The sequence below is a fragment of the Pezoporus wallicus genome, unplaced genomic scaffold (assembly GCF_028554395.1).
Source record: "Pezoporus wallicus isolate ANWC-B61680 ecotype Strahan unplaced genomic scaffold, APGP_CSIRO_Pwel_v1 contig_5441, whole genome shotgun sequence".
Taxonomy (NCBI): Eukaryota; Metazoa; Chordata; class Aves; order Psittaciformes; family Psittacidae; genus Pezoporus; species Pezoporus wallicus.
In genome coordinates, this window is record NW_026640767.1 from 330,484 (window position 1) to 474,662 (window position 144,179).

The 144,179-nt window shown below is 40.7% G+C and overlaps 4 protein-coding genes across 8 annotated transcripts; 1 reads left to right on the forward strand and 3 right to left on the reverse strand.

Annotated features, from left to right (window-relative positions):
* Window positions 1-34,347: 34,347 nt before the first annotated feature.
* STK31 (serine/threonine kinase 31) lies at window positions 34,348-69,271 on the reverse strand. The gene is given in 25 exon segments (XM_057420444.1): window positions 34,348-35,801; window positions 35,803-35,993; window positions 40,540-40,608; window positions 42,539-42,664; window positions 44,344-44,493; window positions 45,388-45,474; window positions 45,713-45,838; window positions 46,675-46,800; window positions 47,130-47,210; window positions 48,031-48,132; window positions 49,134-49,265; window positions 49,725-49,844; window positions 50,874-50,990; window positions 53,647-53,823; window positions 57,727-57,849; window positions 59,104-59,263; window positions 59,999-60,114; window positions 61,769-61,919; window positions 63,798-64,153; window positions 65,041-65,199; window positions 65,836-65,910; window positions 67,221-67,319; window positions 68,742-68,797; window positions 68,891-68,929; window positions 69,175-69,271. Coding segments are annotated over 25 exon segments (3,054 nt in total). The 5' UTR covers window positions 69,260-69,271; the 3' UTR covers window positions 34,348-35,770.
* Window positions 69,272-72,273: 3,002 nt separating this feature from the next.
* FAM221A (family with sequence similarity 221 member A) lies at window positions 72,274-82,823 on the reverse strand. 2 transcript variants are annotated; one of them, XM_057420445.1, is made up of 7 exons: window positions 82,736-82,823; window positions 79,758-79,931; window positions 79,081-79,271; window positions 76,423-76,629; window positions 75,473-75,583; window positions 74,715-74,803; window positions 72,274-73,028 (listed from the first exon to the last, which is right to left on the reverse strand). In XM_057420445.1, exons 1-7 carry the CDS (start codon window positions 82,789-82,791, stop codon window positions 72,966-72,968), a joined length of 891 nt encoding a protein of 296 aa, XP_057276428.1. In that variant the 5' UTR covers window positions 82,792-82,823; the 3' UTR covers window positions 72,274-72,965. The 2 variants fall into 2 exon arrangements, with proteins under 2 accessions (XP_057276428.1, XP_057276429.1); XM_057420446.1 differs by lacking the exon at window positions 75,473-75,583.
* A 6,509-nt stretch (window positions 82,824-89,332) lies between these two features.
* Window positions 89,333-104,060, reverse strand: CCDC126 (coiled-coil domain containing 126). Of its 3 annotated transcripts, none has more exons than XM_057420437.1 (4): window positions 104,045-104,060; window positions 94,339-94,476; window positions 93,317-93,720; window positions 89,333-90,931 (listed from the first exon to the last, which is right to left on the reverse strand). In XM_057420437.1, the coding sequence occupies exons 3-4, from the start codon at window positions 93,552-93,554 to the stop codon at window positions 90,750-90,752; spliced, it is 420 nt and encodes a 139-aa protein (XP_057276420.1). In that variant the 5' UTR covers window positions 93,555-93,720; window positions 94,339-94,476; window positions 104,045-104,060; the 3' UTR covers window positions 89,333-90,749. The 3 variants fall into 3 exon arrangements, with proteins under 3 accessions (XP_057276420.1, XP_057276419.1, XP_057276418.1); XM_057420436.1 differs by lacking the exon at window positions 104,045-104,060 and adding an exon at window positions 103,739-103,840; XM_057420435.1 differs by lacking the exon at window positions 104,045-104,060 and adding an exon at window positions 103,558-103,701.
* A 3,090-nt stretch (window positions 104,061-107,150) lies between these two features.
* Window positions 107,151-134,090, forward strand: TRA2A (transformer 2 alpha homolog). 2 transcript variants are annotated; one of them, XM_057420447.1, is made up of 8 exons: window positions 107,151-107,357; window positions 116,790-116,923; window positions 119,219-119,390; window positions 122,995-123,183; window positions 131,428-131,543; window positions 132,133-132,255; window positions 132,974-133,041; window positions 133,207-134,090. In XM_057420447.1, exons 1-8 carry the CDS (start codon window positions 107,322-107,324, stop codon window positions 133,215-133,217), a joined length of 849 nt encoding a protein of 282 aa, XP_057276430.1. In that variant the 5' UTR covers window positions 107,151-107,321; the 3' UTR covers window positions 133,218-134,090. The 2 variants fall into 2 exon arrangements, with proteins under 2 accessions (XP_057276430.1, XP_057276431.1); XM_057420448.1 differs by having other exon boundaries at window positions 132,148-132,255.
* Window positions 134,091-144,179: the final 10,089 nt, after the last annotated feature.

The window sequence follows — 144,179 nt, forward strand, 5'->3', positions numbered from 1 at the left end:
TCATAAGGTTGGCACCAGCTCACCTCACAAGCGTGTCAAGGTCCCTCTGGATGGCATTCCTTCCCTCCAGCATATCAACTGAACCACACAGCTTGGAGTCATCGGCAAACTTGCTGAGGGTGCACTCAATCCCACTGTCCATGTCACCAACAAAGATGTTGAATAGGATATGTCCCAACACTGACCCCTGAAGGACACCACCCATTACCTGTCTCCACGACTGAGGCAAAGAAGTCATTGAGAATTTCTCAGACTTTTGTAAATCAAGAATAGCCAATTCTGCTTCCTTCCAGAAAGGGCCCATGTTATCCCTAGTCTGTCTTTTATCTGCGACATACCTAGAGAAGCCCTTCCTGTTAGCCCTTATCACAGCTTTCAGCCAATGCTGGTTTTGACAGAGCATTTTTAACCCATCCTATGGGGAGCTCTGAGACCTGCTGCCTCACTGAGGCTAGCAACTTTGTTGACTCACTCTAAGCAGGAAATGCACAAGAAAAAACTTCTTGAGTGATTAATTTAGGGCCTGAGCTGGGCAGTATCCAGTGTGGAACATCTTGAAGAGCTGTGCTACAGCAAGTGCTGGGGACAGAAACCATCCAGGCCAGCTTACGACACAAGAGCATCACAGCGCCAGCCCTCCAACAGTAGAGTTAGTAGAAAGCTGTTGTATGCTACTTCTGTCTCTTTTTTCGCAGTCCCTCAAATTCATAATAAAGAACGATGCAAGATATATTAAATATTCAGCAAAATCTGAATACTTTATGTTTTCTACTAAGTTATTTCCCATGAAACCAATGAGCTCATAAGATCATTCTGAATAATAAGTTATTCTTATAGGGACAAGGTATCATTATCTAATATTCATCATGACAGAATATAGTCATCTTACAATTTATGCTGCAGTATCCAAGATATTATCTAACATCCATTATCAGCTATGTCTTGAACTGCCTATATTACATTTAAAGAAAATCAGACAGGTGAGATGTCCTAAAAAGATGCCGTTTTCAAACAAGCAAATGGGAAAAAAAGGCATTGACGGCTATAAATGTAATAAACTCCTACTGATGTCTCAAACTCATTACAGTTCACTAACAAGTATAACGGCTGATTACTATGATAAAAGAAATTGAGAGAAATAGCTTCCTTTCCTTCGTAGGAAAGGAAGTACGATATCTACTCGTCATTGTGCAGATCCACCTGACTGCTACTCGTGGCATCTGCCCAACATGCTTCCCATCCTTTTTGTTAATGTTATATTCATGAAATACCCCTTTCCCCCGCCCATTTTGCAATACCAGGTTTTGAACAAAATTTCAGATGTAAGGGATGCGATCTTCAGAGCTATATTTATTATTTCTAAGGAAGTAATTTAACTAATTATTTCTTTTTCAAGTCCAAAAAGTTAAAGAAATGGTACAGCACAGCTGATATGCCAAGTTCCTTCCTCTGGCTTGCTGATAATAAGATGCCAACAAGATGAAATTTAGCATCATGCAACTAGGAAACTGGGTACTAAACAGGTTTTAAGAGATTTAATCCTGATGAAAATTGTGCATAGAAATATAAAATCCACCCAGTCTGTAATTAGTGATAGAACAGCCAGCTTCTTCTATTGAATCATCCTCCCAACACAAACTAACACTAGCTAAAAACACATGGCTTGTTTCCCCTGTGGAAAAAAAAAGCTATTTTGGAATAATAATGGTTAATATCTTTCAGATAAACAGACAGGATCCTGATGTCAGAACATGTATCTGGAAGAGATTCTCTCTCTGTGTGGTGACATTTTCTATGTTTTGCCCCTTGCACATCATCAGGATTTAAATCTTGCCTGAAATTTTCATAGCCGCGTTCTTACCCATTATGTTAAAAAGGGAAGTCCCATTTGGCAGCACACAAGAGAGGGTGATGTTTCCCTGGAGTCAGGGCAACTCCTCTCTGCCCATGAGCTTCAGCATCTGTTCTGGGGTGGGCGAAGCAGGCAGCAAGGCTGACCCCTTCTTCCCTTCTCTCCGGTCTACAAAATCCCTCAATTGCCACTATAAGGCTCAATTTGTCAGTGATGCCAAGATGCCTGAGGAGTAAACAGGGCAGATGCCCAACACTGAATGGTTTTATTCAGATGAAGCCCTTCTGGTTTTGTTTTTTTAATTATTGAACAGCAGCGTGAAGTAAGTGAAAAAGGGACCTCAAAACACTGTCAGCCATCCTTTAGTGCTTGTTTTCCTCAAGGCCAAATATATAGCTTGATATTACATAATGCTGCTATATATCAATCCATAATTGGATACATAAATGACTATTTTCTCATTTAAAGATTAGTGTTTCTTACTTTGATCCCAATTTGATGGCGAGACATGCAACAAGTCCTTCTTGATCTCTAGCCACAGCCATATTAGAAAAAGATTTGCTAGCAAAAGACTTCTTCGTGGATTTTTCTAAGGCAGAGCATATGGAGTCAAGGACCCAATACATGGGTGACAGTGCATCTCAGGGTAACTTCATCTAAACTGTTAGGCTTCTAGCTTTCTCCACTGAGTCTAAAGAAGGAAAAGAATCAGAACTAATAAAACATAAAAATAAAATATCACAAAAGCAAGAGCCCTGGGATCCTTTGAAGCACCTCCTCCCCTTAAATTTATCATAATGAAATATGTCAACATGGTTTTACTAATGCATTCCAAATCTGGCAATAAATAATCCAGAGGAAACATGGGACTGAAATCTTAAAGTAGGTGAGAAAATCTTCACTTGACTGATTTTCCCCTATGGAAAAACTGGCATAGTAAAGAAAAAAAGGGTCTTGTGCAACTGCCTTTTTCTATTTTCAAATACAGCATCCATGGCACACACAACCAGTTTACCCACAGTAAACTGGTCAGCACCCGGTCAGTGGCATCCCAGTGGTCCTACTGGTAGCCTGCACCAGCCCACAGGAGGTCTCCACCAGCTCCAGCCCTATCTGCAGCAGTTGCTTTAAGAGGAGACCCAGATGCTGTGAGCTCAGGGCTGCTGAAGGACTGGGAGGTCAAAGGCAAGACCTCCATGGCACCCATCCTGCCTACAGCCTTTGTGTATGGCTTCCCAGAGAGCCCCATTAACTTCTGCCAGTCCCATGCATAAAGAGGCAATTGCTTCAAAAGCGCTTACTCCAAAAGGCTCTTGGCAGTGCCTCAAATCTGGAACCTGGCCCAACACCCTGGAAAGAACACAGTGCTGCTGGGCTGCCAGCACCACCAGTGCCCCAAGTACTCTGAAGCGGGGGTGGTCTGTCATTGCCTTAAAGAGCTTTCACCAGGGGTTGAGAGCAACAAAAATGCTTGTTCTGCTTAGCCATAGGGTGAGGCTTCACGTATCAAACTGAGGAGAAAAAACGCTACAGGGGGGTGGCAAAGGAAAGCCCCAGCACCACAGAGCTTTGCACACTGGAGGTCCTCTGTGCCTACAGCGCCCACGACTGAGGTCAAAAACATTTCAAGAATCCTTTTCCAATTAATTCAAGCCTTTTCAGTGCTGTTTGCAATTAAAGGATAATGCGCTTAATTGCTAATTGCACCGATCACTCTCCAAAAAGCCAAAGGAAAAAGTTACTTTCCCTGAATTTCACTCAAGTAATTGGCAAGCACAAGCCAGTGTGCAGACTGAAACAGTAGAAGCAGTGGGTTTATCTGTTGGAGTCTACATCCTTCCTCAGTCGCAGACCGCTTTGATGACAGTGATTCTGGCTGGCTTTCTGGTCTCTTGCTGCACAGTAGTTCTATATTGTGAAAAACAGAAAGAGAAAACTTTGCAGAGCAAGCTTTTTTTTGTGAAGATACCATCAAAGCAAACATGCCAAAGAAAAGGAAAAGATGTTCAGTCTTTTAAATACAAGAACAAATATACGGATCCTAGGTTTGTAAATTGTTTTGGAAATATGTGATGTTCAAGTTCAACACAGGAAGCTAGTCACTCTTGAGGAGATATGCCAACAATTTTGCAGTGAGCAATGTCATTCAAGTCTTGTGTGTGAGCTGCAAGCCTGACAAGAAAGCCTCACGGTGGTTCTGAGCTGTTATTATTAGGCAATAGCATATGTTAGCATCCTTGACACATTCAGCTTGTCAACACATTTCAGTCTCAGGAGGAGTCTAAATAAAGTCTTTGCCTAGCATGTTCAGTAATGGTCTCAAGAGGCAAAAGGGAAAGGGGAGGGAGAGATTACGGCACACGAACTGCAGAGATCTTGGATTTTAAGTCACCCAAAGCAACGAGAATCAGCAGTGGCTTGCTTAATCTTTTATTTCCTTTCCACAATGAGCCTGCCTCTATGAATACAGTTCTCTTGCCTCTCAGCTGTTATCTGTCACTTCATACAACAAACGCAGCTTCAAATTTGACACTTTTCTTATTGATAGTCTTTGTTCTGAAAACAACTCTCCTGTTGATCTAAAGAGCCAGAGGCTCTCAGCCCCATCCTGTAGTCATTATGGTCTTGCGTCTCCAGTGCAAAGACTTTCTTCAACTTGTTTATTCAATACTTTATCTCTCACCCCACAAACCAGAGCATCTCGACTAAACCCTACCACATTTGTGTTTCTCCCTTAACCTTAATAAGGGAAACCAAAGGTAGAAATACTGCAGGACAGTAACACTGCATCCTATGAACTGTTTGGTCTACAGCTGACCAGAAACTTTCCTGACTAAATTTCAAAAGGACAAGAACAGCCAGTAACGAGTTCTACCAGTCACAGCAGCATTACAAACACCCACAGGAAAACTGCTTGCTGCCTGCCTCTATAAAACACCTTCTGAGGGAGGACCCATTTTGGGAGTTGCCACTTCTTCAAGTCTGCAGCACATAAGCAACTTTAGCTGGGTTTATAACACCCTGTTGGAACAGCTACATTTAATAAGAACAGCCGCTCTGGACCTGAACTGCCTACCCCACATCCAGGATTCCACAGCAACAAGCAGCAGATGCCTACAATACAGAACAAGAACTGGGCAAGCATGCCATGATACCTCCCATGCTTCAACCAGCCTGAAGTTTGGACACATCCTTAAACAAAAATATGATCTACTGTTTAGCAGGCAAAAGATTTTTCTTCTCCTTTTTCTGTGCTTCTTGGCACAGACAAACCTTTGGGAATAAAGCCTTCTGTAACAGTGATTTTCACTGTCGGCCAAATGCTGTGGAAGGAAAGACCTCTTTTGGTTCATTTGCAGCCTTCACAGACCAGTTCAAGACTGCTCATTCTTGTAGTATAAAAAGTTGTAGTGACACACACCCCCTTTTCACTGTACCACTGAGCTGTTTGAATCATGGGGTACAATTAATGCTCATTTCAGAACCTGAGCACTTTCTTCTTTTACTCTTCAATCTCAGTTAATTTTTAAAGTCATACAACTAAGCTCAGCTGAATGAGTCCCTAAATTTTCACCAAAATGGCAAATGAAAACTTTATCAAATTCGTGAATAGCTCCATTTTAATAAAAATCTTCCCTTTTTTTTTTGGAATAGATGTGAGGAAGGAGATGAAGGTATTTATAACACCTACTGGAAAAAAAAAGTCTTCTCTTTAAAAATCTTTTTCCTCAAAGAAATATCTGGACTCGTGTCCAGAAGTTAGGCATTCAAAAAGGATCTAAATAAAAGGATTTTAAGCAGTGGTGACTGCCCACCTAGTTTCATGCAGATCTGCTCGGGTGCAGAGCACACCATGAGAAAGGTTTCTGGCCATTACCCATTAAACAAGGCAGATGTTGATGTGACCCATCAGTTCTTTCACACATCATCTCCTCTGCAGAGCATCAAACTGCACTACTGGGCCTGCTTCACACATAGTCACATCTGTTGAAGCAAAGTGAACATAAAAACACATAAAAATTCCATTTAAATATGTATTTTAGACACTTAAAACCCCAGTACGTTTGCTTCGGGCACTAGCATGTTATGTAAATCCAGAAAACATCACTTACATACACTCGGAAAGCTCCAGACTGTTCAGGGATGTAGACTGAAGTAAGGAGCTGCAAACAGATCAAGCCATCAGCCTTAAATGCCTGAAAGGCTACAGTCTAAGGATTTTCCTTTATCATGTCATTCTTTGCCTGAAGCAAAACCAGGAAGGTGATTTAATTAACTGAAAAACACCTGAATGTTCATTCAACGCATAGCCCCTCAGCCTTCTTCACTCAAGACTAAATATTTCAGCAGACCAGCTTTGCTATCTCTGTCCTGTTCAAAACCTAGAGATTCCAGTTAAGTATGCAAAAATATCTGTCAAAGAACAGTTACACTTCCTTGTCGATTCCAGCAGTTACAGTGAGAAACCTTAGGTGAACCCAGCACTACAGCAAATCCCCAGTGCGGATGAAATAATCCGCAATTACACAAACACAAGACACAGAGCAAGACTTCCATGCAGATTTCCTCATCTGCACTTGGGGTTTGCTTTTTAACTTAGGGTAAAGCCCCAGCAAATGCAGAGCCAGTGTCATTCTTCCCTTACTCCACTCCCCATGTTACTCAGAATACACATCTCAGTACACCAGAATCAAATTTCTTTACTCCCTAGCACGTTTGTCTAAATGGCTGCTTCTAGCTCCAAGCAGCTGTCACTAAAGCAGGGTTAATGATGCATGTAGCCCATTTGTGAATACACAATTTGTGAAATGCTTCAAAGACATCATTGCTTGTTCACTTCTTAGTGAAGTAAGCAGAGCCATGCAAGATGCTCCATTTGATCATGCAAGGACACATGGAGAGACAGGAAAAAGACATTAAGAAAATGCTCCTAATTCAAGGGTCCGATGATGAGGCATTTTCCAGCAAATAGCATTTGGACTTCAAGCAGAGAAGCAAAAAAACCCCAAAGTAACAGCTCCAACTTCAGTAAGATTTGGTAGAGAAGCATGGCAAAAAACACTGGTGACATTCCAACATTTACAGATGTAACTTTCTCCCTTTGAACTGGCAAGTTAAGAAGAAAGCTAAAACACAATATACAAAACTTTATTAAAAAGAATATCATGTATTAAGACTAATCAAAGCTTAACAGTGACTTGGTTAAATTCCCTCGTAATTATCAAAACCATGAAACCTGTTACTAGAGTGGCCCAGGTCTGGGATTTCCCCCCTGATGACAATACCAGCAGAAACAGTTTAAAAGCACTCGATAGCAAAGCTAATTAAAAGGAAAAAAAAGCTTTCCAGTGGCATAGGAGGGGTGTTCAGAGAGGGGAAATTACTGCTTATAGTCTTAATACGTAAAGGCTATTTTGAGTGGCACTAACTGTTCCCTCTCTCCCACAGAAAGCAATTTTCTAATGATGAGCAGTTAACAAGGCAGATCCAAACAAACTTGTTGCTCATTACCTGACAAGCCCTTCAGTCCAGTGGATTGGTCTATCCCCTGGAATCCTGATGGAATCACTGTTCCTGGAAGTGTTAAAAAACCATGCAGATGAAGCCCTCAGTGACGTGGCTTAGTGGTGGACTTGGCAGTACTTGGGAATGATTGGACTTCATGATCTCAAATGCCTTTTCCAATGCAGGTGATTCTATGATTCTGTCTTTCGCATCAAAACAAGTGGTTTTTGAACAACCAGGGGCACCTACCCAAGGAAGCAGGGAACAGAGATACATCTTTTGACCTGATTATCCCTCAAGGAGTCCCGTTTAATCACCTCTGCTCTATGTTCTATCAAAACATTGTGATGATAACTTAAAATTACTTTGATCCCTATAGGTTAGCACTTGAAATAAATCACTGTTATGAAACCTTTCTGTCTACACAAAAGCACAAATCCTCCTTTTTTTACTGGTGCAGCTTCTCTTGAGGACTCTCTTAGGAGCACATTCGGTAGAATGAATCAATGTTTTTCCTTGCTCTTTCACAGTCTACCTTCTCTGGTTTACCTAATTTGCTGTAACTGGGACATTAAGCACAAGATACAAAATACAAGTATGTCAGATTAATATCAGGAGATGATAAATGCAATGTAAATAATTATCATCTGAGTTGTGGTTATTATCAAAAGACTATCAGTTGGTCATCAGCTCATTAACCAATGATTCCTATCTTGCACCCCAATATGTGTTAAGGTTACACCTGAAGATCAGGGCCCCTTCTGACTAGCAGACAACATTTCTGAAAGTTGTACAGACAGAAGACAAACAGCAAAAGCTGAGAGAAAACGTATTTGTACCACAGACACTTCAACCACTTGGCTTCATCACAGGCTGATCACAGCGAACTCCCACAGAGTCTCACACCTGAGATGCAACTGCAAATGCATCTGCAAATGCAGAATGAGGGACAATCACTGTGGGACACCCAAACCACAGATTATCTACAAAACTGCTTCCTTCAAAGGTCTTTCTCAGTGCTGAGCGAACAGCCCTGGAAGTAGCAGACATGGGATGACATTCACTCCAAAGAAGGGAAGATCCAAGAACTAGACACTATACGAGTACAGGCATTTTATAAGCCATTTAAGTCCCACAAAAGCATCATTTTGCAGCCCTGATGAGAATATGCATTGTGTTGGTTCTTATGTGAATGCAATGCATAGGTAAGATGCAAATTAAGTTTAAGATTAGATTTTTATCACACTTTAAGGCTGTAAGAGGTCCACATAATGAGGTCCATAGGACATGCATAGCACACAACTCAAAACCCAGAAATATTATACTCCCCAATTTCTCAAAATAATCAAAGAGCAGTTACTAAAGATATTTTTTTCTCTTTGAAAATAGAACAAAACAAGAGTTGATGACTGAGTAGTAAAAATGAATGATTCAGGCTGTACCATGCCTCAGAGGAGGTGAACCTGCATTTAGAACAGTTTCCCAAAAAAAGCAGTATGAAGTTGCCAGCCAACCAGTCAGGGAGGGTTTGCCTCTTATTTGATTACCGGCATGAAAGTCATTAAACCCCAACTCTCCCGATGAATCACTGAGAGTGGGTTAACATAAGCCACCACTCCACATTTTTTGTTTCCTCAAAGTTACGTATTATGGTTCAATAAGCAAAATTTTTCTTGAGTCATCAGCATAAGACTAATTCTCATTCTCTGAAAAGCGTTAAGCAAGAGCCACTGTCACTGGAGCCAAAAAACTTAGCTCATGTTTGCTAAAGCAGCCAAAAACTCTAACCTGTTCTAACAAGGGAAAAGGGCAGGTTTTTAAGATATCGCACAACATGGCTGCTTGTGGTAAAAATCAGCAAGTCTAAATCCTTTTTTAGTACCTCATTCTCACAGCTTCCAGGAAAGCAGTAAGTCATCAACACATCTGAATATCAGAGTATGAACCTAAAGGGATCCATTTCCTTGATGTTATGATTTATAGCCATTTCTTACCACAGCTTGCACTCTATACCCTACACTCTATGCATCCACAGCAGTACATTGTGGACCGATAACATCTATACAGATTTAGCTCTACAGGGCATTTTTGATAGCTGTCAATATCCTATATGGTAATAGCATTTCCAAAGAGCTAAATCCTAGGCAGAAGCCATCACTAGGCCCTTGCTGGGAGGGAGAGAAGCCATTAAACATACATCAGACCAGCTGCCATGCAAACCTAAAATACAAGAAAAAAAAATGTATAAATAGATTTATAGGAAATGTCAGTGGGAGGGAAAACAAACAAACAAACAAAGCCCAAACCCACACAACCAAAACACAACAGCTCAAGGCCAACAGCAGCCACAGTTTTTTAAAGTACAGTCATATGCAATAAACAACAGCCTTCACAGCTGACAGCATCTGCTCTCTGGCCTTTCACAGTTTAAAATGAAAGTAGGTCTTTCAGAGTAAGTCAAGCAAAAGAGAGAAGAGATGTCTCATAAAAGGAATAAACCAATCTGTAGCTAACACCCTGTTAGTCACTGCTACACTTAAGCGAGAAAAGTCAGGAACTAGCCCTTTTGATGCTGATACACTGGCTACACCGGGGACGTTTTTAGAAGGATTTTCCATAACATATGATTTGATATGAGAAGCATGCAACTGATCTGGGACCTAGTTCTCAAAAGGTAAGATGCAGCTTCATCTTCATGCAAAATGCATGTTGGTGGAATGAGGTGTGTTCAGCACCTTTCAGGACTGAAGCCTGACTCGCAGGATTCCCTCTCCCATTTCTCCTTTTATCCAATTCACTTTGTGGGTGCTTTGTCAGAACTCACCCTTGGCAGGAAAAACATTCTTTCTCACAGATGATCAGCTCTTTGTGTATAATAGGATCTCTGCATCAGTCTATCCTAGAGGATGGAAAGAGGGAGCTTTTTTTAATAAGAGCTACATGTGAGGGCAGTTGTGGGAGCTTTCCTCCTTGGAGATACTCAAAAGCCACCTGGTCATGGTCCTGGGCAACTGGTTGCAGGTGCCTGAGCAGGACCAGAAGACCTCCAGAGGTCCCTCCCAACCTCAACCACTCAGTGATTCCACGATGTGCAACCTCCTCTCAGGCACCTGGAGAGGGATATGAATTATAGAAAGGCTCCCAGTATAGAATTAACTTCAGAACAACAGTCAGAACAGTTGAGGGACTCATCTAAGGTGAAAAGCAAGGAAATTCTGTCTTCAGCCCCAGTCTTTCCCAGGTCTTAAATACCTGCATCGATTTGGGATTCACAGGTTTTCTAGATCACACCAGATTATTTCCAAAGCAGAGCAGAAGCCGTTTCAGACCTTGACTGTGAGCAGCAATAGACCCCAATCTTTGTACAGTAACATTAGTGTCTGAGCACCCCAGCTGTGCTGCAGACAAGACTTCTGCACACCCAGCTGTCAGAGAAGATTCATATCCACATACCTGTGTTCCTAAAGCTACTGGAGTTTGTAGATGTTCAGGGGGAGGAAGATATTTAGCCTGCCAGAAGCCACTCTATTGGGTCAGAGCTGTGTTTTTTCTCCTGGATGAAAGAAAACAGCAATGTTTTTGCATAGATGTGAAGAGCCATTCCCACTTCAGCATCATTACAGCAAGGTAAATCGATGGATGGTTCATGCAAGGTCTCTCATTTCCCATAGACTGATGTCATAACCACCAACCAGCTCCACACACCTGGGGACAGGATAGCACTAGCCCTCTTTTACACACCTTTTGGGGCAAGACTGTCTCTGACCACCATTTCCAGCAGACCTTTCATGTACCAGCTGCTTTCAGCAGACACAGGGACTGGCAGGTGTGATGAAAATGCTACAACCCACAAGCACACTCATCATTTACATCCCAGCAGAGGTTTCAAAGCATCTGAAAATTACCTTTTAGGACTTAGGCACCTAATTTTGCTATATTTTAAATGACTAAACCTCTTTGTAGTTCTCTGGGATATGACTGCAGGTAGGGACACACAAATAGGAAAAGACAAGAAAGAGGACAGAATATTATTAAACAAGCAATAGCAATACAGAAGAGTATGAATTATGTAATACCTGATAGTTTATTACCTCACTTTCTTTGGCATTCTGTAGCAATAAATCATGAGGAAAGATGCAACAGGCAAGACTGTTAGTGCCATTTGTCGGCCAAAAGTTTTAATAACTGAATGAGATTCATCATGCCTTTAGAGAAACAAGTATTTCTGCATGTCACTCTCTAAATCTGCCAAAAAAAAAGGTATCTAGAGTATTGGATGTTAAATAACGGCATATTTTCACGATTTATAAACTCTGGATTTAAATTTCCCCTAATTGCAAGCAGAATACGATCTCCCCAATGTATGAGATCCTAAGTTTGTCACTAATAGTGAAAAGCATAAATTTAATCTTGACTTCATAGAATAATTTTTCTTAGCAATGGCCATTAAAAAAACCTCATTGTTCTAATAAAGGTCGTAAGGTTTATTTTTCGGCATGGCAATACATGGCAATACAAAGATGCTGCTTTAGATGCTATTGTAACATTCACCAGAAGTGCTCATAGATTTTTATTTCCAGACAGGAAGATTATGACCATATAGTCTGAGCTGCTACGAAGCACCAATGACAGACAAAACAACTTCTGCATCAAGCCCATAAATTCTTGTTCAGACAATTCTTCACTTTCAGAAGGCTGTCTTGATTAATGGTTTTTACATCATATTGCTATGCTCATGTGTGACACAATGTCTGTGAGCCCTTTCTGTTAAATATGTTCCCCATGTGCATAAACAATGTGTCTGCACAGACACGGATTGCAAAAATAGCCATAAATCAGGAAATCTTACATCTTTGAGAAGAATAAATTAGGCTTACCCCAAATGTCTATTTGAAGACTCCTCTTCTTCTCCCCCCCACCAAATTGAACCAAACAACCCAACCTTTCTGTTACGGCATTGCAAGCACCTCATTGCAAGCCAGGACAACACTCTGACTTCATCTTCTCTGTAAAAGAGAGTTCTGTCTTCATGAACAGTGCTGTGGGGTAGCCTTGACTTGCAGCCGAACACCCACCCAGCTGCCCATTCAGTCTCTGCCCGCGTAACAGGACCAATGTACAGGGGTACAGTGAAGTACTACTGCACCAGTTGCCCAAAGGTGTTATTCTTTGCTCTGTCCTATGTTTTATTTTTCCTCTCAAGTCATGCCCCTGGGTTTTTGTTCTTTATTCTCATCATAGTTTTATTTAGCAGTGGCCTTGCTACAGCAAATTCCAACAGCTCTCCTGTTTCTTGGTCAAAACTGAGAAGGTATCTATCCACTTTAAGCTCAAGGAAAACTGTGAATAATCAGTGTCGGTGATGCCCTAGAGAGCAATCGAGTGGCAGGTTATCTAAATAGGATCATAGAGAATAAAACCTTTCCAGTCCACCTCAGTGCAACTCCATACTCATCAGCATTGACAGAAATACACGTGTCTCCTTCCAGTGCCGTACAGCCTGATGGGAACCAAAGATACCCAGCTCTTGAATCGCTGACCTGTATCAGCACTGAAGCCCAAAATATAATTGCAGAAATAAAGACACAACTGTAACATTTGCTTCTATCTGGCTGGAAGTTACAGAGTTTGTACCTTCTGCTTCCATTTTAAATCATCAGTTATATATGCAAGTAGCTTTACAGCTTTGGGCTATGCAAGAAAAGGTGAGCATTGGATACAATTTCAGGATCTCTGCAGCATTCATTTAATCCTCACTATGCAGGTTTGGCATCTGAATTCAAACATTTCTGAGACTAAGCCCTGGAGAGAAGAAGCTGAAGAGCAAGATAAAACAAGTGAAGACTTCATCAGCACAAAGCCAGCGGTGGGTGAAAGTAGGGTTTTGAGCAGTGTGTGGTTTTCTTTTAAACATGTGCTAAGATTGAGGGCACTGATTGAATACAGCTCTGGTAGAACAGCTGCCCTGGCTACAGTAATTAGTCCTACAGTTGCTGCGTGCAGGTGTTCAATTACTGAGGTCCTCTTAGCTGCGTGTTTGTATTAGATTGGCTTTTTCCTTTTGTGGCCTTTCACTGATGTGTTCAGATTTGATGGGGATGGTACCCTTGAGAGATGAGATCTTTGCTCTTCAGGGTTTATTTCAGCCATCCAGGACAAGTGGAGGGAAGCACAAGCAGTCACAGGCATGCAAGTGCCCCAGGCTGAGCATCCTGATGAGAGCAAGCAGACTGTGCAAGCCAAGGTTATTCACCAAGGCACATCCTGGGGGAGGCAGGGGTCCCCGTTAGCTCCTGTCTCCTGGGACACACATCACCTCTAACCAGGCACGCCAACATCAGGAGTGCAATTTTCCCTCATTCAGGAAAGCACCTGAACTATGTGCACTCTGCCAAAGCAGTTTTAAAATTGTGGTTGTTATTTCATACTAGATTGAAAACTCCAGGAGGACAAACTACACCAAAAAGATCTTTGCTAGTTCCCATAAAACTGCATGAACTCCCATCACTATAGGGACACCTTTATCAAAGGACAGCCATCAATCAAGACCAGCTCTTTAGATAAAGGACAGGACTTAATCAAATGGGAATTAATCCAAAGAAGCCTTATGAACTGAACTATGAAGAAGGCCAGACCTGAAAACTTGGCACCCCAGTCACTGTTGTGAAGTTGGACACAGAGCTCTGAGTTCCTGAAGCCTATGACTGATGGACACCTAAACTACACCCTCACCACACTGGCAGCTCCAGGGTGCCATGGGATACCAGGGACTGAAGGCTCTTCTTCTGGCTGACAAGGTTTGTCACTCAGAGACCTCAGGAAGGTGGTTAACAAAAGCTGGGGTGTAGGTCTCCTTCTCAACAGCCAGGACATTGTTGTCCAAAAGCTGTTCACTGAAAACTTACTGCCACAAACACCCTACATAAAATAAACAAAACCCACAACTGTGTAGATGATGTTGCCTTCACAATCTGCAGCAGAGGCACTGGTGGCTGCAGCTCTCATTTTAGTCCTAGGAAAACAGAAACACCACCTGGTGCTAGAAAGGGCAGAGTACACAGGCGTGACTACACCCGTGAGACTGAAGTTTATTCTGCCACAGGAATGCTCCATCCTCATCACGCAAATTGGTGGATGTACACAGGATACACATGAAATACGTAGAAATGTCAGGATTAATTCTGCAGAACACACAAGAGTAATGTTGGGTTTACACCTCAGACAAGCCCAGAAGAATCTTTGTGTCTCCTCTTGCTTCAGTGTCAGCCTTCACTCACAGAAGGATATGCAGGCACAATCCATGGCCAGAGGAACCATGCTTGCAGAGGCCCCAAACAAGCACCCCTTACACCACCATTGTACCCACAGAGCACATACTGCCCGTGGACAGGAATAAGAGCGGTGTTGGACATAATTTGCTTGAACATTGCTTCCTGTGCAACAAGCTGCACAACAGGAAGAGGTGTTAATGAAGTGCAGTGGGAAATCTGAGCTGTCAAAGGGCTAAGCCAGGCTCACTTGGGCAACCTCTCATCTGTGTACATCGTCACTTCCTTAATGTAAGGATTTTACATGACCTCTGTCTCTCCTGATGGAAGCAACATCTCCATCCACAAAGCAGGACCCTTGTTTTTATTCATCAAGATTTCAGAAACAAAAATACAGGTCTGAGCAATTATCCCCAGAGAAAAAGCAACAGCAAAACTGGAATGCATTAGCCATAAATGAGGCAATTAAGTCTAACCTTTGCTAACCTGGCAGGTCAACGGTACAAACAGTATGAGAGGAGTTGTTTGGGTCCTATAGATGCCCTTTAAAAAAACAATTATCTGGAAATGTGTGACTCTGTGAAATGACAATACAGCAGTCCTTCAGAAAGAGCTGGGGGGTGAAGGGGGGTCTCTCCACCTGGCCCACACACAGCTTTCCAGTCTAATTGAACCTTTCTCACTGCTCAGAGGAAGGCAAAGGTTTCTTTCAGCAGAAAGTCTTTGGAATTAATTACACTGCTTCTTAGTGGGGAAGGGTCGGGCACATTTGCCTGGATGAGGTATCAACATACAAGTAGGTTTTTAAGAGGTATGAAAAAAAGGACAAAAGCAAAACCAAACCAAAGAGAAGGGATGCAGCAAGGTATATGACTGCCAAGGCTTTCAGAAATTTCTAGGATGACGTGAAACACAACTAACAAAGCACTAAAATGGCTGTCAGGGCACGTATGCAACTCATGGTTATGAGGCAGGTAGGACAGGCATACCCATTCTAGGACAGGCATGGAGCAGGAAAGGAGGGTCTTGGTTTCAGTTTGGCTTTCAATCCTCAAATACTGATCTACACACTGTTCCAGAACGTACAGCACAGCAATCCCACTGAAGGAACGTCTTCAGGTGATACAACTGGCCTCATGCCTGGCATCTTAACCAAGGGATGGGTTTCCCGGTCTCAATATTGATTTGGGATCAGGGTTTTTTTGCCTTAGCCATGACTATATTTTTTTAAGTCTATATAACAAACTAAGCGCAGGGAAGCATTACGTATGATGGTTCACCAACAGCCCTGACCCGAAACTGAACCACTCTTCACAGATTCAGCAAGAGGGAGCCAGAAAAACCTGAAAGGAAGACAGTGAATAACATTTACCTGCCATCTTGTATCCAATCTACTGCTCCCTCCTCTCTCTGCTGTCCCACTTACTCCATTCTTGCCATATTGCCTTGGGCATCCATTCCATTTGTCCTTCACTTTCACTTTTCAGCATCCTTAAGCAGCAGAGGCTATAAAAGGTTACCAGAGAACACACTCATGAAATGCATCCCCCAGCAAAGGACAAAAATCGCTACCTGCAGACCCTGCCAGCAGGAAGCAAGACCCTATATATGAGCCAAAGTCATTTAGAGAGAGCCTTTTAAAGCTCAGCCTTCAGGGTGTACTGGCCAGATGCTCTAGAAGGCAGATCTCTGAATATTATATCTGTGAATCAAGATAAGCCCTAGGGTCCACCCAGGCAAGCACTATTTCCACTGAACAGATGAGGCTGCTCACAGCCACAAGCACTACAGTTACTCACACCGTGGCTGGCCACCTTCCTATCTCCAAAGGATGAACAGTCTATAGCCTACAGTGTCCCCCAGGTACTCATCCCTCCTGCTCCCATTACATCACTGTAACACATACAAATCAGCTCTGGCTTTAACCATTGCAATACAAAAGGGATCTGCAAATTAGCAGCACAGATACCACTGGCAGGACACAGGCTGTTCTAATACAATATGCAAACACTGCAGCAACAGCAGCATGCCTTCTGCTTGCATGTGCTATCAGGGACTATGCTGCTGCCTCTCTCCGCACTAGCGGTGGGATGGGAGCCAGCCAGACAGAGGACACATCCTCCATAGTCTACTGCTGCTACTTTTTATGAGACATGCCCTATTTGCATTATGCACTGCTCTTCAGGACTCATCTTCTCCAGACCACCTCTGTTTGTACAAGATGACAGGCTGGTTCACACTGGCTTCAGTGACACACAAGACCTATTGCACATGAAAAGCCTCCAAAGCTTGAAGAGCATGACACTGTCTGGGGTTAGGAAATGATGTATAGATGCAGTATTGCTAGTCTAGGCTCCTGCCCTTGTGCATGCTTGTCTTCACAGACAAACAAGAGAGAATATGAAAATCCATAAAACATAAGCAGAGAGAAGGGAGAAATTGGAAAACATGAGACCGTAAAACAGTGAAGTACTGCAAAATCATTATATGCTCAACTTTGACACGCAAACTGACTACAGCTTTGGAAAACAAAACATGACTATCACAGTACCCAGATGAAGTAAAACAAGCAGCAAAACCAACCGCATCTATCCCATATAGCTCCACCCCCCAAAACCTTTCAATAAACATTTATTAGTTTCTCACCCCAAATTCAGATTTACAACAGCAGACCCAGGAGTCCTTTCCACCACACTTCATTTACCCCACAAGAGCTCCTGGTCTGTAGCAGCAGCTGCTCTCTATGCCAGCCTGTTACACAGGTGAGCTGAACAAAAAGCATCTCCACATCTCCTCGGGTGCTGCAGATTTAATGAGCTGGGATCTCTTAAAAGAAGCAAATTTACAAACGTTATCTTTATTAGAACTCTCAATATACGTAACTGAAATGCACGGACCATTAGTTAAGCCAGTGTTTTGGCTAATTACGTTATCAGAACTCCCTTGGTGATGTGACTACACATTACCCTATGTTTAATGGCAGTCACTGTTTGGTGTACCTGATCTGACAATCACAGAGCTTTACAGTTTCTTTTCTAAGAAAAAATATCTCCTGAAAAGGTGACCATGTGGTCCTTTCAATGAGTCATAAAACAAAGAGCCCACTGAGCTCTCCTCAGCAACACCAGTCTCCTCTGTTATTAACTTCCCACTCAGTCCATGTAATGCATGCCCCACTGACACTGGACTTAGCAGTTTGTTTCTTACAAGCACTTAAAGTGCTACCAATTCATCTCTCTTCCCATTGCTCCTTTTTTTTTTCCATTTAGTTATCTGCTTAGGTCTTTTTTCTCCCCTCATTTATGTTAGCGCAGCAGTAGTTTTCATACACCTTAAGCCACCTCCTGCTAAACAACCACCAAGGTCTCAATGGTGCTGCAGGCTTCATGTTGACTCAGTCCTGCTGAGACTGCCCAGAATTGGGTCTGCTCACACTATGGCCTGGACATGTGCTGCCATTGACTTATAATGGGAAAAGCATTAGTACAGAGGGTAAAAAAACCTGCGATCTCCACTTAGCACTTCTGAAATCAATAAGAGCTCTTGCTCAGATCTGACCTTTAATGACGCAACACAGGACAACAACAACAACAAAAAAAACCCAAACCCAAAGATCACTAACAGGCAGTGCTAGTATATCTCAGAAGCCTAAGGGACATTCTCTGGAAAACAACAGAAAACATGCAAGGTAGACCTAACCTAAGCATTTGGCATGACATTTGCAGATGACATGTAGCAAGTCAGCTCCTTCTGCCATTTAAGCTTTACCCACCCCAAGAACTGGCAAAGAGATGAAAGGAAGAACAATCATGGTTTCTCCTTGGGAAATTAAAATTGTGTTTGTCTCTACTTCAAATTAGTCACTTCTTCAGCACCTTGAAACAAATCCTGTTCCCCTGAAGCCATGGCAAGGCTTTTACTGAGAAGCACCATAAAGATGGTGCTCACAAGCCTGTCTTCACACACGCCTTCTAGACTGAGATGCCTCCTCTTCCCTCTATTCTGCAGCTTCACTTCACATTGCAAAAGTGACCACAACAGTTTAGACACACCAGCAGTCTTGTGTGCACATGTCAAGTTTCCAGCCACAGTTGTCACTAGATACCAAAAGACAAGCTTGATATCTGCCTCTTCTGCAGACTAACTTTCTAGCTTTCATACCACTGCTTCCCAAAATAAATCTTTGCCCACAGTGCATGCCTACACTCCTATTTGTGTGTGCTTCACATGATGTTCAGGACCTTTCAAGACCTTTGGCATCCTGTCTCTCTGCTGAGTATACCAATGCACAACCAACATCTGCTGCCCCTCTTTCCGAGCCCGGAGAAGTCATCAGAGACATTTCTTTAGCATCACTGTCCATCCAAACTTAACATCTCACATTTAACCATCAGAATGCCCTCAAAACATTCTCTATGCTGTTTTTTCTTACAGTCTATTAGAAATGTTTTTCTCCCACTGCATCCAGTTCCTTAGGTATTGCCTGAATGGGAACCTGACCAGATCTATGCTGACCATACAGTCTTTCTCACTAATTTAACCTGTTCTCATTGTTCTGTGCATATTGTTCTTTCAACAGCTCATTTAGCCCATTTCTATGTTTTTAACCTCTGGTTCTAGCCATTATCAATCCAAATTTTTTTCCTTCCTCCTTTTAAAGGATTAAAACATTTTTGTTAATTAATTACATGTTGTTCTCAGTTACTGTTGGCCAAAGGCTCAAACAACAGATCAGAACTGGTACATTGTAATACCATAGCCTAGGTATGGTATTACCTTCTCACCAATGACCTGTCAGCGTACCAACCCCACAGTCATGGTGATCAAGGCCATTTGTGAAGTGCTTCTACTGCTTAAACTCCAGAAGGATTGTGTGGTCAGCGCAAATGACTCTCTCAATCCAACTGCACATAACACCAGAAGGTGCATGGCCACTGGTGTTAAACACTCTAATGAGTTTGGACCTCTCCGTAGAAATCTCACAGCTTCAGGAGAACAAGTACAAAGCAATCCTATCACTTGGAAGTGTTAAACACATCACAGCAATGGATAGCTGGAAGTACCTCAAGGACAAGGAGGGAAATAACTGTGGCAAAGACGAACAGCACCAAAATAGAAAACGTTTTATTTGAAAGACTCTTAATAGCAATTCCCAGAAATCACAATGCTGCTTCAATATAATGGCCATGGTAACAATTAGACTGAAGGGAAATTCTCAATACAACATTTGACGTTGGAATTGTAACAAACCTTTATTTAGGTCTATGCTAAACCCAATTTGCCTGAGCTCATCCAGTAAAAGTAATGAAGGAATTACTTCTGTTCATCTGTTTGGCTTATTCTTGCCTCACAATGCTGGAACAGACACTGTACTCCTTGTTCTTTTTTTTCCCCAGCAAAACCAAATGATTGCCAGTTTGTTTCCACACTCAAACCTGAAATAAAAACAAGAATCCCACACACTCCTTGCGCAGCCTCTACAAAGTGACTCTTTTTTCTCAGAACAAACTACGGTAACATGGACCTGTTTAGGTGGAGACTCAGCAAACAAAAAAAGCAAGGGTTATTATTTCCTTTGCTATTTTATGTCCTAGAAATGCAGCCCAAAGACTTAGTTTTGTTCATCGTGAGACTTCCTTTTGCTTAGCACTTTTCTCAACAAAATTTAGGGATGTTGGATATGTTCTGTCTTTTCTCTGAAACAACCCAGAAATACAGAGCAAGAAAGAGGGTTCTGAATATTCAGCACCAACAGCTTTCCTTCCATTTGCCAGGATGTTAAGACGAATCTGCTTTATACACAACCTACAAAAGAGAACTGTAAATGCTCTTACAAAAAGGAATCATGCTGCCTCAGTTAACCAGATTCATTTGCTTATAATGAATGACCCTGTATGACAAGCCTGTGAACACTAGCACTCTAGTCTTCCATAAAAATGTGAGGTAAACAAGATAATTTTGTAATATGAAAGCAAACATAAGCAAAAATTCTAGTGGTTGTTCTAATACTTCTGAGAAGAGCAACAAAAAGTCCAATTCTTTTACCCTTTTGTAAGTTATTACATAAGTCACTTAGGAGCTGCGCCATCATTTCCAAATGCCTTTTCTATCACAGGAAGTTTCAATTAAATTGGTTATTAAACCAAATTAATTAAAGTTGCAAGATTTCTACACAGATGCTTGTTTTTGTTCAAGGGAGGCTTACCTGCTCCTCTTTCTAATCAACCTAAGCAAAATCAATACATGAAATCTGATGCGGCCTGTTGGTAGTTGAAGGAGGAATTCCAGCTCATTTAGTTACAGTTAATTTGGAAAAACTTTCTCTACTACACAGAGCCTACCCAAATTGCTACTCAGATTTTCTCTTATCTGAGAATCGATCCTTTTACTTGATGAAGGGAGGCTAAAGGGTGTTAAACAACTAATTACTATTTTCCAGGTAACATTTTAAGTGAGGAAGAGAAGAACTTAGATGAGAACAGCTTGTCAGAGCAGGAAACCTCCTGCAACACAAAACAGCCACAGCTGTGTAGCCACCACTCTGAGATCCCACAAGCTGCTCCACACAAGGCCTAACATGGAAAGGTTTGCCATAGTTTTGACTCATCTTCCCTCTCTTCCCACTCGCGTTCCGCTAGCTTTTCTAAGTGCTTTTCATTTGGTTCCTTCCACTCAACAGTTCCTTCATCCCTTCTCCCCTTCAAATCCTCTCTTGACCTTCACTCCCTTTGCCTCCCGCCTTCTCCCAGTTCACTCCTCCCATGCTTTTTCCTCTCCAAGTCCATTCCCAGGCACTTTTAAATGTGGCCACTCAGCAGTGAGGCAGAAAGGGAAAACCCAGGCATCAGGGGAACCTTACTGTATAAGTCTAACCTGAAATAGACTGACATGGGAGCAATTAGAATGCAATTTTATGTAATAAGATGATTTATTCATTAGCACAAGGCAGGGATGAAAGCTTACCACTGATGAGAGAAGCAGGTTTGTTACAGCTGTCAGTTCCACCAGTAAAACGTATTAGTCATTTAACTTCTTTATTTTTTTTTAAACACCAAAAGCATCCTATAATTACACCTGTGTGCCCTTCCTTATAGAAGAAGGCTTTGCACAGGATTCTTTAATTTCATAATGAAGCAGCAGCAATTAAAGTGTCATGAGATGATTGGTCTGTCAGTGAGTTTGATTGACCTATGTATTACCAAAAAACATGTTAAAGAAAAAGTAATAGTAAGATATTGGACTCAAAATACCCTCCTACTTCTCCATAGTAGGAAGCTTAATTAGCACCAGGTACTTCAAGCATACTCTTAACCAAGAGACCTATACAAAAATCACATGGTTTCTTTTCAAGGACAGCTGCATTAACAGGAGACAGCTCTCATTTCTTTCAAAGCAATTTCAACATAGGAATCTGAGTACCAACATATAAAGCACTTCTAAGGTTGGCCTTCCAACCAATACTTATAAGTCCCAGCAAAAGGTCACCATGACCAACATCTGCACTGTTGATGGGCTGAGGAAGGGAATGAGAACCTCAAGACTTTGGCTCGTTGTCTCACATGCTAGCCACAAAGCCTGAGACTGTAGAGAGTAAAGAGCACTCTGCTTTATCTTAGCCATCATGACATAAGAGCACACTTTTATCTTTGCTGTAGCTCCTACGTACAATTCAAGTAGAATGGGAGCACTCAAAGCCTGCCCTATTCCTATCTGCTGGAGAGCCACGTGAAGACTTAGACCTCAGCAAACCATACCTGAACACAGACCCAACACTTAGTGGACTGAACTGGCAGGAAAAATGGTCAGGAAGGAACATTGCCCAGTACCAAGTCTCCTGGGTCATTCTACCTCCCCCTACTTCCCATCTGCCTTCCAAGGCCTTTATGTTTTTCAGAATATGAAATTATGTACTAAGCCCCAAAGAAGGGTGCTTACCACAGGAATACTGATGATGGTTCACTTTAAGCAAGATTTTCAAACCATATGGACCAGACCCTCTCTGCTATTCACCACACAGCAGTGGAGAGCATGAGCACCACTTTTGCACTATTACGGGGGATTTTGATTGGTTTTACCTATCAGACCTCAGTAACTACATTAGTATGCCTGGCCATGTAAGTGTTTCAGACAGTAAAATTAAATCCCTAGGACGCAACCTGAGATAGAAAGGAAGACAACTGGTGATTTGTGGAATCAACTAAGGCTGGTAGAAAGACATACACTCAACAGTGAGCCTTCAGCCTGAAAAACATGAAGTGTGACAACAGGAAGGTCCCCTGAGGAATGGGGGAAACCAAGGAAGACTATACTCTGCCCGTGGATTTCCCAGTGCAATAGGGACATCTTGGGGTAACCCCATCTTGGATGGGTCTTGAAATGCTTTGATGCCTGACCTAGGCAAATTGCTAAAGAAATAACCTCATCGTCAGAAGAGTGGGAGGTCTAACCTAATCTGCAAAGCAGGAACAGTGTCTGCAAGAACTGCGATAGGTGAGTTACAGCTTAAAGAAAAAAAAATCTGTAAATAGCTCCTTGACTTTGTTTAAAACAACTCAGATTATGAAGTTCTGACACTAAATGTGCGTTCTTCATGATCCTTTTGAGAAAGGTGTCAGGAAAATAAAACCTTTAAAAAAACATACTAACATCTTTCCACTGTTAAAAATACCATTCATAGCAGCCTTCAGGGACACCTCATTCCTCACAGGAAGGAAATAATCCACCACTAGAACATACTGACCTTGCAGCATTATTAAGGCAGGAGGTACACACAGCAGTGGAAGGGGTGTCTGCCTCTATTTAAACTGCAGAAGCACAACACAGAAAGAAATAATGAGGACTAGTCATACAGCACACAACACACTTTGTTCTGTACTTTATGAGAAAACATCAATTACAGAAGGGAAGGCAGCCGTATAACATGGGAATAGAGCAAAACCTTGCACATACCATAGTGAGTAATGTGACCAACAGCCCAGAATGACTACAGGGAAGAGATTTCCCAGAAGAAATCCCACTATTTCAGTTTGGAAATACCTTTCATCATGGCTGACTCTACACTCGTCACTTAGAACAGCACATCCAATGAGCTCTTACAATGCACTGTACCATTTAGAAATGGAAAAGCATCCCTTCAAGTAGCTCCCCACAGGCTTTGTCCTGGGACAAGTTACACTCCCTATAGCTGCATCCAGGCACATCCTAAAACCTCAGATGGCTGACACTTGCACTGCAGCAGCTGTGCCGGGTGTCTTCCACTCTTCTGTTCAGACTCTACACCAGCCTACCAGTTACAGTGAAAACAGTGTCTCTCTCAGGAAACAGTTGGTGAGGTTTTAACTTTAAAAAAATAGCAGGTCTGCCCAGAGTTTTAACAGTGCAACTACCTGCTTGCGCTCTCTTTCACCTCCCATTTTTCTGTCCCATTTGCTTGGATTTAGATTACAATGACATATGTTTCTAAACAATTCCCAGATACATTTTCTAGATCCTACAATCTTCTCCAAAAACCTCTATTTGACACCAAGTCTCACAGTGCACTGGCCAGGACAGAACTGTACCATCCAGAAGTGACTGCACAAGACCCATACGCAAACATGCCCACATCCCTCAGATATTAAATGACAGTTTAGCACCTCAATCTCACTTTCAGATCCTCCTTAACATTCACTCCTTGCCTGCTAAAGAGGAAGTCTTAGGGATGTGTGCAGGCTGGAAGAGTGGAAAGGCTGGGGCTCTCCACCTGAGAACACCAACTGATGGCTCTAAATAATACACTACAGAAAGTGTAACCAGGAAGGATCTGCTCCACTGTTTCACAGCACACAGCAAAGGGAATACTTGGATTCAAGGTTAGAACCTCAGAAGTTATAAAAATGTTTTTTTTTTTTCACCCAATCTCAGTTTTTAACAAAAATAACTGAAGCCAGATACAGGAGTAGACACAACTAATGAGCTACAACCCAGGAATCAAGTGCCTGCTCTTTCTCCAACTCCTGAATGAGTTTCATTAGGATGCCATAGGTTTCACATTCCATCAGCATTTATGACTTTGGGTTTTTTGCTGTTTCCTTTAGGACCAGGGATCTAGGTTAAAGATTCATCACCCAAGACTTGCATGTCTCAACTGGAACCCAGTGTTTCCATCGGTTTGGCACAGAAACAAGTTAAGCCCTCAAAGCAGTCCCTTTGGCAAAAGCCTTCAGCTTCTCAAAATGCTTCAGAAATAATCATCTGCTCTATGAGATGCAAAGCATCCGGCTTCTGAGCAGCAGGTTCTGTGGCAATAAACTGACAAAACAGATCATCTCCAGGGTCAGCAGTGCTGGTGCCTTTCTGCACAAATTAGCATGTCTGACCGTCACAACCAAGGACAATCAGTGAGTCTACAGCAGCCTTCAGCTGGATAGCTTGAAGATACAGATACATCAGCCATAAGCAGGCTCTTTCAGGAAAGTATCAATACAAACATTTCCGATCCCTTCTATAAAAAGCACCCTTGTTTAAATGCTTAAGATGCTGGCATCACCTGAAAAAGTGGTAGGACACTGCACTGAGGGTCTGCTGTAAGAAACAGAAGAGACACTCTGCAGACTTTTGTGCCAGAACTTCAAAAACACAAAGAAAAATCCAACAAACAGGACCATGTCATGCTGGTTCCATAAATAAATCAATAAGGAGAATTAAGTGATATTCTGGAGTGACCTTTGAAGAGACATGGTTTATACGAAATCTTTGTTCCACACCGGAAAAAAATTATCTCCACTTCTCTCTCAGGCAATAGGAACTGGCATAAAAGCAAACACTGTTCCTGAAGCAAGCGGGTGACATGCTGAATTACACTGAGGATAAATGGCCTCCTCCAGCCAGCAGGCAAGGACACTGCACAGTTACTGATTCAACTGCATAGAGGTTTGCAGCCCACAAGTGACTGCTGGACTGCGGCAGCATCCAGAGGCTTCTCTGGCTCTGGGCCTTGTTATGCCACAGAAGCTCACACATGAAAACCTTCTGCTCTAATTTTTCTAAACCAGGTGAAATGAATGGGTAACAAACAGTAAGTGAAGAGAGCAGAAAGACTGAAAACAGCACGTATGAGATTATAGGGTCTCACTGCATATAGGGCAAGAGCAGCTCCAAATTGGACGTAAAGTGCACACATGAAGACCATTATTTGTAGCTGCTGCTCGATCTTGCTATTAGCTTAACATCTCGCAGATATCACAGAAAAACGTTACTGTAATCCTCTGCACTCAAACCTCCTATTGAAATGTCCACATCAGTTCCCATACATCATCATAGAACGGCTTGCAATGGAAGGGACCTTAAAGCTCACTCGGTTCCAATGCCCTGGCACAGGCAGGGACACCTTCCACTAGAGCAGGTTGCTCCAAGCCCCATCCAACCTGGCCTTGAACACTGCCAGGGATGGGGCAGCCAAAGCTTCTCCGGACACCCCATGCCAGCGCCTCAGCACCCTCACAGGGAAGAACTTCTTCCTAATGTCTAACATAAACCTGCCCTCTGTCAGTTTAAAGCCATTGCGCCCCTTGTCCTATCGCTACCTGGCCTTGTAGAAGTCCCTCTCCAGATGTCCTGTAGGTTGCCTTTAGGTGCTGGAAGCTGCTATGAGGTCTTCCCTGTGCTTTCTCTTCTTCAGGCTGAAGAAGCCCAGCTCTTTCAGCCTGTCTCTGCAGAAGAGGTGCTCCAGCTCTCTGATCATCTTTGTGTCCTCCTTTGTACTTGCTCTGACAGCTCCATGTTCCAGAGCCAAACGTAGTACTATGGCGGAGGGAAGAGGAGGTATGTGTGTGTGTCTCACAAGAGCAGAGGGGCAGGATCACCTCCTTTGACGTCCTGGTCACGATCCTTTTGATGCAGCCCAGGATAGAGTTGGCTTTCTGGGCTGCAAGTGCAGACTGAAGCTGGCTCTTGCTCAGTTTCTCACCAACCAATGCCCCCAAGTCCTTCTCCTCAGGGTTGTTCTCAATCCAGTCTCTGCCCAGTCTGTGTTTGTGCTTAGGATTGCCCCTACCCAGGTGTAGAAACTTACACTTCAAAACCTTGGACATATTCAACATCCAGCTGGGTGCTGTTCTGAGCAACCTGCTGTAGCTGATCCTGCTTTCTGCAGGAGGCAGGACTAGACAATCTCCAGATGCCCCTTCCAATCTCATCCACTCTGTGATTCTGCAATATGTTGGTTCTAAGTTTCTGTTGTTAGCCTAATATTCAAACAAGCCAGCAGCACTCAAGTGAAGGAGAATAAGCACAGAGGAATATTCAAGCTAAATCCATTTATCACAAACTTTTTTTCTTCTTTTTTTTCTTTTCATAGCATGTGTACATCACAGATCTGTCTACCCACGCACTTGTGACAGTTGTGAGTTCTGCTTTGGCATGCCCCGAGTTGTTCACATCATCTTGGGGGATATTAAATTAAAATGTCAGCTTTCAGATTAGATACATTTGAGTGCCTTTCTGTATCATTGTCAGCAACAGAGTTAGGAGACAAAGATCTTTGATGCAAACAAGGCTCTGCCGTAACATTTACTAACTCCTGGAGAAGACTAAGTGAGTTGAGTCACAGAGCAAAGAACTGGATGCAAGCGCATATACACATACACACAGTTTTTAATCATCACCCCCAGGAGGCTGCACTGATTTCACACAGAAACACTTTGAGAAAGTATAGGGATGCAAAACCCTCCTCCTGCATGAAAATCAACAACTACAAATACAATTTCCAACAGGCATTTTACACTCCTGTGATACTAGAAAGGAATTTTAAAGGCTTCAGCATCTGGAGAAACTGAAGCACTAACTATGGTTTGATCTCTGTCAAATGATGCAGATAGACTGAGGTGGCAAGCTAAAGGCCCAATGCTGTAATGAGAATGTTCTACATCCTTTAGTGACTTGTTAAAGAAAGTAAAGTTCAAGTAGACACATGAACAGGGATGCCTCTCATGCCACTAGCCAGCATATAAAGTGATATAGCCCTGTAAGGTTGCACTCAAAGGAAATATACCTAAAGGCACGCAATGGAGGAAGACAAAGATGAAGATGCACAAATTGCAGACTAAAAATGAGATTGAGATAAATCATTACATTAATGGAAGTGGAACAACTCCTCTTCCACCCTAGTCCTGCACAGGGCAGAATGTCCCTCGGCACAGAAGAAACTGCATGCTGATGTGAACTGATCCATTAACTTCATCTGAAGAAGACAAAGTCATCCAAAATTTGTCCATGCCAACACCACCTCCTTTTGCACACACAGATGGTCATGGGATACACATCAAATCAAAGTAGTGTTAATGAGCTAAACTTAATCCGCAGAAAAAAAAAACTGACGCTGACCTCTAGATGATCATTTTCTATGCCATCACAGAAAGACAAACCTCAAAATTACAAAGGTGTCAGTAACAGAAAGGAAACTCAGGCCAAACGAACCAACTCCAATGTATTTGGATATTTTTTCATGGTACTAAGATACGAAACTTGACATCTTGCTCTGGAATTCGGATGAATTCTCTCCTCACTTCCACATCTAAACCAGCCCAGGAAAAGAACATGGCAAGTGTTCAAAGACCAAAACACCATCATTAACAACAAGAACATGCAAAAAAAGGAAAATGAACAAACAAACCCATGCCAAAGCCACCCCACTGTCAAAACATCAACAACTTGCAACTTTTTACATCATTTTAAGCGATTAAAAATGAGATTATTTAACTGTTTCTTTTTCTTTCCTCAGAATTATCTGGCACATGAGATGTAAACCGCAAGGTGAGATCTCACCCCAGTGCTGGAGAACACCATAAGGAATATATGGTTGATACAGAAATTATTTAACAGAAGACTGAATTTTTTACAGATCTGTAGCTGTAAGAGAGCTTTTCAAATATGTTTTTTAGTTGACAGATTTCCATCAAATCTTTTAGTAACAATTTTACAAGTCAACATTCCTATTTTCTTATCTTTCCTTAGCCACATAAAGCGATGAATATTAAACGTTTCAAAGTAGTTTCAACTGATCAGATTAATAATGAACTTCAGAAAATAAACTCCAAAACCCACAAGTATTACCTTGCTTTTTAAAGAAAGGCTGCATTTAGGTAAGTCTATCATAAAGTTTTCACAACTCTAAATTAAAATGAAAACTTAAACTGAATCTCTTCTGGAACTTCTAACACATTGCTCTCTTTGAAAAACAAGCCTGCTTGCATCACACCCCACGTTATTATTACTTATTATTAGTCCTACCAGGGATAGGTGAACAGAAGCAGAAGGTGCATTTCTCAGAAGTTCACTTCATTCTGCTGCTTATTTCTCTGCCTGAAGGCAACTGCGACTAGACCATTATAACTACCTCTGCAGCAGCCAGACAAGTGCCAAACAAGCACAGCAGATGGGGAATCAACTTCAGATGATGACCTATGTAGGAAGCAAACCTGTTTTCATCATCAGGTACCATCTGTAAAAAAAGAAGAGATAAAAACAATGGATAGGATTTTGGTAACCCCTCTCAAGGGACAAAGTCAGTCCTACTTCGAAGCAGGTATCTGGGAGGCATAGGGGTCCATGTGAATACTGATGTGCATGCAGTTTCGTAACTAGCCCAATGACAATCTACTGGGAGGCAGTGTTGTTATCCGCTAATTCTTCCTCCGTGGCACATTAGACATATATGGAGCATACTCTAAATAGAATGTTCCCCAACAGAATGAGACATCCATAGGTGTTTTCAGCCTTGTATCCAAAAAAACGCTCAGTATCTTATACCCATGACGATCTGACCACAGAAGACAATTACTGCTCACAGCAATACATTTGACAACCAGCTAAGGACAACAGGCCTTTGTATAAAATAAATCCGAATGCTTTAAAACTGAATTAGAAATGTACTGAACAATATTTTACAATTGATAAAGCATTTGCTGAAGTCATCCTTATAGGCATAGCCCCACTTTGAGTGCTGCAAATGTCAAGTTACCTTTGGTACAGAGTAAGTCGTGTGTGCAGCTTCCAATAAAGAGAAGACGCCAGCTACTTTTTGAGCTTCCTAGGGCTGGAACTGCAGACGCACCTCCATTGCATGCAGTTAACCTAGGTCTCCTTTCTCTACCACCTGCAAAAGAAAGATTCTGACCCAGGTTTCTACCTTTTAATTTACCCAATTCAAGGTACTCCAAGTTCACACATTTTTTTTCTTGATGAAACCAATCTATCTAACAGTGGTGGCTTAAGGCAAAGTAATACATTAAAAAAATAAGTAAGTTATAAAAGACAGAGACAACTAGAAGTGAAAAATAGTTATTTAGCCCAGCTTCCACTCCACAGAAGTTATACAAACCTATGTCATTCCTGCCAGACAGTTGCTTTATCTCACTACAGCACAGGAGGGTTCAAGCCTCCCTAAGCCATACATTCCAGTGCTCAACTATGCTGAATTCGGAAGTTTCTTTCCCTAACATTTACCCTCAACTTCCTGTGCTGTAAAAATCAACCCATTAATCCCCAAAGGGCAGAAGTAGTAATAACTCCATTTTGCTCATCTCTCTTCTAAGCTTTTACCTTGTTGAAAGCTTAAAATCCACCCTCTCTTTACCCAGATCCTTTTTTTTCTAGCTCACTGATCCTGGTTTCTAGACCTTTGACTTTCTCATACTCTTCCCTGATGAAGCTTTTATTCTTCCTTGATGTATGAAGTCCAAGCTGCAAAAAGTACCCTGGCCAAGAAAAAAGGGTATCTCTCTTATTTTACTGAAAAAATGGATAGTAGCATCAAGATCACTGGAGATGTTTTAAGTCTCAAAAATTCTGTCTTCTCCGATTGATTTATTCTGAAGTTGCCTGGTATTCAACTTGCTAAAACTAATTTAAACTGGTTCTAAGACTTCTAGGATAATAAGTGTATGGTCAAAAGAGGTGATTCTGCATATTCATTAGAAGTGACCCAATCTTGCTCAGCAACTTAAACAAATGAAAGTGAGTTACTGGTTCCTGAAAAGGCAATAAACATTACTTGAGCAAATTCATTCTCCCAAATAATGTAAGCTGTGATTTAGTACTGTATCTCTACCTACCCATCTATCTAAAGGCTGATCCTTTCTGCAGAGATTTTCAAATTTCAAAATGTAGTAAGTGGCAGGTACTGTTTCTGGCACACTACCTAAAAAGAGGGGACATTCCAAACCAAATCACACCACTTGAGCATCTTAAACTGAAAGTGAACCCACACGCAGTAATAAGTATATTACATCTCCCTAATTTGAGACATCAACAATTCAACGGCCTGACAATACTCCTTTAGTAGCACTGACTTAACATTAAGCAAATGCTGAATGATCCCTCCTTAAGCCAGCCCAGAATCATTCTGTAAGTGTCTGTGCACTGATCTATGCTGTAGGCCACCTTCAGCAAATGAACAAATGCACTGCAAAACAATTTTAACAAAGTACAAATTTTAGGTTGAGGTAGCAGCCATTGGATAATCTGACTTAATCAGCAAGTGCTCCACTGAAGACGGGAAGTTATTTTACAGATTAAAGAAGTCAGAGGGACAGATTTACTACATATATGTAGGAACAGTCAAAAATCATTCTCTCCTATAACTGTGCTAATACAGGACAATTCTGCCACCTTATATTGAGCTATTTATCTGGTGACACACTAAAAAGAGAAACTAATAGACTTATGAATCATAAAATGATACTAACTGCAGATGATGAAACTCATGACTCAAGCTACTAAGATTATCACGTTCCAAATTATGCTACTTGCATTTCTTTTATTTATTGCTTTGCAGCTAGTGTAATCTGTAGTTACCATCAATTAAATGACAGTCACAAGTGGAACTTCTAAAAGATAAAATATGAATCGTGATGCTGAGCCAAAAAAGCAAATAAAAATGTCAAAAGATTAACTTTATAAACGCCATTTGGCCTAGTATTAAGACTAGCACAAAATGCTGGTCTATCAGCACGCTCGGACTAGAAAATGTTTGCGTTTTCAGCAAACCAAGTTCAGCATTTTGGTCCATCTAACAGCACTAACAAGCTGTTTCCCACCACTGTGGTCTTGCAGTGGCCTAAAGTAGTAGCTTCTTGTGGAGTTAGAACCAACAGGAAATAATACTGTTACCTGTGCTTTGAAATAGTGTATGGGTGGTACATATAGACACTATCAAATACTCTTCAAATATATTGCTTAGAACAAGTTAGAGTGCACATTTCTTAAGCTTCCTATCAAAACTTGTCCTTTTTTAGAGACTTTCACTGAACCAGAGATACCCAGCAAGGAAAAAACAGTGTTCAAAAACTAAGTCACTGGTATCCAGTTAGCTCCCTGATTTCCCCACACCATTTTTGTCTCCAGCAGTGGGAGCATATTAAATAAGAGTGGGAGGTTTGATCTTATCTTTAAAGATCAACTACTTCCCTAATAAAATAGTGAGACAAGATGCAGCACACATCCAGACGTGGCTGAAAGTCTATTATTAAGTTGGAGGGAAAAAAGCTGCTCCATGACAAATCACTACAGCATACCCAAATGATCTGCCTCACAGTTCATACACATTAGCGAAAATGGGACCACAAAGTAAGTGTCATCTCCAAGAGAACATCAGCACCAAATCATTCTACAGTACCAATGTTCGTAGAGATAATGTAAGGGATTAAGTAGTGAAATACAGACTAGATATAAAGACATTTTTTTACAATGAGGATGGTGACACACTGGAACAGGTTGGCCTGTGTCTACCTGAAGACAGCTCGGCTCATTGCAGAAGAGCTGGACTAGATGACTTTTAAAGGTCCTTTCCAAACCAAATCATTATAACTTGAAGTGTATCCAGATGCTACAAAATTCAATATTTAAGAATTAATCATTTCACAAAAAAACCTGACACAAATGTGCAAAGAAAACAGGTAGCCACAGCAGCCAATCTCTGAGTCAATGGAGAAGGTAAAACCACACAAACAAAAGCTTCCAACTAGGTTAAAAAATTAAAAAAGGAAAATAAAAACTTTACAGAGGAAAGGTGACAGCGGGAAGAACAAATAACAACAGCTCCATCTCCTGTTGGCAAGGACAGAGGATAAATATTACAGGCAGATCGATGAGTACAACAATTGCACACTTGCACCACAAACACGGACACCAACCAGCCTTCAAAACAGGTTGGCACTGCTTTTGTGGAATCATCATTTTGACATATCTTAAGTTCAGACAAGGAAGAAAAGTTGCTATGGAACAGATCTGCATTCCCCAATAGGAGACTTCAACTTTAAACAAAGTCCTTGGGGGCAGGGGGGCAGGGGAAGGGGGGGGGAAATGTTTTTCAAATAAAACCGTTTCCAATTCCAGCAGCCTCCACCTGCACCCCCTGATACTGAGGTCAGCAGGCTTTACTTTGGAGTATTTACCCAGCTTTCATCACAGTAGCTGGACTATAAGGAGAAAATTCTTTACTGTCAGGGTGCTGAGGCCCTGGCACAGGGTGCCCAGAGAAGCTATGGCTGTCCCATCCCTGGCAGCGTTCAAGGCCAGGCTGGACAGGGCTTGGAGCAACCTGCTCTAGTGGAAGGTGTTCCAGCCCATGGCAGGGGATTGGAACTGGATGAGCTTTAGGGTGCCTTCCAACCTAAACATTCAATGACTCTATATGACCAAAGCATCTTCAATCTATTACCTCCAAAGGTATCTTCCTGGTTATTCTCCTGTTTTTTCTCCTGAGGCAGACAGTCAAACTTTTAAACTGAATGTGAGATATATGCAACAAAATAAATCCTCCAAGTTGTGGTGGCTGTACATATTTGCATTGTATGTGACTTACACCGCATACGGCTTCTTGCATGTTTGTTCAGTGTTTCAGCTTGTAGGACTTCCACAGCTTACAATTTATCACAGTTGATCCAAACAGCATAAACATTGAAAGTGTGCTAATTACCACTTAAAATCCTTCCACTGAATCTCAATACATTCGAAAGACCATCTACTAGGTACATAACTCTTATACTCTCTTTCAAGTCTTGCCCCTGTGTCTGCTCTACTCCTGCCTTGGCAGGGCAAGGCGAGAGAGCAGGCAGCAACTTAACCCACCACAGGATACATATGGCAACACTATAAAGAACTTGCATTTCACAGATTTTTAGATTCCAGTAATACCACCACAGACTGCCCTTGAGAGTAACAGAGAAACCTTATAACCAGTGCGGACTTGGAACAGAAGAAAAGCTCTCAAGAAGCTAGTTAGAAAGAGAAGCTGCGGCAATGCATAGAGGACGTGGAATTCAGCTTTGGCAGGACAGCTGTGCAACATGACTCTGAACCAACCTATTTTTTTAAGGCCTCTGGCAAACAGGAAACAAACAAAGCCAGAGCTACAAAACTGCCATAGAAAAGGTAGAAGTACAAACAGAACTGGTTACATTAAGACTGTAATCAACATTTAATTCAAATGAAAAGGCTGTCTTGTACCCTGACACTCATATGTACCAAAAGTTTTCAGAAGTTTCATTGCTGAGATCCACATGTAAAATTGTATTCCTTAAGGCTGAAGAGATTGCAGGTTTTTTATATCAAGCATACACAGACTTCTGGTTTCAGAAAACCAAAAATGTTACCAATTTGGGGATTTAAGAAGTACACTTTAGGTTGCAGGAAAACTGGGCGGAAATTTATTCCAATATATATGACACAGCACAACACAAACAATCAGGTTAGTCTTCTAACCACTATTCAGTGTTTAACATTCATTAAAACCAAAGCTAGCCTTTTATTAACAGTGAAAGGCTGCAATCAGTTAGCTAGAAAGCATCACAAAACTGCTAAACTATTTCTTTTCATTGACAAAATCCAAGGTATTATTCTTCTGTGATTTCTGTAATGAAAATATTTATCATGCTAACCAGAAATTCTACATAAAAAAATACTTTTAACAAAGGTTATGCTAGCATTGGTTATTACAGAAATTTAAAAAAAATATCATTATCATTTAATGAAAAAAAGATGAAGCATCTTACATGCTATCGCATGTAAAAAACCTAACTGGTTTAAGGGTAGAAAACCCAGTCTAATATCACAGGTGGACCTGCCAAGGTGGCATCTTCTATCCACAGTGGATTGTATTATCATACCTGAGGGCTCCTCAATTCCCCTGGTGCTGCTTCTTGCTCATTACATACTGCATTTTTGCAGTCTTCATCTGACAAAATGCAGCTTCAAACATTCCTCTACAAAATACTATGTCTGCAAACAGTGCTGTCCAAGAGCAACACCCAGAGGCTAAAAAGACTGCTACAGCAACTCCGCACATTTTGACCAGTTTGTTTCTGAGATGAAAACCTTCACAAAGATAAGAAACAATTTCCTGTAAAAATAAAAAGATGACAAAACTCTTCCAATGGTAATATTAACAGCAAAGTGTTGCAGGCAAACAAACCTGTTCATGAAAATCACACCTTTATAGATATTGCAAACAACATTTAAGTACAGATAATATATATACACACTTATGTAGAGCAAATAAGCAGTAGTTCTTGCAAAGGTATGCATACAGTATTTTGGTTGGCAGCATTGCAGAGGAACAACTGGAATGATGCCTGTTCTCTAGAAAGCCAACTGCATTTTTCAAATACAGAAAGATAGAAATGAGGCAGGCTGCTCACCATTTCCTCTACCAGTTGTCAGAGCAGTACTTTTTCCTTAAATATTGAAGGCAGTTGCTGTAGGAACAACTTGTCCATGCAATAATGAAACACTTCCAGAAAACAGGTAATTCCCTAGAGCACCTTTAAGAGGAACAGGTTATCTGGAATCACAGCAGGAGGAGTCACTAAAGCTTCATCTTAAATATATCTGGCATCTAACAAGACTATTCTCTGTAAACTTAAAGCCTAACCTAACAAAGAAAAAGGCTGACTACTAAAAATACTATCAGTAACACCATACTTATACCCCGAACACTTATTTAGAATAAAACAAACTTAAAAGAAAACACAGTGAAGATTGTGTAATCACAAAACATGACCGCATCCACCAAGCCTTCTGTATTTTCAGATTACAGATGAGGACAAAGATTTCAAAACCAAGCAAAACCAGAAGCCTCAATCAAACACCTGATAGAAGAGATCCTCATCTATTCAGTAGGGTTTGCTCCATTCTCCTCAGTTAATCGCTGCCTTTTTTTTTTAAGGTGTCTTCTCAGAACCATGTTCTTCATGTGGCTCGTGCTCTTCACCTGCTTGTGGTGAAACTGGAATCTCATCAACTACAAGGAAGCAGTCATCCCTCAGCACCTGCTCAGCTGTCAGTCTGTTACAGCAGAACAAATTCAGGAGCAGAGATTTAACTTTATCATCCTACAAACAACAGAGAGAAGGATGCAATCCGTAAGCAAAACAAACTTGATGACAAATAACAACCAATTATTTGATAAACACATCTTGTAAGTTCTTAGGGCCAAAAGCCCTCACAAAATGTTGTACCATAGCATTCCAAATGGTCAGCAACACTTGACAGTCATAGTGCTAATTAACAACAAAACAAAAGCAAGTGCTCAGCACCAGGTCTGTCAACCTGGTGCCAAAAGATTTCACAGAAGAGCACGAGTTACTATATTTTAAAATACCAATGCACTGAACCAATATACATTAGAAAAATACTGAAGTTTGTCTTGCAATTGAGAAGGAACAAAATAGGCACCAGTCGCCTTCTACAGCTTCATTTTTTAACTTTTGTCATGCTGCTTTCTCTTTCTATAAGAGCACGGTGGGGGGGGAAGTAAATTAAACTATGTAAACTAAAGTAATGGGTTCTAAGTCAACAGTAACTATTTTGCTATTAACCGATCACTTACATGCAGGCTGTCTGGATTTATCAGAAGGGATTATGTGCCTACATGCTTAGCACATTCACAGTGCTTGACTCCATACACAAAATACAACACAGCTGCTACACATATGCATAAACATCAGCTGTTGAGGGAAGAAGAACGCACTCTGGATTTGGACAAGGGGACTGCAAGAAAGACAATCTCCAGTGCTGCTCTAGAGATCTAGATTACCAAAACTTCTGGGTACAGAACCTTTCTATAAGAAGGCTTGCTTGCTCACAGTCTCAAGCCAGTAACACCTCTGACCCTAACCCTCTGACCAGGGTCAATAAAGCACAGATGCAAGTATACCTCTCACCTATCCAAGTTTCACCCAGATGGAAGAATCACTGTGATGCAAAGGAATGTACGCAAGTAGTCAAAAACTTGACGAAACATGCTATTTCCAATTCTTGCATTAATTATCAAAGTGACTCTGGAGAATTATCCACTTCCCAAATAATGTTAAGTCTGGGTAAAAAAAGTAAGGTTTCAAAACTGTTGATCTTACAGGCATAAGAATTGGTAAATACTTACAAAATATCTTAAATGCTTGAAGAAATATCTCCAGTTAAGAAGACCCAAACGTGTGATGAAATACAGGACAACCATGACTATACCCTTCCTCTACAAAATTTAAACTGAAGAAATGTCTGGGCATGTGGAAAGCTTGAAAATCTTTGTACTTGTGTATTTGCATTTCATGATACTATCAAATGCCTGTCAGCAACAAATATCCCCTTCACAGCATTTTCTCTCACAAAGGAAACCAAAAAAGCGATTCTACAAGGAACGCTGCTGTAGGACAACATTTCATCATGTTTATTCCATTTCATTGTGTTTGCTCTTATTTACCATTTTTTTTTCCCCCTAAATACACAAAACTGAATGCTGAACCACACTGAACACCGAAGCCTGGAACAGCTACACAAGCTGCTACAAGATCTTATCTCTAAACTCTGCTTTCTTAACAGTTACCTTACATTAATATCCCTTTTTCCAAGCTTACTGTTATTTTCCTGTGGCAATTTTACATTTGCTGGAAACAACAAAAATTTTACTAGTTGCACCTCTGGGCACGAGACTGATACGGAAGGGAAATTACCAGCCTGTCAAGAGCCTGCAGATGGGCATGGAGATTAATTCCGAATAAGCTGATTATAGGTAAAGCACTTAAAAGCAAAATAGATTTTCCCCAAGAACTGGGACAAGGATTAACAGCCAGGGGTCTAAAGCATTTCTCAAGAAACAGCTGAAAGATATTTACTAATATTACATTTCTTAGTAAGACTCTTGTGTGTTCCTGCGCACAGCAGGCAGCACAGATTGCTATCCAGCAGCCTTTGGTGGTTGGTGTACATGCAAGCACATGCACCAGGATGAATCCTTAAAAACTGCCAACAATGATATATTGATTATGATTGTATCACCCGACAAGGTCAAAATCAAATGCTGCTTCATCAGGGGAAAAAAGTCAAAGAAACTTGCTCTTATTAAAAGCTGTAAAATTAATTAATCTCTGTAAAGAACAATAATGGCTAAATTCATTAATTGTCCTTGAGATAAAGCCGCTCTTTGAACTTCAAAAGATGCCTACTAATGGAGAACACAGAAGCATAATACCCTGAAACTGGCCATTTAGGCTTTGATTTGCATACTTCAGACCTTATTTGTAGAACATTATCACAACAGAAATTTTATGGAAACGGAAGTGAACCAACTGCTAGTTTTAACATCCCAAGACATTTTTTCAACTTCCTTGAACAATTACGTTTTCCTTATGCTTGAGAGAAAGTTAGGGGTTTCAGTATCTAAGGATTACTGTATATTATCCAGATCGATGCACTGGACAGACAGTTCTGTACAAGTTTTGCAGAATACATTTAAAAGCCCCTAGGTAGCCCTAATGGTGAATGATGAAGTACTGGATCCTCTTTCCTACAGTATTGTGTGTTTCATGAGATTCATTTAATTTCTAACAAGAAACCAAGCAACTATAATGAGCAATAAGAAACACTAATTCAGAGGATCACCTCCCTGCTCAAATGATGTGTTTTATTTTCCATGGTAGTGTCACACTGAAAATAATTTTGAGGAGGGATTCGGTAGACAGTTCTGTGCTTTATCAGTAATGCTTTCATCTCCGGATACCACTGCTGAAAAGAAGTTATTACAACACATACTGTAGAGGATAAGAGTCATTTAATAAAACAATATATTTACAGTACTGTATTATGTAGTGATAAACAACCTACCCTGCCTGGACACTGGAACCCCTACAGTTGGGTTAGTCCAGCCCTGTATCATGACAGTTTCTTACCCTAAATACAGTTAGGCAGGATACATTATGCTTATAATGAACACAAATTGAGTAATTTAGCCCCATGCTTCAATAGTTCTCTGCAAAGCAGGCAAATAATTAATACAGAAGTATAAACAATAAAGAGGGATTTATTATTTGGGTTTCTTTTTCCCTTGACACAACAACCCAAACTTATCTGACCAACAGCAACTCCACTGCTTTGTTTTCTACTTTTCCATTTAAAGTATTTTTCCACTTTTCTGAAAAACATGGGATTAACCTCTAACTCTCCATGTTCCTTAGAAAACTCTAACCATAACTTAAGGCTTCACTTAAAAGCTAAACAAACAGTCACCTGCTTGCAGGTTACTTAGGAAAAGTATAAGGCTTAATTTAAGGAGTTTCATGGCCTTCTCAAATCTAGATAATGCAGCACTCATTTAAAGTAAGATCAACAGAGTAAGTGTGATACCAGAAGCAGTCCATACAGATTAAAGAAAAAAAAAACCTCAAGGGCAATCTTCTCAAGAGATGGGAGAGATAGAGAACAAAAACAAAGTGGTCAGTAACTAGCCAGCAGAAGTACAGCAAAAAGTAGGAAGTGGAAACTAGTCCAGGAAAGCTAATGATCTGAAAGAGGTCCATAAATCCCCCAGTAAATGTCTTTAAACTAGGTATGGTGGCATGTCTTTTGTTGTTCCAACTTTTCTGAGAAGGAAAAGGAATCATTTGTAGCAAAGGCAGAAGAGGTTGAAAGCGGGCAAGAAGAAAGGTTTTAACTCCTGGCCAGAAGGCTGAAAGCTTATGGGAAAGAGAGTTACACAAGAACATAAACCCAAGGAGAAATGAGTGCCCAGGTAACTAAGACACACAGAGAGAAGGCCATGAAATTATCTGCTTATGATTTAACATCCAAGAGATAGGCAAGTGAAGAATCTACTTCAAACTTGGAGACCCAAGTTGGGAAACATGAAGGCACAAAAGCTCTCTTCCTTATTCTCGAAGACTAAATGAGACAGTGGACAGGGATAACCTTCAAAAAAGGGACTGAAAATAGTGTTCTAGGTGACAACAGTAGCTGGCATACAGTAGTCAGAGAACAACAGTTGAGAGTAGAAAGAATGAATGAAGCAACACAAACTTGTTATCATGCAGAATCCACTTAGACCTGTGCATCTGTTTCAGAGGCATATGAAAGTTTGTTTCACACAAAAAAAAAAAAAACCACCACAAACACAAAAACCCCAACAACACAAAACCAAAACCAAACCGAGTAAGAACTGGCATAATACACTTTCACAACTGCATTTATGTGATCAAAGTGAAATGTGGCTGGTTTATTAATGCTCAAGCATTGTGCAACCATTATGTCGAAGACAGGTGAACAAAGACAACTTCCCTGACTTCAGAAAAGACAGGTTCCTAATTGAAATACCTCCTTTGAGGCTGAATCATAATCACTTATTCCCCAAGTCTGTAACTTGGTGTCATTCACTTAATAGTTATCTGTGAAGAAGTTGCTCCTCCTGAGGTCAGAGCTCGGTATTAAGAAAACTCTGGGGGTTTCTATCTTCCCAAACATCATTTTATTTTTGCATGCTATTTAAAATTATCCAGATAGTCCATTAAGAACATTTTCTCAACCCAGCACTTACAATGAAATCTTTGATATTTTAAAAAGTGTCGATTAACCAGAACAAGTCTAATCTTCCTTATCTGACAGTTAACATACCATGACAACCACTTCCACCTCAGGTGTTCCATCTTCTTTTATCCCAAACTCCTGGTTTTGAATGCAGAGCTGTAAATGAAAAGATACATATGGCTTAATACTGGTGGGTTTTTTCCCCCAGTTAGTTTAACAAAACCCAACATCACTCAAGGAGATTCCAGGTTTCAAGTGACAATGGATTGTTACAGGGAACTGGCAGGAAAAGGCTTTTTTCCTAATTTCACAGTAGAGTAAAACATGCAAGGATATCAAGTTTACCTTACACAGAAACAAGCAGAAAACAAATCAGTTCTAGAAGAAACTTTTAAAGCTCAAAAGAAACAGACTTTTAAAAGCATGACTCAAAGTCCATGCTCAAGCTGGATTAATTATATAATCCTCTTTAAGAAATGCTATGGGGTAAGTGCACTCCAAGAAACAAATGTGAACCCTGTACCTATCAACAAAGCAAGATTTCCCATCCTTTACTATTGCTAAGAACCATGCCAGAGTACAGCACTTTGCAAAACCCTGCCTCCAGGTTAAGCTGAAATTCCTCTATTCTGAACAATTATAAAGGCAGCAATAGGAAGCATGTATTTAGTCAGTTCTGGGCTCTTGTGACACAGATCAGCAGAGAACTCTGAAAACCACTATCTCCATTTTAGAAGCAGCAATTCTGTTTAATGAGAGAGAATACAATTTCAGACACCCAACATGACACTGGGAACTGCTGAACATAATACTAACACTTGAGCTAGAATCTTCCATCAAATAATCAATACAATGACAAGTCTGAGCTGAAGATTAGTTACACATGGATTAATTGAAGTTCAGCTGGCAAACTTGGATGAGGTTTCAAAAGAATGACAATCGTGCAGCACCCCAGATATTCTCTTCAAAAAGAACCAGCCATTTGTAAAACTTTGGATTTTTTTTTATTCACTTCTACTTGTAAAAACCTTTTTTTTGACCAGATGAAAATCGGAATAGTACTGAAATTGTCCAACTAAACCATACCACATGAATAAATTATAAATATCTATGATATTAAGCTACATTTTATCCATTTCAGTACAAAAATAATTATATGCACCTGCCTCCTAAATCGGGAATAAAACTTAATGAAGAGTGACTCTTATATGAACCAGCTTTGTCTTGTCACCTCAGGTATCTGACAGTGGCTACCTACCAACTTGCAGTTTACATCTCTGTCTGGAAGTGTTTTTAAGATGCGAGGGCACAGAAGGGATTACTGTAGCCATCACTGCGGAGCTAATGGAGCTGCCAATGTTTCCTATCTACCTGGAGCTCCAACTCACTCAGTGAACCAGTTCCAATATACCAAGTGCTCTTGCAAAAATCAGTGTCTGGGAATATCAGCACTTGCTGGGCAACTTACAGCTTTTCAAGTCCAGGAGACTGGAAGTTTTCCTATTCAGAACACATGGTACTGACACCCTGAGTTGGGGAGGTAGCAATACAGCGCCAGAAGACAAAAAGATATGGAGGAGATGCTGTGCAACATACCAGCTAACACAGGAAAGTACACTGCTTTTTCCTCCCTGGCATAACATGCACCGAGAAACAAAACAGCTATCTAAGCACTGTTGCCAGCAACAGAACAAACAGCAGCCCATCCTTACCTTCATCTTCCCTCTCTTTTGGTTTAGGTAGTTCCTCAGGGGCAAGGTCACAAAAAAAAAAAGAAGAAAAGGCTCACAAGGAATGAACAGGAAGTGCAGCAAGAACTGACAATCCACAGCATAAGGTACAAAAGTGTAAATTTTGTTCATATTTATATTGATATATAAATTATACTTGTATTTACAGAAAATGCACTGTCTTCTGCACGTAACTGTAACCCCCATTTGTTCCACACTTACTACTCAGTCGAAAACTTGAACACTTATTTCACCAAAATAGTTCAAAGCTGGAGCTGGAGACAACATTTACTGTTCTTTATAAGCCTGCTACAGTTTCGCAATATTACTAGAAACTCCCACAAGCTACCACATACCCAGAACAGAAGGCAGCCATAAGCATACATGTCAGAGGCTGGAGAAGCTGGCTGTCCCATTTTCAGTTCAGGAGAAATTAAGCTCAAGGTACTGACAACCATAGTGTTTGCAGCAGCACGCTGTTCCTATGGGGAAAAGAGCTGTAGCTGTAATTTCAAGCAAGACTGACAGCACATTGAAGCAGATGTATCACCCTCTCTTTTTTCACGTGTCAGACAACTTTACCATAGTTCTGTGCTGACCCGGACTGAACTGTAAAGTCCTTCTTTACTGATAAAAAGTGGTGCATAATGTCAATTTATAATATCTATAAATCTGTATAGAATAGGCATGGCAGATTTTACTCCATACTAGAACTATTAAAGCTCATAAGGTGGTAAGGAACACAAATTTGAAAACTTCTTAAACGAGGAAAAAACCACCTATGAGTATTAAAAAGCATTCAGTTCTGAAGTTCAGTTCTGCCAGCTTTCCTACTTTTTTCTTCTCTGCCCTTCCAGTCTTCACCTGAGAGTAGCTGCTTCCTTCCTCCTGGTTTCCAGCACATTTTAGAACTGTCTACTGCTAAAATAAAAAGAGTTTCTATCCCCTCTGCGACAGCAGCCAACACCAACTGCAACCAGACTGGGGAAGACTAGTCTCCAGATTTCCAAGAGTACTTTAACACATCAGTTACCAGCTGCACTCCTGCGTTTGTGATCATGCAGGAAGTACCAGCACTGAGCAATACTGACATCCCTATAGAGAAGGCACAGACTGGATCCAGGCTGTGAACCATGGATCCCTGCTCTACCACACTTGAACTGCTCTTTTCAGCACAGCCCATTCCTGCAGGGAAGAGTAAAGAGCTCAGCAATATTCACAGTGACACCATCTGTACCAAGTATGACCTTGCAGAAAACTCAGCTGACAATTTTTAAGCACCTCTCTTTAGCATGTTGAAAACTGAAATTTATTTCCAAGGGAAGCACACCCTCCTGTTCAAACATGTGACACTTCATGAGATTAACAAATACATCTCCAAAGCAGAGATAAGGGTTCCCAATGAAACTAATTTACAGTATGTTTATTATATGAATGACATATTATTGTATTACCATTTAAAGAATTAAATAAGCATGAAGCATACCCCAGCAGAAAAATGTTTCAGCTCAACCAACATCATCTTAGAAAGTCAAAAGGTGACTACAGAACAGATACCATTCTTGAAGACTTTGCTATGTAAACACAATGAATAGGAGGAAAACAGCTTGTGTTCTTAAAAAATATTAGATTTTCCCTAAGAACTGCTAAAGAAACTCTTTACTACAGAAACTGAGGACTAAATCACGAGTACATATAAATACAGGTATATGTAGGTAACGTGTAAAATCCTGTTAACTACCAAATACCGCAACAGATTAAAACACATACTAGAATCTCACTACCTACCAAACACAAAAGCAAACACTTCATTTGAGCTTGACTAGCCCTTCTCCAAACATGAGTACTTACTCTCACCTCTGATGATGCCGATTACGATTAAATATACAAGACAGCAACAAACAGCTACTGCAACTTCTCTTTTTTATTCCACTGTTTTATTTAACCAGAGCACACCCAGTAGTTCTTTTTTCCCCTCCAAGATTAGTCTGTGTTTACAAAAAATTTCAACAAGAGTCCAACTGCCCAACCCTATTAAGATTATGAAACAGGAGTCTCACTGCAAAGCACAAAGTTTATCAAGAAATCTTTCAAATTGCAGACACAGTTATCTGGTTTGATATATAACTCTGATTAAAAGTCACTAAGGGATTTTTTTCACCTCTGATTTTGTGAAATCAAAGTCTCCAACGATTCCTTGTTTTCGATCCACAGCAAAAACATTATTTCCATTCAGAGATCCATGTACTATATTAGCTCCATGCAATGTCTGTAGACCTTTGGCCACTCCTTTCATCACTTTTAATGACTCCTAATGATTTGAGTGTTTATTGCAAAGACAGAGAGATAGTTAGACAGATAGAAAAAAACAAAGTACAGTAATAAGTTTCTATCCAGAACTAAAACTTTTCTTTCTTTCTGTAAAAAGGTTTGTACACAGAGTTCATTCCAATTCCATTTTACGAAGTATGGATTAATTCACAGTAAAACTATTATGACTTGCAGAGCCAGGCAGGGTGCAGACATGACACCACTAAAAATAAAAACAAAAAAAAACACGCAACTTGGATCTTTGCAAGTAGGTTCAAGTCAGCAAACAGAACTAGAAAAAAGACCGTACTGGCTTCTAGCTACTGCTTCCTTGAGAAGAGATGACTATCCGAACTACCTAAAAACTGTGCAGGGAGAAGGTAAAGGAAAGGAAGGGGAGTGAAGGTGGGGGGATGATTTACACACAGAGTCGTCCTCTAGGATTTCCATATATAGATGCCTGCCACTGAACATAGTATCACAGATTATCTCAAGTTGAAAGGGACCCATAAGTATCATCAAGCCCAACTTCCTGCTCCTCACAGGACCACCTAACACTATGACTAAGATTGTCATCCAGATGCTCCTTGAACTCTGACAAGCTTGGTGCTGTACGGAGCCTGTTCAATTTTAGTACTTTTAAAATGTACTAGTAACACAGCTAAGGCAGTCAGTTAAATAAAAGAAAAAAGCAAATCCAAGCAAAATCTCTTTGAGAAAGTTATAAATTACTGCCTGATGCTAAGAATGCCAGTCAAGCTATCCTGTGCACTTTCAGCTACCAAAAAATACCCTAGTAAAACATCATCAGCACCATAAGATACAGCACAACAAGAAGAGATCAGTTCAAAAACATACAAAATAAAACACTGATAGCTTAAGTAGTTATACTTACTTCTAAAGTTAAAGGTGTATCAGCCTGTACAGCTCCCAGACTTGCTCCTGGGTAATATGGGACCATTAAATATATCAAAGGATCAGACTTTAACAACAAAAAAGGAAAAATAAGTTGCTTCAAATATCAGGTATATTGGGAAGTTTAGCACGCACTAGATGTGTAATAAATCAATTCATTATGTTTACAAAGTAAACAGTTTATCTATACTCAGAAAGGAAATACTTTTCTGATTCCATGCTCAAACTTAATACACTAAAGCTTTAAGGTCCATCTGCAAGTCTTCTAGCTTAAATCAGAAATCAAGGTTTGATTTGAATCTTGCCTTGCAGAAAAGAAGGAAGAACAGTTGTAATAATCCAGATTTTTCTTTCTGTTGATTCCAAGCTCTGTGATACTTGGCAACATTTTCTATGACTTTGGCTTCTGAGCTTACATCTACAGAGTAGCCCTTAAAAGCAAAAGAAGATACCAAACTGTTACTTTTAATGCCCAAGACATTATTGCATTCATTCACTCCTTTTTTAATTAAAAAAAAACACATATTGTTAGGTGCCCTGAAATAACTTCTGCTTGACACAAAACTCAATTCTGACTGTCACAGGCTATTCCTATATTTTCTTGTTAATGCTCAGAAATTTTATACCCACAAAAAACAGAATCATGTCTTTAAGATTTAAATAAGTCAAGTCAAAACCAAGAATATTTACAATTATGCCTCTTGTAATCCTATATCCCCTGGTTTCCCAATTGCTAGCACACTGGCAAAGAAATAGAGCATGGGAAAAGTGGCAGTTCCAGAAATTTCTCAGTGAAATCATCAGAAAGACAAACCAGCATCTGCCAAAAGGGACAGAAGTAATGAAGAGGATAAAAGGTCCACCAGATACTGGAAAGACAGACAGTATAGGGGAAGCACTGCTCACTACAGCAGTCCTGAAAAGAAGGCGAGTGGGGAAAGAATCAGTAAGCAATATGGAAGTAATCCAGAAGGAAAACCACATCATGCTCTACATGTCCCAGCATGAAAATCTGCCATTAGAAAAGGCAGAAAAGGCCACGCAGATGAGGACCTCAGTGATATGGTTTAGTCATGGTCTTGACCATCCTGGGGTAATGGTTGAACTTGATGATCTTAAAGGTCTTTTCCAACCTAATTGATTCTATGATTCTAAGGGTCATTAAATACAAAGACGTGACAGGAACAGCAGAGTTCATTCAGAATCATCATGTTAATAAGCCAAGGCCTCACCTACCGCACCAACTGAAAGCCAGTGCCAACATTACCTTTAAAAGAACCTTCTGGCCCCAAATTTCTGAACACAGTAACGGTCGCTTTTTGCTCAGTGCCTTCATGGGCTCAGCATCCAAAAGATCTCGCTCCAGGCTGCATGTCAGGAGTCCACTGGAGTTCTGAAGCACATGCACACATAGATATTCAGGGTAACAGCTGGTAAGATTCAGAGGCTTCATTTACCTCTCCTCTTCCTCACTCAAATTAACAAAACACAAAACAGCTCGGACATGTTAACAAGTTACAAGATCTATTACCAAGAGATTGGCCATGATGAGGCAGCTAATGAAATACATTCCTCAAACATCTCCCAGAAGATGGGGAGAAGGAGGAAGGCTACAACAGACAACGCTCAGGGTGTTTGTTCCACAAATGGACAGAGACTATGCAGAGCCTTGATTGTGCCCAAAACAGTCACTGACAGTGCATTCAAACAATTTCTGCTTACCATATAGTTTAGAATTCCTGCTTCTGGATAAAGAAGTGGTAACTCAGGGAACCATTTCTGTACCAACCATGTAAGCTTCTCCTAAATGAAGAAAACAAGGCCACAGCTTCAGGTTGCTAGTTTCTGACATACACACTGACATCTGCAATGTATACCCAGCACATTCAAATGTACATTGACCATGACTATACCTCCTTCAACACCATCAAGGTATCAGATTCTTTAAGTCTCTGAAGATGGGTACTGTTAAGGCCCCAAACAGCTCGTGCACTATCACAGAAAATGTGTCATCTTTTCTACAAGGTTTCAGCAGGCCTAAACAAAGTAAAACAACATCCCTACAGGTAAGCGGAAGAAGACGGAAATAAAGTAGTAACACAGACCAGGCCAGCATCTCTGGCATCTCCAGATCCCACACAGCTGTAATGCTGCAAAGTAACTATTACACAAAAACATTACATCTGCAGAGGTAAGTATACTGCGACCACACATTATGGTGCCCTTCTACTTGCTCACAAGGCAATGGTTTATGATTCTTCCCTCCATATAGTGGGCTTAGAGAAAAAGTGGCCTCCTTCACTGTTTCAACCTAGTCATAAGGAAACAGTTCCCTTCTTCAGCAAGAAAGCTTATACTTTCACCTGCTGCTCTTCTGGGTTGAGAGCTACTGCTTACACTTTTTTCTCAGCTCCCCGCCCCCCCCGAAAGGGGGGAAGACCTGAAGAATTATATTCAAATAGAGATAAATTTTATCAGCCTCCATGCTTTCTACCATAGGTTTCACCAAAAAAGCGTCATCTTAACATTCACCACCATAAAAATCACCCAGAGCACACGTTAAACCAACCAATGCAGGTGTGTCTCATATGGCTTTTAGTTGCCTCAGTAATTCAATACTTACATATTCTTCTTGTTCCTTGGCTATTTCCTGAAGAACCCTATTTTGAACTTCAGCAATTTCCTCTTTTATTCTTGTCATTTCACACTCACTGTAATCATCAGACTGTATTAGGAATAACAAAGTTAGTCTCATTTTGCTATTATACTATAGCCTACTATATCAGGATTAAAAAAACAGCTTCCATATCACATTTTTGGAGTGGAATGAATTCTCAAATGCATATTTACTCAACCTACTTCCTGGAAACAAGAGAGAATCTCTTAAAATCTAATCACTGAGAAAGGTGTTCCCCTTATTTGACAGACCAAATGTTCTACCCCTTTGCTTACTTATTTCCTAAGTCAAAGAGTTGTGATTATATGTGATCAGTTAATTAAAAAAACCCACAACATGAACACCATTCATCTACCAGCAATGTCAGGCTCCATCACTCATTCTTTTTTTTTTTCCTCCCATAAGCAGGCATTTCACTGATGTCAGCACATTATTCAAGAATACTTTTCCTATCCATTTCCTTAGTGTGCCTCATTTTAAATCCCTCTTGGAAGCTTACTGCCCTTTTACAATGCTTATAGAGAGCCACAGTAAGGTTCTTTTTCTCCTTAAGCATCACCAGAATAATTAAGGTGTGATCAAACAAACAGCACTGAAGCTCGAGTAATATTTACATTCTTTGGACTTCCCTGAGGGGTAGTGGGGAACCCTGAAAACTACAACAGACATAGACTTCTGTCACCAAAGAGGAGTTACACACATTATTAATGAAGTAAAATCTTAAAGTAATTCTCAACCAGCACAATGAGAGCTGAACAAACCTCCTCGTGCTGCAGACAGCAACTACCACCAGAGGGACTTAGTTGAAAGCACAGTGCCATGATTGGGGAATGAAAACGAAAAGTGGCCGTGTACTGAATGCATTTTATTTCTTTTTAAGCCATTTAGGCTTCATCTCAGGGGCCTGTAAAACTTCCAGTTAATAGCAAAATTAGGGTCAGAAAACAACACACAAAAAAGTGTTCCCAATAGTTACCACCAATAGACAAAATTAATGTTTCTAAACCAATCTGAAAACAACAGATAAAAACACTGTAACAGTTTCATACTTCCTCGAAGTTGTTCTTTTCAACCAGCTTCCATCTTAACTGGGCCTTTAAGGCTTTCACAGTTTTCTTAATTGACTGTAAGCTGTTGATATTGGGTCTTCTATTCATCCATTCCTCTGCCTGGTTTTTGAACTAGGAGGGGGGGGAAAAAAAAAAATAGATGAGAAAGTGTTTAAGCATTTTATTTTACTATGCTTTAGTCCAATTCATTAAGAGAAACTGCTTGAAGCCTATTTGAATGCAGCTTTTCACAGTATTTCTCCAAAGGAGAGGTTTTATTGTGTTTCATTGTAATTACATTAACAAATTTCTGAAAAAACAATATTCTATTTAAAGCTCAATTCCTTAAGTTACACATCTACCAAATCCAGAGCAAATCCAGAGATTCCAGCTTCTGCTTTTTTTTAAAAGCATCTTTGTGTTTAACTGAAATTAATCATTGGCTAAGGCAATATACAACTGCAATTATCAAGCTTTAACCCAACCAATCTCTCATTACCAATACACTCCTAGAATTTCCTTGTATCAAAAAGAAATTATATCAGAAAGGGTTACTACTATAGATCAGAAATAATGAAGGCATAAATTCACCTCAACACTGGCCAAGTATCTGTTCTCTATGACAGAGATCATACTTTGCTCCTGACGAACTTTATATATAACTTCATTGTAAGCACTCATAATTATTCTCTTCTCTGATTCATCATGCTCCTGGGATTGAATTACAGAGTGAGATTAAAGATTAAGAGTTGTTCTTCGTTTATACACACCGATGTTTGAGTTGCAAAAGCTTTACTGAGAAATTCCACTATTAATGGGAAAAAAAATATAATTTATCACATTTCTCTTCTTAAAGAGAAGTTCACAAGTGAAAGAATTCATCCAGTAGTTTCAGTGGAATACAACTGACTTACACTTCTATGTAGAAGACCGATTTCATATTCCACATGCTATGAAAGCATTTATTTTATTTTTTTGTGGTTAAATAGATATGATGCAGTAAAACATGCAACTCTTCTTCTGAACGACAGTCATTGGTTCTACTAGAGCAGTCACAAGCAGACTAAGCTACTGGTTTGTTGTTAATATGATGCTACATCAAAGGACAGGTTCAATTCTTGCTGACATGACCATTCTCTGGCACAGCATGGACTTTCAGTGCAGAAACAATGCAAGTGCCTCCAACAGTCAGCAAAAGAGAATGGAAGAAATGCTTATCAGAAAAGGTAAGTAACTGGGGGAAAGGCTAACAGAAGCATAGAAAAACATTATCAGTAAGGCAAGAACAACTGTCCTATGCAAAATGAAAGTGATGAAAAACTTAAGACTGGAAAACGTGTATGTATCCATACATATTCACACAGAGAGACAATCTCTTTAATTTTAAAGAGAAACTTACTTTCCTGTATTTTCAACAAGCACCAAAACTCAGTACAGCTCAAAGAGAGCTTCTCTGCACACAGAGGGAGGAACCAGTTTTCCCAGTATTTCTTAGTTAAACCAGTCATATATACAGCTAAGTTCCTGTAACCCAAAGATGTCCTCTGCCTGTTGATTCGAAAACACATTCTCTTCTCTCTGGAGAGCAACCTGAGTGACTTCTATCACACTTCCACAAAAAAAAGATTCTGCCTTGCAGCAAATAAACTCATTTGATATCTTAAGAAAAGCTTTAAGCTGAAATTAAAGATGTATAAAATACATAGAAGTCATCACACAGTAGACATGATCAGAACTTACATTTAAGTCAGCATCCAGTTCTTCACAAATAGCCAACTCAACCTTTTTCAGAATTTCATCTGCCTTGCCAATCACTTCATCTAGCTCTGAAGATGCTTCTGACATCAGGTCAAAACACTTCAAGGGGGGGAGGGGGGAACAATCAGCCTTGCAATTGGAAGTAAGGCATTAGCAAGCATATAGCAAAAACAAGCAAGAATTACAAAGTTAGTGCTACTGGAAATCTAATCAGGATTTGTGTCAGATCTCACCTTTAACTGCCTCACACTTGAGTGATACAACCATTTCTAGAACTAACAGAGTTAAGATTCATCAGGCAAGAAGAAAGTTGATTCTTGCCTCGACTGGGTTTCATTTTCTAATCTCATTTTGATTTTTGCCAAAATGAAACAGTAGAAGAATCCAAATCCTTCTCTTACCGAGTTTCATGTCAAAAATCAACATGTGTGCTGCTCACACAGCGATACACAAGATGTACAATATGGCAGTTTCACTATCAAGTGCAGTTTCCATTCCTATACAGTACTACCTGAGATAAAGAAACATCCTGGCATCTATTTCACAGTTTATCAAGTGCGAGATAAAGTTTAAGATTTCCCCAGGAAACCCTAACTGTTTTCACAGAAGTCAGAAATAACTTAAGCTTCAAGATACGACACAGGAGGTGCCAGAGAAAAAACAGTAAAATCAGCTTATAATTACGTTAAATGTTCTTTTCAGCAAAATTTTGTCACTCCTATCTGCACAAGGAAAGACACTTCACTGGCAAACAGAACTAAAATGAAAATATGATCCTGTAGTTACCATGCAAGATACACAGTCATGACAGAAACCTGTGAACCCCAAACCCACTTTGCTCATTTACCTAACACTAAAGACTGTAAAAATATTTTGTTGCCTTTACCTTAAAGGAACTTCAAATAAAAATGTTAACACTGCCAGTTCAAACAGAACGTTGCTCCCCAAAGCCTAGAGCTACTGGAAATGAGCCATCCAGTCTCTGAAATTCCCTTGTCTGCCACTGACCCATTTCCTATTACAGATTCCAATCAGTGCTACACAAGATTAATACAGATTCAGGAAGAGAGGAAGAGGAGTTAATCCGTTTAAAAATAAGGGGAAAGGAAACACTTCAAAGAAATGTTTCCTTACACAACTGCTCACACTTTTTATTAAAAAGGAGGTAGAAATTATATTGCAACAGCATAATTGCATGTCAAAAGCTGACATGATTAAGACAGATAAATAAAAAATTTCTTCCTTGTTCTACCTACAAGGGCTTTACTGACTCATGCCAAAAGTCTGTATGCTTCCTGTGTCTCTGAACTGTTTTCAGAGTTCAGATTTGAAATCTGAATGGGAAGTTCATCACCACACTGACAAACTTTAGTCACTTTCATACATGCAAAATAGCACTCTGAATTGCACCCAGCAATCACAGAAACCCACCTGCAGGTTTGTTTGCCCCCTCTAATAACTGACATGATTATTAACAAGTATAATTAGTTGCAGATGTTTATGTTATACCACACATGACATGCACCAACCGATGCTGCTTGCTGCTGCTGAACAGCATTTATCATCAGGTCAAGGAACAGTGTCATTTCTAACAGCATCTGACCACAGTAAATGCTCTGGGTACAATGACATGCAAGGGCAGAAGACCTGGTCAGTATGAAAGCTCATGACCCTGGTGGATTATGTACAATTCACATGGGCAGGAAGGTTATGCTGACATAAACTGACAACATTTGCACAAAAAGCACAAGGAGATGAAGGAAGCTGGGCCTGCAGGAATAGAGAGAGAAAGAGCAGCTTACAGTCTTTTCGGAGTCACAGACTTGTTAGGGTTGGACGGGACCTCTCAGATCATTTAGTCCAACCCCCCTGCCAAGCAAAGTCAAAATATCAAAGCTTAGCCCAATCCTGGCTTTTGGCTGAGGGAAGATTTCTTTTTTTTCAGTGTCACAAGTCCTAAACTGAGCAAGAACACAGATACTAAGCACAGAGACGGGAAAGCCATGAAGCTACCTCCCTGCTTTGAGTTCTCATTGTAAAGAAAGGGCAATGGATGGTAACCCACTTCCACCTTCCGTCTCCTGTTAAGACAAACAGGATGCACTCCAACTTTAATGCTCCAAATCTCCTACAACTCAGAGAGACACAGAGCATCAGAATGGTATTCCAGAAAATACTGCAGGACATGCAAATAGAAGTGAACGGTTTATGTGCATAAATTCTCCATACTCAGCATTTCAATGAGGAAAAAAAGAACTACTATATATTTTTCTGCAACCTGTACCTAGATCATGTCAAGTCAGATCGGCTTCTGCTTTGCACTGCATCACCTCTTCCAGCAGCATTTATGAGCTTACTAAACTTTTAAAACCTTAAGTTTTTCTATCCAAAGGCCACGTGAAAGGACTAATTAAACCATTTCAGTCACACAATGGCCAGACAGAGCACACCCCTACAAAAGTTATATTTGCATAGAAAACCCAATCTTGATACAAAAGATGTTCTTTCAAAGCAAGCATAAACTCTGGCTCACCAAGAAGGTACACTAAGAATAAAGGTAAATTAATACTCCATTCCTCAGCACATTCCCTTTCCCTCTGTATTAAGGCACTTCCATTGAGAGCATTCCACTATTCACGGCACAATTTCCCTGCCACAAGTAGCTGTCCCTATTAATGCCTACTGCTCAATAGCTCCACTAGCATCACACTTCGTATTTTTCCACCAACAGGAAAAAATGACTGTATATCCTTACCTTTAAGACATCACTGAACCAGTCAGCAAGACTTCGCAGAGCTGTGTCTGTATCATTTCTGACACAAATTAATTTCTCTGTTTTAATACTCTTCCACTTAAAGAACTCTTGAAATACCTCCTCAGAGTCACCTGCTTCAGAACCTTGATCATACATCTCCAAAGAAGCAGACAGTTCCTGTGCATGAAATGAATCAAAGAAAAAAAAGGTCTGCAAACAAGAAGAATTTTGTGACCACAAGCTATCTATAAAAGTCATTTTATACACACGAAGGTTAGCACTACCTGCTGGCATACCATTATTTCTACTACAAAAGCCTCTTTCTATATCCAGTGAAGTATATTTTATTTACACTTTCCTCTCAGTTCTAGTGCCAGTACGTCAACCAAAAACTTCGACGTAGAAAAGGATCCCACACAGAGATCGCAGAGTCTGATTTTTCCCTTCAACACATGGAAGGAAAAGACACCCCAAAAGGTTTAACAGCTCTTAAGAATTCATTTGCCTTCTAGTCATCTTACCCTATGGATTTAAAGTCAAAAAGAAAAATGGGGTTCACAGAACGGTTTGGGTTGGAAGGAACCTTAAAGATCACCTGGTTCCACCCCCCCTGCCATGGGGAGGAATAGCTGTCACTAGACCAGGAGGCTCAAAGTCCTCTCCAACCTGGCCTTGATTTATAATGGTCCTCATAGAACTGCTCGAATTCAGAAAAAGTGAACTTGTACTGAGAAACAAGGCAAGCAGCAAGACACTCAAGGAGTGTTTCTGGACTGATCTCTCCCTTCAAAAGTCACTAGGCAAACCTCTTCAGAAACACCTTCATCATCACACTGATTCCTAGATGGAACAGCAATTACCTAGGTGCCATGACACCTGCAGGCTGTCTGAAACTAGTTTTACAGTCTGGAAACTTCCATTTCCATATAAAAGTCAAGTATTCCACAAGTATATGAAGCACACAGTGTCCACCCTCTTCTGAATTCTATTAGAAAAGAAACTGAAGTGCTACACTATGCACAAGGGAACAGCACTGAGGCTAAAGCTCAGGGCAAACAGAAGTCACTTTTAAACAAAGGGCAGTCTGCCAAATGACCTGAAGCAACAGCAGGGTCAGGGAGGAATGTATCAGTCAATTACCAGTGGAGACAACATCCTAACAGAAAGCAGCCTTCCTGGAACCTGGGTAGAAAGTCCCATGATAAAAATTCTCAAGAGCTACATTGGTGTTTGCAGGCAATTTGCTATAATTCAAAAGAGAAAATTCTCCTAAACAGTTGGATTTGACTGGATGAACCTGTGCTTTTGTAAAGTTCTCAACATCCATCATTTTACTTATTCACATCACACCTGACAAGATGACTAAAGAAACCCTGAGAAAGGCTGCTGGCAGCTTGCTTACATGCAGTGTTTCACTTTCTCTCCTATTTCTCAGATCCTGGAACATTTGAGTTAAATGTCACAGACCTTCCCAAACAACAGTTGGGTCATACTGATGAAGAACACCAAAAGAGCTCTCCAACTTGAGAAAGGTTTCCATCTTTGCATCTCCTCATCCTCAATGGCCAATACCATGGAAAAAGCAGTAGGACAGTATTAAAGTCACTTGTCAGAAGCCTTTTAGACATTTGAAATCCAGTGGTCATATAAGCAACCAAATATAACTTAAACAGACTGACAGTATATCACCACATGCCTGAACGCAGTAGCAACAGCCTCCCCTTGCTGAGGATTACAGATACTGTGGCAGTGAGGAAGTGAGCTTGACATGATGATGCCACAACCAGGACTCATCTCTACACGCAAAAGTTTGCAGCAGAAGTTCAAATTGGATACAAAAGCCTAAGAATTTCTTCACATTATAACTAAATACATTGACACACGCATAAAAACTCCAAAACAAACAAAAGAAAATCATCACACCAGCAAACAGTATTTTGCAATAATTATAAAAGCACTTTTATTACAATAGCTGCTACAATGAACAGCATTCATTCAGTACAACAGACTGTTTAAAACAGCAGTTTCCAACTGAGCCAAGTGATATGAGCTTTGAACAAACATGCTTGCCTATAAACAAATACATGAAGGAGGTTTAGTGCTAAATTTATGGAGGCTGTTTAAGTTATTCAGGTGCACAACATTTTTCTCACATTCTTGTTTTGAACACCTGGAATTTAATATACCAGGATACACATGGTTAGAAAATGACACAGCAAAGTAGAAGCCAGGTTCAAATTGAAGAGCCCGAAGGAGGCAGAAAAAAAAATCATCCCATTTAACAGCAACCCAAAGGGGGGTAATACAACTGAGAAAAGTGCTCAGTAAGTTTCACGTCTACTATCACACCCAGTTTACAAAAATAATAGCACCAGTCACACCAGTATAGTATCTGCACACATTCCATCAGGCTGCCCTCAAAGAATCCTGTAAGTTACGTCCTATTTCTTCACCCTTATTTTTTCATATTATAACACACTTCCCTAAAACATTAGCAACTTCCCAAGATACTATACAAAGATGGCTCAGTGGCATGCACTTGTCCCAGCCTCTAAGAGTGGTAATTCAAAGGGAACAGAACAATCTACTACATGCTACCAATGGGGCAAAAAACGTGCTTACACAGAACAGCTGATAACTGCTCAGCTCCCACCCTAGCTTGCTTTAGAGTAACTTATGCGTATGCCCACGCTCTTGGCTTTCCTCTTAATCAATGCATTACCACTCAGGAAGCATGGAGCTCACCCACTGCTTATTTCCATCCTAGCCAGTTAGACGCAGCTGTGGCTGAAGCTGTTTGAATTTGTCTGCATTTTAGGCCAACAACAATTGTCATCAAAAGGCATAAAACAAGCCAGAAGAGATGTGTGATGCAGAAGAGAGGCTTGCAATATGCAGCCTCAGTGAGAGAAGCATTAGCCCCCAAGCTCCTGTTCTTCTGAAAGACACTGGAAAAACATTTATCTAGGACAGCACAGCATGACCCCTTTGGCTCTGTAAAACTGCAAACAAGGTTCTCACTGATATTTGGTAAATAATTATTTCCGTTTCCTTACTTAGGAGCTAGAAGATCAAAATAGTTTCCCCAGTAGAAGGGACAGGATCATCAACACAGTTAAGCTAAAGACTAAAATTCACTTAACACACCTGGCAGCACTTCAGTACCACTTCAAGTATTTTCAAAGGACTGTTACAATTTCACTGCAGTGCAGTTATCTAGAAGATGCTTAATGCCTACCACCTAGTGGATTAGCACAGCACAACCTTTAAACACACACCAAAAAAAAAAAAAAAAAACCAAAACCACCACAAAACAGAAAAACACAAACACCACACCACAACTTTCCATGAAATGACGTGAAATCCTTACCCTTTCAGTTTCTTTTGCAATTAAACACCAATCTGTATATCAGACTAGGACCAAAAAGTACGTATTAAAACTTTTTTTTTCAGAATGACATTGAAAAATAATTTCATTAGAAATTAAGTAATTCCATGAAAATTTGAATGCTTCCATTTATTAATGCTGCTCCAACCTTACACCAACTTATGCACAGCCTTGGTGATTTTTCAAGTTAACAAGAAAAAAAATTATTTCTAGTAGCAAAGGCCAGTAACACCAGCTTGGTAATATTTCAATTGGTGAAGTCCTCTTCAAATGTAATTACTGCCTCTACAGAGTCTATTTCCCCATCTACTTCCCCACCTTCTGTTGTTGGGTTGGCTGAGAGGGCCAGAGATTCTTGGCATAAACATGTGCTTCTGTAGAGCTTAACTTCCACATTGAAAAAAAGGCTTTAAACTTTTTATACTTTGCTACACTAGTCCAAACTACACAGCCACCTTAAGAAGAGGGCTAGGAAAGCATATAATCAAACCATAAAACCCACTGCCATAATTCACAGGATAACTGCATTGACTTTTCCATTGTAGGTGTCAGATGTCCAACTTGGCAGTGTCATCTAAAGCTTCACCTGCTGCTGTCAAGGTCTCCAGCTATAAAACATTTAACATTTAAGAAGCACCCTCTACAGGTTCTCAGCCTTTCAGAACCAGCACTGATAAGGGCAGCCTCCTTACCTGTAAGGTTCTTGAGCGCTCAGAGAGGGGCAGTTGATCCACTTCCAAAATTAATTCTTTCACTGCTGAATACAAGTTCTGCTGCACCTCATCTCTCTTGCTGATCAATTCATCTCTTTCATCCTATGCAGAAGGAAAAACACATCAGCAACTCACATCCAAACGCCACATACACAATGTGGAAAGTGATATGAAAAAACATTATTCCTTGCAAAGTCTGAATAGCACAATACACACCTGACTTGGGATGGGTAAAAAGGCAAAGTTTGGTTTTAACCTCCTGTGGAAGAAGGGCTGGAACTAGATGATTTTAAGGTCTTTTCCAACCCTAACTATTCTATGATTCTATGACATGACCACATTGCATAAACACAGCATCCTTTACAGCATAAGGATATGACATTATCAGACAACTAAAGAAACAGTTTCTGCATGACTGTTGATCACAGTAGAAGTCCTAACAGCCACTGCAAACTTGAAATGTCCTACTTGTGCTGCAGTTTTTGACTGTATCACACAAATGAGAATTTGTATTTTCCACAAAGTCAGACTGCAGAAGATTTATTGCTGGAGAAGAATGCTTTATAATAATAATAATAATAATTTAAAAAAATCCTTGTACCATTTTTTCCCTTGCCTTCCCTTTCCCCTTGCTTTCCCTTGCCTTCCAGCAGGAAGGCCAGGTGACCTGTAAAATCCCCATTCATTATCTACAGTAAGATCATTAACCTAAAGGTAATTTCCTACAAACAAAAAGGAAGTTTCTCTTGGGTGACTGGCAGGATTAGTTCTGCTCATGAGAGAGAAACCCCACATTCATATCAGCCAAGGTACCTGACTTGCCAAAACCTTTCAAAATGAATAAAGCGCAATACAGCAATACTACTTAAGCAAACATGTTTAAAATGTTTTAGGCTATACCTGAAAACAGTCACATTGCTTTAATTCTCCGAGACACACAACTACCATTCCCTTCCCTGCCTTAACACAATGCCTGCCACAGATCAGGAAAACCTTCTGTTTCTAAAGCAGCATCCCGGCACACGAGAGATGCGGGACATAACCATCCTTACCAACACAGCTACGCCGGCACACCCAGGCAGGCTTTTCAGATCTGTGCTTACAGAGAAGTTACACTAGATGGCAGTTTTCCGCTGTGTAAGACCGTCCTTCAACACAACCGTATTTGCACACCGCGCTCTCTATCCCTCCCCGTACCAGGGAAGCCTATACTAAGGAGCTGCAAGCTGCCTTAACAAAAGGTTTTGAAGACAAATACTGCAGCTGCACAGCTATCTAGCTACACTTACAAGACTAAAATACCCTGTCAGTAGCTGTTAAATTTCAGCTCTTGAGAAAAAAATAATTCTAACCTACCACATTTGTGCATAACTGAATCCTCTCTTGAGCCAAGTCATACTCTGTCCAAATCATCTTCAGTTTTTCCAAAGAACATGGAACAGTGAGACATCCTTCTGTAACCACCTTTATGGCTTCCAAGAGCTGCTTCCCAAAATGACTGCTCTTATTTGCATGCCTAAGTTTTTAAGGAGGAAACAACATTTTGCCACATTAGTAACTCAATTTCTTTCGAAAGGTAGCAGCAGCAATTTGTCTCATTTAGCTGTCGAATCTATTTTTTTCCAGGAAGAAAAGAGGACCAAGAATACATTCTTTATACTTCAAAACCGATGAGGCTTTAAATGGAAACTCCCTCCTGCTGTTAATTTCCCTTTTGTCCTATTCATCTTCCATGCACACATATACCAATATATTACATTCCTTCTTAAAGGATCTGATGGTCATTTCTATTTCAAGTCTTTGTCTCGCTGCAGTTTTGTCTCTTCTTTTAAATCTAGAAGGATAAGCTGTGCTACTCAGAGATACACCTCTCCCAGCAATACAGACACCCAAGGAACTCTGACTACTCAGTTACTTTTAACACCCAGCTGCATTTACTAATTAGCATCTTCCTTGAAGAGGGAACTGAAAGCTCTTCTTGAAATAGCTATGGTAAAGGAGCAGAAGTGAACCAAAGTCATGTGACAAACACTGAAAAGTAGGCAACACAAATTCCAATGTGAGCTTCCAAAATGCTCAGTTTTCAGCCTTGCTTCTGGGAAATACACCCCTCTGCAGAAAACACTACATTTTTCTTAGAAAATTAACAAATGAAATGCATGATTTCAAGAGATTAGCAGGGCAATGAGAAATAGTATGGGGGGCGGGGGGGGGCAGGGGGAAGGCAGAAAACAGAAACAAAACAACATACCTAACTTCTTTCAGTGCCTTCACCTTAGCAGCCAAGCTTCTCATTTTTGTTCCTATGTAAGTATGCAGGATCTTCTCAAAACTTTCAGTAGTTTTCCTAGACAGTTCCTTTTCTTTCTGTATTATTTATGATTTTGGGAGCAGTGTTTCAACAAAGAGAGGTAAAAACAGACCAACAGTCAGTTAGAGGTACTAACATGCAGACCACAATTTAGACTTTTGAAAACTAGAGATAAAACACCTAAATGCAAGCACGCACACATGAAGAACTGGCCCTCTTCAAACACTAACAAAATGCCTAGAAGGACATGAAAACCAATAAGAATAATTTTATTTTAATAGCTTCTTAAAGGTTAATGGTTCATTTCCTTTCATTTCAGTAGCGATGTGCTCAAGTAGGTTTCCTCAATTACCCCCCATTTGCTAGCAAGTCTTCAGGAAACACGGAATTTTTTTCTTTCCTTGCTGAAAAATTCCTCCCCATTAGTTGGGGAAATCAAATCCAGGACCTCAGTAATCTCCTTATTGCCATCACTACCAAGCATCAAAGTGGAGCAGCAGAACTGCTGTTCTACAATGCTGTATGTACAATCATCCTGACCTTCCTACAAGGAATAATCTTAAAACAGAACAAGGAATATTTTTGACCCAGAAAAAGCCCACACCCCATATCAGGCTATATTCCTTAAGAGGCGAAGGGTCAACTTAAACTTAAAAGCTTTTGCTCTCATACCATGAGTTTTTATAAACTCCCATTAAAGTAATGAAACAGTCTTTACATGCTGTTAGCCTTTCAGACTCACTACATATCCTTGCATTTAAGTATTTTTTCTTAGATTTTTTAAAACTCAGACATGTATTCTCTTGCTTGTTAATTTATTTTGCATAAAAGTGCACAAACATCGTATCTTCAGTGGATGGAGAATCTGTGCAATGACAGGTTAGCATATGTAGAAACAGACGTGTCCTAGGTAGAGGTAATCAAGTAGCAAAGCTGGCTGTGAAGTTTTATTCCACAAGAAAGAAAAAGGAAACAGCTGTGTGCAAGTTCAGGTTTGGGGAGGTCAAAGGGATTTACACAACAGCAGATTTTCCTTTCATCTCTGTAAGGATCAGAGTCTGCACATTTTTTCTGAATTCAGGCAAACATAACACCTTTCACACAATCTCTTCTTATTACTGCTGTTCATCACATCTAAAACCATTCACAACATTTGTAAGCCTAACAGTAACTATTACCAAGGACTGTGCTTCTCAGATAGTGCTAGGAAATTCACCTGAAAAGAAATATAAACATCTCCTCTGTCACAGAGCAATTAAGGAAATACTTCCAGGCCTAGGATTCCACAGCTGCTGTGATTCTGTGATGCTTAGGAACTTCCAGCCCAACACACAGAAAGTTGTTTTTCCCTTCTAGTGAAAAGCCAGCAAGGATTACATCCATACATACAAACATGTTTTTAATCACAAAACTCCATCTTTAAACTGAACACCTACATCCAAAGCAGCACTTGCATCAAGCACAGTAACAAACCAGTACATACACCAAGGGGAGCGAGGGTCCAGCCTGGACTGCAAAACACATGCTAACACATACTGACAGCCTCTCCTCCCTGCACCAGGGCAAGTCTTCACTCAACCGGTTTAATCCTCTTGCATTCCAAACAAGAGTGCCCAGCTGAACTGCAGTATAATGAAACCGTAGAGACAGAAGCATTGTCAAGAACACTTGCAACTAGGAGAGGAGCATCCTCTTCACACTTCCACATACCTGAAGCTCACATTTCAGCTGTTGAACCTTCAGTTCCAGCTCCTTCTGCCTCCGCAGGAGATCCAGATTCTCCTTTCTCAGAACTTCATTCTCTTCGGGCAGCTTCTGATCTGGTCTTGCTTGTGCCAAGCTGGTGTCTGGCACCTTTTCCCTTTTAAAAATGAATTAAGAGGAATTAAATGATTAAAATAAAGAAACCCATGATGTGTTCATTCATTCTTGCTGTTGTAATTTCAGTAACAACCACAGAACACCACATCAAAAAGACTACAGAAGCACCTACACAATCATGCTTCAGAATTTGTATCCCCCTCCATGCCATTATTTACAAAGACTGTTACGTAACACAGAGGAAAAACATACATCATCTGAAGACAACTCTTTACATAATCATCACAGTCACTAACTCAAGTCTTTCCCATCCACAAGAACCATCTTCTGATACCACACAGCAGACACAGAAGAGTCAAGGTCAATTGTAATTCAAGTCTTCTATCTACCAAATAAGCCAAAGCATTTTAACATTAGTGGCCTGAATCTATGCCCTAAAAGTATAACAAAGAGCAATGTGAAGCCATCTGTGCCATACCAACCCAAAAATGCCTGCATGTGCAAAACTTAAAGGACACAAGAATATACAGAAATGGAATTGAGAATCCAGCTACTTAGGCTGGCCAGGACAGCCTTGTACACAGAAGAATCTCAGCACTGTGGGGGGGCAAAGGGGGCAAAGGGGGCAAAGGGGGCAAAGGGGGCAAAGGGGGCAAAGGGGGCAAAGGGGGCAAAGGGGGCAAAGGGGGCAAAGGGGGCAAAGGGATGCTATTGCTTTTTAAAAAATAGATTCAGCGTCTACCTGTAACTCTGCAAACAGGCCAGAGCACAGCATCAAACTCGGACTGAGGCACTTTACTATAAGTTCAGACTCTTTTGAAGGGCACCTCATTTCATATAGACTTGCCTAAGTCATAGAATTAACTCAGTTCAAAAAATCCCAGGACTGCCAAGACCACCACTAAACTATATCACTGAGAATGATCTAATTGCACACCAGATTTGGATACCATGCTGGGATGTGGAAGGACATGCCCTCAGGTGGTTCATTAACATGTTCCAGAAGCTCAAATTAGGAAATGTTAGCGTATTCTAAACAAGTTTTTTTGGAGAACATTACTTCTTACACTCTCTCAACTTTCTGAATGCCAAGTACCATCTTTCCCACCCACAAACACTTCTCTCAGCAGCCTGTTGCCATGGCAATGCTAGCAACTGTAGGACAAGTCTCTTTAAAAAGATTTCTGACAACAACTAACTTCCAACTTACCACCACCTCTTGTCAATGTAATTACAAGGTGCAGAAACCGCTATCCGCTAAAGCTGACTTCAAACTGTGATAGCTGGCTTTATTTCTTGTAAGCACACACTGTTACATTCCTACACAAATCACCAAAATACATCTGTCTGCTCAGCAAGTGTACTTTTGCATTCCACATTTGTTTATACACCAATATTTTAATAGAGGAAAATAAATAGGGGGGAGCTACAAAAAGCCTCAAGGACAAGCATACGGAAATTACACAGATGCTAAACCAAACATCACTCCACTGCCTGTCACTGCAAAAACCGGCTAGAGGCCTCATGTCCTGCAACCTTCACTTTCAGCTAAGCTTTCCAGTGTCATCTCTGCTTACTCACTGACACCCCTTCCGTCTTTTTCAAAACCTTGCATTAAGATACATATGAATAGTCAGTCTCTGGAAAATAAATGAGGAAGAACAAGCTAGCCAACCAGCAACAACACTAATGAACGGTTTCCTACAGATTAATGTCCTAATTCCCACCACCACAGTGTGCACGCGCACACACACACTCGCATATTGCCTTTCATTGAGTACCACTATTACCTGATGCTGGAAAGACAGAAATTAAACTTTGTATTTTAGATAACCCCCCCCCCGATACAACCACATCCCAGCAACTAATCTGATCAGGTCACTCATACAAAGTCTTCTATGACATTTCACTGTCTTACTTTGGGGCAAACATTCGGTTTACAGGAAAATTCCAGTTCCTGGTGCCGGCAGATCCTTGCTCAACACGCCCTCTTGGGGAGCTGTGCATCGTGCGATCAGACCTGTTTAACCATAGCGGAACTGAAATCTTCATCTTCCGATTCTGCATTTGCATGACATCTGCTTTTTTCTCTTCTGCCTCTTTAGTGTACCTTGGAGATGTGCATCTTTGAGCAAACCCTGCCTTGGCCACCTCTTCTCCAATATCTATCTTTTCATGTTCTGCCTGGGCAATGATGGCACCATCTTCGAGCTTGGCTTTTTGACGTATTTTTATTTCTTTTTCAAAAACTAAGCTGCTCAAGAACTTCTTCCCCTGTAAAATAAAATACAGTGAAGGTGTGTACTGGACACTGAATATTTCCAGCTGAAACCAGCGATTCTTAGAAAAAGAATATTTAAGACCAAAACCCAAAGAGCTGCACAGGCAAAGCTTATGTTTAGCACATTTACTCTGAAACAATGCTGTACCTCATCTAGTCACTGTCAATTCCAGACAGAACTTGAACACCAATAGCTCTCCCTCAATGTTCAGCTTTGAAGAATTCAGATTCATAACTGACACAAGTCCAAAGTCCCATCAACCCTCAACAGAAGCTGGCAATCATGTTATCCAATTCTTATAGAGGATACTAGACCAACTATGGAACAGTACTATACAAAATAATATGAAAATAGTTGAATTACTACACTGTTTAACAGCCTTGTGATAAATAGTCCAGAAGCTGAAATGGAATATAGCAACAAAATAAATATTATGTTTATCTGCCTTACTGAAACTACACATTTAGAAATTGGGATACACCACAGCATTCAAGCAGCTCACAGATACAAGTGAATTTAGCACAGGTGCTGTGACCAATGGAAGTATTTCTGCCTCTGAAGGGAAAGGAGCAGAGGTACTTTGCTCCCTCAGCACCAGAAAGAACTCAGGTCAGTCAGAAATAGACATGAGGTTCTGAAAATGGCATAAGCGTACTCTAAAAAATCACCCCCCAGCACAACTTGAAACATTTTTTGATGCAACCATTTTAGTTTCTAGAGTACGTTCAGGGCAACAGGTCAAGACCGTCCTTCCCAGCATGCCCTGCCTTCACAATTAAACATCCAGCTTTTACAAGACTCCTCTGGTCACACTGTGCTGGTATTTGGCAGGATCTGTTATAGATCTATCATCTACATTCTTCAAAATCTATTACTCACCTCATCAAACATGTTTACATTCTGATCAGCCGGTATCTGCAGTCCCTGGAGTCTGTACTTCTTGGCAATGCTCGGACACTGCAAGTTCAGTGGAATTTCCACTATGTCTGATCTATTCAGAACCTCAGAATTTCCATAGTCTATGTACAATACCTGACACTGCAACAGTAACCCAAAATACAAAGCAGCAGAGGTTACACAAATGTCCTACAGAAATATGCACTAACAACTACTGGAGCATATGCATTTTAACTCATGTGAATGTTGCAGAGATCAGACTCTTCCTTGCTAAGCCTTCAGAGGAAGGAATCAAGTCAAATTACAGAAGCATTATAGAAGACTTTCTTCAATGGACAGATATCTAATCTAATGTTTCCAAGCCAACCAGCCTATCCAGATATTATAATTTTTAAATAAGAACTACTAGCCTTCTGTATCAGTCACCTAATGCTGATTAACAACTGTTTCAGGTTATCAGTGCTAATATGTAACAAGAAGACTGCCATTCTCACCACTCAGAAGTTTTGAAATTAAATTAGATTGCTTAACTACCATTCATGAACCCCCTTATCAGGAGATACAAACAGCCCTTTGCAAGTATATGATGTTTTTCCAGTCTTTTTATCAGCATTTGTCAAAACTACAGGTCACGTGAATTTGCGTCCCATGTGTATATTCACTGTTTGTATATGCATTCATGCAGCAAGTTTCAAAAAGAGAAGGTGCTGCATTTACTGCTATCATCCTGCAGGTAGAACTGATACATGATTGAAGTCTTATAAAAACAGTTCCTACTTTTTCATCGCTGATCACTTGCTGTACCATACACCTGTACCAACATCTGTCTTCAGAAAAACAGCCACCATAAATCTGGAAATTAGGGAAAAAAGATCTTAAGTAGCATTCTGAAAATATAACCATACCTCAAAATGGTATTTACAATACATTACAAATCTTATTTCCACACTCTCCAGTAATTATTCCAACAGCAGTATGGAAACAAAGTAATGCATTTGATATCCTATCTCTCATAACAATCATAGAATCACAGACTGGTTTGGGTTAAAAAGGACCTTCAAGCTCATCCAGTTCCAACCCTCCCGCCATGGGCATGGACACCTTCCACCAGGGCAGGCTGCTTCAAGCCCCATCCAACCTGCCCTTGAACACCGCCAGGTATGGGGTAGCCACAGCTTCTCTGGGCACCCTGTGCCAGTGCCTCACCACCCTCACAGGGAAGAACTTCCTCCTAATGTCTAATCTCCATCTCCCTCTGTCAGTTTAAAACCATTCCCTGTTGTTGTGTCACTACATGCCCTTGTAAAAAGTCCCTCTCCAGCTCTCTTGTAGGCCCCATTTAGGTATCAGAAGACTCCTCAAAGGTCTCCCCTGAGCCTTCTCCAAAAACAACAGCTCAAAGAAAATTCCGCAAGTAGAAAACACCAACATTTTACACAGCAGACTCCAGGGGCTTTTCTGTTAATGTGTGGCTACATTTTATGGACACCGACAGCTTAGTAAGCCCAACAAAGGAACAGGACAGTCACACCACAAACATGCTGCATTTGCTGTCGGTGTGTTTTCTTCCTTTCCAAGAGGAATGCAGGTCATTTACCTTCACACACCAGCCAAATCACTTTATTTAAACCTTACTTTGCAACCCTTACTTTAGCCATTAGTACTTCACACAGAAAATCAAAAGCTGAAATCATTCTCTGTATGCTTGTCATAGAACTGCTATTAAATGTCCTTCTCAATAGTACTTTGTCCAACACATTTAACATTACGGGTTACTGTAAGATCTTCCGCAGAGCGTGAGATGGAGTAAAGAATCACTTCTCTGCCAAAACACGACTGTCTTGTTGAAGATAACCCATACATTGGATAACAAAAGAGAATTCAGCATTCTGTATATTACCTTCTTGTATTATCCCCCCAGTGTTTAAAGAAAAAAAAAAAAACAAAACTATGGTCACATAATTTAACTGAAGTCTGAAGTGCAGAAAGATTTAAATTGCACTAATAAGCTTTTTCTTTCTTTAGGAAAGCCAGCAGTTCTTAAAAAAATCTTAAGAGAATATATCCCACACCGTAATCAAAGATCAAGAAAGTGGTGGCATAGAATTAAAGCTTTTAGATCCAGGTGAAAAACAAACTCCACATATACACAACCTACTTACCTTACCAAAATCAGGTTTGCCAAAAACTGCATTAGCCTTGGGACAAGCATCTGCCAGCTCACAACTTAATTTCAAGAGGTCATTACATCTACTGACATTCTAAGAAGTGTGAGAGAGAGTGTTATGAGTTATTAACTGTCACTTTCAATAGATGCTTGATGGGCTAGAATTAAAAACAGTTGCACTGCTGTTGAGACAAGTAATACCCCACCTTAAGCTTTCCATCTTCATGATTTAAAGTTGTGTTTGTAAGCCTGCTCTCATTTTCTTCCAAAAATTAATGGAACAGTTCAGGGCAGGTAACGTACCTCAGAGAAACAGTTTACATTGAGTGCTTTTAACAGTTTAATTACCAGGTTCTGCAAGCTGTATACAGATCTTACTTATCAATCTTTCCTCACAGATTTTAGTACCCTATTTGGTTTTCTTCTTCCTTCTCTCCTTAATACAAGGAGACAACAGCTCTGGCACACCCCTCGTACTCCTTACATGCATGATCTGGGTTGTGGTTTGCCTGCTCTTTCCTTACATGCATGACTTGGGTTTTGGTTTGCCCGAGAGCAAGCAGTCTCTTTCCACTTACAACTTAGTATCTGGAGCACCGTAAAACTGGGTCAATTCCAGTAACACAGCATTTACTAGACAACATTCCAAATGTAATTCAGAGCAGGAAAAAACCCACCAGTGCAACTGAACATTTTGTTAACACTAAAAGTACACTGCTAACTTTTGTACTTCACAAAATCAAACTAAGCCCTATGATCGAGTCTCAGAATGCCAGGGTAAGAACCTAAAGGAGAACTACCTATGGCTACAACATCTAAAAATCCCTCTATTAGAATACAGTATTCCATTAATAGAACCAGTAAGGCTTGCCCCCCCAAGTTTCTATTAGGGACATAACAAGCAACATTACTCCTCCAGCTGGCTCACAGGCACAGAGTGTTGAGTAACACACGGCCCCCAATTAGCCAGCAGCCCAAATGGGAAAGGCAAGCTTTGGTACTCACTATGGATTTCCCCCTCTCCCTTCTGCACCCCCACATTAATAAAAAACACTGGTTTGGGTTTCTTCCTTTCCCTCACTCCCCTCATCCAACACCCTCCCGCCCATCTACACCAAACTTTAAAGGACCTAGCACCTCTGAGCCACCTCCTCATCAGGCTCCACTGAAACTGTCCCGAATGCTCAGCTGGAACAGTGGGTTGTCTACCCCCAGCAGGGCTTCAGCTGCCTCCTACAGCATCCTAATGACAACAGCAGACAGTTCAACCTTACATTTGTATTTTTGTCCCTAACCAACATTCATGAAAAGTACTCAAATGGATGGGCAATTCTTTTTCACATTTCACAAAAGAAAACTTATTTCAGCTTAAAAGGGAACAGTAACACTAGAAATTCTGAAATCTAAATTTAAGTGTTTTCCAATATGAAATGGTACCACTTACTCTTACTTTCATAAAAACTTCCAGGGGGCAATTAAACACCTCAGTTAAAATCAAACAGTTCTTTGAATTCACCTGTGCCCAAAATGTTACAGCATCTTCAACGTGGGTGCCCACAGCATGTTCCACAACTGCAGGGAAGGGAAAGCAAAAAACACACGAACTCAATTATTCTCCAGTGCAAGATTATTCATGTGCTTGTTTTAAACACCACCTCGCAGTACCTTTGTCATGCTCCTTGTCTCCGTCCATAACAACGGATTCTGAAACAGGACAAGGTATTTGCAGTTAAAGAGAGAGGCAGAGGCGCTCCCCCCGAGGGCCGCGGAGGAACACGCACACACACGGTCGCACCTCAGCACACCATGGGTTAACGGCTTAGCAGGCTCCTACCACCCCACCCCACGCTGACCCTCGCCCGTCGCCGTACCGAAGCCCGTTTCTTTGGCCGAAAACGCGTTTTAACGCGCCGCCACCGCGGCTCCCTCCCCACGCGGCCCGGCGCTACCTGAGGCGGCACGGCAGGCTCCCGCCGACGGCCCCCGCCACGGCTGCACGTGCTCCCACCAGGGCCCGCCGCCGGCCCTGCGCATGCGGCCGCCGCGCGCCCCGGCCCGCGCTTGGCTGGCGTGCGGCGGGAAGTGTCGGCGCTGCCGACCGCGCATGCCTGCGGGGTGGCGGAGCCCCTGCTCCCGCCCTCCTGCCCGGCGGAGAAGCCGGCCCTCGACGGGAGCGAGCCTGCCCGCTGAGCGGCGGGTGCGCTTTGGGTCTTGTAGGCACCGGGCTTTTCCGCCATTCCGTAACCGTGGGTCCGCATGCATCCCTCACCACACGGGGTGAGCTGTTCCGAAGCCCGAAGGAAGCTCCGGTGTCCTCGACACCCTCTGCTCTCTGGCTTCCATGTACCCTTTGAACGTGCTCAGCCGGTTCCCTTTGCTTGACGTGGCTGTGCTCGGATTTTGGTGTGAATGAAAACTGCTGAAGCACCGTTGAGTTTCAGGTGCTGGTGTTACACAGGTGATGTGTTATGGTTGAGTCCCTCAGGAGGTACCTGAAGTAGTGCATGGGCTTCGTGCCCAGCTGGGGCCCACCAGCGAATGTAAAATAAGTGCTAAAACCGGTGTAAAGCAAATAATGATCAACTCCACCTGAAGACAAATGCCAAGGGCTCCAAAGCAAGAGTAGGCTTATGGACAAAATTAGTATCTTTTATTATGGAAAAAAACAAACAGGTACCTCCGTGCAAGGTCTTTCAGACTGGTAAACCCGTGGTGGTGGTTTCAATTATATTCATGCTAAGAAAAAACACTATTGCTACCTGCAAAGTCATGTATTTTCTTAGGCTGCATGGCTACAGCAAGAGACCCCAGGGTCACGCAGACACAAGACCTGCAAACCATTTAATATGTGCAGCGTGCTGTAAAAACACAACTTGACAAAGTAATTCTGCACAGATGCCACTGCTGGATGTGAATTCACACATCACATTCCCCTTCCAAACCTGAGACAGGCAGACACGTTCTGGATTGAGTATCAGAAAAGCACAGAATGGGAAGGAGCCACTTGCCCTCCACTTGGGATCACTAACCAGTCTGTGCTATCATAAATAGCCAAGGTACATCAAAGCCATTTCATAGGACAAGCAATAAAAAGATTCTGTTCCATGCTCTAGGAGTGTAATAGCAATGGCAAAACATCAATTTGTAGGCCAGCTGTTTCAAACATGAGAAGTGCTTAGCATTGCCTGAGACCTCTGCAATTAGGCTTTAACAGCTCGGAGTACTCCCGTTGTATGACAATAAACCATTTCCCCTGTGCCAGATTTCTTGGATTAGGGTCAGAAATGGTTAATGTGCCTAGCTGAATGACAGATACACACCCACCAATAAATCATACAGATAAACTGGTAACTCATCTGTCCCGTGATACCATGTTCAAAGTTCATGACTGCCTCAGGAAAACAAACCCAATGTTAATAGCAAGCATAACAGCATGTGGTCTCTGCTTTTACCTTTACAGAAATATTCATCTTTAGACATAGAGAGATTTCTGAATAGAATTGAAGGTTGCAATTTTGATCCTACAAAATTGTGATTTTTTTTTTTTTAGGCTAAAAAATAACAGTAAGTCCAGATAAGTGCAAGTTTCACTTAAGACATGACATTAGTGTCCAGTCTTCGCAGCCAGCAACACTATGAGATAAATTGTACCTGTTTTTTTGTGTACATATAAAAATTCTGGGAAAAAGTCCTACATGAATATGAAGAAGTCCTACATGAATATGAAGAAGTCAAAAGTGTGTCTTTTAGTAAGGAAAGTGAGTTTCTTTTACTTGGACATGAACATGGGTGACAAGTGGTCAGAACTCCTAAGCAATAGTTAATACAGTTGATAGTTTTATGATTCCACCTGTTTTCCAACTGAAAAGAAATATAATGAAATAAATGTAGTAACTTTCTCATATCATTTAAGTGGAAACATTAGTTAAGTTTAAGCACAGAATTCCCTAGTGGGTACAGCCACTGGTATAAATACTTAAGTGGAATAAACTTCTGCTATAAAGCTTGTACTAATCTCTTCGATGACTGAAATAGTTTTTCTATGTATTTATTTACCATTTATTTACTAATTGTTTACCAATTGTTTTTACATTTGTTGTTTCTTGTAATTCTACTGTGAAATCCCCATTTACTTACCAGATCAAGTAGAGGATCTGTAGAAATTATTGCTTATTGGGACCAGAAGAGGGAGCTCAAATTAACGTTTTTATTTATTCAGATAAAGCAGCATGGAAGAGTGTAGAATGTAAAGGTGAAGGTACTTCTAAAACATTAATTAGTCACTCTGATATATTATGCATTTAAATTGAAGTAACGGATTAACCTCTCTGATCGACATCTGGAGTAATGGCAGCATAGGTCCGAGTTACAGTAAATGGCGTTTTTTCATCTGTCATTTTGGGCAACTGAGCCTTCCATTCCCTCTTCACTCGAACTCCAGCCATCTCCATCAGTCACTGTACGACCTGCATGCACTCCTAAGAACTCTCATTCCCTGCCACAGGTGGTGTCTGAACAAAAGGCAAGCTCCCCTGCATGACATGCCTCCAATCTCACCTCTTTTCCACTGCCCATCAAGCACGTACAGGCATTAGGCACAAAGAAGGATTCTCTCTGATGGGTATTCCCACCTCTGGCTGTAATGTCTCAGTACGCACATACCACCTGTAAAGTCTTCAGTCCAACACACATCTTCAAGTATTTTTAATGACAAACTGACTTACAGCTCTCTTTTCAGAGGAGACTAGCAAAGTGATTTCGGGCTCTGCTTTTGCCTCCTAAACTGTAGCCTCTGCCAGTTATTCTGTACCAAGTTCTTGCTGTACTGCTTCAGATTTAAACCACCACACAAAGTTACCAAATACTATATTTTCCTGTGCACTACCTTTAATACAACATATGCTGCCACAGCTGAGAATATAGCCAAAAAAAAAAACAACAAACAAGCTCATCTCCCTTCTTGGTATCTTTTATCTGTTGGATAAGTGTATGTACCAAACACCATATAATTATTTGTTTACAGGCAATAAATAGTATATCCATTTCCATTTAATGTTTTCAGAAGTTTAGTGTAATAGAATCATTGTTATGGACAGCATGCTACAGAAATCTGGGATAAGGTATACAAGCAGCATCTCTTCAAGTAGCTACTAAGCACATGTGGAAATGGGTTTACAAGCATACAGAACTTCACGTGTAAAAAATATTTATACATTGGCAAGAACAGAGCCTAGAGAAGCCAGAGAAAGAAGGCTATGTTTGAATTTTATGTGAAGGCAATGAAACCAATAGGAAAAAAAGTATTTAAATAAAATTAAAATGTCAATATTAACAGAACAAATTCCACCAAATAAAAATTCACGAATGAGACGAGTTCTAAGGACTCTACAAATAAAGCGTGTCATAGAAGTTTAAGAATAAGACATATTTTCTTTGCCCTACTACAACATTATACTTAAATACACAGTTATTCTCTCAGATCTTCAGTAACAGTTCTGTAAATCTATAAATATGATCTTCCATTCTCAAAGGAGTATCTATGTAATAATTCTGGAGATTAAAAGTGTATTGATTAAAGTACCAATGTTACTTCAACAATTAAATTAAAAATTCATTTCAGCAATAGAACAAACCAGCAGAATAAAGAAATTAAGAAATACAAGGATGCAGGTAGGCACAGTAAAAAATACTCTTCAATGCAATGATTAATACTGTGGTGTATAATAAATAGTTCTTAAACTTATGGCTTCTTTGATGGCACTGCGCTTTTCTCTTTCTGTTTAGCAGCCTTCTCCTTTTTCAGCTGTAACAAAGAAACCAACATTGGTTCAAGTAAGTACTAATTTGCAAATCAGCTAGCAATGCAATATTAAATCTCTACATCCAGTCACAACTTTAGGAGTGATAATATGCAGTGGGGAGAGCTACAGATCCTTGTTAGCCCAATCTAGCATTGCTTACTTTTGTACTGTAGGACAAAGCAGCACTGCCAATAGTTATGCAGCTCCCCCACTATTCAAAACAGGACTGCCTTTATCTCTGATAATGGCAATCTAGGCGTTTATGTATCCCTCAAGGCCAATGTGCCTCACAAATGCTCACGGGTTTATCTTTATGTCAATGAAAGGTAAAGGAGCTTTAACACAGGTGTGCAACAGACATATTTAGACTAATCAGCATGTACAAAATCGCAAGGGAAGTCCTCACTGACCCACAAGGTCATGTCTTCCTCTCATAAGGTTTTCCCTATACAGTAGGCTCTTAAAACATGGTCTGATTTACATATGCATTTAAATCTGCCATTTTGTAATAAGTCTATTAATACAAAAAATTATTTCTGTTGGTTTTAGAAGCAACAGTTCCCAAGTATTGTTAAATTAGTGAATGACATTCTATTTAGAATAATTATGTAAAATGCATGCATGGACTTTTTCATCTCATGTAATTTAACATAACTTGTTACTATCAAAAATGCAAGAAAATACAAAATAGTACTTTTAAAATGCTTTTTTTTCCCCCCTCATATAATAGTGTCAAAAGGAAGAAAGCCCCAGTCCTGATTTGAATGTCTACAGATGAGCTCACTGCTAAGCAATTCTGTTGTTGGTCTACACAGGAACTTATTTTAAAACATTTTTCCGTATTTGGAGGCTTGAGCTTGTTTCTGAAATTCCTACTACCTTTTGCAAAGAAAGTAAAATCTTGGGGGTCAAAGAAACATAGCAATTTGAATTTGCTAATAACTTGTTTTCTCCTCTAAACTGATAATGCATTTTTAACATCCTACCATATTTTGTGATGATTTCCAAAATAAAGTATTTAAAATTTCACAGAGCTAGATAAGCTTTTTCATTAACAAATGCTGTGTTGCAAGCAGCAAGTTAACAGCAGTTAAGGTTTTAGAAGTTAATTATGCAATACTGCCTTACAAAAAAATTCATAAACAGTCAAGACACGCTTTCAGCTGAGATGGGGGAGCTAAGGAGACGATGCAGGGAAAGAACAGGTATTCAAGCATCTAAGTAACCTACAGAGCATTTAAAGATAGTCAGTGGGGTGGAGGAGGCACCTCTAAGGGGTGATTCTGATCATCTATGAAAGACACTCCAGATTTAGCCCAACTACACAGATATTCTTAAGGAAAAGAACATCATAAAGCTTAATAAATGAGGCAGCAAACACGCATTCCTAAATGTCATAAGGGACTTTCTGTGAGTCTGCTTTGCTGTTTCTTTTTGTCACATAGTAATGGAGAGCTACCTGAATAAACACCTGGCCAGTTAAGGTAAATGCCATCCCAGACATGACTGAAGTCTGAATTTCTGCAGTCACTCATAACTGTATTTAAAACTTTAAGTGGATAGTGTTTTCTCAGGAAGAGAACAAATGATAGAATGCATTTATATGCCACTTAAATCATGCATTGATCATTTTTAGATATCCTCTTGTGCAAACACGTTTGAATTAAGCAATAAATGTAGTAACTTGCCCGTTCTTGATAACGTTTCTCAAAGTAAGCCATGTCATCTTGTTCTGAATACTTTCCAGGAGAAACTTGCCTTATGCCACTAGAACCACCTGAAAAACAAAACCAAAACCCCACCTTTTTTTATTATACTTGCTATTCCATTAGTCATGTTTTACATTTGGCAAAACAGATTTAAGATGAGAACTCACCTCTACAGGCAAGTAAAAAACCCCTGCAACTGGGACCACAGAGTAACCTCTTTAATCTAGGCTAGCAGCCTAGATTAAATAGCCTAAATAGTCTTGGAGAAGTTCAGCAGTTTTATTGCTAAATTCTTAAACTAAATAAAGGACATAAAATAAGCATAACCAATCCATAATTCCATGCAGAAAAGACTTTCTGGCAGAAGGCAATTTCAGAGGATTGTGCTGAATATGCACGATCCATTCAGATCTGATGAACTTCCAGCAGGAATGAAAAATTTAAGAAAACTGATCCAATGAATAAATGACACCATTAACAGGGAAGATACCAAATTCCAGGAAAAAAACATCATTAAAGGTTAAAAAAGTCATCATGGGCAAAAATAACAAGCAGTAACAAAAGTTATTCTAAGCAGTTCAGCTCCATGAATGTTCTACAACTTTTCACATAACAAGGCTTCAATACTCAGTTTCAACTCGGATTTTACCCCTAAGCATCCTTCAACTCTTAAATAAAACCAATTAATTCTATATTAAATACTTTTTGTAAACAGTATTATCCTAATAATACAGCACCTGCTATCTGTGGGATTGTTTGAGCAGAACTAGAAGGTCCCTGAAATGCTTTCAGAAATGGATGATCTGAGGTGGTAACAGGGGATTCTAAAAGTTCAGCAGAAGGAGCCCCTGTTAGAAAATAAGTTGAATGAAAACAATGAAATTCACGAGAACATGACATGCCAAAACAAGGCTACAGATTCAGATCTACAACACTCAGTGCACACACCATAAACTTCAGTTATCAAAAGCATAACAGAGGATGGCTTCAAAAGAAAGGAAAACCCCTGTTTCTTTAATTATTACTGCTACACTACTTTAGTTTCTAAACTTCAGGCAAATCCAGGAAAAGACCAGAATTTAAAAAAGAACTAATCAGTACATGGCAATAATAAGTAAAACAGCACTTTAGGACAAAGTGTGAGAATTACTAAATGACACAAAATCACACAGCAGCACACATATTGAGGCCAACTAACATGCCTGTCAAAAAGTTCTACAAATGACCTTTTCTATGTGAACAGCTATTAACCTTTGAGGTTGAGGGGGTGGGGGGGAAATGCTGTAGCTGTATAACCAAGGGCATAAACTGCATAACTGTATAACCAAGGGCATAACTGTATGACTGATACCTGGGCAGTATCAGGGTAAAGGACTAATGTAAGTATAACATGGAAGTATTAACAGAAAAACAGAAGTGGCAGAGATCTTTCTAAAAGATATGTCTCATTTCAACCAGAAACTATTGGGCTGGACACCAGACTTGTTGATAAAAGATTTTTTTAATCAGTTCACTACAGAAAGTTGGACAATAAGGCCACAGTGATCTCTTCACACTTAAGGACTGTTAGGGAAGAAGAAAAATCTCTCTTAAGTCCTACTCCTATTGATGCAGTTTGCTTTTGAACTTTAAAAAACTATGTCGAATTACTGCTTTTCAAACAACTTAGTTGGTCAGTTGCACTTACCTATACCACTGTCGTCAAGTCTCATGTAGCCTTCTGCTAGTGAACTAAAACCAGTCAGTCCTCCCATGGCAGCATAAGGAACATCCTGGCCCACAGGCTTTCCCTGGGCTAAGCGTTCTTCTTTAGTTTCCACGACTGTTTCATGAGCATATGTTGGCTGACCACATGCACAGGTAAAGCAACTATGAAAGCCCGAACACTTGGAACCTGATTAACAAAAATACAACTGTAATGAGATAATAATGCAATTTATACCTCACTGCAGACAAAACGGTTTTTCCCTAAACTGATCTTGTCAAAAACAAGAGTTCTTTCACTGTAAAAGCGTCCAGCCATATGAAAATGCTGTATAAAACAGGATAAAGGATGAATATGGGGATTAGATCATAGGGGTTGTATAGTCTCAGGGTCTCGTTCAGTCAAGTTTTGAGTACCTCTGAGGATGAAGATTCCACCTCTCAGAGCAGCTTGAACGGACACTGTTTTTCCCTTGAAGCAGACATTTATTTCCTAATATCTAATTGGATTTCCCATGCTGTGACTTATGTCCATTGCCATCAGTAACACCCTTCTCTGTCCCTCCCCTGGCAAAAGATGAAAAGAACAAAATTTCTGTCCCTGGGTGAAGCAGCCAACCTGCCAGCATTCTGTCAGTGTTATTTCCAAAGGTGTACGGCGCGTGTCAATGTTGCATGGCCAGAAAACTTCAAATCACAATTTATGATACAAACCACAATTTAAATGCCGTTTGCAATTAGCAAAATCATCTTGGTAGTAAACAGAGGCTGTGGCAGTAGCAAAATGGTTTCTAAGGAAGAGTACCATTAGACTGACTTTCAGGGTTTTTTTAAGCCACAGGATGTAACTGAAATAGCTGTACAAGTCACATGCGACATTCAGAAACACAGAGTGAAGTGAGATATCTACCCTAGCTACAGCTAAGACTGTCATAAAAGCCCTGTTGAAGCAATGACGTGAACAAGAAATTGATGAACTGATTTTTGCATGTTTCATTATACAAATTACCCTGCTTCAAACTCCCAGTTACAGTTCACTTTGCAGAGCACCAACTAAGATTTTTTAAGTCTTGTGTAGTATGTTCAAGGATCACATTTTGGAATGTTGAAAAGCTTTCTCACATAATTTTGGGCACTCCTAGTAAGAGAGCTCTTACTCTATGTTTGGATACAGAATAAAATATATAAAGGGCAACAGCAGTATTTCTTTTCAATTATAATTTTCATTTCATGTTAGATTTATACAACACTGAGCTAGACTAATACCAGTATATTAAATCAACACGAGTCCAAAATGGAAGTTTTGACACTTCTCTGTTTAATCTGTGAAGCTCTCAGAAGTGCCCAGTATTTTTGAGAAACACTAGGAAAAGTGCATAATGTCAATCACAGAAATCACAGAATTATTGAGGTTGGAAGCAACAACCAAGGGTCATCTAGTCCATCCCTCCTGCTCAAGCAGGGTCACCTACAGCACGCTGCTCAGGATTGTGTCCAGATGGCTCTTGACTATCTCCAGCAAAGGAGAGTCCAGAGCTTCTCTGGGCAACCTATTCCAATGCTTAGTCACCCTCACAGGAAAGAAGTTCTTCCTCATGTAGTGATTTAATTATTATTAGAAACACTGTGTTTACGGATTCAGTCTGAATCATCCAACTGCACATTTAAGACTTTCACATTACTTAGAGCAAATTCCTGAAAGGCTGTCATATAAATATTTAATGTTTTAATTCTGTGGGATGTGATTCTCATCCAGCAGAAGCTGTTTACAATCTTTCCTGTACAAATTAGACACACTTCATGAAATAAATTTACTACTAGTAAGGAAGGCTAAGCTGGACGGGGCTTTGAGCAACCTGGTCTAGTGGAAGGTGTCCTTGACCATGGCAGGGGGTGAAAGTGGATGAGCTTTAGGGTCTCTTCCAACCCAACCCATTCTAAGATTCTATGAGATACAGAAAAAAAAAAATCCATTTACATAATTTGAGGTTTCACACTAAAACGTCTTTATGCATTATTTTCTATAGTTAATAATTACTGCTGTTTCATTATAACAGCTTGAACACCTGAAGCAAAAAGTTTCCTCTTAATGCCTTCTCAAACCTTTTTCTTGAAACTCCATTCCAATTTACATTTCTAGACCCACATTACGCTCAGAAACTGCTTTGTTAGAGTGCTAACAATAGTACTATTTGAGAACAGAGCACTGCTTCCTATTGGGTTGAGAAAAGACATAAAAATACATTAATGTTATATTCAACCAGGCAACAGAGGAATGGGGATCAACACTTCCCTCTCTCAAACTACCAAGTTCAAGTAAAAAAAACGTCATGTGTGTGCAGCAGTGGAAGTGACAAACTGCAAATGGGGTGCTTTCATACTGCCTAATTTTAGGTGGCTGTCTCCATCTGTACCTAACTGAATCATTCAGACACTTACACTCCTTCACAGGACTTAGGAGAGCTAAGGATGTTGTTCTAAACCCTCCTGTGCAAAAGGCGATGTCTTCCTTCCCATCTCACATCCTTCCATCCCTGACAAGTGCAGTGCATACTTAATACTCTGAGCAGAATACAGATCCCTAATGCTGTTCCTGTTAAGTTTCCTCACAAAGAACACTGTGAGCCCATCAGTAACTTACAAGAGTTACATGAATGTCCAGGTGCTGCACTGTGCTGGTCAGCAAAGTGTTTGCATCTGCAACGGATGGGCTGTGTGCCATTTACAGGGACGTAGTGGTAGGACTGGCATGGACAGCGGCTCACTTTACAAGGCACACAAATAGGACGGTCTTCGGGAATCACTTCATAGTCCGTTTTGTGTTGTTTATACCTGAAACCGTTAAAAATAACAAATTTTATAACTGTGTTAATATTTAGCAGAAAACTGACAGCTCATAATTTATCTTGTAAGTTCTGTTTTGAAATATCTTGATTTTTATTAATTACTGTTAATTGTTACTTTTCAATTAAAGGTATAATATCAGGTGCTTTTACATCCATTCATTACATAAATAGCACAGATCTTTATGTTTCATTTTGATAGATCAGAATTCTGATATAGATCAAAATCAATCTGATCTATAAAAACTCATGCCTTAAAGCTGAATTTATTGAAGACTAAAACAATCATTTTGGTCTCAAAAAAACGTAGCGAGATTTATATTTAAGAACAGTTCTTATGATTTAAAACCTAATTTTCTCGACTCTTAGACCTTAAATTAGCTTCCCTATACTGCATTGCAGTGCACCTGGACATATTTTACATTTTCCTGATTTTTAAAACTACAACAGTGCAAAAAGCAGAAGAGATACCTACCTGTGAGTACAAAAGCATAGTGTCTCTGGCCCCACAAGCTTACAGTCCATGCCAGTTGGGGATCTCCAGCTCACGTACAGCCTGTTCCGTAACCGAATTGGCCCAACTTTTCTTTTGTACTCCTCATATTCCTCAGGGGTAAAGAGCTTTCCTCCATCATCATCACCTACAATTCTTTAAGAATGCATTAAAACACATAACAAAATGAAGACAAAGTAGGTTCGTGAAGTTACTTTTTCAATAATACATAAAAAGACATCTGCTGCAAATGCAAAAAACCTCATATTCCATAATACCATTCTAGTGATATACATTTAACAGAACTATAGCTGATCTTCAGAGAAATTTTGTGAATAATGCTTTTTTAATAAATTTGCTTTGACAGACTGAAAATCAGCACTGTAAGGAAAAAAAAATAAAGCAAACTATGAAGCTGCTTTTCACATGGCTCAAAAAGCAATGGGCATCAAGGGTTGTGTAAGCAGCCAGCTCTGCCGCAGGCATTTTGAATGACTTCTTGCAAGTCATTTCACCCACACATACCTAAACCTACTGCAGATTTTTATCAGGTTGTCTAATCTTAGTCTAGTCCTTAGTCTAGTCTGAGTAAGATTATTCAACTGCAAGTAGGTAGCCACACTGCCGTGAAAGTAACAAACTACTTTAAAGTGGGCTGCTTGCTGATTTGCAAGAACATGCTATTTCTGCACATGAAGTTGGTAACAGATGTATCCTACACCTCACACAGGCCTATTTGTTTAAACTATCAGTACACTCAAATTCCAGGTCACTGAATAGCTGGAATTCTAGAGCCGCACCCAAATACTTGATTTATGGAGACAACTGAAGACAATGTCCATTTGGAGACTAGTAACGAGTGGTGTCCCTCAGGGATCAGTGTTGGGACCGGTCTTGTTCAACATCTTTGTCGCTGACATGGACAGTGGGATTGAGTGCGCCCTCAGCAAGTTTGCTGATGACACCCCTGGAGGGAAGGAATGCCATCCAGAGGGACCTTGACATGCTTGTGAGGTGGGCTGATGCCAACCTTATGAAGTTTAACCATGCCAAGTGCAAGGTCCTGCACCTGGGGGTTGAAGCTATCCCAGGCACAGCTACAGGTTGGGCAGAGAAGAGATTCAGAGCAACTCTGCGGAGAAGGACTTGGGGGTGTTGGTTGATGAGAAAATGAACATGAGCTGGCTTCAGTGTGCACTCGCAGCCCAGAAAGCCAACCGTATCCTGGGCTGCATCAAAAGGAGCGTGAGCAGCAGGTCGAAGGAGGTGAAACTGCCCCTCTACTCTGCTCTTGTGAGACCTCACTTGGAGTATTGCGTGCAGTGCTGGTGTCCTCAACATAAAAAGGACCTGGAACTGTTGGAACAAGTCCAGAGGAGGGCCACGAGGATGATCAGGGGACTGGAGCACCTCCTGTATGAAGACAGGCTGAGAAAGTTGGGGCTGTTCAGCCTGGAGAAGAGAAGGCTGCGTGGAGACCTCACAGCAGCCTTCCAGTATCTGAAGGGGGCTATAGGGATGCTGGGGAGGGACTCTTCATTAGGGACTGTAGTGATAGGACAAGGGGTAACGGGTTAAAACTGAAACAGGGGAAGTTTAGATTGGATGTAAGGAAGAAGTTCTTTACTGTAACGGTGGTGAGGCACTGGAGTGGGCTGCCCAAGGAAGTTGTGAATGCTCCATCCCTGGCAGTGTTCAAGGCCAGGTTGGACAAAGCCTTGGGTGGCATGGTTTAGTGTGAGGTGTCCCTGCCCATGGCAGGGGGGTTGGAACTTGATGATCTTAAGGTCCTTTCCAGCCCTTACTATTCTATGATTCTATGAGAATTGTCAAATTGAAGACAAATATAAAATACAATTTAGAATTAATTGCAGCACTTAACTGTACTGAAGTTTAGTTTTTTAATGCATGTAAATATTTCAGTTATTATTTGTTGGGTGCACTAAAACATGCGGAGTGATTCTTTGTTAAGTATCTCTGTGGGTTTGTACATTACCAGTACTGTGGAGCACCAGAATGATGTGCCAACACATCACTGTCATTTGCTTGTCAATCCAGCTGACATCCACTGACTCAGTGTGTAACTACTTATGCAAGCAATACCACTCCAGTGTTTTACTCAAGATTTTTGTAAGCTAAGTTAAGATCACATTTCACTAGAATCATAGAATGGTTTGGGTTGGAAGAGACCTTAAAGCTCATCCCATTCCAACCCCCTGCCATGGACAGGGACACCTTCCACTGGAGCAGGTTGCTTCAAGCCCCATCCAACCTGGCCTTGAACACTGCCAGGGATGGGGTAGCCACAGCTTCTCTGAGCACCCTGTGCCAGCGCCTCACCACCCTCATGGTGAAGAACTGCTCTTATATCCAACCTAAACCTCCCCGTTTAAGTTTGAACCCATTGCCCCTTGTCATTCCACGTTGCTCAACTCAAGAGGAACGACAAGATGAGCAGACGCACACAGGAGTGCAAGGGCGCATGTTTATACACTGCAGAACTCAATCCAGGTGCACGGAGTCCCCATTTCCTGAAGGAGAGGTACAGCTGGCACACCTCAGAGCACACTGTCGAGCCCGCAGGTACGTAGGCCTGGACGGGGCACACGATACGTTCCTGCGCTCGCAGCCAGCCGCATTCACAGCACGTCTTCACACCAGCGAGATGTAGGGTGCTAGTGTCTGAGGCCCCTCCAGCGCGGCTGCTGCAGCCCAGGGAGGGATACTCCCTCCCCGCGGAGAGCGGCTCCCGTCACCTGCACGGCGCCAGTCACGGCACTCCCGATTTCCCCAGTACATGGCGAAACACGGAGGGAGGGACGGACGCAAGGAGCCCGCCAGGAACGCCTCAGGAGAAACGCGGCACGCGGGCGGGCTGCGGCCATCGCCTGCCCCCACGGCCGGGATGGAGCCACCCCGCCGCGCCCCCCATGTCCCCTCCGGCCCGGCCCTTCCCTCACCGCCGGTACTCCGCGTACTCGTCCAGGGCCGCCGCGTCCACCCGCAGCCGCTCCATGGGGCCGCCCGCGCGGTGGCTGCGGCCCGCGGCAGGTGAGTGCGCGGCCCGCGTCAGCACGGCAGGCCGGCGGCTGAGGGGCGGCCGTGTCGCCGGAGGCTGGTGCCGGCGTACAGCGGCACAACCGCCCCGGCGGGGATGGCGCTCACCCTCCGCGGCCCTCTGGACTGCAGCGCCGGGGCGCGGGCACCGGTTTGTTCGTAGCTCAGCACAAAAGGAGGAGGACTTTGGGCAGCCTCGTAGACTGGCAACCTGCAATTCCCGGTTCCGGCCCGTATGCCGCAAGCAATGCCGCCTTGTTAAAATCACTCCGATGCGTTTGAAGGCTGCAGTAAATAGACCACAGGCTGATGTTTCTGGTGCTGCGCTGTGCAAATGACTGCTTCCTCTTGATACAAACATGTTGGTCACATAGTGACTGAACGTGTGAGCTAAAGTAGTATGTTGTTCTTAACTGAGCTTTAGGAAATTGACATTTAAACTGCGCTTTGCATGTTGGCATAAGCCACAAGCTTTATGAGCTCCAAGAGGGTAGGCAGGCTTTTCACATACAGTAAAATGACAGGTGCCTGTCAAAAAGGCACAGCAGTCAAGGAAGCCTCCAGATTGTTTTGCACCGGGCAAGCCACCAGCAATGGAGCAGAAGGTGCAAAGAGCACAAGGACCCAGGCAATGTTTTGCCAAAACATCCCCTAGAGAGAGATGAAACAACAAGGAGACCCTCAGGTTCCCAGCAGTATCAAAATAAGGGCATATGGCCTGGGCATTTGTCCTGTGGCTATGCCGCATGTATGAAATGTCAGCAGGGCGATGCAGGATGTACCTTCCATCACACTGAGTTCTGAGCACAAACAGGTCCCCGTACGGGCAGAAAAGATGTGGGAGCAAGTCATCGCTGCAGTCAATATGTCTGCAAGTAAGCAAGCTGAGGAAAATAAAACCACACAAGAAAGTCACGATTGTTTCTCCAGGGGAAAGAAAACTGCTCCTGTGGCTTCACATTCCCCCAAAGCTTCAAAAAAGAAACAGATGGGGAAAGGGGGCTTCGAAAGCAGGAGCAGCAGCTCTGCAGACAGGGAAGTCAAACATACTGAGGAACACACTGCTGCACAGGAGCTATACAAAACTGAAGAGCTTCCAGACACCTTATCTGCATGCACATCACACTGGTGCCAGAGATCCCAGTACTGCCAATAAGGTGCAGGGGGAGAGCTCTGGCACGCCTGGTTCACAGACAATGAGCAGAGCTCCTATGTCATGCGTTGATGTACCTCATCTGTGCGAGATTTCTGTTAAAAACAGTGCTCTGAAACAGTTCTGTTTTGGAGAGCAGAGCCAGGTTTCTGAGTAAAGCAGCTTTTGGTGAGAGCTACAAATGTTGTATTGTACTTTAGTATCAAAAAGCCTGTGAACAGCCAGTGAGAAAGTAGTAACAGTAGGAAAATGAAAGTGACTTTTTGACAGGCACCTGTCCTAGGAACCACCTCCCATCTTAAAAATAGAGGCTTTATTCCTAGACTTGATCACAGCAAGTTGTTTTCTGCAATAAAGAGACTGCATTCAGCTTATTAGCACCCCAGCATCTGCTTGGATCTGAATTTGTGCTCATAGGCTTACTTGGGAACAGATATGAAAGGTAATACTTTATAATTAAGAAATAGAGTTCTTAGCTAATATATTTCAAGCTCCTGCTGGTTTACTGTCATAGCATGGGTATTAGAACACGTGTTGGACTCGGGAAACCCTTTTCTGTCTCTCATCCCTTCTAAGAGATTGTTAATGGACACCTGAGATATAATTCATTAAAGAGTGAATCAAACCAGGTTTTTCATGGTAAACTATCAAATAATTTTGAATAGAAGAAGAAAGAAAATGCATTCTGCTACGGTGAAGAGACCATGGCACAAGGTAAGTAGAAGGAACAGAAACCCAGATGGCATGTTTTACCTCCTATGGCTGTGATGTAGCGTACGGATGCTGCTGGCCCAAGATCTCTGAACACATCAAAATGGGTTGAACATATGGACCTCCACTTACAGTACAGCTCTCTGAGACCTAAGGTGCTGCCTACACATCAAAGCAACAGCTTAATGCCGTGTAGGGTGTTGACAGTCTCTCTCAACACCCCGTTAACAATAAAATGTGTGACCCTTTACATTTTTTAAAATCCTTGCAAGTTTGACAAGTGCTTTAGAATTCATGTTGGTGAAATACCTATGTAAATGGAAGAGAGCTGCTTTATTAATGCAAGAATAAATAATTCAGAAACAACTGCTTGAATATTTTAGACCTCAAGTCATCATTCTGAAGTAGTAGTTATTCTGGAGTAGCAGTTAGTAATTCTATTTCTATGCATCTGGTCTCTCATTAGCTATTCTGAGAATGAAGTGGCATAAAGAACAATGGAAACAGTTTCCATCAAATTGTTTCCTCCTCCTGTGTTTCTGATATACTTAAAGACAAATGCAAGCAGTACTCACAAACTTCTAGCCATGACCACACATTATGCTACAATAAAAATCAGGTTTTGTATTGTTAACTCTAGCTTATAGGCGTTTCAAAATGTCAGCATGCTTCTCTTCAGTTTTCCTATCAGAGAGACAGAACATGATTAGACATCTACCAAACAGAGTAAGTTGATGAATGCCACAGGGAGTACGTAAGCTCATATGCAAGCAAAGGTCAATTAATTGCTGGAGGTACTGACAAACATCCTAGGAAATTTGTAGTAATCAAGATCGCCTACAGATAAGACAATACAGTAGGGTGTGATGCTGCTGGTGTTTAGGATTTCATGTGTGCATGTGATGTGAAATTTTTTCTTTAACTTGGGCTTCATTTTCATAACCTAAATGATATCTTTAAACAGATACAAATGCACAAGTGCATTATCCCAGACAAACTGAGATGCAGTGAAATATCATAAATGGTTTGTTCTCCTCAACCAACAGCTTGCAAAACTGTTCATCAAGCAGCAAGTTAAAGATACTCTAATAGTATGCTACCTCTAGTTTTACATGAAACCAGCATTATCGGGGATTGATGCAGCAATATGTATGTCAGTCTCCATGATACATCTTGCCCCAACATTTGTGGCCAGTTTTTCTGTGCTGTATAGCCTCTGACTTGTGTTCTTCTTTCACCAGCTACATCCATGACATCTGTGCTCGAGCAGTGCAGAGGGTGGAAGCTGAGCTTCATCCATTCTCCTAAGATGACAGCACTTTTCAGAATGGAAAAAATAGACTTCAGGTGTGCAGGCTAAAGAAAAAATGACAAGGAAGGGATAAGGAGAGGGTCTCAGCTGCCTTTTCTATCAACAGCAGTAGCAAGAAAACATCTGCATGTTCTACCTTGTTGCCTTCTTTATAGGGATATTTTGAGAGGTATGACAGCTCTGCAGTTGCAGGAGGTTATGTGAAGAACCCAAGGTCTTGCCAAAAAGAAGGCAGAAAACCCTACAACTCACCTCACATCTGAAATGCTTTTGGTTATGTTGCCAAATATTATTTTTTTAAAAGAATATTTAAACTGTATTTGTGCATACAGTTCCTATGATGCACCTGCGTATTTCCCATTTCAGATGATAGCACAAATCCCCCCAGAGTGACCTGCTTCAAGTTTTGTGAATTACAGAATCTCCTTAGGGTTGGTTGGTTCTTAGGCCGGGTTGGGGATAGTTGGTTTTGATTTTATTTCCTTTTTCTTTAGAGGGCAAGGGAACATACAACCTCCCTAATATAAAGGACTCCTGATTTGAGGGTTGCAGGAGGTATTTGTTTCAGTTTTGTTCTTGACATCTTACAGTAAATTGCGAGACTTGAATTTTCCCAGCTGTAATTTGCCTCATTGTGCTCATGAATGCTTACCAGCTATTTCACTAGGTAACAGGTAATGCTTCTGTGCCTGGGAATGGATGTTTAATGTAGGCAGCAAAAAAATGTTCAAGATCCACTCCCTAAAATTCTAATGAAGAAAAATAGCAAGAAAAGAGTGTACCAATCGCTATGTGAACAGCTAAAAGCACCACAGTTCTCAATATAGCTCTCGAGTTCCACAACCAAATAACCAGCAGGCAAACATCTCAGGGAAGATAGTCTTGATTCTTTAGCTTTTTTTTCATTGTTTTCCTCATCTAAACCATTCTTGAGTCATACCAGAGTAATCTTAATGTAATTAAGATATCCAAGCATTGTCTCACAATTGTGTGTGAAGAAGCACTGAGTAGTGCCACATTAAAGAACCTTTGGGATGAATGGATGGGCAGATATCTTAACAAGCTGCTCTTCCACTGCTGGATCACAGAAGTTTGCTGATATTTTCAATGAAATAATTTAAAACCCACAGAAATACAGCACAAGGTTGTAGAGGTTCTTGTCATCAGTGTGGTGAAACATCAGTAGCATTGGCATCCAGCAATATGTCCAACATATTGCAGAGTTCTCTGTTCTTCCAAGTAACTGCCAAATACTTGTTTTCCATTAGCACAGCCATTTAAAGAAGCTGGCTAGATTGATCTAAATTCTAATTAAGAATATTTGATAATGCAGGCTGCATAATCTCTGATGTGTAGAAGTTGCCTAAGTGACCAAATGCCTCCTGTGCAAATACGTATTCTGAGCGTAATTGCTGCTGTTGCAGCCTTTCTTTGTGGGAATGCAGAAGAAGATTAAATTTGGGAACTTCTACAAGTTTGTTTAGAAAAATAATGGCATAAAATTTAACATTCCAGTTTATTAGGTTTTCTTAAAAAACTTTTTAATTCCTAAAAATATTCCGATTAACAGAATAAAATAAACGTCTAAGACAGTCTTATTTAACTGGTGTGGTATTTTTTAAAGGTGATGTAGAGTGTCAATTGACACCTTTAACTGTTAATCCAGATAGGACCCTCCTTTCCTAATGATTTTGTCCTTTCATTATTTTGTGCTTTACAAAGCAATGCAGTCTGCTGTCTGTGGGGTTTGATTTAATATATTTGATAGTATGCTTTCCTCAAAAGCAAGAGCAAAATGGGAGAGGGTTTTTTTTCATAGCAGCTAAAAAAAAAAACCATTTAGACTTTTGTAATATTTTTCATGTGCAACGGATTGTTACTTTCTTAATACTGGTGTTGACTGATGAAAAGCTGATGAAAACATGAGCTGGCCATGGTCATTTACAGCCCAGAAAGCCAACCGTATCCTGGGCTGCATCAAAAGAAGCGTGACACTCGGGTCAAAAGGGGCGATTCTCCCCTCTACACTGCTCTGATGTCCCACCTGCAGTACTGCCTTCAGCTTTGGGGCCCACAACTCAAGAAGGATGTGCACATATTGGAGCAAGACCAGAAGAGGCCACAAAGGTGATCAGAGGGTTGGAGCACCTCTGCTATCAAGACAGGCTGAGAGAGTTTGGCTTGTTCAATCTGAAAACAGCCCCCAGAGACTTTAGAGCAGCTTCCAGTGCCTGAAGGGGGCCTACAGGAAAGCTGGAAAGGGATTTTTTACAAGGATGTGTGAGGATATGGCAAGGAGTAATGGTTCTAAACTGAAAGAGAGAAGATTTAGATGAGACATTAGGAAGAAATTTTTTCCTGCTAGGGTGCTGAGACACTGGCACAGGGTGCCCAGAGAAGCTGTGGCTGCCCCATCCCTGGCAGCGTTAAAGGATTTGAACGGGGCTTTGAGCAACCTGCTCTAGAGTGGAAGGTGACCCTGCCCACGGCAGGGGGTTAGAACTGCATGAGCTTTAAGGTCCCTTCCAACCCAAGCCTTTCTACGACTCAGTGAACCATATTCATTAATGGAATTTACAGGTAGTTCACAGCTCTCCCTATATATTTGTCAAATACAAGCTAATTCCAATGAGTTATTGTACTGCTGAAACCTGAGAGAAGCAACTATTTGCTAATGGCACCATGAATTACTATGTACATAGCTACCCATAAGCTAGTACAGCAGCCTCCAAAACTCCTGAGTAGAACCTCTGTGTGCACAGAGGGACAAATACTCACCTTGCAACTTTTGTTATGCTTGTTTAATAAACCTTAGTAACTTTAAGATTTCACATACCCTTACAAGAAAAGAAAAAGTCACACACAGAGAACTACTCATATTACTGTTTACAGTGCAAAGGGACACTATCCATCAAGGTTTTGGTTGGTACCAGTCAAGTACACAGGGAATGAAAAGCACAGATAGATAAGATATAAAAACCTGTCTTCACATTGTCAGTAGAGACTTGCAGGTTCAGAAGAAGTTAAGCACCGGTCTTCACTTTTCAGAAGTGAATCTTTACCATTAAAAATTCTAAATTTTTAATTCATTTCTTCCCTCACCTCTAACCTAAGGAAAGTCCCAGAGTATTAGGATCTCAAGAACAAAAGAATTCACTGATCGAACAGGAATAATAAAGAATACCAGAGAGACTACTACTAAACTTGAGGGACGCAAGATTTTTCCAGTCCAGAAACACCTAAACCACGTGTAACCAGAGTGACATGGCTTTGTCCAAAAAACAACAACAAAAAACAAAACAACCAAACAGGAGCTTTTACAAGTACAATTAAAAATTTATTTTTCTCTTTCTGCATTGAAGTGAGTACACGTTTACACACAATGTAACAGGGCAAAAAAATCACCTGGTTTCTAACTAAGGTTGTAAGTGTACCTTCCTTTTTAACAGTCCAGAGTGTCAGCAGGGAAATGAAGAAAAACCCAAACCAAAAACTTAACTTCAGATGGTATACCTGAAGCACCCCTTTTTTACCCACCCCCAAAAACCCCACTCAGAGCACACTTTTGGCAGAAATCCCTGAACATACCCTCCCTCCCAAAAAAAAACATTCAGTACATATTAAAAAACAGGCTCAGTGGCACTTTCTCTTGAATATGACTTCAGTAACATTTTGAAGTACAAAGCATTTGCACTGTACTTCACTTCGCTGTAAGGCTAGCTTAGACATAAGGCAAACATCACCTTAGCTTTCAAGTGCTCCATGCTAAGATACCCTTAGTACATGAGGTGTACTAAGTATAGATGCCTTGTTTCCTTTCATTGCTTTTACTCCCAGTGAAAAAAAGCAATTTAGGGAGATGGTGTGCTATACTCATCATGAATTGCAAGGTACTAAAAGGTTCAAGAGAAACAGCAGTGAATAAAAATAAACAGTATTCACATATCCAAAACTTATTTCCATCACTTAAATAATTTTATCTGCAATTACAAAATACATACACTTAAATATCTTTGTAAGAAATTATCATCTAAGGTATCACAGATTACGATTCACTTTTGATATTCTAACTGCCCTAACTCTGGCATAAAGATACACCTAGACAGTGTTACTACCTAGGGTGCTTTCCTATTATAATTAATTTTCTTAAATATACACTAAATTCTCTCTAGCTATTCTGACAAATAGTGCAAATAAAGACATTCTTTGGGTCACAATTTTTAAATATTACTGCCAATGCTATCCTCAATTTAATATTGTTTTAGTAAATGAGTAACAAAATATTGTAAGTATACACATTTTCTAACATCTGTTTAGCAATGTGTTTTCCTCAGTTACCTCAGCTTAATGCAGACCACAAAACATTAATAAGCTACAATACTGCTCACCTATCCAAAAGATATGTTCTATTTATACTTAAATAAATATATTTAGAAACCTACTTTTACGTTCCCCATTGCTTTCCATTTATTGTTATTATCCAATGGCATACTACATCAAACCGTGATATCAAAATATCTTTAAAGACAACAATCACTTCGGAAGTATTGCTCAAAGGCGATGACATAATGCTTTGAGAACCTATGCACGTAAGTTAGACCTATATAAAGCCAGCACATTGTATAATAGAATAGTTTATGCTTCTTTTAGAGTCAACTACTGCATTGCCCTAGCCAGAGATAAAATGCTTATCTTAAAGATTACCCATCATAGATGTAGCAACACAAAGTGGCCCTGTGTGCTATCTAATGTTGCTTGCTGGTTTTGCACGTCTATTTGAAGTTACTGGCATCTGATTGCTAGTTCCATTAGTGGTATTTGTTGCTGAGCCGTTCACAACGATGTAATCAACTTTGTTTTCCAATTTCACAAGGCGTTGCAAGATGTCCTCCAGAAGAACAGCAATTGTTCTTTTAAGATCAGCTGAAGATAATGGAAAAAATAACCAAATTAGATCCTGTTATTTGCTCTGTGTGAAAAAGAACTGCTATTTCAACACACATCTTAAGACTTGCCATCCTTCCCACTTTTGGGAAAGAGTGCACATTAGTATACAAATATAGAATTAAAGAGCTGCTTGATTTTTCTCTTATTTTAGGCAAGGAAGATACCACCATAATAGTGAACTGTGAAGGAAGACAGAGTGCAAGAACAAAACCACTAGTTGGAACATTGGACTAGTGACTTTTCAAAGACAATATTTCAAAGTTAATTTGACAACAGCACTAGGATACTCACCTATGACAACTTTTAGCCTTGGACAGCAACAGAATATATTTACTTTCCAACATAAAAATGGTAGTTCTAAATAACAGATCTGTACCACAGAAAAACAGCTACAAGAAAGCATCTTACCACTTTTTACACAAGCTATAAAGAAGGAAAATAAAAATATCCATATATTTAGACCTATATTGACTGAAAAATAAGAGAAAGGACAGTAAAAAAAAAAATCCCATGTTCTGGAACACAAAACCAGTAACAGACCTCTCAACAAAAGCTAATTATGCTGTTGTCAATGCTGTCTTCTCTCAGATTTGGAAAAAATGAACAAACTTGCCAGCTTTTACAAGGCGTTAAGATCACCCCAAAACACACGCAGACACACTCTTTCCCTCTGATTTAGTTCATCGGTTCTTAAATAACCACAGAAATTGGGGAGTAAAAACACAGGTATAAAGAAAAAAGGTATTAACCCAGATAAAATTACTAGTTGTAAAATAAAAAAGTCTCAGATCGGTTTCTCCCTCTAAAACTAACTAGTTCTGGTTTAGCAATGTTATCTTAGGGGCTGGAAAGCGAGTTAAAATTTGAACCAGAGCAGGGTCTGCAGTCAGTGATACAGTAGGCCGTGTAGTCTGTAGTACCATAGTGAGCAAAGGAACTGCCTATTCAAGTTGCAAGTCTGATGTTCAGCATGTAGATCAAGAGTTGACTTTGTTATTTTTATTAAACTTCAGAGAAAATCTCAGAAGGCAAATCTCATTTGGAAATACACTGCAAGATTTATGCAGCAGTACAAAGCTGCAGTACACAAGGGTTTTTAAAAGAAATTACACAGAAAAGCAATTACACGGTAAAGACAGGAAATCCTTGAAGACATAAAAAAGGGGGAGGGGGAAGGAAGAGAAAAGGGGCAAGAAAGGAAAAAGAAGTGTTTGACTGGCAAAAATGTTAACTTAATGAATGAAAGAATTTAAGCCCGGGACATTTTAATACTGCTGTCCTCATCTTCAGTTGCTTCCTGCTCATCTTGTCATCAGACTCGCCTCCTTGTTCCTGAGCAGCAGCCAAAAGCGTTCAGATCCACTTTTGCTCTTTGTGCTCCTATCAGAGTGCCTTTTAAGGACATCCTACAACTGGTACAGCCCACTCTTTCAAGGATTCCTTAAAAAGGGGATCAAAGTACATTAACATAGATCTTTACATATATTCTTTTTAAAACATATTTCTTTTTAAGCCTCATACTTCCCTTATTTTCACAGATACATGTCTTAAATTTGACAGAACACAGGTAGTTTCTTCAGACCTAATACCTAAGAGACTAACTAGAGTGCACTGCAGCCTTCCCTCGAAAGAAGCTATGAGGGACCAGAGAGTTCCAATGAAGACATTTTTATAGCTTTGCTGAGAAGATCTCAAAACTATAGTCCCAAAGCTATCTTTTCTGTATTTCAGAAGATGGTGAATAGTGGCCACATACTCATCAAGTTAACACATAAATCAGAGAGATATGATGCAGCAAGTATCAAAGCTATAGAGACAAGGGACCTTACCTCTAACGGCTACTTCTAAAGCAAGAAGAGATTCTCCTAAATTAATAATTGCCTTGCAGTCTCAAGACTGCAATCTTAACCAAAGTTGGTTTCTGCTGCTTTTTTACTACTTGAAGAGAATAAAATTACAGAAATAAAAGCAGAAAGTTAGCAGTGAGGCATAAAAAGAATCTGGAATGTTGAAGTGACTTAATCTAAAACTGTCCCCTTAGCAAGCATAGGCTTACGCCTCGGTAGCTTAAGATTCAGAAAAAGCACAATGCTTCTGTTAATCTTGTACGTAATAGTAGCCATATACCTGGAGATATCTAAAACATTCCTGGAAAACAGAAATCTCATGTCTCGAGCTTGATTTTGTGTCACATCTTAATCTTCACCTTCAGTGAATAAACTAAAATCAACTTTGTTAATACAGAGAGCTTTTCTTCTTACATAGCAGTACATATTACTTTTAAAAAGTAGAAAAGTATAACTTTACAGTTTGCAGGGAAAAGGGGTATTTGAATAACTAATGTTTGTTTCTTTCTCTTACCATATCCAGCCATAGAGGCTCCACCACCACCATTCATTAAGTTTTTGTTTTCTTCTGCCAGTGCTTTGACATATCTTTTGCTTAGATCTAATATCTGTCCACGCAACTCAGCACTGCTTTGGCGTCTTGGATACTGAAAAGTGTAGCGTAGCAACATCAAACCCCAGATGATGCCAAAAACTAGTAAAAACATGCTCAGTTTCTGGGACATATTTTTCCTTGAAAATGCTAGAAACATTTCTGATGAAGGTCACAGGCGTGTCTTAATTTCAAGATAAATAATTGAACCTGGCTCTGTCAAATTATATTACATTATAAACAAAAATAAGATTCTATGAAGTGAAAAAATCTTCTGGGTTGATCATCTTGAATACGTCTTCTCATGTTGTAGTTGGTCTGGACTCCTGAAATTTGTAAAAGATCACCTGGTTATTCAAAACTGCTACAGTTGGGGAGATTAAGGACAAATACCAGTTTCCAGTATTATCACAGTCTAGCAAACAGGTGTGGATTTGTGGCTTAGAGATACAGTCATCTTCCCATCTCACATGTTATTTACAAGTTTTCCTCTCATTTTACCAAATTTTATTCTCCAAACCCCAAACTTTTATGCTTCTACGAATCACCTGAAGTACTTTAAATACCATAATTTGAACTACATTAAACCCATTTCACACAAAATGCAATATCTAGAAGAGACTTGTAAGGGACTTACACAGAACATTTTGATAAATGTTATATCATTTGTATACACACATACAAAAAAGATCTTGTGAAATTCTTCACTTGATCCTTATTTCTCACTTAGAAGCATAGGACAAGTATAAACAGATAAAATGCAGAACAGAGTTTCTTGTTTTATTAGTTAGTTCAAAATTGGGCATCATCCTTTTCTGGTTTTGTGAAGCATTGATATTCTTTTAGATTTTGTATCTTGCTAATAAATAAAGAAATAAAACCAAAATTCACTGACACATTGCACCCATTTTTAGCACTTTACTACAACTTTAAAAATGTCTTACCATAGCAGCCAATTATGATCCCTTAATGGATTAAGGCTTCAGGAGAAAAATAGATGGTAGAAAAGCTTCAGCAGTTAAACAGCAAATGTCCAGACAGTTTGAAGCAATATGAGCCAGACATCTTCAGAGAGCTCCGCACTGGGGAAGGACAAAAAAATACAAATTAAATAAAGTGCAGGACTAAACAGACCTTCGTTTTCATGTGGAGTGGCTGAAGTTTAGGGCTTCAAACCACACGCTTTTAAACCAGAAATTTTTAACTTAAGTTGAAGGGAAGAAAATAGAATCTATTTCCATATTATTATAAATGCATATGTTTAAATACCCAATATCCGATTTCAACATACTTAAAAAATGGCAAGAATCTCACGAAAATGTGTCCCTCTTCTCATGTTACTAGGCAGTGACGGCAGATGTTCCAGATTCATCATAAATGATTGTATGTACATATATGCTTATATACATTCTCTTACTCATTTTTCTCCCCCAAACGACTCTGATCTTTTCCATCTCTTTACATGTGCCTATCTCGTATTTCTGTTTCAGCCAACTCTGAAACTTCTCCAGTTATTCAATATTTTTGAGAGGGAATTTCTATTATTTCATGTAATCTGGATAAAGCTACTTATTTTACATAATAGTTACATTCCCCTGTTATTCCCCATTCTTCCCCATATATTGCCTGACATAAGTGCTTTTCAGACTGAAATCACACATTTAAGTATTCCCCACCAGACTTTCTATAGTGGTACTTCAGTGTCTGGTTTTATTGGACTACCGGGACAGAATTTTTAATCCTGCTAAGCCCTCATTTAAACCTAACTCTTCCTCCACGGCATTTTTCATTGCCTCTGCTGACCAGTACAACTGGCCTTATGCCAGCACACCAGAGTTTGCTGCAAACACAAGTGTCATTCCAGCAGGGTTCCAAGTTGTGCTTGTCACCCTTCACCTTCACCCCTCAGATAATGCTCTCAATAGGCAGGCCAAAATGACTGATTCAAGTAGCAGATTTTCAAAGTGCTCTAAAATCAACATGCGTATCTAAATTATTCTGAAAGTTATCAGCCCAAGGCAGGGGCAATATTAGAACTTGGATGCCAAAGCTGCTGTAAAGTAACAACTTATGGTGTGTAAAATGCCCTATAGTAACTGCCAATACATAAAATCTTACTGTTGCCAGTGCAAGTGGCAATCACAAGTCATTTAATGAGGAATAGCTTACTTCACCTTAACGGTGAGATACGACCGCACACACAGACAGCCAACATGCAATAATCTGAAATCCCACTGTAAATTCAGTGTGGTGTACTTTGGTCAAAAACTGTGCTTATACCCCCAAAAATTACTTCAGACATAAATTTGTCTTAAGCACATAAGAGAGAAAACAATAAAAGCTTATCTTCTACAGTATCAGCATGATTATTTGGAATTGTGTGGTTAAAGATTTCCTGAAACAGATCCTCTCTAAACATGAGCTAACCAAAACTTCTTTTCCCTAGCTCTTTGCCAAATCCATGGCTCTGCACTCAAACTTTAAAGCGTAAACTGTACCTACATCATTATGCACCCTACACAGTTCCCGAATAGTATGAAATATGATGGAACACATTCACATATAAGGTCCAGGAGTAGGATATTCACATCATGGTTCAGAAGACCAAATAGTATCTCTCAAGGAGAGACCACAAGTTTCAACCCTATTCCCAAAAGCCTACATTCTGCATTATTTAAAAATAATTAAAAAAAAATATGTCTGACAACAACAGATACCTTTCGCAGAATTTAAATTAAGTTCAGCTCTCCACAGATCTCCAGCCATATCTCCTTCTAAAGCATTTCGACAATCTCACTACAGAGCTTTGGAATGGAAGTAACTCAGCATCACACTGTAAGTAAGAGCACAAGCCAGGACAAGAAGCCGAGCCAAAAGGAACAGACTGCATAAACTCCAGCCAAGGAGCAGCAGGAATTGCAGACTGGGTCTCTGCCACGTATATTTGATTCACAGTGCACATGCTGACTACTGAAACTAACGGAAATCAAGGATTTAACCTGCTGAGCAAATGGCATAACACCCAAATACTGACACAGGGCAAAGGAACTGGGAGTAAGGTGTACCAAAATGAAGGGAACTATTTGTACTTGTCACTTTTCCTATGCATTTTTAGAGGCCATTCCCCCTAACTGAATTTTAGTGTAATTTTAAAGTTCTGCAGATTGGGCACTGAAGCATGCCCTTCTGGTGACCCGTAACACACTTCCTGCAAGAGCCTTCCAAGATTACACAGTGTGGAGCAGCAATAAAAATAAAAGCAAGCTTATACCCATGTGTTCTGCAAGAAGGAAAACAGGGTATCAGAGCAGCAGGTGTACGTATTAGGAATAAAACAGCACAATAAGTAAGATGGATAGATTGGAATATTCTTTTGCCTATTGTTGCCCTGAAGGGTCAGCGTTTCTCTACATGAACATTATAGTTTAAACAAAACTTGTCCTCAGAATGGACCTTTGATTTTAGTATTTCAGAGGTAATAACCCATGAGATAAGAGCATACATGTGAGAAGGGAACCATAAGTCTTGTGATCTTTCCACTCCCTTATTATTCGTATTCCTCCTTACCCACCACTCCCTAAGCAAGGAAAAAGGAAGCTGAAACTTCCTTCTTCACACCAATTTATCCTGATGGGAAACCAACCTCATCACTCTCTGCAGAGACCAACAGGAAAAAAGGGCACAACAGAGCTATACCTTGTTGGAATTCCTACCATCTATAATCATAAAGACTGAGACAAAAGGAAGTCGCTCATGAAGATGAAGGAGTATAGCCATGACAGAATTTGAAAATCTGAGGAGAGAAAGGAAAAAACAAGAACAAAACCAAACCAGACTGAAAACAACAAACAAAAACCAGCCAACTAAAACAAACAGAACAAACACATACCAAATGAAACTGCTGACCTGACTATGGTCAGCAAAAGGTCAATCCAAAAATCCATGAACAGGAGAATATCTTCCAGATAATCCTTTCAGTAGGCAGCCTGAAGTGACTGACTCAAGTGGCAATTTCTCAAAGTTCTTTAAAACCAACGTGCGTATGTATTATTCTGAAAATTTACAATTTGAAACTATAAGCAATTCCTGAACAAAGTATCTGAGACTAGGTCTGCCTTTCACAGACATGAAGTTTGGTTTTCTTCACTGCTGCCACTGCTGGTTGTCTAAAAAAATGTATTGCCAAAGCCTGCCAATGTGGATTTAACATTGTCCAGCAGTACCACAACAAACACTGACGTACAGCTGGCAATGAAACCAATGAACTAAGGCACTCAGCAACTCCAAAACAAAATCTTGTCTCTATCCTCAGAGCTTCATTCCAACATCAGTCATGTATAAATTATATTACTGAGTGCATGAAACATAAAGAACAAGGGCCAAAGAAAAAGCAACAGAAAATCCATTCTATGTTCTGTAATAAAGCAAAGTTCTAGTATCTCTGATGCTACTTAACTGAACAGCAGCATCAGACTCAGTTTGAGCTGACTCTTCACCATGGAAACCAGCCCATACTTAACAAAACATCATACTTGAAATTTGTTGGAGTTTTCCTCAGATTCTGCTTTACTTATTCCCAGCAAAACCCAGAGATTATATTCAAGTACAACATAAAAAATGCAAGTCTGTAAGGCAAAGGAATGCCTCGTATGTCCTCTGAAACATCTCAGGGTATCATGAAAACCAGGCATACCCAAAGCCTTAAAAGGTTACAATGCACCGCACAGCGCCATCAGTTCTGCTAGTCAGCTTATAAAAGACCAGTACATGTTTATCATCGTTTTTCTACGCCTATATGAGACATTTCTATTAAATTCATTGCAGCAAACACCTCTCAGTAAAGCAAGATTGCTGTATTAATATACAATAAGCTATGTTGTAAACAGGCCCAATGATACCTCACTGCAATAGTCAACCAAGGTTTCAGAAAAAGAAAATTCACATGGAATTACAGATACCAGGAAATAGTCTCACTGTTCAAACAACTCTATTCTATTAGTTTCCTTTTTTGCATCTATTTAGGGTGAGGCCCACCCCCAGCCCATTTACCTCTGTGACCTCCAAAGTCTTTTATTGTCCAACATAAAACTTTGAGCATCATAGTCATTCAGCTGCCAGACATTGTGCTGACCATTCTGAGTGCAGACAGGCTAGTTCTGTGTTATTTGGAAATCTGTCAGTGCAGTTGCTGTGCAGCAATGAAAATGGGAATTCTGAAGAATGACTGATGCACACAAAAAAAGCACAGAACACAGTCACTAACCAATTAATCTTAGAAGACAGGGGCAATGAAATAAGCATGCAGAAGCTCAGGAGCTACATGCTGAGACTTTTTGGAATGCCAAAAATGATGTTTGCAGTCTTAGATGGCTATTGGTTTGGCAGTAGGAGAAAAATCTGCATGAGGTGCAGCTGACAAAGAAGTTAAGTATGTCCTGTTTGGGAAAACCACAAGTCCTGGCAACACACAGAAACTTCAGTTCTCCACTCCTATAACACATAACACAAACTCCCTCTAACAAATCATCTTACCCACATAATGCATTATTTAAAACTGGAGCCCAAGGAAGAATCACCTTCCTCATATTTTTAAGAGCACATGAGTTCTTAAAAAGATGCCATTTTCCTGTACTGGCACATCCATACTGGTGACTTTTGCAGACCAACACTGCCTTTTGGTTCCGAGGTTCATTAATCAGGTTCAGACAACTGCACAGCACCATAAAAGTGCAGAATATTCGACTTGGAAGCAAACAATTAACAGAAACACGTGGCCCCAAAGAAATAAGACCATGTTTGAGCTGTCTTTTGATGACATCAGCTCTCAGCATGTGAAGTATTTCTGTTATTGTTACTGTAAAACTTGGTCAACAGAATAATGTCACCAGCAGGGAGGGAAAGAGAAGGATACCCTACTCACAAAACCTCAGCAATGCCTGACGCACCAAAGCCCATCAAAATGTTGTACCTATGTGCTGATGAGACTCGAGCGTCTTTCGAGACTGCATCATCGATTGGGTGATAGAAGACAGAATTTATATTAATAGCTGCTAGGCTCAAGTAAAAAAATAACAGCACTATACAACACACTGCCATCTCTGGAATAGGTAACAAGGCATATTTCTGGGAATAAAAAAAGGCTGCCTTATCAAAATGACAGCTGCAGGACTGCAGGTTTTAACAGTTCTGTACCACTTTTTTGGAATGCACTGACAAAGGAGTCTGCCTAGTGCTTGGTGTCTTTTCCACGACATCTATCTTTATACCTTCTCCCACAGCATATGTTCCTTCACTCCCTGACTGCATGCCCCAGACTTGAATCACCAGGAAATGCTGAAAGAAAAAAGAACAAACCCTTGCCTTACTGCTACCCGTATTTCGAGGAATAATTTTAATAGATATTCCAAGTGACATCATAGAAAGACAAGAGGTTTAAGGGAACAGCAAAAAAGGGGTAACTACCAAGAAAACCTTTTCTTTTAGTGCTGCAACAAAGAGAGAGGAAAACCTCCTTGTGTGCTACCACCAGTCCCCTCACCAGTCTCTCAATGAGGTGCTGATGAGCTGCTGGGACAACCTCAAACATATCTTAAATCAGGAAGTTTTACCTCCTACGGGCTTCTAAGAACAGCACACAACCAATTTGTTTTGTAGCTGGACTTTGAGTTGAAAGGAAAACCATACTGCTTTAGACTTGAAAACCCACACATCAAGTTTACAGTGGCTCTGGTATAAAATTATCTGAGTGCCCACACACTAAATTACCTTTTGTGCTGACTTGTTTCTAATTTGAAGGCATGTACTCCTATTTCCATTGGTTTTATTTTACACTTTGTGCCAACAACTGGTTTGGGTTTTTTTGCATGTCTAAGGAGTCTGCTCAAGGACTTTTTGGTACCTTAAAGTATCCTAGCTTTTTTTCCAGCACCTCTCCCCTTTATTTTGCTTACTACTCTCAGCGAATGCTTTTAAATCAAATCAACTATTTAAGAACAGAAATTCTTTGTTCCTTGCCTGTGGGCAGTCAGCCAAGATTCAAGATTTTGAGAGGGGAAGTGACTTGGCAGGGGTTGTGAAGAAAATTAAAGAAAGCAGATATCAATGGGGACAGTATGTTATACTTGCTGAAGTCCCCCTCCTCCCACTGGATCCATCTGGGCCTCAAAATGTTTCTACATCTCTGTGTCAGCTTCTTTAAAAAAATAAATAAATAGAAATCTCAGCTTCATTCCATCTGGGACACTTCATTACTTCTTTACGCTTTATCGCTGCTGTTCCAGGTCACAGCAGTAGAACCCTTGCTCAGACGAGCCACATGACAGAGCATGTGGTACCTTCTTAAGTTCCTATTTCCCGATAAGACTGCCACAATTTTTTTCACAGCAGCTGAACATTAGGCTATGACAAGTACTCCCTTTCAAAGCCTTAAATAGTACCTCTACTCCCTGAAATTTCACAGCTGTATTTGCATCACTCTTTCCAAAGCCCCTGCCACTCCAAAACTTCCTTCTGAGATGATCATGGCTTGACTTTGCAAAGATTTTGGAATTCTGAGATGATAATGTTCAGCTAACTAGTTAGTTTTAGAAAGCCATATCTGCAATTATGAATGTAAGCTACTGAGAAGAGAGAGATTTTCACTGAACATTTTAAAGAGAATTAAGAGGAAGGGGGGTGTCATTAAAGTGAACTGAAAGGGGAGGGGGGAGTCAACTAACAAAGTGACAGCTGCACTGGTGGAGACTTTGCCACTGCAGAACTTGTCATACATGTACACATGGTGCAACATCTACACAAACACAATTCTCATAGAATAGTAACAAAAAAAAGAAAAGGGAGAGAGGAAGAATTTAACCTGTCTTTTTTATTTCAAGAAACCTGCAGAATTCAGCTGAGTATGGATGTATGCAAGGTTTGTTTCAGTGGTGAAACTACAATACAGACCTGGCCTCAGAGTCACGCTCCTTCCCAGGAGCCTGATCCATTTGAAGATTTTAGTAGACCAACACTGGAGGAGTTCTTTTACTGTACATCTTTTATTATTTCTGTATTGACTTGCCAGTTTATCTTAGCATAGTGAGGCCACAGTTGTGTGCACTGCAAAATATTTCATTGTTAAAATTAAGTAAAAGGTACCCAGAATTTTAATTGGACTATTTATAGAATGGTAGCCTCTTACTTCTTCAATATTATGGAAGAGACCAGTTTCAGTGAAATAAGTTTTAAGTCCTCCTTTCTTGGTTCTGTTTCCCACAAGCAAAGTAGCCATTTAGTTCTGAGCGACCCAAAATTAATCCTTTAAATTACATAGGAAAATGGCTATATGAATTCTTCATAAAGTTGACAATCACAAATTTAGGATACCATTAATAATGCTTATATGAGGAAACCCAGCTCATGTAATGGTACAAGTTTTCAATCACAGGTGAAAAAGCTTGTCAAATAAAAAATACCATATAAAGTACATTTTAGCAGTAAACTTGTACTAGCACAAAACACATTCATTTGAATGACTGAGCTCCACAGATTTTTGACAGCTACTGAAAACAATTTAATGGCTATTTCTGACACTTACTAGTCTTCAGATATACTGACTACATGGCTGACAATTCAAGCTGACAGCATGCATTTATCCTACTTACAGCGTGGGCAAGATGCAAGAACTAGTGCTCTTAACTGCTCTTGGAAAACGTGCAAGTGATCACGAACTCCAGGAGAAACATCTTACTTTTAGCAGTTAAATGACATCCAATCCCCAAGCTAAATTACAAGCTTGTGAAGCTAGTACCAGTGCCTCTTTCAAGAGGCTAAAAGCCAAAAGAAGTCTCTAAAAGCAGAGACTACAAAAGCTTAAAAAAAAAAAAAAGTAGCTTTATTTCCAGCTGTAAAAGCTTTAGGAAAAAGGCCTATTTACTAGACCAAAGGATTTCCAGCCTAATTGCTTAATCCTCTGGAGTGCTCAAGTACCTGAAATGAATTATTAAACAATTATATATTGTAACACATAAAATGACAAAAAGAGGCCAGAATAATTTAGTCTTTATGCACATGGGTACCTCCAGCAGTCAAAACGGAAACAAAGGTAGCAATAAATTTCCACATTTGACCTAAAATTGAAATCGCTCCACTTGTGATACTTGAACTTAGAATATATCATCATCATTTTCATACCGTCTCCTTTCTTTGACATTCTCACAAGAGCAAAACAGTAATTCAAGCCATTTGCTCCAAAATAAACACTACAGTTAGAACGAATCACATGCTTAGCTATTATGCTCAGCACGTTCGTATTCTGGAGGTCCTGTTAAAATAAAGCCACAATTCCTACAAAACTCACCTTTCACAGTGAAAAACTGCCCACCCCTCTCCCAATTCACTGAGTGGGCAAAACAACAAAACCCCAACACAACAACAACAAAGCCCTAGTTGTTAACCTGATGTAAAGTGCACTAAGGAAACTCCATATCATGTCATAGGACAGAAAAAAAATTCTCCCTGCTTTGTTTTGTGGCATACAGACACAAAAATTACACCCATTTTAGCAGGCAGCATTTTTTAGATGCCAAAACACATCAAAGAGAATTCATAGGATCTACCATGTTAGATTAGGAAATTAAAGATAAGAAAGTTTATTAATAATGAATTATTAATGAAGCTGCAGAAGGCAGACTGAATAATACATTATCAATATTTACAGAAATAAACAATGAAAAATTAAAAACATGGTTAAAATATCAGATATTATAGTTTTATTATATTGTAAAAAGAAAACATTATTCCACACTCGTGCTGTCATGAAGCTGCATATATTGTACTCTCCTAAAATTAGATATTTCACCCGTTATTTTTTTATGCAGACTTCTTAGTGCCAAATTACTTAACCTAACGTGACTAAGGATCCTACCTTTGCTTGAATAGGAATTAGAAAAGAATTTTCTTCTTTCCAAGTGCCATCACATCACTGTAAACACGCTTTTGAAAGTTATGCCCTGACAGTACAAGACAGACATCAATCCTGCAGAGTCACTGCAGTCACAGTTTATGACAGATGAGGAAGGAAACCACAAAACCCTTATTTCCTTCACTGCTTCCTCAGCACCCAAGGACACTGCACCACAGCCCTGGCTCACGGCCGTCCGGCGGAACGCACCAAACCCGCGCACCTGTGAGAGGGGAACACAGCCACCGATAGCCCGAGGCGGGGGGAGCCCGAGCTGCCCTGCCGGCAGCACGACCCGCAGCGGAACGACGAAGGGAAGAAAGGTGGGAAGAGAGAAAGCTGACGGCTGCACAAACGCCAACGGGGGAAGCAGAAGCACGGCCAAAGCCGGGAGGTACACAAACCTGTGCCGAAGCAGGGGACGAGCCCGAGGAGGAGAGCAAAGTGGGGAGCTCAGGAGAGGTGAAAACCTGGGCTTACCCAGCAGCTGCTGCCAGGTTGTGGCCGCTCTGCTCCCCACCCAGGCCCGAGGGAGCTACCCCGGCTCCCCACACGGACTGATGGGCCTCCACCACCCTCATGCCACCCGACTCAGCTGAAGGCCCTTCCTTCCTCAGGCAGGGGCACAGCTCTCTCGCACCCCATCCTATCAGCCGCTCAGCACGGCACCTCAGGAAGAACAGGACCCCGCACCAACACCCTCACACTACCTCAACTCCACCGCCGGACCGCAGGCGCCCTGGCTCGGCTCGGCTCGGCTCCGCTCCGCCCGCCCCGCGACGCACCACCTCGGGCCCCGCCCAACCCGGTCAAGGGGTTGCCGCACTCTGTGGGGCGCATGCGCGGTCCGGTGCCTGCCCCTTCCCCACCGCTGGGGAGGAAGCGTGAGGGGTGCCGGTGCCGGTGGTGGGTCGGGGTGAGGCGGTTGTGCAGTTTGGCGCAGGGCTTTCGTCTGCAGCAGAGAGGCCGGGAGAGCCGCAGCCCGCTGTGCGGGGACCGGGAGGGCGATACACAACTGTAGGGCTAGTGAATGCTTCCTGGAAGCATTCGTTCCCTGGGCAGCGGGAAAGCTGTCCACTCCCTTTTGATGCTCGTGAGTAGTTTGCTTGCGGGAGTTTAAGCCAGGGAAGGCGTCGCTTTCTGCCCTCTAACGGCGTAAGTGAACGTTGCCATTGGCCTCAGAAACAGCTCTGTCCCTCCTCAGGTCCGGTGCAGGGCCAGTTTGCCCTCATCATATTCTGGTTCTTGTAGCCCGCAGCTGCACAAGCTGGGCTGTTGGCGGCTGGGGCAGTATGTGAGCTCCCACCGCGATAGTTATGTAAATAATACCCATTGTGGATGTAGGACTGTGCTTGCAAGTTACCTCAAGCTCTTCCTGCAAGGTGGGGTCTAAAGGAGGCTTAATCAGTTTAAAGATATCGGTTAACTAGGGTGACTATAAGGGCATGTCCAACAGGTGCCAGTGTTATGGAGTATGTTGTTCACTCTAGCTCAACCCCTTCAGCGGGGGTTGTCTCCATCTAGACAAGCTAAGGTACCTGTTACTGGTCAGGTGCTGCAGGTGGGTGTAAGGGGAAGGTTGTGCTTGCAACACGGCACCCTCTGTAACATAAACAGTTACAGCAAGTGTTGTCGTGGCAACCACCGCCTCAGCTTCCCATCAGTATCTCCACACCTGCAACTGTACTGCAGCTTTCCCTGCTTCCCTCCTTTCCAGCGTGCATCAGAGCCTGCCTGGCTGCTCTCTGGTCATCAACCTTTCTTTTTGGCATGGATTAGATGCAGGAAAAATCAGTATTTAAATCCATTGCTCTAATAGAAAAAAAGATATTGATACATCGGTGGGGTTAGTGGCCTAGACCTAAGTTGATAGACAACTATTGGCAGGTGTTATGTCAGCTGATGAGTCAGTTGCATATAAAACTTTTCTAATGTCAACTACCTCACAGTACCTTATTTCAGAGTCTTGTGAAACATATTTTGGAAAATTTGGTGTTTGGTCATTTGGGTTTTTTTCTTGTTTATCTGGAAAATATTGGTATTCACCTATGAGTCAATTTAAATTTGATAAAATTAGGCAAGTGTAGAAATGGATAGAAGAATATTCAGAAGAAGCTGCATTAAGGGAATTATATATTTATTTGATTATGTAATCCATCCCATGGGCAAAAGTCTGTTGCTAAGTTATACAATGTTGAATGACAGGCAAAAAAACAAACAAACAACCCAACCTGAAATACTTGGTGAGTAAGCTTTTGAGTGAACAGATTGACTGTATGTTGTGCACCACCAATAAAATTGTTGCTAGAAGTATTTTCAAAAGTGGAATCACCTCATCAGTTTCTGTGGGTATTTCCTCATGAAGATTTCCTCTTGACAAGATCAAAACCAGGTAGTCTGAATTGGACTTCACAGAACAAACGCACTGCAGCTATTTACTGCCATTTATTACTGTACTATTTTCTCAGTGATTAATCCTTTATTTTCACAGACGTGCAGTGAGCAGCTGTAATGTCTTTGCAAATGTAATTTACATTCTGTTTAGAGCTTACTGGGGAGAGAAAGGGAAATCTGTCAGTGGTGTAATAACAGGAAGATTTGTTTGTGGAGGTCACAAAATTGTATTAAGAAATCTGTCTCCCTTATAAATGTATCCTCTGTTGACAGGAACTCTCAGCTCTTAATAACATACCTAATTCCTGTTGCCTGAAGGCCTCACGTATTTGGTCATCTTTCATGAACATGCATTTCACAATATTACATGACAGGTTTTCCCCTTATCCAAGATGTGTGGTAAAAACTATATCACAAAATTATATCCAACACCCTGTTTCTCCTCAGTGACATATGAATATCATACCTTAACAGTGTTTCCATGTTCCTCATATTTGTGCACAAGAATCAGAATCATTTCCCAAGGGACAGATAAAATCCCAGGATTTCGGGGGTAAAAACTTGCTATACTGCAGTGTTCTGTATTAGCTTTTTTAATCCAAAACCGCAAATACAGGTTGATGCTGTGATGTTATCTTTGTTCCTTTCCCATGCCATTCCGTACCTGTAGACTGTCCTTCCCTATTAATTTGCACATCTATTGCTGTGTCCTTTCCAACCCATTTGGCCTCGGTGCTGAGCCTCTGCTGCCTGCAAGATAAGGGCTGCTGTAGGTACTGGCTTGTGCTGGAGGAAGAAGTGCCAAAACCGCGTAGGCTACAAAGGAGGATCTTCTCTGTTCGGCCACAACTCAGCCCTTGACTTGTGGCCAAGCAGAGAAGCCTTTCGGTAAAATCCCGCTTGAAAGGCAACTCTCCTGATTGAAAGCGAAATTCAGGCCTTTGTTTTCTCGAAGTATTCAGACTGAATCACGCGCCTTCGTTTTCAATTTAGTACAAGGAAAGCACCCTTCCAGCCTTGCATTTTAAATAACCACTTGCCCTAACAAAGGACCACCGACAGCGGGGACCCGAACACATGAACTTTAAACACCCTTCCCCACGGCGGGTTTGGACGCAAGGCCGATGTGCACGTCGAGCAGGAGCATCCGCGATTCAGACAGGACAGGAGGAAAAGAGTTATAATTACCCGGGGAGCGGCAGGAGCTGCCCCGGTACCTGACCGCCGAATTAGGCTGGACTGGCAGCGCGCTCGGTTCCGCGGCGGCGCGCCCCCGACAGCGGATGGGGGGGGGAGAAGCGTCTGCGCATGCTCGGCAGACCCTCGCGAGGCTCGTCGCTCGTTGTCCCGCCGGCGGCGTCTCCTCCTTTGTGGCGGGCGGGCCCCGCCTCCCGCGCGGTGTCGGGCGCACACGGAGCGGAGGCGCCATTTTGCGGTGCTGCGGGAGACGGCTTAGGAGGCTTTGGGGGGAGGGAGGTGGCAGCGCGCGGTAGTCATAACAGAAACGGTAACAGCAGTAGTGGCCGTGGTTACGGTTGCTGCTCGGGACTAGCGTCCCCGTTCGACCAGTCCCGTGTCCAGGACTTCGCCGACATGAGCGACGTGGAGGAAAACAACTTCGAGGGGAGGGTGAGTAGCCGTCCCGACTCGACCCGGGCCGTGTGGGAGGGGGGTGAGCTGCCCCGGGGAAGGGGGGAGGGCGCTCTTCCTCCTCCGGCCCGCTAGGGGTGGGGGCAACGCAGCCTGTCTCTAAAATGGCTTCTTCAAGTGCCCGAGTCTGGACTGGGCCTGGGCCACTCGCTTCTCTCTCCTCTTCCTGCCTCCTTTTTTGTTTGCTTGGTTGGTTTTTCGGACTTGGCGCTGAGGAACTGGCCTAGCGCGAGGCTGAGCTGCGCTGCCTCAATCTTCACAAGCTTCCTTCTCCCGTCACCCCCTTCTCACCCCCCCGCCGGGGTGCGGGCCCTGTGCTCGGGCGGTGCGGGTTCGCCCCCACCGTGCTAGCGCTTCTTTTTTATCTAAGAACAGGGCTCGGAGCGCTGGTGCAGCCCGGCGTTTCTCCCCGTTTTCCTCTCCCTTTTCTTTCTTTCCCGTGATTTGAGCCGCCCTATTGTCCGGCCTTCTGTTGTGTGCCGGTACTAGGCTTCGGGGTCGCTGCCGTTCCCCGTCCGTCACCGCTCTGCCCGCGGGCAGTACCAGCCCCCTGCTCGTGGCATGGAGAGCGCGGTCCCGCGCGGTGTAGCCGAGGCCTCCGCCCGCCTAAGAGAGGAGAGACCCGGTCCTTTTGTGAGAGGTGCGCTGCCTTTCCTGGCTGCTGGCCCGCAGGCAGGATCTTCGGGCCACGCTTCCCGAAGCCGTCAGGGAGGTATGGCCTTCGTTGTCAAACCGTTGAAACGCATTGATCACGCAGCTGGAGACTTTCTCTCAACAAGCTGCTGTGGCTTTGTAACCTTGTTAAGCCTGTTCCTTCTCCCTCCCCTCTGATTGCTGCGGTTTTTCATGTACACGTATGATTGGTCCCTTATATTTTTCATGGCTTTCTTCCTTAGTGATGATCAGGGCAAGCAGGAATTGCTTTGTCCTCACTCCACCTCTACTTACTCTTAACTTTGCAGAGATTTGCTGTTGTTGCTTACTCTTTTAAGGGATCATTTAGAGGAACAGCTCAGGTAGCTTTCTCTGATGAACCAGTGACAGCAAGTTTACAGTTATTTATATAGGGTTACTGTTCGGGGAAACAAGCAATGAAATTATTGAAGAGTAGTGTCACATTCCATTAATACTTTGTTTTACACGAATATTGTTATCCTTTGTGATGTTAGTAAAAAGACCAAACAAACAAAATGAAAACAAACACCTCAAAACCAACACTGCTTAGGCTGAGTGTTGCACTTGACAGTGTAGTGACCGCTGCTGCTGCTTCCTCAGGTGAGGTAAAGAAAATCTGTTCTGTGCTGGCTGCTTGGACAAAGATGGCAGTATAGCTAAGGTCTTTTCAGCTAGATAAGCTAATATCTGAAGGGAAAACTGAGTCTGAGAAATTTGAGCAATAAGTATGTTTTGTTGTTAAACTTTTGAAATTTTTACTTCAATTTCCCATCTTGCAGTCAGATTTATGGGGGTTTTATTATTATTGCCTGTATTCCCTCTGCCATTTATTGTTAGGAAATATTTATGTTGGGTTCATTGACTTAACATTTTCATTAGGTTCCTTAATGGATCTGTTAGCATTCTGAAGCTGATATAGCTGTGCAGGTTCAGTATTTCTGCACACTGCCCTCTGCCAGATGTAGAAGCGAAGTAATGTTTTGAGAGTATGTGGAGTCTGAGAAGTCCTATGTAACAGTTTCTGGGACTGCTGTTTCTTAGCTGGCTTGTTCTTTCTTTGGTGGTGGAAAATGCACCTGTTGGAAAGGACTTCTGATCACGTTGAATCTTTAATTGGAAAACTTTAATTCTTTTATTTCCGTAACACTGGACTTTCTCAATCAGTCTGGCATTCGGCAGTGTCTTTATCTACCAGTGGGTTTTGTTTGGTTTTGTAACTGAACATAATGGTAGGTAATTCGTTTACAGGTTAAGGTGGGTTTTTTTGGTGCTATTAATAAGGAGCTTTTTTTTTCTTCAGTAATGCTTTTTTGGTTGTCGATGCTATTAAAATACTTGAAATAGAAAATTCTATTTCAGGCTGCAACATTTTATATTTCATTTCCTCTGAAAGTGCTTGCTGGCATAAAATAAAGCATGCGAAACTTTGGGTCTTTAGATTGCTGTTCCCAATTGGATAGAACTCTGCTACATGGTGGTGAATGCCATTGTGCTTCAGTTTGCTATATGCAGGCATGTGGAACTGAGAGAGAATGGGATAAGTTTTCAATGGAAGAAAACTGCAGAAACTAGAAACAAGTTTGAAAAGAAATTGCCACAAATAAGACTTGAGTAGCCTTTCAGTTCTGTCCCCCTCAGTTTAAATACTAAATAGTGTGACATGTTTTTAAAAAACTAAATGCCAAGAGTAAGGGAGTTCAAGCTTAGTTTAAGTCTCTTTGTATTCTATCCATGCAGGTGCATGTTGTCCTAAAAGTACATCCGTACTACTCTTGCATCTAGTGAAGTCTGATATTAAGATGAAGGTGCTTATTGATATGTAATAAGCTCTGTCTTAGATTAATTAGAAATTATTTTCCTGGTTTGCTACTTTATGAAAGAAAAAATGTTCACAAATATTATAATGTAGTTAAATTCAAAAATTTCTCTACAATATGATCAGGGATTTTACTTTTTTTAAAAAAGCGTATTTTTAGCAGCTTTAAGGTACTGTCTATGCATATGTTTTGCCTCTTTATTATTTTAAGATCATAATATTAATTAATCTGAAGAGGAAATGTAAGAAAATCATGGAAATAACTCCAATGAGACTGCACTATTTAAAAAATCACACTTCTAAAATGTTGGATAAAATCTTTGTAGAGATAGGTTTGGGTTTTTTTTTTCGTTCTTGAGCTTTTTTTTTAATTGACTTTTTTAAAGCAACTATCAATAAATATGCTCAGACTAATTAGCATCTGCTCTGGTTTTGTATCCTTTTCTTTCAACATGAGCAAGTTCTGTATTAAGAATGTGGCTGGTTGAACATAAGAAACCCCATCATTCAAGCATGGTGATTTAGTGAAAGAAATTGACCAAAGAAGAAGTATAGTGGATGTGCTAGATAAAGCTAAGTTTATGGAGATTAAGAAGAAAAAAAAACATTCTAAGTCATGCTTCTTGTCCAGTGACTTGACTTTTGGGGAAGTCATAGAATTTTATCACCATAGAATGTTTTTTCTGAGCAGGTTAGACAATTGAGTGTTGTTTGGGGTTTTATATATATATATATTATTGCTGTCAGATGACAGGCAATTCTTATTTCCTTTAAGATTTCTTGTTATTTTTAATAGCACCTCGTTTATTTGGGGTGCATTCTGTGATGCAGCTTTATTAAAATGTTCCCCAGAGCAGTGAACAAATGTCACTGCAGGAGCTCCACTTGAAACTAATCAATTGGTTTAGCTTCTGATGTTTGATTAAAATCAATAATCTTAAAAGTTTATTAGTTTTCTAATATTAATGTGCTTTTTGTCTAAATAGGTAAAACTCTTTATCAGAACAAAGATAGAACTCCATGTTAGAACTCCACATTGTTTGTCTTCCTTCATCCTAATGAGATGCCGCTTCCTGCTCTGCAGAATCTCACAGTGATCTCACTCTAATAAAGTACTTGAAGAAATACGATTTTTGCATGTGAGCCGTCGTGTTGAAGCTCATATATCTGCAAGCAGCTTTTGGCTTAGCTTAACTGAATATTTATTGTATTTGCTTCATGCAGCTTGTACGCAAAATACTTAATTTCATATGTGTTCTAATATTAGTTGCCTAAATCTGATCAGTTTTTAAATTATTTCTTGGGGGGAGGTTGGGTGATAGGGGAGAAGGCTGTTTAGCTGTTGTATTCAGTCTCACCTTTAGTGGCAATCTGCCACCTCTGTGGAAGTAAAGGCGTGCTGCATTCCATACCTTTTGAAATACAGGCATGAGGGTCTGCTTATGCTCAGGAGTTCTGCTTGGAGAGTGCTGTGGTTTCTAATGGCCAGTGTGGGAAAGGAGACTTTGTTTGGAAGTCAAATTTTTCTCTTTTTTCCTTTTTTATCAAGCTTAATGAATTCTGTATTGTTCTGGATCATATCATCTGGGAGCGCTGTTCTTTTGAAACAAATTCCATTTCCTATCTTCCATATGTGATAAAGGAGCGAGAGTACAGAACCCTCCCTGAAGAGCCATACTTTCAAGCCTCAGTGAGATTAACTTGCAGCTGCAAAAAGTTTTTTTTACTGAAGCTTCCTCCTTTTTTTTTTTTTCTTTTTCCCTTTTAATCAGAGCAGTATCACTGAGAAGTGCATAAAGTTTGCTGATGTTGGTAACTTTTAAAATATGCATGTCTTCAAGATAGCATAACTTATGAGTTGCCTTTTATACCGAAGCATGTTACATATACTATTGAAATATTTATAGAAGAATAGCTAATTAAGGGATGAGTTATATTTTTAGTAATAAGTGACAGAATAGAGTATGAAGCAAAAATTACTTGTGAGTTACAGGGAAGATTGGTAGATTCCTGACAAAACAGTGGTTAAAATGTGAACTGTAAGGGTGGTGAGGCACTGGAATGGGTTGCCCAGGGAACCATTCACAGGGAAGTTGTGAATGCTCCTTCCCTGCCATGTTCAAGGCCAGGTTGGACAGAGCCTTGGGTGGCATGGTTTAGTGTGAGGTGTCCCTGCCCATGGCAGGGGGGTTGGAATTAGATGATCTTAAGGTCCTTTCCAACCATAAATATTCTATGATTTTATGAAAATGTAATTTTGTCCTTTCTGATTAATGTGAAGTCATATTGACAGTTTTAGCCAGGGAATGTAGGCTGCTCTAAATTTCTGTTTCTTTATAGAATGTTTACTTTTTTCTGTCCAATTACGAAGTTGGACTTAATTTCTTTTTTGATTTTGGGCTGGATTTGTGTAAGGTTTAACTATTGTTTTGCTGGCTTAAGGGTACTGCTAGACTACTTGTTGTCCTGTCCTTTTTTCACCCCATGTGTATTTCTTAACAAGGTCAAATGAATTTAAACTGAAATTTCTGTGATTTAATGATTTTGATCTTCCCATTGCACTTGCCATGCTTAGCTTTAGACAGCCTAATTTAAACTTACTTTAACTTTTGCTATTCTTTCTTTTGTACTCTGGAAGGGTAAGGTAAGAAGTGACAGAAGTTGGAGGACAGAAAAGTGGTATAAAAGAAAGAAACTGCCTTTTGTTTTGGTGCGTTTCTTTGTTTTTCTCATGTTGTTTCTCATATCCTCTTATGAAAGGTGGAAAACTGAAAGGATACTTATTATTCTACTTTGCATTGAAATGTTTCAAATGCTTTTGAAATAATAATTATGTTGGAAAGTAGCATTTCATTTGAAGGATGTGAGGAATATAAATGGTAGATAAAACTTGCTTTGATTACATGATTTAAATAGTTGCACCAGTACAGATGAAATACATTTACATGACTGACGTTTTGCTCAACTGGATCATCTTAAGTTGATAGTTGTTAAGTAACTGGGTTTATGTGATCATGAGGTGAGGAGGAACAGTAGAATAGCCTTTCCATACCATTTTATTTCACATTGCTCTTTCTGGGAAGAGGAAAGGTAGAAAGGATGAAAAATAGTCTCCAGTGCTCTCTTTAAGTACTTCTAGCTATGCATCATCTTATCCAGAAAATCAGTAACTGAAGCTGAAGTCTTTAGATTTGGTGTTTACCTGCAATATTTTCTTTGGCTGCAAGTTTCATTTCTTGGTGGATCATCAATCCCATTTCCTCATATGTACTTGAGGAAACTGCCGCATCATATTCTGAGGAAGCAAGCTGTTACAACTGAGCTTTTTAAAATGATTGGTTTAGGTGGGAATTTTGGTGGGGTTTTTTTGTTTGTTGTTTTGGTTTGCCCTGGGAAAAGTGTTATTGATAGACATAGTATTTGTTTTGAAAGGAAAATCAGAACTGAAGAATGTTAAGGAGTTAGCTGACTGTCTTTTTCTACAGGCTTTAGTGACAGCAAATCTAGATATTTTGACATGGTCGCAGTCAGTATCTGCCTATAAGTTTGTAAGGGTGAAACCAGTGACGAGACATTTGCATGATGAAGTCGAAGGCATTGAAATATGTACTGTTTTACAAGAGAATTGTGGGATGAGAAACTGGGTTTAAGAAATGCGGCCTTATCTATGGCCATTAAATAGCTGAGGATCTTAAGAACAGAAAGGTAAGAAAATGTTGAGGATCCAGAGAAAAAGTTTAATCCTTTTTGCTCTTAAACAGTATTTAAAATAATTCCTGTGATAACGATGGAGTTAAGATCAGCATGTATAGATTGTTTAAAGACTAGTACAGAATCAAGATTTGGCTTGGAAGTTTTGGGTAATAGAGCTGTCTATTTTCTCTCCTTAAGGACGATGTACTAAGAGGGAATGTTAGCTAATTTTCTTGTTCGTGTTGGAGAGTGGGTACAGATTGTTTGTGCAGAACAGTGGGGTCAGTCTATGATACAAACTGAGATACAGTTGGTAATTATTTCCTTATAGTAGGAAGTAGAGGAGGAAGATTCATTAAAATATCTCTTTGTGACTGCTTGAAGCTCTGAATCTCTTAATCTTTGCCTGTAGAATTGCTGTTACAAATCTTGTTAGGTACTTCTTCAGTGTCATCCTTAAGTCCTTAAACTCTAGCAGATTATTGTGATTCTGTTAGTCTCTCCTTTTGAAGCACTGTAGGAGATATAACTAGGTGATCTGTGTTGCATCAGGAGATGAGATGCAGTTGCCTGCCAGTGACACAGTATGCAACTACTCACAGGTAATCTCTTTAGCTGCAGTTTACATCTACAGTTTGTTTGAGGAAGTCTGAAACGTGTAAGAACTTAGCTGTCACCTCTGACATACCCTATTGTGAAGTTGTATGTTTGTGAATGCAGCCCCTAAAAGGTCTAATCAGATAGTTCTAAAAGGACTTGACCTACATGAAATGATGTAACATTTGGTTTTGGCAGTTTAATACAGATTCATTGTTTTAACTAATATTAGTAGAAACCGTATGGGCGGTGTGGCAAACTTTAGTTGAATAGCTAAGGACACTAATCTAACTTTTACATTGTATGGGAGTGATTTCGTCCTTGGTATTTTTGGCACCTCCCAGCACTTCTAGACTGCATTGTCTGGTTTGGGGGATTGGTTTTGATTAAGTTTCCAAAGTTCTTCTTGTTGAAGAGTTGATCTTTCAATTGTAAAAAGTATGGACAAAGCAGAAAGCAGTATTCTCATGAAAGAGTAACTGAGGTGAATTCTTTGTCTTTTTATTGAAGGAGGTTTTCTAAATAAGAATTATCTATGTTGCTGATCACTTTGGTAGGGAGGAAAGTGGAAACAATTCTGAAATTGCTAATAGTTGTACAGGGGATGAAGTGAAAGGGAAGAATTGAGGAGACTCGGACAATGAAGAGTACAAAAATAGAGGCAAAGTGATTAAAAAGCAAGTTGGTGGTTATAAAATGAAATGTATTTTTTACAGTGATCAGTGGATTTCAAATGTAAAAATAAATATGTAATAGTTAAGTGCACAAAAAATCATTTTATTTCAGTGAAAGTCATGTAGCTAGATCAGTAGGTAGCTTATAATGGTAACCTGTAATGTAGACCTGATTATATGGTCCACGTGTCACAGCCAAGCTTCAAATTTGGTCTTCATTGCTAAGTTTGGCAGGTCAATTATCCCAGCAGGTGACATTCTGCATGTGTCCTTTGTCCTTTCTATTGCAGTAAAGGGGAAAGGTAGCATAGCTGTAATACTTAATAATACCCAAGTCTCTCAGGTTCCATTTCTGGTGGATGTCTTGTCTTGAAATGCGAGGACAGTATCCTTTGAAAAGAATTTCAGCCCAAAGTAGTACAGAATTTAACTGCAAAAGAAAATCCAAGTCTGGACATAGAAAGACTAAGAAATAAATTAAGAAAAATACAGTGAGGACAGGCAGGAGGAGAAATGCAAATAAATGTGAAATTTAATACTTATTGGGAGGGGGGACTTGCTGTACATTTTCTTTAATTAAGAATTTTGCACTTCTTTAGTTACAGGTTTATATAGCATACTATTCTGTAGAGGATTTTATAGCTGAGCTCCCTAGAAATGCTGTAAACTAAAACATGAGGAAATCCTAACCAGCTCTTTGTTTGCTTGTTTTCCTAGTTTTTCTCTTGTGTGCATTACCATGCAAGAAAAAAACCCTCCTGTCTTTACTTCTGTTGGATTGCTTTGAACCGTTCTGTTACACATCTTGTTTTATATGGATTAAGTTGTATGCAAGGAAAACAGGATAACAATGAGGAAGATAAAGTAGGAAGAAAAATGCATTGTTGCATATATCTGTGTGCATGTATTATGCGAGTAAGTATGTGCATAGATAGGTTTTGACTAGAAATCTTTGGCCATTCTGTTGAACTGAGAGTGTCTAAAGTAATAATGTGTAGGAGTAGAATGGGGGATATTTGATACTGAGAATTACATAGCTGTTATTTTAGGGGGGAATCACAGTTATTGGTATCAGTACTTTATTTGTGCTAATTAGTTTTTAGTGTATCTGTGTATCTTACAAAAAATTTGAAAGGGGAGGAGGGTAGCTTTGAAAATAGATTAAAGCACTGAGAACTCAGTAAGCTTATTGTTAGACCATAGACACTTATACATTTTTAAAGAGTATTTTTTTAAGTTGTTTTATAAAATAGTTTCTTGCACTTTACCTGCTGGCTTTTCAATTTGGTAGATAACATCTGAACTCCAGCAGAGTTTTATAATCCCCACGTGCTTAAATATACTAAATGTTCTTTTTCCATTAAGGTTAATGTTCGTGAAGAAATTGAAGAGTTTTTTCCAAGAATGTGGAAGATAAATCAAGATAAAAGAAGGCTAATGAAAAGTATTAAAGATCAGAAAATTAAAATTGAATGGGGGAAAAAATTGAACAGAAGATTGGTCAGATAGAAGCACTTGAATATTTTTTTAAGGCTATAATGAATTGTTTGAATTGGGGAAGAATACACGAAGTATGAAAAATGAAAAACTCAATGAAGAATGAAGAAAAGTAGAAAGCAAGAGTGAAGTAGAATTAAAAGAATCTGGAAGAATGAATGGGTCCTAGGTTAAGTAAATGTATGGTTTATGTTCCAGTGTCTGTATGATCAAGTTGTAGATGAATTTGCATGATTACTTAGTTAATAGAGAATTGGTGATCTGGTTCAAGCAGGGACCTATTTGAGGAAAGCATACAATATTAACAGTGGGTTAGCAAAATGAAATTTGTTTTGGAGGGTATTGCCTAACCATTTGTTTTTCAGGAGCAATCAGTATAATAGAATTACTGTACTTTAAATGTTAGGAGTTAGGCATTTATACAACCAATACCATTTTTAATACTGTCTTTTTTGTTAGGAGTCTCGCTCCCAGTCAAAATCTCCAGCTGGGAGTCCTGCTCGTGTAAAATCGGAGAGCAGGTCAGGATCTCGCAGTCCATCGCGGGCCTCCAAACATTCTGAATCGCACTCTAGGTCAAGATCAAAATCAAGGTAGGTCCACGAAGTTACTCATGTTAATTTAGTGTTCCTGCTTATGCCTGGTTTTGGGTACATTGGTAAGATTTCTTTTCCCCTGTTGGAAAAAGTTACAAACCTTGTGAGGTGTATTAACCAAGGCTATGTTGTTTCCATGTTAGCGGTCATATAGGTTGGCAGAGTTGAGGTTAGAGTTTATGAATAATAAAGCATGAGTTTGAATAGGGAAAGTAATCTAAATAAAAGAAGTAATGTAGAAATAACAAATAAAACATGTAGGTTTATCTCTTCCAGTAGAGAGAGAGAAGGGATTACATCTCAGTTTTGTAAAAGCTCCTGCCTCCTTCACCCAGATCTTTTTTTGGGGGAGACGAGCTTTTGTGCGTACCTCTCCTTCTTGGGGAAAAATAAGTCAAGTGAGAACTGCAGCAAAGGTAGTCTGGGTTAGATAGAAGGAGTAAGCTCTCTAACTGTTGGAAGACACTACTTGGGGAAGTTCTTGACATTCCTTCATTGGAGGCTTTATAAACAAAATCTGAGAACTGTGATTTAAAATGGGCATGGAGAGCTTCTTGATTTGTGGAAGATTTAAGATTTAAATTCATTTTTTAATGCTGCACATGTCCTTCTTTATCCCAAGTGTATGTTTTCAGAGGCCAAGTTTTATAGTTCTGAGAGAGTTTGCTCAGAACAGAGGAGGGATGTCATATCCCCCCCCCCCCCAAGTATGTGTTGTGATTTAAGCCCAGCCAGTAACTCAGCACCACGCAGCTGCTTGCTCACTCCCTTCCTCCCTCCTGGCAGGATGGGAAGGAGAATCGAAAGAATGTAAACCCCACAAGTTGGGGTTTATAAGATAAGAATAGTCCAGTAACTAAAGTATAATATAATACTACTAGTAATAGTAATGATAAGGGAAATAACAAAGGGAGAGAATATAAAACTAAAAAGGAAAAAAACCCCACAATAAAACCAAGTGATGCCTGTTGCAGTTGTTCACCACCTGCTGACTGATACCCATCCCAACCCAAGCAGGTATTTGGGCCTTCGGTTGATTTCCCTTAGTATATATACTGGGCATGACATGCTGTGTTATGGAATACCCCTGTGGCTAGTTTGGGTGAGGTGTCCTGTCTCTGCTTCCTCCCGGCTTCTTGTACCCCTCCTCACTGGCAAAGCATGAGACTGAAAAGTCCTTGATCAGGGTAAGTGCTACTGAGCAACAACTAAAACATTGATGTATTATCAGCATTGTTCTCAGACTAAAGCTAAAACACAGCACTGCACCAGCTACTAGGAAGGAGAAAAATAACTGTTACAGCTGAACCCAGTGTTACCTGGCTTATATCACCTATCTTCTCTCTTTCCTTGTACCATTTTACTGGTGGAAATGGGAGTAGCTACCAAATCCTTCTTTTGTCAATGGAGACAGAAGACAAAACAGCATTTGTAGCTCCAGAGGGAAAAGAGGCATTGCACAGTATTATGTTGTTACTGTCATCCCCTCCCGCAGTTATTGAGGGAGGTCAGTATTCCATCTTCCCTGTTCCTGTATCCCTATATATGCTTTGTACTAGGGCAGCTGAAAAAGAGTTACTGTGCTCTGAATTCCCAAAGTTCAGCCTGATGTTATAGCTTCTTGCAGTGTTTAGCCATATTACTAACATAATGCCTGTATTAAATCATGCAGCTTTAGGATGATGCTGGACAGGATGCTGGGGCATCTAGTCTGGGTCATACATTGCGTAGAAAGGTTGGACCAGATGATCCTTGAGGTCCCTTCCAACCTGGTATTCTATGGTTCTGTAACAAAATTGAGGTAATCATTGCCAGGTATCTGCAAAGGAATGTTTCAGGAGTTAAGCAGCGTTTTTTTTTTGGTCTTGAATACTTTTAAAGTCTAGGTGGAAGTTCATTTGTAGATACAGCTTCACCATTGTGCCGCTAGATCTTTCCATTTTTACAGCCAAGACAGTATTTTACAGTGTGGCATATCTGGTTTCTCTATCATTGTGCAAGTGTTAGTTACACATGCAGCCGAGCTGATAAAAATTTAAACTTTGAACTTCCTGAAAACTGTCATGAATGTAATCCTCATTATATGCCAGAAGCACTCTCACAAAGTTAAAAATGATGCTGCCAAGCAGGTTATTAAAGATCCACACAATCTTCAGATGTGCAGAGTAGGAGAAACTTAGCTATTTTAATTGTATCTTAAAATAAATAGATTTTTTTTTTTAGGAAATGTAAGGCTGACAGTTCAATACATCATCTGCATATGCCTAACTAAAAGTTTTCTTTTTGTTGAAGATCCAGGTCCAGAAGACACTCGCACAGACGTTACACTCGTTCCAGATCCCATTCCCATTCTCATTCCCATAGGAGACGTTCTCGAAGCAGATCATACACGCCAGAATACCGTCGCCGAAGGAGCCGTAGTCATTCTCCAATGTCCAACAGGAGAAGGCACACTGGCAGCAGAGTATGTCATGTTCATCAAGGCTGAGTATCAAAAACCAGTTGCTGCTTACACCAGTGTAGTCCAAAAACATGTACCTTTTCTGTGCATGCTTGCAAATGGACAGTATTGATAAGATTGACTAGAGAAGACAAAGAAACTTCTGAAGTGTTTATTTGCTTAATAACAAACAGGATATTGTGTTGAAGGTTGCTTGTAATTTTATACCTGTGAGTAATTGTTTTTTAACTTGACAAAATAACCCATGTATTATTAGTTAACATGCAATAGGAAAATTTACAGTTAAGAGAAGGATCAGCAAGTCTCTCAAAATGTAAATGAGAAGTATCTCTGTATGGACAGGAGGAATTTTAGGTACACCAGCCAAGATCTAACATCTTAGGTCATTCTGAGAGTTTTCTCATGATGATCCTTTTCAGCGCCTTAGCTCCTGGTTCCACATCACTTCAGACTGATCTAAATGAGAGCTGTTAAACACAGGTCTGCTTGTTTCTTCATGAGGGCTGTGGTACTTCCTGATCCTTTTAGGTTTATTCTGGTTTAGTTTGTTAGTAATCCTGTGGAAAAGAGTATAGGTTTTTTTGCTGGCTCACCTTGTTAAAACAGCTCGCCAGGACCAGATAATACCAGTGTGAGGGAGAAGACAAGAGCGTATGAAAAAGGGCAAGACTAAAACAGTGCTAATGTACAGTGGCTTAAGCTGCTGGGAAGCAATGTTCATAAATACACGTCTAGTGGATTGTTGCCAGTGTGTAATCATGATGTAGTAAATATGACTCTGTCTTGAAAATTGGCAGGAAAAACTGAAAAGGGTTAGCAGATTTCCTGGTAAGAGATGAACAAATCCACTTTACTAATTTTGGAAATATTAGAATATATTGCTGTGCAAAGAAGACTTTTTCCTTGGAAGTGGCTGTGAAACAGTTTTGCTTTCACAATGAGTTTCACATTAATTCTAAGGAGTGGTTCTAATAGTGTCGAAACTGAAGTCAGCCGTATTTGAGTCCCCTAAATAACAAGGTACTAAAGACACTAGGAAAATTGCTAGCAATTTTGCCACCTCTGATCTTGTAGAGAGAACTTGCATACTGTGTTGATAGGAGGCAGTACAAAAAACCCTACTATAAAAGCCTTTAGTCTTCTGCAGTCAGTTTAGTGCTTCCAGTGGTGATGTAACTTTCACTTGCTGCTTAGGGTGTGGAGACTGATTTTCAGTATTTCTCTTGCCTAGAAAATGTAGTTGGATTTAAGTGTATGGGGGATGAATAAAAAGGACAATACTGGTATATACTCTGTGGAGGGACGTTTCCAAACAATGATTTAAAAGACTGAGGGATTTCATTAGAATCACAAGAGTTTGAGCAATAAAAAGACTATTAGTGCCACTGAATTATCAGGTAGATTGAAATATTTATTATTAAGCTTAAACCTCTGTAATTAAAACTTTCAAATGACAGACTGCTAGGTCGTGTTCTGCTTTTCAGCTATTATAAGGAATTGTAAAAGATTCATGTCTTAAAACAAAGTTTGAACTTTGGCAAAGGGAAAGAAAGAAAGAAACTTCAAATATATGAATAGTTTGGGCATCTTACTTTCACAGTGGATTCCTGAACAAAAGCACTGAAAAGAACATGACAGAAGATATAAATATGTTTGTTCTTTGAATCGAGCTGAAACGCAAGCTCTGAGGCATAAATTACTGTGCATCGGGGGCTTTGAAAATCTGAAACTGAAACACGTTTTGATTGTGTCAACTTCCAGTTATTATTCTAACAGAAACATTAAATCCCTGTGACTGTTGCTGCTGTTTTAAACGGCTGAATCTAGAATAATGTGCCAGAAATTTAACTGAAAAAATGGTAATTAATAATTCTTAGAGTGGAATTTGAATTAGATAAGCTCTGTAGCACGTGGAGAAACCTTAAACCTAATAGAGAAATTGTACAATTTCTCAGAATCACAGAATGGTTTGTGTTGGAAGCAACCTTAAATGTCATCCACTTCCAACCCCCCTGCCACAGGCAGGTACACTTCCCACTAGACCAGGTTGCTCTAAGCCCTGTCCAAGCTGGCTTTGAACACTTCCAGGGGTGGGACAGCCACGCTTCTCTGGGCACCCTGTGCCAGTGCCTCAGCACCCTCACAGTGAACAACTACTTCCTAATATCTAAATCTCCCCTCTGTCACTTTGAAGTCATTTCCCCTTGTCCTGTCATTATCTGCTCTTAGAAGAAGTCCCTGTACAGCTTTCCTGTAGGCCCCCTTTAAGCACTGGAAGCTGCTTTAAGGTCTCCCTGGAGCCTTCTCCTCCAGGCTGAACAAGCCCAGCTCCCTCAGCCTGTCTCCATAAGAGAGGTGCTTCAGCCCTCTGATCATCTTTGTGGCCTCCTCTGGATGCCAGCAGAGTAGAGGGGGCGAATCACCTCCCTCGATCTGGTGGTCACACTTCTTCTGATACAGTCCAGGATACAGTTGTCTTTCTGGGTGTAAGCACACACTGCTGGGTTATGTTGAGCTTCTCATAAGCCAGTACCCCCAGGTCTTTCTCCTGAGGGCTGCTTTCAGTGCTGTCTCTGCCCAGCCTGTGTTTGTGCCTGGGATTGCCCCAACCCAGGTGCAAGGCCTTGTACTTGGTCTCGCTGACCTTGATGAGGTTGGCATTGGCCCACCTCTTGAGCCTATCAAGGTCCCTCTGTATGGCATCCCTTCCCTCCAGTGTATTGATTGCATCACACAGATTGGTGCTGATAGTAAACTTGCTGAAGGTGTACTCTTTCCTACTGTCACGTCACTGACAATGAAGTTGAATAGCATCAGGCCCAACACTGACCACTAAGGAACATCACTGGTCTTCACTCGGGCATCAAACAGTTGGCAGAAAAATTCGTATTTGACTTCCTTTAGTTGAAGTGACGTGTATGAGGTAGATCCATATGCCGCATCATGTTAAAGAATCATGAGTCGTCTTGATGAGTTTCACACAACTGGCCTTCAACACTTCTTACTGTCTAGATGAAAGAAGCAGGTGGCTTTCATCCAGCTCACAAGTGGAGAGAAACTTTCAAATGTGAATACTGACTTTCAGTATAGTTGGATATGAAATGTTGAAGGGGGAGGAAGCTAAATTATAGTTCAGCTGCTGATGCTGAAGAGCCCAAATGCATTTAGTGTGTGCAGCTGGAGCCAGTGTGCACAGTACTGATGGTGATGGTGCAGGAGGGCTGATGGTGGGAGTTGAAGCTGGCTGACCTATTCCTAGCCATGTCATCTATGTAGCTTGTTGGTCACTCAAGTGTGAAGAACTAATAAAATAGGTTGCTGTTAATTCTGTAGCTTTTCTGTAATAAGAATACTTTATTTTTGTCAGCTGAATTTTTTACCAACACAGGTTCCTCTTTGTCTTTTTTTCTACAATGCCATGAAAACAGGTTGGGGTTTTTTTTGAAAATTGGAATATTGAAATGATAACAGCTCAAGTTAAGTTTTGTAATAAACCGTGTGTAGTTTTCTTCAGATTAAAAATTGTTAATAACTGAGAAATTTTGATATGCGAATGTTTAACTTGTTTTTTATAAACTTAATGGGAGTTGAACATTTGTCTTACCAGGCTAATCCAGATCCTAATACCTGCCTTGGAGTGTTTGGTCTCAGTTTGTATACCACTGAGAGAGATTTGCGTGAAGTCTTTTCCCGTTATGGACCTCTGACTGGCGTCAATGTGGTTTATGATCAACGGACTGGACGATCAAGAGGATTTGCTTTCGTCTATTTTGAGAGAATTGATGATTCTAAAGAGGTAAATTCATGCTTTGCAACTTGTAACAGGTGTGTCCTTTGTGCATTGTCTTCATCACTATCTTTGTGAAAAACAAGCCCATGGTTTTTGATGCATATTTCCCTAGCAGGTTTTCACAGTGAGATTAGTTTAAAATACTTTGTTCAAACAACATACTGTTTTTAAACACGTTAGCATTTTAGTTCAGTGTTCTGATGCTTGAGTAAATATTGAGCATGAGCCGCATTGAATCACTAATGCGCATTGTGTATTGATTTTAGTCTGTTACTTCAAAATGAAAGTAAGTCTTTAGACATAGAAGCCTCTTAGTATTTTTGAAATATTTTGAAAGTTAATTTTTCAGAACAGTTTTCTCTGTCTACCAAAGTTCTGAAGGTTCTCTTTGCTTTACATTTTCTTCTTTAAAAACACATCATCATGCATTTGAAAAATAATGTGGTTTGTCTCGATTTGTGCCTTGGTCAGTGTCTGCTGGTTATACGGATAGCTATTTACAGTTGGACTGAGTTGTTGTTAGTATAATAGGTCTGTAAGGAAAGAATCGAAAGATATGAACAGCAGCTTGTATTACAGTTTATCACAGTAAGCAGTACTTTATCTGTGAGAGGAAGGATACTGTGAGCTTTACTACATTTACTGAAATTTGTATGAAATTGCTATTAAACTAATTGCTATTAAAACTAAAGTCATCTTCTGAAAAAAATCTTTTTTCAAAAGTTGGGCCTTTTTCTTAAGGCTTTCAGTGTGGGATTATCTGTTTATTTTGGGCAAACTGAGTCAAAGGCTTCAAGCATCTTGTTTATGGATTAGTATTCTTGGGCATATGTTTCAGATTATCTGTGATTCTGTTTACATTTGTCAAGTGTATTCATAATGTTTGGATGTGATTTCTCCCTTAGCATTGAAGGGAGGGAGGGTAACAGCTGTGGAACCTACTGTCAGTAGCTGGAAAATGAAAACTGATGGTAGCTGATGATATTTTAATGAAAAAACTTTGTGGATGAATTGGTTGAACTAGATTCAGTTCTCATCTTCGACTGATTTATGGTATGATCCACAGAGAATCAGTTTATGGGAAGAGTAGGGTTTGTATATGTGTGGTGGTTTAGGGTTGTTAGGGGTAAGTAAAAGGACACAAAACTTCCTTTAGTGTCCCTTCTGTATTTTCCCCACTATCACTTGCACAGGTAGAGTGGGGAGTTAATAGGATGGATAGCTGTATATTCCATCTTTTGTGGCCTTCTGTCTTCTAACTTTCAGCCTTGTATTTCTTTGCCCTGTGAGCTCAGTGGGATTTTGAAACTGTGACTGTTTTGTAGAACATTTAATGTACAGAATACTTGCGCAGTATTTCTTGTCACATCTGTGTGCCAGTCTTGCCTGTTTTACAGCTTCATATGTCTTCAGAAGTAGGGTTTTTTGCTTGTTGCCATGGGCAATGGTCATGCATGACACCATGCATTTCTTAAAATGTTCCGTGTAAATAGCATGAAGTAATTTATTTTCGTATAAAGCTGTTTTGGCAGATACGGCAAAACTGGAATGCAGAGAGAAAAAATGGGGTATTACATACAGTCAAAAATACGGAAATAAAGATGAGCATCTTAAACAGGAACTGAAATAATTGAGAATGTAATTAAACCCTTTTGTTTTTTCTCTCCAATGGGCTAGTGCATGAAGAGGGGGAACGGGTGCAAAACTTCCCAACGCTTCGAATATACGTAACTGAAGTACTTTGGCAAAAACAATGGGAGAAAAACTTGTTTTTTTGACTTATTTCATGGACCTTGAAGATGAATTTAACGATGGCATTGAATGGCAGCTAGTGTAGAAAAAGGGAATATAGCTACAGGCATGAAACTCTGTGACAGGTCCTGTAGGAGAACACTTGAAGGACATGAAGTAATTCTCTGTGTGGAAGATAGATCAAATCTGAAAAGCTGAGTATGCATAAAAGCAATGACACTTGAATTACTGTTGTTCTGAGTAAATACCTTTTCTCTTAAAAAAGCCCTAAACCAAAACCCCAAACCTCCAACACCCTGAGCATCTGAACAAAGAGAATATAAAACTCGAGATGTTAGAAGTATGTTTCAGACTTTCTAAAGCAGTCATAGATTAATTATATATATGTAGAACTCTACAGAGAAATAAGGATTTCCCATTATCTCTACTATTGTCCTTCCAGGAGAGGTAAAATGGGGACATCTCTAAGTTGACATGCTCTCAAACACTTAATATGAAAATTCAACACCAAGTGGATTCTGAGTAGTTACATTTAAACTTTAATAACTTGGTTTAAGATTGGTCAGTATCAGTACTGAGTGGTTTCTATCACAGCTGAAGTCCCTCAGGGCCATGTATGATAGCATTTCTTCAAGGTGATGCTTTGCTGTATCCTAAAAGTAACAAAGGGGCAATAGTGAAGTTTATTTTGACTTAAGCTGGTTTAGACTTTCAGAACTTAAGTTTGATTAACAGCCTAGTTGTTAACTGTTTATGATCATCTTAGTTATAAAGAGGAACAGAGATTTATTACTTTCTGAGAACTACTAGGTTGAGCAGCTGCCAGAGCATCACAGTACCCTCAGTGATTCCACCTTAACAGGAGTGGGAAAGAAACATCGGATGCATGTGTCCATTGTAAAGGAGATTTCTTGTGGAATTTCTTCTACTCTGAAACTGCTACTGAGATGAAACTTTATGGTCTGACTGAAGGTTTCTTTTCCATCGAATGTCTTACTGCAGTGGCCTGGTTTTTGCAACATAGTACTTGCCTGAGTTGTTTATGTTCTGACCCATACTGAAGATTCTTGCAGATGTTGAAGGTTGATAGATAATTGTCCGGAAAACCTGAGGGTTTGCTGTGGTAGTGTTCATTTTGGTGTGCTAGTTCAAAAGCTATTTAAAAAGCTTATGTTGTTACCTACCCTTTTCTAGACGAAAGGGTATTCTTTCTTATGCGTGTAATGCCTTTTGGTTTTTGTAAAGTTACATTGTTTTACTTTAAAACAAACCCCCCAAAACCCTAAACCTTTTCTATGCAATAGTTGGTATTGTTGTCTTGTGTGTTGCAGTGTCTTGTCTTATGTTGTCCATCCTTCTGCTAAGTCTTTAGAACCACATGTGCAACATTATGCAAAGGTCAAGATCTGTAAACATCTGTTCAAGACCTGTTTCTCAAGATTGGCATTCTTTCTTACATAGTTCTAAGTATTGTCAGTGCTGGCACTGAGCCAGCATTGTCATTTTGCAATATTTACACTAAATTATAGAGGATATTCACCTCATCATCACATTAGGATTTTCTTTCTGCATTTAGAGGAGCCCAACCTTTTATATACTAGAAGAAGGGGTGGGAAGGTTGGTGGAAGGGGATTGATTATCTTGGGTTAACCATAAATTGAGAGAACGATGAGTAAAAAGTGCTGGCTGTTCTAGGGAGATGATTCTTATTACAGTTACTAGGGATTTAATACACCACTATCCAGCTTTTTAGTAACTCAGAAAATGAAGTATTGTTTTTTGAAAATACTGTGAATGTACTATATATCTGTAGCAAGAACTCATCTGACAACCATTAGCTACAGCAGCTGTTGGCAACATGGTGTTTTCTGATTTCTGATGCTAGTTACATGCTCTTTACAGTTCTGACCATCTTTCAGAACCGTTTTCTGAAGCAGTGTTCATTAGCAATCAGTACAAACTTTATCTAGACAAACTGAACTATTAACATAATGCAGTTACCAGAGACCAGAATAACAGGGTTTTATCATTTTAATTCGTAAGACATTTAATCTGTGGTGCAAGCAGACCATCTTAGAAGCACCATTATTGACCAAAACTTCTGCCATAGCTTGTTGAAGAAATGCTTTAAGTACTGTTTGTGGTATCAAAAGGGACCTTAATATACCAGAAAAAAACACAAGAATGTCTCAAATGTTTGGAATTACAAGTTGCAGACTTGTGGAGACTCTGAAATACCATGAAATCACTAATGCTTGCAGAAACATATCCAGCTACTCATTGTGGTTCTCTAAAATTCTGTATTTCTTGACTCTGCAACTCTTTAAAGTACACTTTAAAGAGAATACATTCACTCAATAGATGTTTAAGCTCAGAAAAATATATTTTAAAATATTATCGTTGTCAATATTCTGATAATGCTTTAAAAACCCCAAAGCCTTAAAGTAGAGAATATGAATTTACTCTTGTTCAAAAGTGACATGGATGCTTAGCAGACCACAGTAAGTGTGGGGGAAAAAAAAAAGGTTTTATAGTTTGTTTTTTCATCCCATCAGTTTGTTTTTTTTATTTCCATAGGGTCCTGTCAGATGTCCTCGTTAAATTCAGACTTGAACTGACGATACCAGTATACTGGGGGGAGAAGGGCTAATCTGTTGTGCCTGTGTGTCCCATGCTGCTCCTGTGATACAGTGGAGATGATGTTTTCATGGGTAGCATTAAATTCAATATGGGAAGGACTTGAGTAGAAAACAAGTGAGAACCCTCTCCAAAATCAGCAAACAGAATAAGGCAGTATCTTATATCTTTTAAATCGTTAAAATACATTTTCACAGTAGTCCAAACATAAATTGCTCGTGCTTAACTGTTTGGGTGTATTCAGTCTGTGCATTACTAATGTGGTGATGCCGTGCTGTTGAAGTAATTCAAAGCAGTTACTCAGTTGAAATATAGACTCTTATGATCTCTTGCAGGATACCAGTGGTATCTTGAACTCCATTGTAGAAATATCAAGTGACTGTGACATCAGCTCTGCCAAGTCTCTCTTCTCTCCTGTTCCTCCCCACCCCCTTTCCCCCAGTGATCATGGTGCAGGTTGCAGAAATTTCCCACATTGTTTCCCTGTCCAGGGTGCTTTTACTGGCATAATCCAGGATGAAAGATTATTTAATCTTTTTCAGTGAACTCTTGATTGCTTAAGTACCAGTCACCTCTGTAAATTTGTGCATATATGAAAAGTTCTATGTTTCCAAGCTTGCTTTGCGCTACCTAATTGCTAATACATGTAGAAAGCACCACATGTAATAAATATAAAATGAAATACAAATCTGTTAAATTTAATGCTTGCTTTCTAACTGTTAGAGCCACTGAAGGCTGTGATCCTGTAGTTTGGGAACTGCTCATTTTGTCAAACTAGCACTTTACGCATTATCATTTGAAGGAGTTTTGTTGTTATAGATATAAATATATAGATAGCCTGCTGAAGGTTTAAAACTGTACTCTTAAAGCTGAATTACTGCCTCTACCGTTCCCAATCCCATTCTCTTGTTTTCTGGCTGCAAGCATATATTGATGTATTCTGGCCTACAAAGTCTTTTTTCCTTAGACTTTGCAACCAAACCTAGCAGTACATGTTTATAGAAATCCTGTTTGCTTGCTTACTATCACCGTGAAGAAGCTGTGCAAGTCTTCTAACATTTGCATATTTGGAAGAAAATCCAGGTTGAAATAAAAGTGGACTGACAGTTGAAGGTTCCTAAGAGGGTATTGTGTGTCTTAAACCCCTTTGAACTTTTCATTTTTTTCTTTAAAATGTTTCATGTGATGGTCTGGAAAATACACTTCTATCTCTTAAAACAGTATTTGAGAATGTCTCCTGCAGTGTTAGAGCAAGTGTGCAATTTTTTTCCCTTGGACATTTAGATGTTCTTAACACAACATTTGTGCATACCCGAAACTAGTAAGAAAAGCAAACTGAAATTTGTTTTGACTATTGCATGCTAGTCTAATGAAATTTTAAATCCAAAATTTAATTATGAGCTGTTCTAACTTTAAAAGAAAGCACAAAAGTTTCAGAAATTAGAAGCCCAAACGGTTTTTCAGCCTTTGTACAAAATAACTACTATTGTATCACTTGGCTGAAACAAGGTTTTCAAATAGGTCTTTTGGTCCTATTGCAGCGGTCCTTAGCCAACAATGTAAGTACTTTGTTTCAAAAATGGGTGGTGTGTGCATTAAGGATAATGCTGAGAATTTGAAACCATCTTTGGGAGGAATTTCCGGTTACTCACTGTGATACATACTATCAATCATTGTTGGATTCATAATGTCTTTGTCTGGCTTTTGGCTTTTCTGCACTTGGGGGAATACAGTCAAAACTGTAAAAGGCTTTGTTATGTCTGTATATTTAACAAATACTTTGATTATTTTTATTTATTTATTTTTGTTGGCAGTTGTTGCTGACAGCTGTTGAAAGCTAAGAAAAGTTTTAATACTGAGTAGGTAATTAGATTTTGTGACCAGGGTGTCTGGGTTTCATGTGGACTGGTAACTATGAACTGATCTTTATCCACTGAAATGTTACACATGCTTGGTACTTTCAAAACAAACAAGTCTCAAAACCAGCTCTTCATCTGTCTTGCTGTTACGTTGGCTCTTCTCTGTATCATCCTTATGTCAAAGAACTCTTCTTCTTAAAAAGGTATTTATTCTTTTAACTAAGTGACGTGCGCCAGATGTTCTGGATTTGAGGTGGCTTCTTGTTAGTTAAGCTTATTACTCTGCAAGTTCCTGATGAGATATAAAAATGCCATGAAGCAGAAATGTCCTTAGCTTTCAAGATAACTTGCATATTGCTACATTTCCAGAAAGATGCTTTTCATCATGAAGCTAATTTTTCAACCAGCTATTTGCAGCTTTAATTTTTAGGTTTGTGCGCACGTAGATTCCTAGGATCTGTGCACAAATTTAGTTTAAGTTAGATCATCCGTGTGGAACAGGACTTAAAAAAGTCTCGGCTGCGAAACTAAAGTTAATGTTCCTGTTCTGTTCGCGAAACATACTTCAGTGTGTGCTGAAAGACTTCAAATCCTCTTTGGGCTCTGCCTTGCAGTTAGCCAAATGTAGTTGGTTTATTTTTGTACGGGAATAGAACTCACTAGGTGGCGATGTAGTACAGATACAAGCAGCACTACTAAGTGTAGTTAAATAGGTTCGTGATAATTCAGTCACTTCTAGTTTGAGGGCATCACAGTTAAATCATGTGGGTGTCATGTTTTTGTTCCCTCCTCTGACTTGTCTGTTAATTCAGTAAGTCCTAGTTAGCAGCAAAATGGTAAATTTCCAAATAGCTGTTTGCTTCATTATTTAATTAAAAAAAAAAAAAGCTCTACTTAAAGAGGGATCCTCTCATTTTAAGGTTGTGTGTGGCTCCTCACAGTTAAATAATAGCAAAGTGCTTGTGTTCCGTAACTCAAGATTGTAACACTCCACACATGGAAAATACGAATAATGTATGTTGGGCAGAGTGCTGGGCTTAGTGACATGAAGAGGTGTGTGCTGGTATTTCAGAGATCCCAGAGCAGTTCATTAAAGGATTTAAAAATACCACCTTGCTTTGCAAAATTTTATATTTTTTAAGTCCAGCATTAACTCTTTGTCAAATTCTTACAGCTGTGGGCTTGGTCTGGGGTTTTTTGTAAAGTTATTGTTGCATGAATATAATTTGCAAAAGTATGCTGTGCTCCCTTGAAAAACTATTTTCAGGATTTTGAGTTTGTGAAAGGCCATTATATTGATTCTCAAAGAGTAGAAGCAGGGGTTAGAACACCCAGTGAGTGTGTGCAGGGGCTGCGGGCAGCTCTGAAGGCACAGGCTTCTCAAGCGCAGCCCCTTCTGTGTATCGCTTTAGCGAGCTGCTATTGTCAGAGTGAGTGGGGAGGAAGGTTGTAATTAGGTATCCATGTAGGCTGAACCCGCCATTTTACTAAGCTGTGCTGGAGTAGGTCCTTGTAAGGGAGATGGCAGGAGGCTGGGAGAGCATGAAATGGCAGCCGACTAGCAGTAATCCGGCCATATGCACCCTACAGGAAGCCACTGTTTTGCACAGCTTTTGAATCCGCCCGTCCCCTCTGGGTCAGAGACGGCGGGAGGAAAGATGCAGTTTTCAGAAAAAAAGAGATTTTGATTTTCAGCTTACCTTTCTGATGGGTGCAAGGCAAAGTGTAGGGAAAGTGACTGTGTTAGTGGTTAACACCGTGCTCTCTTAAGAAAGGACTGTGTATCACATTAGTCTGTCACCCCAGTGTGGTCCTGTAGCACGGCAAACGGGCCAGGGGACAGCGATGAGCCATTCGCCACAGTGGGGCACTAGTAACCAGTTTAAATAAAACATGTGCAGGACTTGCTTTTCTGATAGAAAATAATGCGTTCTGTACATAGCCTTCCACAGTTACCAGTAGGTTGCAGGTTTCATGCCCCTGTTCCTTGTGTCTCCTGCAGGCAATGGAGCATGCAAACGGTATGGAGCTGGATGGCAGGAGGATTCGGGTGGATTACTCAATCACCAAAAGAGCACATACACCCACCCCAGGCATCTACATGGGCAGGCCAACACAGTAAGGATTCACTCATTTCCTGTAATGGGACTAAAATGGATTTAAATTGAATGCTTGGAGTCTGGTTGAAGAAACAGAATTACAGATACTTTTTTGAAATGTTAAGAGTTGTGCCAGTTGTATCTTGTCACAAAGTTATTAATGGAAATAACTCATTACTGTGGTTCAGGTATACTATTAAATTCTACTGTAATTTATTGCCCCTATTTAAAAAAATATTAAATTAATATAATATATAACATATAATATTGTATATAATAGTAATATATAATATTATCTATAAATATTATTAAATTAATATTATTTTTTAAAAAGCACATATGCAGCACAGTCAGCTAATGTGGCCTTAGCTTACTGAAATTGGTTATTCTGGGAATTAGGCTCAAATCCCTGGTGGGGTTTCTGTTTGGTGTTTTTGTTTGGCTTTTTTATTTTTGAAGGTGTTTTTCTGTCAGTGTTTCATTCTGAGATTGTTTTGGCATGGCATAGTCTTAAGTGTCCGATTTACAAGAACAGTTTTAAAAAGCTTTTAAATCATTTTACTCAAGCTGAAGAGTAGATGTATAAAGTGATGATTTTGTGTTTTTTGGTTTTTCCTGAATAGTAGTGGAGGAGGTGGTGGCGGTGGAGCCGGTCGTCGCCGTGACTCGTATTATGATAGGGGGTATGACAGAGGATATGACAGATATGAGGAATATGACTACAGATACAGGTACCCAGACTTTATTTGATTTCTGTACAAACAGTGGATTTGTTGGAAAACCTGAAAAGTTAGGTGACAAAACTGTCACTCCATTCATAGCAAGATTCTGTATATGTGTTTGCTGTGTGCTAGAGCCTCATTGCATTAGGTTTTGTGGGATTAATAAGTGGTCGTAATCTCCAGTTTTTACGTTAATTCAGTTGTATAGTGAACAGTTGGGCAAGGGGTTAATTTTGCTACCTGAAGGAGGTAGAGCATGTGCCCTGTAAATCTAGTGGACAGATAGAAAGGAAAGTCATTTTTCCATGCTGTATATAGAACCAGGGACAGCTGATACACAGTGCTGTTTCAAAAGGGGTTATTTGTAGATGGGACTTTTAATGCTTGACATTTCATAACCATCTCGCTGTTTTGAAAGTTATCTAGTTTCAGAGAATGTTGTTCAACAGGAATTGAAGGCATCTGGAGAAGCACTTCATGTGTTCGCAGGGCTAGTGAGAGTTTAATAAATTCTTTGTCTGGGAGTATCTTACAGTTTTAAACACATCAAATAGAGAAATATAAAAGCATTTGTTAAATAACTAAGCCGCAGCCAAATAAAGCTGAAATCATTCATGCAGGCCAAGTATTTCAGTGCTGAGGAAATGGTTGTGTTCTGTAGAAGTGATGTGAATAAGGCTTCTTTCATAATGGATGTTGTTGGGTTTCTTTTTCATTGCCTTTAAAGGAGACGATCACCATCGCCTTATTATAGCCGATACCGATCACGATCAAGGTCCCGTTCCTATAGTCCAAGTAAGTAAATACATGTGAATAAATACAGTCTGGCTGGCTTGAACCTTGTTGTTACTAGTATTAATTGATCAGTAGGAATTCTGAATGTGAAAGCAAGAAAGTTGAGATGATGTGGGTTCAGTTTGTGTGTAGTAACTGGTGTTGTCTTTTGTTTTGTTTTTGCAGGGCGCTACTGATGATCAGAAGAGTTACAGTTGAGGACGTGATTTTTAAATACAAAGTTCACATCTTGGCTTCCCTACTGCTTTCCCTCCCATCCTCCATCCAGCTCTTTTACAAATCTTTGGTTCATTAAGAATATACACATTTCAGTTGAAGTATTCCTGTTTTCCATCCCTTCTTATTGTAATACTCTTAAATATTGTAATTGTTGTAGTTTTTGTGTAGTAAAGCATCTTAAGGAAAATGAAATAGAGACCCCAAAGTGCTCATACATTTTGGAAGTCATTCCTGTTTTGTTTTTAAAACAATTGGACTCCTGACTAATCAGAAGAGAGCATTGGTATTTTTAAAGCTTGCATGTCATATGTAGTATACACACTCAGATACTTTAATCAAAACCTGCATTTCCAAGTAACTCGTTAATGTTTCTGTTAAAATGTTTACCTATTACTTTGATAAACAAGTAACGACTTTGAGCCTTTTCTGTAATGACAGATTTACTTAGATAGTCATGAACCAGAGGACTTGGTTTTGTTTTGTGTTGTTTCGTTGTTCTTTATTTGTCAGGTAGTTGCTTTGAGTGTAGGTTATTTGAGCTAGAGTAAAATTTGGTATTTGACCGACTGGGAAAAATATAGAACCTTGTGCACTCAAAATTGAGTCTCTATTTTATAGACAAAATTTCTGAACTGCTACACAGTGGATAGCATTTGAAGTTAAAACTAAAAATCGCGGGGGGGGTTATTGTACTAGGTTGAATATTTCCCCTTAATTGGTACAGGAGAGAAAATATTTATTGAACATGGCAATTAGTTATATAATTTGCTGTTCATTTAAAAGGGTAACAGTAAAACCCACTAATATTTTGGTATTGCAGTAAAGATTAAGCAAGTTTTGTTTCCAGTCCGTTTTGGAAGTATGGATGGAAGAACCTACAACTACACATAAACTTTTTTTTCCTCTTCAATAAAAGTTAATTCCACTGAGATACGATTTCTTGTCTTTTGTTCTGCATTTTGTGTTACCGTAGGATACAGGTTAAACAAAACTTGATAACGCTGTGTGGATAATAAAGTCAGCATTCGCCTGTCTTCTTGGGAGCCTTGTCTTCCCTGAGAATTTGCCTGTGGTTACACAGGGTGGCAAAGCAGAGTGGGTCCTTCCAGCTTCCTCTTGTGCCAGCTTTGGCGCTTGCTGGGGTCATGGTGAGATGGTTTAAGGAGAGAAACACGATTGGCTTTGTTTAGATTTCTGGCAGGTTTTGCCCTCTGAAATAATGTGCCATGTGGCTGATTGAATGTCAATATTGGCACAGCAAAAGGAGTAGGACTACAAAGCTCTTGCAGCAAAAATCATTTCATCCTGATTGTCAGGGAGAGCCACCAAAAATTTGTCAGCATTTTAAGATGGTTAGGGTATGAAACGTCATTTTGTTAACTACTTCTCAATGTCAGTGCCAGGAACTATTATCAGGTAATTAAAAGAAACGCACACATCTAGCTATTTTAAGAGCTTGGTACAATAAACGAGGAGAAATGGGTGACAAAACAAGTTCTTGGTGGTTATTGCACAATACTTCATTGTTTTATTCACAAATTGCAGTTGAAAACTCTCAGTAAAATGGAAGCAGGGAATCTGAAGCACTGAAGTTAACATTCCAGTTCTGACGGTGTTACTGGGATTTATGGGTGATCCAGACCAATCAGGGAACGTTAAGAAAATTGTTCTCTAAACCAAAATGCCAAAGTCTCAACATGGAGAACTCTTGGTATTCTCAATTTTGTTTTTGTTCTTTCGGAATTAATGAGTCATGTGCAGAAATAGGCAACTGGATGCAGAAGCATGGGAAATGGCCACAGGACTGGTTGCAGAGGCATTCAGGCTCAGGGAGTTACAATAATGGGAAGGGAGAGAGAAGAGGTGACTACTTCTTGCCAGGTTATGGGATTTGTGGCCAATAATTGCCAAGGGTCAGGAAGTTAGCAAAGCAGCTGGGGAGCAGTTCAACAAACACATTGCCTGCAAGGTGGAAAGAAGCATCTTAATCTGTACCTTGGAGACTCTTTTTTGGAGCAGTCAGACCTAACAACCTGACACTCCTGTTTGTCATAAGTGCATGTAAAGCTCTACATAGCAACAGTGAGGTATTGTGTGGTGCGTTTTGTGCTTTATGCTGACTGATGTGATTCAGTCTGTTGGAAGAACAGGTGACAGCAGTAATTCTTGCCGTATTGGACGTACCAGCACATGTATGTAATGGGTGAATAATCATAGTAAGGTTTGGGTTGGGAGGGACACCTTCCACTAGAGCAGGTTGCTCCAAGCCCTGTTCAGCCTGGCCTTGAACACTGCCAGGGATGGGGCAGCCACAGCTTCTCTGAGCACCCTGTGCCGGTGCCTCAGCACCCTCACAGGGGAGAATTTTATTGTCAGTCCTGAATTGGGGCAGATAATTTGTATTTATTTCCTCATTTGTGTATTTTTTGTAGTATTACTATTTTTTTAACTGAGACCTATTGGTCGGAGATCTCTGTGTTAGCAGTATTCTGTAACTTCATGGCATGTGTTCTGCTCAGCGATGGAAGCCTTGTCTGCTTCCTTCTGTCATGAAGGGATTCAGGAACACCATTTTTATAAGCTCCTGATTCTGTTTATGAACTGAAATAGCCTGTATAACTCATACTGTGTCTCTAAACACAGCTAGTTAAGTAGAGCCATACTTTAGTCATTTGTCTATTTTCTCTAGTTCTAGATCAGGGATCACATGCATAGTGACAGCACTGATCAAATACTGAAGTTTTGCAACAAGGTAAAAATAAGTCAACCTAAGTAACAAAGCTTAGTGTTACTTTATGCTGGTCTACAGTATGATACAATGAGCTCGGGTTGTATTGAGGGGAGTATTTAAATGCTGAGTTTAGCCGAACCTGACAGTTCATCTGTGGTTTTGTATAGCCTCAGTCCTAGGCCCAGGGTATGGAATGCAAGATAACACTTGCTCTTAAATGTACTGTGTTCCCGAATGCTTCGAAGAAGTGGCCACAAAAAGCTCACCAGCGTTGCTAAAGTTGCTACAGGCTAGTCCTAGACTGTGTGCACCAGATGACAACAGCCAGACATACTGGTTTACGTGTTGGGTCAGAAGAACTTCTGAGCGAGGGTGAGAGTGTGTGTGTAAAGGTGGTGGCCATGAGGTGAGATTTATTAAGGCAATACCGCTTTGTCATTTGGCCTGTATGGCTCTACCTCAAACCTGTAATGACATTTAGCCTTTGGTCTCGCTGTACTTACCAAAGTGTTTGGCTGTGGTGCTGCCTGGAACAGCAGAGGTATGACCCAGACAGCTGATGAATGCTTTTTGGGAAAGCACAGGATGAACAGCAAGGTGTACATACACCATTGCTGCCGTTTACTCTCGGGCTGCTGTGCTTAGCTGCTGCAGTCCTCTAGATCTGAAGTGAATTCTCTGGACCAGAGAAGGAAAACAACCTGGGATAAACACTTTCTATCGCTTTCCTTCTACTGCTTTACATACACAAAATGAAACATCCATTTAAAAACCCGTCATACACCAGTGGCCTCGAAAAGGCCAGGAGCCACTTCAGCAGGTCTGTTGGGTTCCATGAGGAAGTGAGAGACACCTTACGCAGAAAGAGTTCCTACCCCTTGTGCTAGCAGCTGGGTTACATCTGAGAGCTAACAGCAGATCTCTCACATTCAGATTAATAACCAAATTTATTTGACGAAACATGAATGAGGATCTTCCTTAACCAAGATCTGCAAAGCTTTCTTTAAACCAGTTCTTGCACAAGTTGGAACTTGATGATCTTAAGGTCCTTTCCATCCCTAACTATTCTATGATTCTAAGTGGCTGCAGTGCAGAAGGCTAGCAGTGCTTCCTGTGTAAAATAGTTTTTAAGCTTAAAAAGCAGTTATTTTCCTTCTTTCCAACCTTTGATTTTTTTCAGTTTCTTCTTTTGTTTTGGTGGGGCTCTCCAACCACCAAGGTGTCTGATGCTTTGGGGATCAAGAGTAGAGAACTGTGGTCACCAAGACCCAGACCAATTGACTGTTCCACCATCCCCGTCTGTGATTCCACCCTTATCCTCCTCCCAGTACCTCACTGGGAACAGGGCACATATTCTCTGCACAGTATCTCAAATACAGTAATTATGATCTGCCAGATTTTCCAGGCTGGATTTTCTCATGCCAACCCTGTCCCTAACACATGAAATAGAGCATCAGCAGCAAAGCAGCACAGGCACAAGTGAGAACCCTCCAAGATGCTTCTGTATCTCTGTCTTTCAAGATTTTTCCCAAAGGAAAATACTGACAAATAACTCCCAAAGTTGCATAGATGTATCATAGGAGCTTGCACAGGTCTTTATATTAGCTTTAAATGAAGAACAAAACCCCACTTATAAACTCATTGGGGTAGAACAACAGATCAGTGCTGTGCAGAGAGCAGTCTTGCAGATCTCTAGATGGAGGAACCACAGGCTGCTTGGACGCCTCTCTTTTGCTGCTCCATTTTCACTCCTGTTCTCAGCACGATGATAACTAACCAAGCTTTTGCTGGTTTGGTATGTGGATCCAAGGTTATTTACAGCACTTTTTCAATGACTGTAAGCTGGCCCTCTCTGTATCACAGTAGAAACCTTTTAAACTCATGGAGATAAAAAGAACCTGAAGGATGGCTAAAGGTAACTGGTGTTCATACCCTATGTGACACTAGACTTTAATAATTCACAGTGGCTCCGTATCTTATATGGGCTCTGAAAGCAGATACCCAACTCCCACAGCAGGGCAGGAAAGAGGAGCCACTGAATGCTTATTACTAAATCACTGTTGATGTGTGATTCTGCTACACCGGCAACACCGACCTTTACAAATGTGTAGTATCAAACCTCCCAACAAACACACAAAATGCCTTCATTGGGGAACATTCACCCGGCTGATGGCTTCATGTGCTCTGCTGGGATATTTTGGAATGACCTCAGGTGATGGCCACAGAATGGGTGGCTTGGGCAGTAGCTGCTGTCTCCTGCTTCCACAGTCTAACATGTTTTCCTAATACTTCTATTTCTCTTCTTCTTGCTCTAGATGTCAGGTTGCACCATGGGAGCAGGATGTGATCGGTTTCACACTGAAAAATCCTACATGTCAAATCAGCTGAATTCCTCCTGGTTGAGGATCCTCTCTTCCATAAGGAGCTGCCAATTTGGATTCCTAGGTTCTAGCTTATAAGAAACAGGAAAAAAAGACCCCCAACAACAACAAAACAACCCCCAAGATTTTAACAGTGCTTCGAATACAACTCCAGTGTGACTGAAATATTTCAATAGTTCCACAGGGCATGAACACTTCTCACAGTTTTTCACCTTCCTTCAGAGCAATTAATGCACTTTAGATGAAGGTTAATTACAGGTAGCCAAGTTTCCCTTAGCAGAACACTGACTGCCCCACTGTTGCCCCTAGCCAGGTAGAGGGATGCTGCTCTGTACCCGTTGTTCTCACTGGCTTTCTTTTCCTCCCTTGCATGGGGTGATGCACACAATAGTGCACTGAATGCTCTGTTCTCCTTGACCAGAAGAGAAGGGGGAAAAGCAGAGATAATAGGTCCTAACCTGCATTTCATGTTCCAAAGCCTTTCCTCCTCATGTATCAGTGCACATCTAACCAGTAAAGATGCCAGCTCGTCCCAGTGGACCATGACAGGGGAACATCTAGCAGACCTGCTGTGTCTTTAGAGCAGGTAAGGAAGGGTTATTTGCCAAGCTGAAGACTATCAAGGTGTGTCAAGGTGTGCTTCACAGGTTTACGACAACATAAGTCATAATTACAAGTGGCTAATGCCAAATCTGATTGAGTGATGGCAGCAGAGGTAACTGCAGCTGTTGCTGCACAGCCAGGGTAGCTGTGGCCCTCTGCAATGCAGCTGGCTCTCCCAGGGGTGTTTGATACCAGCGCATTAGCTGCTAGCACTTCAAGGGAAAAGGTAGCAAAAATTAAGCTTCACTGAACCCCAGAATTCTAGTGCTGGGCTCACACTCACAATGGAACACAAAGTGCAGGGATCTTTTCTTGTTTCAAAATGAGACATCCTTTCAAAGTACAAATTTCCAGGTAGTCTTACACACAGTGTGTTGAATTTCCATCTACTAGAGGCTAGAAAGGAACCCATGCAGCAACCCACCTGAGGATTTCACAGAAAGGAAACAAGAACAATAGGTCTTCAAAATGTAGAGAGACAAAACCTCATGGAAGTTAACACCAGACTAGATATTGATATAGCTGAGAACATTCCCTGGAAAGGGAAGTTCATGCTGGGATAGAGCTACCGGATGTGGTGGGAATGTAGGAGGTCTGGTTTCAGTTCCTACCTCAGCCTGTGTGGGTACCCTTGGATAGAGCAGTTAATCTCAGTTTCCCATGTATGAAGATGAGGTTAATAAATGCCCTTCTTGCATCATTTTTTCATCTGGTCTGTTCCAGCGTTGGAGGACAGTGGGCGATTCGCGAGAGGATCTGTGAGAGATGATTAAACAACTTATATAAATCTATAAATAAGTTTATAAAGTCTATACCAGCACTGACAGATGCGGAACAGACAAGAGCAGCCACACACGCACAGACCAGGTCTGCCCAGTCCCAAGCAGATGTTGCAGGAGAGGATGGGTTTTAAGAGAGTCTGGTTCTTGAACTGCAGCACCAAGAGGTTCCTACCTCAGGTGGATGCAGATGATGAAGGGACAGACAGCTTGCTTCAGCCTGGGGAAGGGCTGAGCCCCAGTCCTCAGCCCATGCTTATCCCACGCCACACCAGCACTGGTGGGACAGGCCCCTCCTTGCTGATCACCCATGTGGTGCCTGCCGGCTGCACAAGGCAGAGCAGACGGAAAGGCATGCTCAAACGCCAGCACTTTTAAAAGATACGACAGAAGCCATGTTTTACTATTCCCTACACTCCGGGGTGTTAGTGCATCCTGGATGGTACCACACAGACAGTTCAGCTCTCCAAAGCCAGAGAATCCTGGGCTCTTTGCTGCAGAATTTGGGGCCACTTGAGCCGGTGGTTATCCCTGTGTTAATCAAACAGCAGCTGTGCAGCCCAGTCCGGAGGCTGACCATACAGCCTAACCCACCAACAGCACCCAAGCTAGCTTAGGCACCTGGGAGCATCCCCCCACTTGCCCTCACTCTACCTTGCCATTCACAGAGGAAGGGGGAGCAAAAGCTGCAGCCATGGGCCCATGGGGACCCAGCAGCTCCTTCCCCTGCTCTGGTACAGAGCAAAACCCGCTGACCTGACCTTACCTGAGACAGCCACGCTGTGAGCCCAGCTGTGAGCTCCAGCGGCTGCCTGGCAGGTAGGACTGGCAGTAACTGGCACTGTGCTTGGGTTATGGGAAGGGGAAGTGTTCAGAAAGCTGGAACTGAGGTCACTGTATTCTGTTTGAGTCCCGTGGGAAGAAGATGCTACTTGTGCTCCCGACCCTGGTTGTGCTCCTGACTCTGGTTCCTTTTAAACGGCTGGAGGAGTCCAGAAGTGAGTGAACAAATAAAGAAACGATTTGCTCCTTGTGAGGTCCCCGGTGTCCACCTCTGACAGGGGAGCACAAAGGAGGAGCCACCCCAGCATCTGTGTCTGCTTCTGCCTCCCACCGGCCAGCCCCTATCCCTCTGTGCTTAACCCCCGCCTTGCCACATGCCACCTGCCCATGCCTTCCAGACTGCTACCTTTCTCTTTTTCTTTCTTTTCCTTTTCCTTTTTTTTCTTTCTCTCTCTTTTTCTTTTCCTATCTAATTCCTTCCCTTCCATTTATGTTTCTCTTCCGTTTATCCTTCCCTTCCTTTCCCTCCCCTTTGTCCTTCCCTTCCCATTCCCTTTATCCTTCCTTTCCCTTCCTTTTCCCCTTTCCGTTTTCCTTTGCCTTTGCCTTCCCCTCTCCTCTCCTTTTCCTTCTTTTCTTTTCCCTTCCTATTTTATTTTCTATAAAGATTTCCTGCATTGCAGCTGTGAGGAAGACTCAGCGGAGCCTTCATCCAAGGAACAACCATGCTGCAGCGCAGTGCTGTCTCCACGCCAGCCAGCACAAAGGGTGAGCTCAGGGACCTCGGGCCCCACACCTGGCTGCTCCCCCGGCTTTGTTGCCAGCCCCTCTGGGCTGTGTCCAGGTAAAACACCAGATGATGGTTTGGCATCTGCTGCGTGTGCCTCCCGAGGAGCTAGGAACAACACAGTATCTTCCTGGGTCCCCGTGTGCATCTCAGCTGTCTTCAAAAGCAGAAAAGCAGAGGTCGGGCTGTGTTCAGAGAGGACAAGTGAAATCCTGAACCCTGCCTGGGGAAGAGATGGGAACAGTGAATCCAGGAGGCTGATTCCCAGCTAGGATGTGTTAAAACATCAAACTGGGGAAACTTGGGAAGAAATCATTCTACCTGAGTTCCCAAACTGCGAAAAGAAGCAGTGTCTCCAGGAAACAGTAGATTCTAGCTACTCACAGAGAGGAAATCTTCACCTGTTGGAACAGCGCAACAGGAATGCAAGGACTAGCAACTGCCTGCTCCTTCATCTTCTTCTTTGTGACTGTTCCAAGTCTCCTTTGGCTAAGGATATCATTAGTCAATTTAATTAACTAATGGAGGCAGGTAACTGGGAAATTGCTAGACCTATGAAGGACATGCCTGGCTTTAAGATGGACTCCCCACAGTGGGCAGATCCCTGTTTCATCATCTCCTCCTTCAGCTTCTTCAAAATGTTTTTTTTCGGTGGTATTGTACAGTTCTCCCTTGCTACGGTCCTTGCCACAGCCACTAGAGTCCCCTTCTCTGGGGTATTGCCAGCGGTGTGGGAAATTGATAGAATGGACAAAGCGCCTCTAATGCATAGAAGGAGAAAGTAAGCAAAAATAATAAGAATTAAGTAGATAACAGGGCTGGAGTCCCCAGGGTGGGGGAAGTGTGGAGGAACAAGCTAAAGGAAGACTTAGCTAAAGTTTGCTGTAAAATGAGCAGGTCAAAACTTATCTAAAAGCAAAAGCTTTGTTTTCTAACCATGGACCTATCCCCCTGCATGGGATCCTGAGCCCAAACCCCATGGAGGAATGAGCAAAATTGCTGATGGTTTTGCACTAACTTGCCTGAGAACATGGGGATTCTCATGCAGAAATGCATCTTTGAGGGGATGGAGAGCATTAACATCAGCTTTGGAGCTTATCAGGAAAGGAAAGCCAAGGCAGAAGAAGGTTTTTTAATGAGATGGGCACCCAGAGATCTGGAGGAGGCAGATCTTCAGGCATCCTTCAGGCATTGTCACAGAGAAGACTCCTGCAGCAAGGCTGGAGAGGAGGGGTAGGTTAATGGCAGACCTAAAATAGGAAACCAAACAGGACCTGTCATGTCCTGCCCTTAGTGGTATGTCACTAAAACACATTTCTCTTTCCTCCTCTGAGGAGCATTTCTTCTTGCTCCATGAGGAGGAAAACAGTGTCACAGTGTCTCCTTTCCCCTATCCCGTGGTCAGAAACCCACTGACATTCCACAGGGACTCATCCTTCCAGGCAGGAGACAGCGACTGAGGGAGCACGGCTGTGATCTGAGTGGCTGCTGCCACTCTGCGCATCACTGGGGGCAACACCCTGGCTTTTGCCTGTCCAAGTAGGACCAAACTCTGCTCCAGCCTGGATTAATTCATCTTTTAAAATGTGTCTGTGTCTTTTTCTTGACCAGGAAATCCCCTGATACCCATTTTTTTAAAGGAAATGTTGGTGATGACTTCCTTACTCCAGGAACAGGTGCAGTTTCTGTAAACCCTAGCACAGAGGTTAGTCTGCTGGAACAGAGGCACTGTGAAGAGAAAGGAGGAGGAGGAGGGTGGGAGCAGGAATGTATCCCACCACTCTTCCTGGAGACAACTGCAGGTTCTTCTGGCTCTCTAGAGCAATGACTGGGAAGTGCAGCAAAACAGTGCAGTATTTATTTATGTTCTTACTTCTAAATGAAACTGGTGAGGTTCAGCCATCCTCAGCAGAGGGATCTTGTTTGTACACAGTAACCCTCCAAATGACAATGTGTGGTTCCGAGTCCACATTGCCTGGAGCAATCACTCTTAGAAAGTCGCTTCACCTCTGCCTCTCCCTCCCCTGCACTGGCAAAAGGCACTGAACAGTATTGTTAAACAGCAAGCTTCCAAGGTGGTGTAGGTGTTGCCCTCTTTAAAACAGCAGTCCATACTGCCACACATCCCCCTTGAGACGGTGTCACCATGTGTGACCCTGAGGATGAGCTGGGCTGGGTTAGTAGAGGATGAGCAGAATACCCCTGTGCTTCTGTCTCCTGACTTGAGACACTGGGCTTTTTTCCTCCGTGGCTTCTGCACACAGCCACTGCATTCTGTGATGTTAAGCAAAACTGCTGACCTCCAAGCATGTAAATTATCCCCTCTGTAAGGTATGTGTTTTTATGTGAATAAAACCCATTCCCTATGCTAAATTATCTGGCAGAAGGATGAAGCAGTGGAGAAGCATCTCAGGAGTGCTCTACATGTCATCCGAGTGCTGTGAAGTTCTCATTGCTACCTTTACAAGTTTGGAAACATACTTGTTGCTTGCAGGTGGTTTGAATACAGAAGTTCCCCTTCAGTAACATCGCAGCAAAGTCTGCACTCTCTTACAAAAACAGCATGGTTCCAGAGGTGTAATGGGGATGGCTTGTGAGCACAGAGTTACTCAGGTGTTTAATGGACAGGAGAATTATACACACATCACAAGGATTCTATAAAAAACCTCTCCAGCTTCTCTAAGAGCTTGCTCCCTTTGGGGGATTGGTCTGGATGCCTTTTCCTACCACACCTGCTGTGTTCTACTCCTTCTCCTGGGAAGCACACAGAGGGAGGGAGCTCAGGGAAGGTCTCTGGGAGCACTGCAGGTAGACCATGCCTCACGCCCTGAAGGGCTTCCTACTCACATCAGACA

What these genes read in the sequence shown, in the direction of transcription:
- FAM221A (XM_057420445.1), bottom strand. Translation starts at nt 82,791, where the DNA reads ATGGAGCGGCTGCGGGTGGACGCGGCGGCCCTGGACGAGTACGCGGAG. An exon ending in ACTTGACGACAGTGGTATAG is followed by an intron (nt 75,584 to 76,422) that starts GTAAGTGCAACT and finishes ATTTTCTAACAG; the next exon opens with GGGCTCCTTCTGCTGAACTT. An exon ending in AACAATCCCACAGATAGCAG is followed by an intron (nt 74,804 to 75,472) that starts GTGCTGTATTAT and finishes TTTGTTTTTCAG; the next exon opens with GTGGTTCTAGTGGCATAAGG.
- CCDC126 (XM_057420437.1), bottom strand. Translation starts at nt 93,554, where the DNA reads ATGTTTCTAGCATTTTCAAGGAAAAATATGTCCCAGAAACTGAGCATG. An exon ending in AGCCTCTATGGCTGGATATG is followed by an intron (nt 90,932 to 93,316) that starts GTAAGAGAAAGA and finishes CATTATCTTCAG; the next exon opens with CTGATCTTAAAAGAACAATT.
- TRA2A (XM_057420447.1), top strand. Translation starts at nt 107,322, where the DNA reads ATGAGCGACGTGGAGGAAAACAACTTCGAGGGGAGG. An exon ending in GAAGGCACACTGGCAGCAGA is followed by an intron (nt 119,391 to 122,994) that starts GTATGTCATGTT and finishes TTGTCTTACCAG; the next exon opens with GCTAATCCAGATCCTAATAC. An exon ending in TACATGGGCAGGCCAACACA is followed by an intron (nt 131,544 to 132,132) that starts GTAAGGATTCAC and finishes TTGTGTTTTTTG; the next exon opens with GTTTTTCCTGAATAGTAGTG.